The 144,179-nt window shown below is 42.9% G+C and overlaps 6 protein-coding genes across 8 annotated transcripts in view; 3 read left to right on the top strand and 3 right to left on the bottom strand.

Annotated features, from left to right (window-relative positions):
• myrf (myelin regulatory factor) overlaps positions 1-6,024 on the bottom strand; it is a gene marked incomplete at its 5' end in the record, with an annotated part of 17,351 nt that extends 11,327 nt beyond the window's left edge. The window contains one exon of the mRNA XM_084554681.1: positions 5,979-6,024. Within this exon, the coding sequence (XP_084410807.1) occupies positions 5,979-6,024 (46 nt within the window). The remainder of the gene's footprint in view (positions 1-5,978) is intronic.
• Positions 6,025-8,991: 2,967 nt separating this feature from the next.
• LOC311495760 (transmembrane protein 80-like) lies at positions 8,992-12,699 on the top strand. The gene is made up of 6 exons (XM_084555335.1): positions 8,992-9,351; positions 9,515-9,531; positions 9,659-9,752; positions 9,844-9,936; positions 11,505-11,706; positions 12,285-12,699. The coding sequence occupies exons 1-6, from the start codon at positions 9,333-9,335 to the stop codon at positions 12,295-12,297; spliced, it is 438 nt and encodes a 145-aa protein (XP_084411461.1). The 5' UTR covers positions 8,992-9,332; the 3' UTR covers positions 12,298-12,699.
• Positions 12,700-14,510: 1,811 nt separating this feature from the next.
• Positions 14,511-37,451, top strand: eps8l2 (EPS8 signaling adaptor L2). Its single transcript, XM_084555682.1, has 21 exons — positions 14,511-14,757; positions 18,329-18,379; positions 18,896-18,942; positions 23,492-23,556; positions 25,969-26,130; positions 26,653-26,802; positions 27,478-27,557; positions 27,694-27,803; positions 28,700-28,770; positions 28,888-29,014; positions 30,116-30,204; positions 30,298-30,372; positions 31,402-31,550; positions 31,644-31,818; positions 31,926-31,960; positions 32,049-32,154; positions 32,431-32,550; positions 34,055-34,133; positions 34,226-34,400; positions 35,417-35,549; positions 36,487-37,451. Exons 2-21 carry the CDS (start codon positions 18,345-18,347, stop codon positions 36,595-36,597), a joined length of 2,094 nt encoding a protein of 697 aa, XP_084411808.1. The 5' UTR covers positions 14,511-14,757; positions 18,329-18,344; the 3' UTR covers positions 36,598-37,451.
• A 79-nt stretch (positions 37,452-37,530) lies between these two features.
• Positions 37,531-43,858, bottom strand: fads2 (fatty acid desaturase 2). Of its 3 annotated transcripts, none has more exons than XM_084555684.1 (13): positions 43,462-43,858; positions 42,674-42,951; positions 41,780-41,890; positions 40,993-41,190; positions 40,808-40,909; positions 40,613-40,738; positions 40,458-40,518; positions 40,307-40,383; positions 40,029-40,126; positions 39,658-39,754; positions 39,054-39,133; positions 38,177-38,302; positions 37,531-37,999 (listed from the first exon to the last, which is right to left on the bottom strand). In XM_084555684.1, exons 2-13 carry the CDS (start codon positions 42,881-42,883, stop codon positions 37,948-37,950), a joined length of 1,338 nt encoding a protein of 445 aa, XP_084411810.1. In that variant the 5' UTR covers positions 42,884-42,951; positions 43,462-43,858; the 3' UTR covers positions 37,531-37,947. The 3 variants fall into 3 exon arrangements, with proteins under 3 accessions (XP_084411810.1, XP_084411809.1, XP_084411811.1); XM_084555683.1 differs by having other exon boundaries at positions 42,674-42,919; XM_084555685.1 differs by having other exon boundaries at positions 43,623-43,858.
• Positions 43,859-47,246: 3,388 nt separating this feature from the next.
• Positions 47,247-48,925, top strand: lrrc10b (leucine rich repeat containing 10B; the record flags this gene model as incomplete). Its single annotated transcript, XM_084554680.1, has 1 exon — positions 47,247-48,925. Exon 1 carries the CDS (start codon positions 47,714-47,716, stop codon positions 48,923-48,925), a length of 1,212 nt encoding a protein of 403 aa, XP_084410806.1. The 5' UTR covers positions 47,247-47,713.
• A 25,427-nt stretch (positions 48,926-74,352) lies between these two features.
• On the bottom strand, positions 74,353-139,867 carry syt7a (synaptotagmin VIIa; the record flags this gene model as incomplete). Its single annotated transcript, XM_084554908.1, has 12 exons — positions 74,353-74,457; positions 75,393-75,592; positions 76,245-76,359; positions 76,682-76,851; positions 77,874-78,141; positions 80,682-80,784; positions 90,212-90,355; positions 96,464-96,631; positions 100,034-100,168; positions 101,523-101,602; positions 111,728-111,831; positions 139,834-139,867. The coding sequence occupies 12 exons, from the start codon at positions 139,865-139,867 to the stop codon at positions 74,353-74,355; spliced, it is 1,626 nt and encodes a 541-aa protein (XP_084411034.1).
• Between the last annotated feature and the right edge of the window lie 4,312 nt (positions 139,868-144,179).

Raw genomic sequence — 144,179 nt, 5'->3', positions numbered from 1 at the left:
GTAAAGAAGAAAATAGTGACACGTTATGTATACGTTTGAAGTTATAGCAAACTTGTTAGCAAGCAATGTTTCTGCCCACCTGGAAAATGGAAATCCAGTTTTCACTCTGTTTTAGCTCTGTTTTGGTTTCTACCAGCCCCAATTTTTTCCATGCACAAAATTCTTTTGGAGGAAAGTTGGTCTGGAGACGGTCTGTTGGGAACTGATTGTGGCCAATCAAATTGTTAAGTTGAATTTGGTGACGAGAAGAAGGCTCTGATTGGCTGCAGGACTGTCCAATTGCATGCAGAGCTGTTTGTTTTTCTCTGTATCAGTTGAAACAGGCCCCATAATGAAATCCCAATGGTGTGTTACCAGACTCATATTCTGATAAGAATTGGCTATATATGCCAGACTAGTCTCTCCTATCACCTGAGAGAAATAAACCAAACAAACCGCTAAGAAATAAGCAGAAACTTGGTTATATACTGTATATATAAAGACTGGAGCATGAAGAAATCGATCTGAATTAAACTGCAAAGAGATAGAAAAATTACAAACTGAATTACACACATTAATAGTAATCTTGTTTGTAGAATCCACTCTTCAGCTGACCTGCATGTACCGCAGCATATGAGGTCCTGCTAGTCATTTGCTAAGTTAAATGTAAAGTTCTGTGATTAAACATTAATAACTGATGAAAAAAAAAAAAAAAAAAAACACTTGCTAATTTCTCCATTTATGACACAATAAGTTACTTTGATCACTGAAGGCAACACTGAAAGAATCTCACAGGGAGATAATCACGTTTACAAGAGGTCTCACCCCTACCTTTGCTGAACTTCTACATGACAACAAACCAGATTGGTTTCATCCAAACCTAAGTAAAGTAAAACCACCATACTGTTACAGTAAAAATGTCTCAAGACTTGAGACTCAAATAACACAGCGCTGGTAAAAAAAAAAAAAAGATTTGACCTAAAGCAAGAGTACAGTCCATCTGCGCTGCTTATCTGGTAAGTCATCATCTGATGAAGATAAGCACTGAGAACAGATCAACTATCTGTGTTGCCACTTTTCAGGACCTTGAAGACACTTTACATCATGACTTAAACATGTCTAATAATGAAACCTAGGCTGTAGGTCAGTCTTCCCCTTGAAAGCTGTGCGGGCGGAGAAGAGCAGGAACATAAATTAAGAAACTGTAACCTTCAAATCACTGAATCAGTTCAGCTTAACTTGCTGCGAACTGGATGTGTAAATTTCCCTGTGCTCTATGTTTTTCTCTGTCCAGCTGTGTCCAGCGAGGAACAGTGAAATGATTGTCAGTCCAACTTCGATACAGACTCGCCTTTTGAGAGATTAGGGCCCGAGAAGGGAGTGTGTGTGTGTGTGTGAGCATACGCGTGCACGCGTCGTTTGTTTGTTTCAATGCCTCGGTTGTGACACAGAGGTCTGAGTGTGTGAGTGGCCATTAAACATGATTTGACTAATATTATTCATTTAAATCCACAGCTTCAGCTTTTTTTCGTCCTGTTTGCTTTTAAAACAATTACATGTAATGTCGCCTTTCTTCTTTTGTGTGGAGGCCATGCGGCTCACGTCCTATGTGTTTTTTGAGACTCACACAACATCTATTACATGTCAAAAAACAAAAAACAAAACACAAAACGAATCCTTCCTCTTTTCTTTTCATACACAAACTGAGCGTTGAAGGACGTAAGGAAATGATCTTTCTTTAAAGTTTATAAACCACTATCAATAACTCTGGACACAAATTTTGAACTTGAGCAAAATTTGGCTGATTTTTGCATCCAGGTGAGAACTGTATGCGCCTACCTGTGTGTGTTAATAATTAAACACATCAGAGTAACTTAACTAAGAGGGAACAAAGTCCATCTCATTATCAAACTGTTAGGCTAGAATGAACGGCACATACATACTGTACGTAGACACTGGACACACCGCATGATAAAACAGCATCACTATAATGAACCGATAACTTAAAGACCAACATAAAAACTGGTGTTTGGATGAATGTTTTAGTAGAAGTATATATACCAAATATCTATCTATGTGTTAAATCTACAAGCACTTAACCAATCATTTCGATTTCAGCGAGATACTACTACTTCTAAATTTTCTCAGCTCCATTTGGCTTATCAGTGTCCACAAGCAAACAGTCGCTCGGCTGTTGTGAAAAACGCAGCTCAGCCTGGAAACATGGTGATTGAACATACAGCTTAACACACATAGAGTCACAAATGAAAGAAAATCATCGCTGGAAAGTGTTGAAAGTGATGAAGCCTGGGAGTTAACAGAGCTTCTCCGTTTGTTTACAAGACGTGGTTACTGGCAAAAGAATGAAGAACATCACTACGACACAGACGTGAATAAAAAACAGAAAGCCGCTCATGAGGTAGAGACTAATAAATCACATCTAGACAGGAGCAGAGCGGACAGAGAGGCACAGAGTACCTGCACGAAGCCAAAGCATGTTGAAGTCCTTGAGATGAAAGCACCTGAAACAGAAGATGAGAAGAACAATTCCTGTCTATTTTTCACATGTTTCCCCGCTCGGGCTGAAAGACTTTCTTCTGCAGACCTGAGAAGGTTGCAGATCAGGGTAACAAATGTGTGCGCGTAAGCGTGTGGCTGTGCGTGCATGCCTATGTGCGAAAGCATGTTGTGTATGTGTGCGTGTGTGAGAAAGGCTCGGAGAGTGTTATAATGAGGATTATTCCCCAGTCATGAGAAAGGGCTGTACCAGGCTACCACACACAGTCCTTGTCGCACACAAGCACTGGTCCCACCGTCGGACCTGGCTCAGGAGATTACAGGAGTAACGAGGCTGGGACCGGGACACAGGGAGCAGAGAGGGAGGCTGGAAAATAACGAAACACTGCGAATGTGAGGTCGACTGCGAGGGCCAGCGATAGAGTTACAGAGCTAGAGGAAGAAGAAAAGAACTGAGGACGAATGGAAGATGTAGAGCAACATGTAGGAGATGATGAAGTTTATTTCTTACTCCCATATGGCTCAGAATTTACACGTTGAGTTTAAATTTTAGAAAAACAACACCTGCTGCCAGTAACCACCGACAAAACATACAATGACCTCATCGTGTATGATCTTTAACCAATTCGTCACTCCAACTTTGTTTTCTTAAAATCTCTGTAACCAGACTTCAAATTATCACACATAAACGTGAACGCTCAATCTCACCAAGTCAAGATCAGCCATAAACAACACTCGCTAGTTGAGGATTACTCAGCTGGCAATGTGCACTAGTGGGAGAAAGGTACAACAATGAAAAATAAAACCTACTTGTAAAGCGCCGTAAGCCTGGCTGCTCAGAAACAATACATTCCTCTGACAGCCATTCTCTGCTGTCCCATAAATCAGAGGGAACATCTAAACCTTGTCTATCCGCACAGGTTTTCCAAGATTGACGACTCTCCCATTATTCGCAACTGCTGTGGGAGTACGGTGGGGTTCAATAGGAATTTTTATATAGTAACTCAGCTGATGAGCTGTTCACTTGTGGACCAAGAACCTGATTAATCCACAGTGAGAGTCAGATGGTTAGGAGGATCACAGTTTATTTTTGGAAGGTAGCATAACGACAATGTCAGTTTTTGGACACGTTCACTGGTGCTGCTCCGTGGACGGAGATGTCAGTCAGTTGGTTGGTCAGCACAGACTTGGTCATGGTGCCCAGAGGATGAATTAAAATGACTTTGCTCAATCTTTCAGGATAAATTGACACAGCTTTATTGATTTGCTTACATCTAGTTCCACCATCAGAACAATATTTTGTCTGATACCTAGGTTTGTGGTGAATTGCCAGCTAAACAAGTGGCATCCCTTTAGCATTGTAGATACAGATTAGAATTAATTAAAAACCAGTCACTTGTGTCTTTTCTGTTGCTAAACAGCTATTAATTTGTTCTTCTGTGACTGTAGAAGAGATATTTTGGATGAAATTGTGACGTGTCTGTGACATTTATACACCAAACAATGAATAATTTAATTGTGAAAATATCAGACAAATTAATTGAGGATGAAAATAACTGTCACTAGTGTTCAAAGCTCATCTAAGATGCACAGAGATACCAGCATGAGTGTAGATTCAATCTTGTATTCAGGTAGTGTAATGCTGGATCTTCACTTATTTCAGCAATATAAACTTTTGCTTTTATTAATTTATTTATTTATTTCCAGTTCACCTGGTTTACTCGCTTCTGGGTGGAAAAATTGGTTGACATCGAACGGAACATTATGTGGCAACCCAGCACAACAAATGTTATGACCCTTTGTGCACATGTTGCCCGTGCGAGTGAGTGAGTGGCTGTTTGTCGTCTAAGTGAGTCAGAGAGGAGAAGGTCAAGTTTTGAGGGGGTTGGTGGTTTAGTTGGGTCTCTCTCTCAACAGGCCGGTCTCTCTCCACCCTGAGTCTGCACTATCTCACCTCCTCAGCCCGTCTGCTCACTGTCACTCTAATGGAGTCGGAGAGAGCGAGAGGCCAAATACCCCAAGAGAAACACCAGTCTCACCTCATTGTGTTTTAACAGCCACCAGGGCTATGCCAGGAATGTACATTAATGTGAATGTATACATATTTCACTAATCCTATTAAAACCACGGTTAAAATCCATTATAGTGCCGTGTGTGCTTCTGCGTGGGTGTGTGTCAAGTTTCAGGCAAAGGACAAGACAAACAGACACTTATTATCTAATATATAAGCTCTTTGTCACCACGTTAAAATCAAAGCTGATTCCTTTAAATCTTAAAGTCTTCATCAAACGTGTTCATTGTCACTGGGGATACTTGAGACTGGTTAAAAAAGGGAAACAAGCATCTAGCACCTCCTGTGTACGTCTCGTGGACAAGTTGACATTTTAGTCCAAGCAAGAGTGGCTGAAATAAATCCAAAGAAAGAACATCTCTCTCACTCCCAAAGTAAGAATGTAAACACACTAAATTCTTGTCAGAATGGCGAGGAAGCTCTGACAGTCATGGATGGCTGTGTATATTTAAGTCGGCACTCTGTGTATACTATAAAAAAGTGCTAAGTCTCTCCACAGATAATTCATTATGTGCGTTTTTATGTGCACCTGACTGCTCCTGGAACGCTTGTTTGTTAAACATAAAAACTCTAATTGTTAAAACGTGACCTGTGAATTAAATGAGTGTAGAAACACTCCTATAACCTGATTATCTTGTCTCAGATATGTGAACTTTACTTCAGGAATAGGACAGAATATTAGATTCACAAAGTCAAGATTAAACTGATTAATTGATCTGACTTCAGTCAAGAGCTTCCAGTTAAACAACCCATGCTTACCAAAAATGCAATTTAGGGAGAAACCAACCAACTGTTTTTGTATATTTGAAAAAAAAAGAAGAAAAATCACTGTTTGAAAACTAAAATCTCAAGTGATCCAAAGTCGTGGACTGCCACAGTGCACTTGCAAAACACACAATTTATCTTGACTTGAATTCCTACACCCTTTCAACCCCACCCTCCTCCATCTCTTTTTTTTTTCCCTTAGGATTCCCAGTTTAACTTGATCTGTTACCCATCACCAGCACTTTTCATCCCTGCACCCGTTAACCCTCCTGAATTCTTGCAATTTATATATATATATATATATTATTATTTTATTTTTTTTAAGGTCAACAGCAAAGAGGAAACTTTCTCCTATTTACTACCAATTCTATAAGATCACTTTAAACATTATCTTATTATGTTAACCACATGTCATGCTGAATGTAAATAGTTTAAATAAGGCTTTTTTTGTCACTGAGCCTTTTACTGTGCATACAACACAGCAGGTAAAACAGGAGCTGACATGAAACTTCAGATCACTTTTAGCACATCATTTAGAAATTGTGAAAGTAAAAGAAAGACACTTTTGTCTGAGCTTGTTAAAGTGTTCTTTACACTGACTCCCAAACACCCACAAACACAAATAATAATAATCAGAAACATTTACCTTCGAAAAATCTCTGTAACGCTTCTGTTTCATCTACCACGTCCATCCTAGCGGGTCCCACATAAAAAATCCATTAAAGTCTCCCCTTGTCCGAACGAAATCAATTCGGATGGGGGAAACTTTCACATAAACATCACGGAATCCAGATTACAACCGTGGCGAGATTTTTTTTTTTCGTGTTTTACTCTTTATATTAAATCCGCCGCTTGCGGAGAACTTCTGTCTCCTGTTCGCCAACTTGGCACTGAATTGAAGTCCCTTATGGCCAAACGCCTCCGCTGACGCTGACGGTTCAAGCTTAAACCTAACTAAAGTCCGCGTTTTTGTCTTAATTAACGTGCCAACAAAAATCAACAGGGGGAGAGTGTTCAAAAATGTCCCTTCAGGCGCGCCTTCACCTTCATAATAAACTTTAGTTTAGTTTATTTAAAAAAAAATAAATAAATCAACAGCCTCTGGAGGAAATGGCAAAATCGACGGTAGGTTTAAAAAAGCAAAACCCAAAAGTGTGCGTAAAAGTTGTTCAAAGTCTGAGTCCCTCAAGTTGGTTCTCTTCCTCCTTTTCCTCTCCCTCTCAGACAGGATGTGTGCAGCAGAGAGTCGGAGGAGAGGAGCTGAGGCAGGTGAGGGATGTGCGCCAAAAGTTTCTGAAAAGACTCATGAGGTTCTCTGGAGCGTGTTTTTCGGGGCTGCCATAAACATCACGCTTTCTTTACATTATTTAAGAAGCCGCGACATTAATCGATTAACCGATTTAAACGTATTAAATTCACTTTACTTATTTATTTATTTCACAACTAATGTATAATTTCTTCAATTTCTCAAGCAAAGTTTACCTCTTCCCTAGTGTAGAATTTGTTATAATTTTTCTAATTATTATTCCATTTACACTGTCAAATAAATTGAGCATTTTTAATTTTTTTGACATTTCCTATAGCCCCCAAACGACCAGGAATTAAAATAATTGTTGGTTAATCAATCAATCTTTCAGTATTGTTTCAGATTCAATATGAACATAATCAGGAAGTTTGAATGGGAAGAAAGTTATATAATGACCTCAGATAAAGCAGCTCAGGGTTTGGGTTGAGATACAGTTTGTACCTTAAACAAAGTCTTTGCCTATTGAATTTTTCATATTTTTATAATTGTTCTGTCCTGTATGAAAGATCTGTCCTGTGTTAGTGTGCCTCAAGTTTTCCTTAGTGCAATCAGGATAGCGTTACTGAGATCATAATGTCCTCAGAGGCAAACCTCTGATTTGTAATATTTGTGTGTAATATAAATAAAGCTGTGCTGACTCAGCTGTAACTGCATGAAACCATTTTTCCAGAATTAAAATAGCACACAGCCTAGAGCAAATGATTCCTTCCACTCGAGCGGCACAGTTTCCAAGTTCAGTTTTATGAATAGTTGATGCATGATCTAACAAAAACATTTGTGGAGCTTTGATCTACATGAGGTTCTGTGTTTTAAAGGGCGTCTTTTCTAATTCCCCCAGCTTAAACAGCAACAGGAGTGTTTCGTGTCAAGCCTTCCCAAGGGGAGGATTTGAGGGAATGATCCATTTCTCTCAACCTTATCAGCTGCATCCCACCCCCCCTTATAACAATGCCACTGTGTGCAGCCCCCGCAGCCTTGACGCCCACCCCCCCTCCACCCACATGTGAGATGCTGTTGTGTTGTCTTGTTCCCCCACAGCTGGAGCATCTCCCTCTCCACCCCTCCACCCCTCTGCTTTTCCTCCATTCAACTCAAACAACGCCTCCGTTCTTCCAGCCACACTATGCAGATTGTTTCGGAGGACAAGCAAGAAAGAGAAACAGATAGAGGCTGCAGGGGACAATGAAACATCTGGCTATGTTAAAGCAGTTCATTTTGGTATTCTGGATTTCTTATCTCATATCTCTGTAACTGTATGTGTGAGAAAGGGTGCGTTGCGTACTACTCTTACATGTTGCGTAGATATAAACCCTGCAAACAAAGTCACATATGGAGACTCTCCTCCTGTAAACAGATCTGAAGGTTAAATAAACATTAAATGGAACAAATAGAAGCAAAAACTATGTCTGATTAACAAGAATAATATGTGCTGAAGTCAACATCTGAAAACTTTGGCACACGCGATAGAATGTTTCCTAAAATACCAGATTCATGGACTTATGTGTAGGAGGTCATAGTCACCGGCTGGCTTGGTTGTCAACTTTGTCTTATGTTTAGTGTGGTGAAATCTTTTTTGCTGAAAACGTCTGCCTGCTGCTGGACAGCGTTAATTAGAGTGCCGTTCGCAGGCCAGAAAAGCGGTGATCCCAAGACTTTGAATAGGGCTGGGGGTCGGTGTTAATCCTGTCTGGGTTCGGTGACCTTTCACATTCATCACACATTTCTTCTTTATGAATACAATGACGCCCTGACTATGATTCAGCTTTAATATTTGTTTCACTCATTCGTTAACAGTGTGATTTAACTAATAATTTGCCGTGCATATTATGATGTCAGTTACCTGCAGTCTTGTATTTGCTGAGTTAATGTTTGTCAGTCCTCGTTAGGGGTCAGCAATTAGGTTCAACCAGAGGCGAATTCTTTTCATCACTGTTGGGGCCAACTTAATTCCACAGCCTCTGAGGAGATTTAATGCTAAAGGCCTATGCTTTTCTTCACGCATTTGATTTTATTTATCTTGTGAAAATTTGATAGCAGGTGCCATTTTCGTTATTAGCTTGTGAGTGCTATCAGAGTTACAGAAACATTTATATAACCTGTACAAAATTCACTTGACAAAAGCTGTGACTGAAATGAACACTTTGTCCTTTATTATAGGTTAATAGATCTGAAAGATGGACTATTATTTAATTCTTTTTATTTTTTTACCTATTTTTGTTTTACTAGTGGCTCTCAAGTGTGTTTTTTATGTGCAACTGAACTACTGTGACCATGCAATTTCCCTTGTGGATTTATAAAGTTTGTCTAAGTCTACAATACTTTTTTTATCTTGCCTTACTACCCATATATAAAACATTGATTATATCAGGTTATACAAGTGTGATAAGTACATGGTTATATGCAATATATTTTCGAAAAACATGTACCGTTTTTGGAACAGTGAAACTTCCATAACTTGTTGAAGGGCTCTATATGGGCCCATATCCAAGTATTTGACTAGTCAGTCAATCAGAAAAAAAGGGCAAAACTACAAAAAGTGATGCACACAGATTTCTGGGAACTGTAAAATATTATTTTCCTCCTATTCTGCATTATTGTTCAATAAGTTCTTGGGTTGCAGTTCATCTTCCGACCAGCAGGTGGCGACTTTGGTGTTTGTGGTTAGAAGTGAGAAAGGCTGAGCAGAGAATCAAAATGGCGATACTCGGACCAGGTAGGGGGACGCGTTGCTATGGTTGCTATAGATACGCTTTTACATTAAAATCGTTAAAAAAAAAAAAATTGTGCTTATCGATTTAATTTATAGAAACCTTGCAGTGAAAGTATATTGTTTGGGTTTTCTGTGCTGAATCTACTTTGTCTCTGTGTCTCTGTAGGGAGGTCTACGGGTGTGGTATCCTTTTCACTGCGTTTAAATGAACTCGCATGTCAAAGTCATAAATCTGAAAGCCTCGCCTGTGGAACAAAAAGACGTCTTTTTCTGCCTCCTAATGATGGATGACACTTAACTCTGCACCCAGCTGTCATCTGTTACTCTGCAGATGCTGCTGACACTGACAACCGTCTACTTTGTCTTCTACTTCCTGTTCACCCTCGGCTTAATCATCAGAAAGAGTGAGTGCTGAACACGTTACAGATGTTTTCATTATTATTATTCAGGGTGACTGATGTACCCGTAGACAGTGAACGTGTCCTCTGCTGTCAGGCTTGGAGCTTCCCTATCCTGCTGATGCTCTGGCCTGTGATGTCTGTCTGCTGCTCCTCCTGGCTGCTCTGGAGTGTCTCCATTACTTCTTTGGTGAGAAAACACAGTCACATATATAAGTCTGTGATCAGCTTGCATCAAGCATGCTTTCAAAACAGGCTGCTTATTTAGCATCGTATAGAGACTGTTTAAAAAGACTTATGCTTGTCTATACTGTACGTACATTTCATTCATACCGTATTATTGTCATTGTCATTCGTTTCCCTTCTTCATTGTGGGTGGTGAATGCATATTTCTTTTTTCTTTGGAGTCATTTGGATCGCACAGATACCAGCCTCTACTTTTAATACTTTTGATTTGACTATGTTGTTAACAGATCCCGACACACGATAGTTTCACATGTGCACCACCCTCAGATGTTCAAATTAAAAGCCTAGACTCTCCACCAGTCATTTAGATATAAAGAAGCCACATGGTTGATTGTGAAACATCTTTAAGAAACCTCAAACAAGTCTATTTGCCTTTGTTTTAACTTTGTTATTTTGTTACACCATGACCTGGACGACTGACAATTCGCAGACATAGTTGCTGCCAACATGCACTACATCTAATAACTTAAATAATGCACATGTAACACTTGATAACATACTGTATATTTGCCAAACTGAAGAGAACAGAGCAGTCAAAGAGCAGCCTTTTGTTCCAACACTATTACAATATCATGATTTCCCAACGTTTGTATTTTAGGTTTTAGTTTTAAGCATCATCTCACTGTGATAGTCCCGCTGTACTGAGAAATGTTACTTCTCTTGGATGTTTGACCGTCACTGGGCAGACAGATGTTTGGTCACTAGGGTTAGAAACTTCAGTTGACTTTCAGTGATGAAGCAGACATCTATCCAGTAGTTAAAATTCTCAAACAAGAAATATTTGCATATTCATAGAGTCTAGATGTTTCAGTGAGGGAGAAGGTGAGTTTTTTTAAGGTGGTAATGGAAACATTGCTTTTATAATAGCAAAGTCCTGACTTACAATATATCTTTGAACATGTCAAGAGGTCAGCAATCCTCCTTTTTTAAGACAAGATAAGACTATTGATCAAAAATTCAAAGTGACACAGCAAAAATTCATATACGAATCTGTAAGAATTATTATTTTTGTGTATCATTGGTATATTTATACACTTCTGGACATGTGTAGTCTCATTTGTACGCAATAATATGTACATGTGGACTACCTCTATAGAAATAAATGTGAATACGCGCTATATCTACTGTAAACTGTGAAGTATCTGTGGCAAGATAGAAGCAGCAGAAAAGACAACACTGTGTACTTACAGCACGTGTGCTAAGGTAAAGTTTGCACAGGATAAAATCGATAGCCGTCTGTAAGTGGAGTGTCTTTAAGTGCAGTCAGTGGAGACTGCAGGTGCTCTGTGATGTGGAGTCTGATGGCTGTTGGCAGGTAAATGCTTTTCCACATTCCTGAAATCAAGTGGAAACTGAGAGCTGTATGTACGGTTGGAGAAACATATATTAACCTAAGAACATGGACATGGACTGAACATCTTTTGTGACAATGCAGAGTGCTGAACACATCCACAGATATTAATTTTTACAAACACTCGATTCACTTCAGTTGTTTTTCCTCTCTGTCTGCAGGTGCAAAGGGAAACCTGACGGAGAGTGAGGGCTATATTCTGGGCAACCTCTTTGTGACGGGGGCAACTGTCCTGTTGACGGTCTACTTCCTGGTGTGGCAAACCTACGTGATGAGGGCAGACGTGATCATCAGCAGCGTCCTGCTTGTCGTTTATGGCTTAGATAGCGTCCTGGCTTTCAGCACCTTGGCACGAATCGCCAGGTTAGTTCCACTTTCATCAGATTTTTTAAATAATTTTGTATTAAACCTCAACGGCCGTGATAAATGAAGAGGCTGGTGAATGAATGATAGCCATGTCTGTAAATTTCAATATCTAGTGTCAAACATGGGAGAAACACTTCCCTATCATGCAAAGAGCCTGGCCTACATTTTAGGCTCCATTTATCTTGACTGACAAGATATCTTGAAGTAATTAGCATCTCATATGTGTGTTTTGAAAGGCCCGATGGCGTCAAGCTTTCCTTTTGTTCACTCTATTGTTCATGAATGAAATAAGCCTTGGTTCTCTTTAGGACTCGTCTGAATTATTGATGTGGGTGGCATTCATTCAAGTGATACCGTATACCTTGCACAATGTCGTCACATCCAAACATTTTCCTCCCAGGATAGATGCAAGGACAATAATCCTGTCTCTTATTCTGCTAAGATGGATATTGAGTATTTAAGTGGCAGATCGATGAACAAATCACTGCGGATGTGAATTTGTGAAAAACTGTTTGAATCCTATAGTGATTGTCGGACAGTTTGTTTCACCAATGTGTCTCCCTTTTGTCTTTCAGTGTCTATTCATGATGTCTGAAGTCTTCTCTTCATCGTCATATTTGTTACAGCTGAACTCACACAAACACTGCACAAACCAGGAATCAAAAAGTAGCTGTCATTTGGACTTTTGACTCTTTGTAATGGGAAAAATATTTATTCGGACTGTTATTATTTTTTATGTGTATACTTAAAATGTACAGATATTTATCAGGTATAAATATCAGTTCATCTGTGCTTGTAAGGCTGTCAGAGGCAGTCTTTATATAAAGACACAGTAATTGATAAACCTTTTATTTAATCCTTGTTTTTTTTTTAAAAATTTCACCCATTAATAAAATATATATATTTGTGTTACTATCGTTTATATTAAAATACTACATTTGATATTGTTCATATTTTGTCCAGGAGAGGGCAGAATTGTTTTGATAAAACTTTGAATAGTGACCACACTGATTGTAGTGCTCAGTTTTTTTGAATGTCTTTGAAATAAAAAATAGTTTTTTATTAAGTTTATATTTTCAGTGTCTCACTTGTGCTCATTAGCAAATCCAGTCTGCTACTAACACACTCAATAAAGTAACTACCCAACAGAGCTTCATCTGGCACCTAAGAATAATTATAAATCATAAATTAATTCTTTATATCTGCTCCTTTAGCGTTAGCGGCACACTTATGATGCCAGCTCGGCAGTGATCAGTACTCAGAGCACTTTTTCAGTGTCAGTCCATAAACCACTTCCGACTCCAAACAGGTGATTTCTCAGCACTGACAGCTCGAGTTAATGATCAAACCCAATGACAAGGTTTCCATAGTGACAATGTTAAAAACAAATCACATTTCAGAGTGACCGCGCTTGAGCAACAGCCGAGCATAGACAAACACTGACTGCAGATTAAACAATGGTGTGTGTATAAGAGTTTCTATTTGGGCCCTCTAATTTTGCCACCTGGTTATCCTGAGCTAAAGTTGAATTTTCATCTGACAGTTCTTTCCATTGCTTATGTAGTTTGCAGAGAACTGATCTCTCTCTGCAGGGTAAGCACACTATAGCTGGACACAGAGTGGTCATTCTTAGCAGCCAGTGACACTGAAACCTGGGCAATGTTCCACACCGTTGCTCCTCTTTCAGACAGCCTGTCGAATCCAACTAGTTGAGACCAGTCGCTGCTTTAGCGCACAGAGAAACCTGCGGAAATGCAATGATTCCCCCTGCTAAAGAGCTTTGATTTAAACTGTGCTTAGGCCTAAAATTGCTGTACAAATATGAGGAGTGTCATCCAGTACATACAACAATGAGTGCCCATTATTGGGCTAAGATGCCTCAAAGGGACCTAAGATAAATCTATAGATTATTTAAGAAAGAAACATTAACGTGTGTTGTACTAACCCTATAGGCTTTCTTTTTGTTTTTTCCTCTATTAAAATACTAAATGCCTGTCCTTCTTCAGCCTATTAGAATCATTCAATTGTACACCGATCAGGCATAACATTATGACCACCTTCCTAATATTGTGTAGGTCTCCCTTGTGCCTCCAAAACAGTTGTGACTCATCAGAGAATGGACATGGGCCTTCTGAGGGTGTCCTGTGGTGTCTGGCAACACAGTGTATAGTGGGGGTCTTTGAATCTTATGGGTTGAGGGGAGGGGCCTCTATGGATCAGGCTAGTTCCAGTGCATCCTACAGATACTTGACCAGTTTGGGATCTAGTGAATTTGGAGGCCAGGTCAACACTTTGTGCTGTTTTTCATGTTTTTTGTTCCTAAACCGTTTTTATGTGTGTGCCTGTGTCAGGCCGCAACCTGCTGAGGATGGCTGCTGCCATCAAGGAGTGTCATTTCTATGGGGTGGAGGTGCCTGTTCTGGTGGGTGGTACACGTCTGAGTAACATCCACATGAATGCCAGGTCCAAAAGTCACAAGATTGTCACAAATGCTATTCACTCCTCCTGTCAGTGGTTTTAATGTTGTGGCTGATTGGTGTACATTCAAACTGAGGGAAAAGGGAACACACACGAGCAGAGATGGTTTACACACACGAGGTAGCCCAGGTTTTGCAACAGATAAGGGAGTTACATCAGCAGCATGCTATCCTGAGTTAAAGTCCCACTCCCTGTCACTCTCACCACCACCAGTACACTGTCAGAAAAGCTTAGGACAATAAACCCACCTTCAGAGCAAAGTGTCCCTGGAGCTCCTCCTCCTTTCAGGTTGGGTTACCTGCAGTCACCTATCACTCACCTAGTCGCCTCCTCAGAGACAGAATTATTTTTTCTGAGAGCCAGGCAACAAAGCAGCTGCATCGGACGACGACGGCGCCGTTCATTTTCACGGGCTCTGCTTGAACACGACACATTGCAGACACAGAGACATTTCCCGCGGAGTTGTGTATTTCAGTTTGAGTTTCAGTCGGGATGGCAGGCTGACGTTTGAGGAGGCGCAGTCTCACACACGTTTGTCAACTCGAGCATCCGGTCCGGAAAAACACCACTGTAAGTTCCCATGATGTTTCTCTGGTTTAGTTCACAAGGCTTCACATGGCTCTTACATTATAATGGCTGGAGTTTAGTGACTTTTCTGCAACTTTCCGTCGCCGCACATGAGCTTCCTCGGCAGAGAGTTGCTGTTGCAATCTAACTGGATCATATCTGAGTTCTTTAATGACTCATGGTGGTCTAAATGTGCAGACGGATGAGGGGAAAGTATTGTACAAGAAGAATTAGTTGGGTGTGTACTCAAGTTGGCTCAGGTAAACCCAGAGTAAATAGATTTCATTTAGTGTTAAATTGGTCTTTAAACAAAAACCTTAACATGTGTTTGTTCGGTGGATCAGTGTTTGCTCAGAGAGCTGTGCAGGTTGACTTGTGAAATACACCAAAGCGGAGTGTGTTCAGTATAAAAGTGAATATTAAACATTATATAATGTATCCATCTAAAAAGACCTCTGTCACCATGGAGCAGATTTTCTGAACATGTAAATTAGCCGTATATCTGCAGAAAAGCCAAGAAGAGATAATAACAAGTCTTTTATCATGGCATGTAGATCATCTTCCAACTAAATAAATAACTAACGGCTGTAACTAAGTAACAGGTTTGTCGAGGCATTCATGGGATTTTTCTACCAAGGAAGTTTAACTGTAATTCTTTGGATCAAATACATCAATTTGTATAATGTATGGAGTAATTCACACACTGGAACATTTGGTATTGTCATCCCTGTTCTGTTTGTCTTCATTCAAGTTGCAAGAGAGCTGAAAAGCACATGTCTGCTACTTTCCCAGTGATGTCCCCTACCCAAAACCCTTATTATTTAATTTCCCTAATTTACCCACCCATGAAGCCCTGTCTTATCTTATCTTATCTTATCTTAATTACGGCATTGGTGGTCAGAGGAATGTGGTTTCATTGTTGCTTTAATGAGTTTAAAAATAGTTTCCTGACCTGCTACACATTAACGACTCACTGCTAATGTGAGAGTCACAGTCTAGTGTTTTTGTGTCATGTTCACAAAGAGGGATGAAACTGGTCCAGCTTTTGCGCTGTGGACATTCAGAGAATCCTCCTTTATACCAGGAACAACCCTATGCCAGCTATCATAACAGTGTGATATTATTCATCCAAATGACTGCATGACTTGATATGTATGAATTCAGATAGCTGTTATCACTTCCAAAATGGTTCCTCGGGGACATGAGTCAAAGTTCAGATTGCTCATATCAGAGCTAGATCGTGTTTTAGATATTAAAACTTTCGTATCAAATAGAATTGCAGCTGTAAATTGGCTGAGGCCTGGCTGAATTTATGTTAAGAAAGATAACGCTCTGTTAATGAGCACGTACCGCGAATACTACCACATTGAGGCTGTCAGCAGTGATTCATGCAGCTATGGATGTGTTGCGTGTGTGTTGTCACTCAGAGCTGGACAGGAGGTTGTTATAAGTAGATATTCATTTGGGTTGGGCTTAGTATGTAATGTTTCTTTATTTTATTGGTGACAGTCCCTTTCATTTAGTGTGTTACAATTTAATAACAGCTAAAGGAATGTCAGGCAGAATATCACGTGATATGAGTCATAGCTGTTTGCACTGTCTATTAATATATAATGAAATCTTCTAAAAAGTTGAGGGTGGAATAATTAATAATCCCTATGTATACACGATCAAAGATCACAATATAATATATTGACATTGGTTTGCGTTCAAAGTTTGAAACCTTTTAAGAGTTTGAACATTTCATTCCTTCTTGTTTGTCTCAAGCATGTTAGAGCAGTTTGACAAGTTTCGATCAAAAAGACTAATGACATAGCTGACACGTTAAGGTTAAAATGCTACACTGTACAAGGGAGAACAAGCCCTCCTTTAGATGGTGTTTGAATATTACACGTGCCTAACCCAATTCCATTAAATGTGAAAAACTAAAGGGGCCAGATATCATCTGTATTTGAAAAATGTTAGAAATTAATATGAGCCAGCTTTTACAAAGGGAGCGTGTTAAGCGTCCGTCACTTTCCGCTTCTTTTTGTGTGTGCAATTATTGTTCTTATGCTGTGTAATTACCTCTGTATGAAGGGTTGTCATTATTCAACAATAAGCACCTTACAGAGCTGAGGCAAAGTGTGCAGAAGACCTCTTGCCATTAGGCTGACAACACACGACACCCAGCCTGTCCCGCACCGGCCTAACCTCCCTCCTGAAACCTGGCAGCAGGCCCGAGCCGTGAACAATAGCATGGAGAGAAGATGACCAAAAAAGATAGGGACACAAAGAGGAAGTCTATCTTTTGTGCATACTTCGGTTACTAAAAGTAAATGCTGCGAGTTTTCTTTGCTCCGCGTCCTATTTGAATCGAGTGAAGCGGCTCAGGCTGAGAGAAAGCTGTTGTTGTGATTTGCCCTCTCTGTGCTTCTAGAAGATCCGAGGAGATTATCTGTTTAGGGAGATTATATTTATGATCTGCAGTGAGATAAGCTTGCGTTACCGCACCTCTAACCCGTAAAATACGCAGTATTTACATAGACTGAATGTCACGAAGGAGGAAAGGCATGTCATGAAAGCAATTGCTTTATCATTGTGTGCTGTAGCTACAGTTCCATTAAATAAACGACACTGAGCTGTTTCCACCTGTTGCACTTGTGCGCTGACTCCCACTTAGTGACACAAGGTCAGTTTCCCCACACTGGATGGCTAACGTAAAATGGTCGCCGGCGACACAGGATCCTAACCTCTTGCCACCAATTAATAATACAGGTGAACAGGTTGCTTAAAGCGATACATGGCTCCTCTGGGTTTAAAAGTCACATAAGGTGATTATTCAGTCCAGTGTTAAATACTGGTCAAGTCATTAACTGAGAAACCCTAATCAGTAGTTAAATGTGGCGATGCAATCATTGTAAAAGAAAGAAAACTAAGTCTACTTTGTTGTGTTGCGTCTCTGTGGGTTCTTAGAGTGTAGCATGATAGCATGTGTCGAGGTAAAGTGTGTACTCCAGACCTGATATAGATTACATAACCTTGTCAGAGCATGCCTTGACAGACAAGTCTCCAGGCTCAGAGGGAAAGGTGTGAGAGAGTTTTGTTCTCATACTTTCTTCAGGGCTTCGACGTAGCTCCGCGTTTCACATTGCTTCGTTTCCCTCAGAGACCATGCTAATTATCAAATAGTTATCTCGGCTGGGCGTAAAAACCCGACCACATTAATTGATTGCAGCTATTCAGATATACTCGTCAGCAGAGTGGATCTAATTACACAGTGCATATCAGCCTGCTGTCTGCCATTGTCCCTGATCTAGCAGCAGTACAGGCCCGACACCTGGCTCCCCACGCTGGAAGAAGAGGCTGTTTACTAGACTGTGTTTAGCGTATTGTATCTGCAACCTTGATGAGGTGATATGTGGCCCTTTAAGCTCTTATACTGTGATGCACTTTATGTGAGGGCTCATCAAAGTGAAAAAACACCTACTCCAACACATACTTGAGCTGCATTTTTTGGACAAATCATGTACATTTGATGTGGTGGGACACTTCCTCTCTCAGTCTCTCATTATGATTCTCGTTCCTTATCCAGGTGAACGCCTAAAATCATGAGTGGCCGGGGATCTCCGTCGAGCAAAGCCAAGTGAGTGTCACACACATTCCTGCCGCTTCCCTTTTAGATGTTTACCTTTCTGTGTGTTGGCTAATCGTGTTATGCTGAGTTACCGTCGCACAGGCGCGAGGGAATCACTAAGCCAGTATGTGGAAGGTGGTGCTGGGTCAGGGACTTTGGGCACAGAGCGCCTCTGTTGAGAATTGTTTGCTTTGCCTTGGTTCCTGGCTCCAGTCTCCCTCCATGCCCTACAGCCCCTCTCCCCCGCCCTCTGTCACTCTCTCTCGCTTTTCCACTCTCCCTCTCTCTCTCTTTCTCTCTCTCTCTCTCTCTCTCTCTCTCTCTCCCCCTAGTCCATATGTTTAAAATCTCAGGCTAATCTCATCCAGTGCTGGCCAGTCTGCTCCCTGTATATCACTACTATTGTTTATGTGTTCATGAGAAGTGGCAGTGCGGGAGTTTCAGAGGGTTTGTGACATCCAGAGGCACGGTGGAGAAGATGAAGGGCATGCAGCGTAACTGTGTATCCTCTTCTTGTCATTGCAGTGGAGTGGCCAGATCGGACAGCAGGCTCAGCGCCAAGGCCCTCTACGGTGAGTAACTTCATGGAGGGGTGTGGAGGTGTCGCAGTGTTTTCGTCAGAAAGTACATTTTATTGTTGGCGTGTCTTCCACGAACTTGGCCTATAATTGTGCTCTTTGTCTTTGGCATGCGTCACTATGGACTGTTTATGATTTACAGTTTAGAATTTAAGAGTTTCAACACTGTTACTTTCCAAAGAATACTTTTAGTAAATATTGATCGCTGGCGTTGAACAGCTTTTCTTTGTTGTGTTTTCTCATTTCTATACTGAAAGGCCTGTTGCTATTTTACATTGATTTTGTTGTCTAAAAGGCCAATGTAAAGAAGAAAATGAGCAATTAATTGAACCCACTAAGAAATATTGTCTGTGTAGGCCAAGCCTGATACTAACCTCCACTGCTTTCCTGCAAAAGAGCCACACTGCTGCTCTGGTTGATATGTTACTTGTGTTACAGTGGAAGGTTCTGTGATTTATGACAAGTCATACAATACACCATCCTATTACTGTAAGCAAATTAGAACCTATAAATACACTGTTTACTCAAATGTGTATTTACTCTTTTACATTCTTTATATTAACTTTACTTGCTTTACTATATGTGTGACCTAGTTAAAGGCTTTACTAGATCAGATTAAACAAATCATGAATTGAATATGCAACCCACATCTTATTCTTTGATTTGTTTCCAAGCTGTTCATTGTCAGGCTCCGTGGATGAGTGCTTTTACTGACACAAATCACAATTTTCAATTTGCTATGCAAATGTCTCTGTCAGGAAATTCTGCAGCATGCTGCTGCAGCCGTGTGGCCTCACTGTACTATCACACTCGTAGCAGAACACACACACACACACACTGATAAGAGGGGACCAAGGTCCTGCTGAGGGGCCCCGTCGTGCTCAGCCTGCTGACACCTCTGTCAAACACAGAGGGTCATGGGAGGGAGGATGGGCTCCTGAAGGGAACTTGAGTTTCCAGCTCTGTGCCAGGCCCGAACTGCATGCTGGGATGAGCCGTCCGAAGCAGCAGCAGCAGCATTTTTTTTGCGTGTGTGTCTGCACATACTCATACATTCCAACATGTGCAGAAGTATTTGTGCTGTCTGGCTACCAGTCTTTTGTGCATACTTTGAATGGAGGGATATGTTTGTGTTTTTACAGCTCTCCGTTCGCATCTACACTGTCAGGCTTCGTCACTGATCTGTCAGGTTCAGTAATACAGTAATGGTATGATGTGACATTTTATTTTAGCTGTTGCATACTTGCGCTGGGGCGTGTGTGACTGAAATGCGCTGTGTTACAGTGCAGGGCGTGCCTGTTTTTAATGTGTGGTTGGAACAGGGAGGGTATGCTCAAGTCTTGCAGGTGAATAAAAGACACATTGAAGAGTGAAAAGGAAAAGGCGGACTCTGCCCCTCTCACCTCTGGGCCTCAGACGTTAGCTCACTGGTCCCTGCCAGCGCTGCCTTCCACACTGCCCACATACAGAAACATTTTACAACATATCATGGGCCCAGATAGAATCCTATAAAAAGGTACAACAGGACAAGCAGCTTTCCTTACTGCATGGCCGTACTGTTCCAAATTTAGAAATGCCTCGAATGGCAGATGACGGTGTTGTAGGGACGCAAGATGTTCCCAAACCATCTGACTGTGCACCTCATTGTCTGTGAAAGATTTTTGAGCTCTAAATCATCCAAATATCCACAGGATGCCCCCACTCTTGTGATCTCTGGGAAATATCCCACTGTATGTGTGATGAGCCTGTGCTGTTTTCCGGCAGCTCATCTCATCTTGTGCGGCAGATGGTCACGACTACCTCTTCCCGGCGGGGCGACGGCAGCATGCTGTCCTCTCTAACCTGACAGAGTGGCCATTATTGTGCATCAGCCGCAGTAATGCCACGTATTTGGATCGATGAATGACTGTAGCTCACACTTTGCTGAATAAACATGTAGATGAAGAGAGAGCAGAACAATCTCCCGTATGTAAATCTCCCCCATCATTCACACAAAGCAATACAGCAGGCAAGTAATGCAAATGATTCGCAGGTCCTCCCACTTGATCTATTATCAGCAACTTTGGGGTAGAGCAGAATGAGGCCACATCGAGCTCATCACGCATGCATTTCCAGCCACCAGGCAGCAGGCTGTAAGTTTCTGAGAAGGTTTCTGGTCGAGGAGCATGTCTCTGTCAGGTAAAATGTTTTTGGGTTGAGAGTGAATCAACAGGTGTAAATTCTGATGTAAAGATCAGTCTCTTCCTGCCCTGTTGTTTTTCCTGAATGTCCGTGTTTGTAGGAGATTTGTTGAGTCTCTGACAGATCCAGGACCTGTGGTGCTGTTTCAGTGGGTCCGTCTGGGGGGAATCAGGCTGCGTGATGACGCGATGCTTTCTGGCAACATACGGTCAAATATTTGTGGGCACAGCAGCACTCTTCTGGATACAAGGATGCCCTGCAGTTAGAAAGAAAAAATAGGTCATGAGCTAGTGCCAATAGTATTTCCTTTTGCTCGAATTACGTTGGTGGTTGGGTGGATTAGCATTTTGAAGATACAGTAAAGAAAGTTCAGCGTTATCATACAGTTTATTTTGTTAAGGCGTGTTGAATATTTAACCTCAGCTTGTTTAAATGGTACATTGTTAGGATTTTCTGACCTGGGCCGTGTATGGGTTTGATGGTCTGCCAGGGATACATGTTTATCACTGGTCATTGACTCTAGAGAGCTCTGAGGATCTGCCCATCTACCTGCTAAGTGGCTCTCATTGCAAGCTGTCACAGCGCTGTGAATTGAATGGCACAAATGCCAGTCATTAATAAGACATGGGCCGAGCTCGACTTTCGGAACGACACCTGACGCTTTTGTTTCACCTGTGTGGAGCCAAGCAGGAAGGAGTCAGCAGAGAGGAAATGGCAGGAACAGGGAAGACAAATGCTTGCGTCATTCGAACAGCAGCTGTGGTTGCATGCAATAATGTAATCTCCTTTTAGAAATCTTTCTTCAGTGTTGCAAACAGAATATAGAAGCATATGCATCATCACAATGAACGGACAATATGGGGATATAAAATGTACTTTAGATTTTGTTAAGCGTCACGCAAACAGAGTGGCTTTTGTGTCCCACTTGTAATAAAAGCACATGAAGGTAAATGTGTACGTTTGAAGAGAAAACCAGTGTAGCATCAGAGTGTTGACTCTACTGGGTGGGGGACAGAAAAGGCCTGATATGAGATCTGGCAGTGCGTTTGATAGGAACATGTTCTCATTTAACCGTAATTGTTACCTGCAGACTATTCACCTGGTAAATGGGTCAGTGAGCACACTGGCACACTCTTTTAACATTGTCCAGTTTAAAAGCAAAGGCCTCTGGCGGCCGCACGCACAGGGGCCGCGAACGGTGCTCTTTACTGCGCTCCAGTGTTTGGACGTGCATATGTCATTCAGATTGTAAATGGATCAGTACATTTTAAACATTGTTTGCCCAGATAATCTTTTTATCTTATCTTCCCATCGTTCAATTTAAAATAACAACAGAACAAACTATTGATAGTCATCAAATCTGCAGCTCTACACGGCTGAGCGTCTTTATAGTGAATTTCAGCTCATTGTTTGCTTTAAGAAATAGACATTTGAGTGTATGGTCCTGTGACAGGGTCATACATCTGCCGTAAAATCAGACCAGGCTACTTGTGGAGGTGCAGACCAGTTGTTGTCAACTTAGCAATTAACACAGTGCCTTCCTTCGTTTGGGAACATAAACATCTCAATTGAAAAACATAGACTCTGAAGGATTAAATGTTTATTTTAAGAATAAGAACATGTTCAATTTCTGTTTGTAGAAAACACATACTTTTGAGTCGTCATTTCTGTCAAAACACATCTGAAGGAGATTGTTGCTGTTGTTTTCATTTCTTCATACCTGGTGAATAAAGCCTGCTTCTTCGTACAGTTTAAGGCGTAGCAGCAGGTATTCAACCCGATTTTATTGCATTTTACCAACTTGATGATAAAATGCCACTCATGAGGAAATGACACTGATCTTTGACCCCGTAATAAATCCGTGCCTCTGCCCGCTGCCATGGCTCTACTGAATTTTAATGATATCTTGGACAACTTATAATGTGCACGTGGCACACTGATATACAGACTCTCTAACTCGTCAGATAGGTTTTTTGATTTCTCAAATCAACAAACATTACGCAGTAAGTGTAATATCTAAACTATTTTCATGAGTTCAGTAGATTTTACTGATTAACTGTATTAGTAAATATGTAACACATAAATGAATACCTAGCGGTATAACTGTGGTATTAACAGTCTCCGACTGGAATACAAAAATGTTACACATATGACGTGCCCTCGTTGCTTCCTTATTGCCCTGCTGGTCTCTTTAGCTCGCAGCTCAGTGTCTCCTTTCATCAGCTCACTCTGCTCAATGGTGCAACTTGTGGACTTTAGGTCCGTGTTGCTGCTGATGTTTATATAGAAGAATATACGGTAGAAAAACAAAGTGGACGGTACAGCTTCTCAGTTTCTTATCTGTGACATTTTTGTTTTGCAGAACAAAGGAAGAAATACTCCAACTCCAATTACATCATGCATGAGACATCGCAGTATCATGTCGAGGTAAAATCTTTACTGTTTGGTATAGTTTGATTTATGTTTGTTGTATGTGCATTTAAAAAAACATATAGAAATGTTGTTGACAAGATTTGACCGCTCTCTGACTGTATATTCATTTGAGGCTTTTATGACTGAGGTTGGGAAATAGTCTGATGTCTGACAGCGTCAGCCAGACCTTTAATTATTATATAGAAAGAAAAAAAGAAAAGCGCTTTAGCATTCACGGGAAATACAAAGTTGTTTAACAGTTTTTTTTGGAAAGAAACTTAACCATGAGTAATGTCAGATATATTCAGATATGTTTCCTTTTGGTGCCGTTTTCAGTGCTTTTTTTTTCACACCCCTACTAAGAGGATAAATGAATAAAGCCATCAGAGGTACCATAAATCGAAAATAAAATGACTGGCTTATTTTCAACTGTTAATAAAAATGAGCAAATTGCCTTGAAAAGCTTAATGAGGGGTAATAAAAAAGGCGTTTTAAACTTAATAACCACCGCATTTAGGTCTAAGGACCTTTGTTCAGTGTTCAGTTCTCTCTCTCTTTTCTGTATGTTTTGTGCCTCACTTAACTAAAACAATTGTAAAGGAAGAACTGCTTAAAAAGGCAAGACACATATTATGTACTCTACACAATATTATGTGCAGTACATAATATGTGTCCTGCCTTTTTAAAAGGCAAGACACACCAATATGTACTGTACACATATTGGTGAACATTTTTACATCACTGAACCTGATGTTAAAAGCAAGATAAGGATAGCAATAAATGTTAGGGTGCTTTGTTCTTTCACCCAGAGATAAAAGCTGACACACACGCGTCGTATGATAGCATTTCATTTACGGAAAATCTGGCGTAATAAAGCAATCAGGCCTCAAATTCCAGCAACAGAGAGGTGGCGTCCAAGATGTGCTTCATGGCAGGGATGGTGCTGAACTATGGCCTCTGTCTATGTGGGCAGAATTTCTTTAAATGCCAACCCACTATCAGTTTATCACAGATAACAGCCTGGTAACAGCCACTAGCCATACTAGAAATACTATACACACTACAGGAAACGCCAGTACAGTAAAGTTAAAATGTTTCAACTTTTTTTGATTAGTTTTATCTAATGAGTACGACTGTCAATGGAAAACAGGAGACAACTTAGATTACCACAAAGACTTAATGTTATGCTAATGCATTGTGCTGTATTTAATATATATATATATATATATATATATATATTTGAAAATTACAAAAAAAACTAAATGTTGACTGAAACTGACACAGGTGCTGGCTATTTCTTGGCGAGGCAAAGTAACTTCCTGGAGTCTTGTTATAGTGTGCCTAATATTCAAGACAGTATACTTCACCTCTATCAGCCAAGAGAAATGCTGGCACATATTAAAAAGAAGACTTTAAACAACATTTCTAACCTAGAAAACTTTCAAGATCCTAATGGGCACAATTTTCTACTTTTGACAGAGCCATGCCAGCGGTTTCCACCTGTTTTCAGTCTTAATGCTACATGCTAAGCTAAGCTTCATAGTGAGCACACGCACATGTAAATGGCATCAATATCCTCAACTCTCTTTAAAGAAAAATAAATAGTGTATCGCCAAATAACCAAATGCAAAGGGTCAAACTGTTCCTTAATTACAGTGTTAAGGATTGATGTTTTTACCCCCGACAGAATCAAAGCAGCCTTCTGAAGGAGCATTAAGTTTCCCAAAAATAACGACCACAAAACAGCAGAACTCAGAGCTCTGATAATTTTTAATACAAAAAGAAATTACAACTGCAAATGTCAATTTTCTTAAGTTCCTAAGCACACACACAAAAAGAAGTGACAGAATGCCTTAACACATGATCTTAAATACTTTTGGACCGAACCATCTCTAAAGGTACACAGGTAGAAACGAAAACAACCAAACCAAGAAACTACAATTGTAAACAAAGTTTTCAAATCAAACCCTTTTTAAGGTAATACTTCAAACAAATATTTGAATCTTAAATTAATGTTATTAGGCTTAACAAAAGAAAATGCAAAAGAAAGCAATCCCATGCTCTCCCCCTCTAAATATTAGATGGTGCAGTCTACATTGGAAGCACCTGGTGGCTATGTGGCGTTCAACTGCGACAGGAAAACCTCGAAAAGAGAGAATGGTTACAATCATACAAACACCAATGAAACAAACCCTGGAGGAAAATATATTAACTTAAGTGAACGTATTAACTAAACAGGATCCATATTTAGTTAACAAATATTCTAAATAAAAGTAAATATTCTAATAAATAAAGAAAGAGCTGACCTGACAGGCAGCTCCCTCACACACAACCAACCACTTTCCACCTCACACCTTTACTGCCCTCCATACAGCTGTTATTAGTCGAGTCCCAAGTTCTAATCACTATCCACTGTCTTCTCCGCAGCATCTCTCCACATTCATGATGGACAAGACAGAGTCCATTGTGACAGTGGACGATGCAATCAAGAAACTGGCTCTTCTGGACTCAAAAGATAAAATCTGGACCCAGGAGATGCTCCTTCAGGTCACAGACAAAGCGGTCAGGCTGCTGGATTGTGACTCTCAGGTACGACTCCGTAACCCAGTGTGCACATTGTTACATTATGTTGACATACAATTAGGATGATTATGTATGAGAGTATTTGCCGACAGGGAATTCATTTAATCTGATGCATTATGGGAACTGTAGGATGTTGAGATAAAAAGGTGTTCACTATCCCTTTTAGTTTCATTTACTGTAGCTACAGTACATGTCCAAAGGGACAAATAAATGAGACACAGAAAAGTCAACAGTGTGTCCATCATCCTGACATGTTGGGGCAGAAGCATGATAATGATAAACACATTTATTTGAAAAGTGTTTTACATAAACATCATTAAATGCAACCAAGTTAGTTAATTGTAGATATTCTGGTACATTGATTTTATTGCTGCTGGACACAACTAGACATGCATCTGTATGTCTCCCTGTTTTCAGTCTTAATAAGGTAATTGGCTGCTGATGGTAGCTTCATATTTACCATATTGGTCCTCTCACCGAACTCTTGGTAAGAAGGCCAATAAGCAAATTATGTTTTCTATCCTGCAGGACGAGTTGGAGAACTTTCCCCTTCCCACCATCCACATGTGTCAGGCAGTGCTGAATCAGACACGTTACGCCTCTGTGCTGATGCTCATGTGTCAGGACAAGGATCAGCATCGACCAGACATCCACTTCTTCCACTGTGACGAGGTGGAGGTAGGTCTCGGTTTTATTTGTCACAGGCTGCTCGGCTCTGTCTGCAACCTTTATTGCCTGTGCGCGATTGGAAGGCATTTAGTTTTACGCTATTCATGAAAACAGGGCAGTTGCAGCTTTTACTTTTATGTTATTCATAAAACTGAGCTGCTGCTGTCATTGGAGCACTAGGTCAGACATCAGTGCTGTATGTGCAAGCTTTTACACTACATTCACTGCATTTTATACTACGTTCACTGCCTTGCATGGAGTTTTGTAACACTGTATCTGAGTAATTAATAAATTCATTCAAACTGCCAGGGGGCAGGGTGGTTGACTGGAGCCTATCCCAGCTGTCACTGGGCGAGGCGGGGTACACCCTGGACAGGTTGCCAGTCTGTCACAGGGCTAACACAGAAAGACAAACAACCATTCAGACCTGTTAACACTTCAAACTGTTTTAGGGTCGTTCAAACCATCGTAACTCTTTGTGCACATATATATTTAGTTATAAAATTAAATAATCAAATTCCAGAAGGCAAATTTGCTTTTGATGCAAGGGGAAGTCAGGGGGAAAAAAAATATAAGTTTGCCATAACTGGGGCGTGGCTTAGAGTGAAACTACACGGTGTCTTCTACTGTTCAAACGCCTGTATGTTAAGTTTGACTTTGTGTGTCTCTTCTCATTTCGTCCAGGCTGAGATGGTTTATGCAGATATAGACAGTGCCATTGGAGACAACAAGCATGGAAAGAAAACGAGGCATCAGACTCTGAGGTGAGATTAGTGCTGCTGATACAAACGCACATGTATAAACGGTATACTGGACATTCTTGCAGTCACATATGCATTCGAGGAGATAGTGAGTGGTTAGCTAAATGGACGGCTAAATAGGAGTCACTCACTGTTTTAGGGTGAACCAAGAGAAAATGAAGCGCCACAGAGAGACCATCCTGCCCCCAGTGTCCCCCAAAGGCCCCGCACCAGTTCCAAAGGGACGAGTGGCAGCTGTGAACACACAGGGTAAGAATACACAAACTGTACATGCACAAAAATAAGAGTGACCGTTAGGGGTGTTAATTAGTGATGTGTCATGTGCGAAAGAGCCGACTCTAAGAGCCAATGCTTGGTAGTGAATCAGAAGAGCCAATTCTCACTGAGTTAGAGCCGGCTCCCCAGTAATTTTTTTCCTTTTGCCCGTTCATCTCTGCTGGCATGAGGACGGGGGCAGAACTTTGTTTTGATGGGCACGCCATGTGGCCAATCACATGTGAGGACTTAGGATCATACCACTATGTGAAAGCAGAGAGGGGGACAGATGCTGTGGCTGACCGAGTAAGACAGCACACAGCGGTGAACAGGGCAGATACTCACGAAGAAAAGAAATCGCATCAGCCAGTCAAAGCTGAGGCATTTGATATTTCTCAATGCCAATATGCACTAAGGACATTTGTACCGTTTGTTTACTGACCTTGGTTCTGTTTTCGCTTGTGTCGATGTGATTGCAGTGTTTTGTTCACTTGTTTGCACAATTAAAGTTTTATTGAAATATTAAACAAAAGCAAGAATGCCTTTGTAACTAAATAACTGTACAAAACACATTGAATGCAAAAGGGCTTGTCAACACACAAACCATAAATAAAGAGCCATTCAGGAGTCTAAAGAGCCGGTTCTTTTTGGGAGCCGTGTCAAAAGAGCTGGCTCTCAGAAAAGAGCCAGACTTCCCATCACTTAGACATGAAACCAAACTCATTTACTGTATTTATTGAAAACCTCACACATCTTTCCTCTCTCATTTAAACACAAACAACATGCACAGTTTATCATAAATATGTTATTTTAGTGACTGCAGTAATTTGTTTTTTCTTCAGCCGCATGAGTTTTTTTTTTGTGTGTGTGTGTGTGTGTTTTGGATGTAGAGAGACGCAATTCCTCACAAAGTGACACAGATTCACAGGAAAACCTGGCCCTGCGCATTGAGAAGGATGTGGTGAGTGATTTTTTATCCAGCACAACGCCTGTCATGAACATTGCACGTGCCATTTCAGATCTCACAATGGATGATGGTATATTCTTCATGCTAAGCCTCAGGAATTTTCTCCCTCAGCAAATCCTCAACTGCGCCCTGGATGATATAGAAATCTTTGTGGCGCGGTTGCAAAAGGCCGCAGAGGCCTTTTCCCAGCTCAACCAGCGCAACAAGAGTAAGAAGAACAAGAAGAAAGGACCAGCAGGTCTGTCTCCCTTTCTTCTGATGTGGTGGCACGAATGCAGTGACAATATGATCATATTGCTCACGTCAGTATGTTTGTGTCTCTTTGTGTCCTGTGGCCCGGGACTCTCACCCAGTTATGTATGTCTTGAAGCAGTGGCCAGTTTGGGTGTCTGTTTAGAAACAATTACTCAGTTCTCATAACTAAATTAATATTATTACTCATGATCCACTCCTTCGTTGTGCTCATCTGGTGTGTTATGTACCTGACTGATACTCTGAATTTAATCTCATTTTTGTCAGTGTGTTTGTTGAACTTTTTTAAAGACTAAATTTGCAGATCAGATCAGATCAGATGAGTCAAAACTTGAGATTATTGTATAAAGTAATAATATTACTGTTAATGTTTCTGAGTAATGTTTTACCACCCAACATTGGCAGTGATGTGATGCTGTGTTTTTATGTCAACACACCTTATTCACTATGCAGTGTGCATATAACAAATGAAACTAAAAAAATCCATGTGTGTGCCTGGTCAGGGACAAACATGTGCAGTTACTGTTATTTTTACGCTCACTCTTTGCTGAAAACACAGTAAAGGCGGCAGAAATGTGTGTTGTCCCTGACTACACAGACAGATACAACTGATTAATCCTCTGTCTGGAGAATTTGTTTCTCAACTTTGGGCTCCGGGTCCCATGTGCGGTCACTTGTTAAGCTTTCTAGACATACACCTTATATCGACACATTTTTTAAAATGTGTTTCTAATTTTAAAGTTAAACCTCTTAAATACACGTTACGCAACTATGATCTCTGAGGGCAAGGTAAGTTTGTGACCCGTTGAGTAACCCAGTTGAGGAGCATATTTTCTCTCACTCTCTGGCCAAAGTTAACTTTTTTTTTTTTTTATTATCTGTAAAGCTGTTTATTAACCAGCCATTATTGTATCTCTGTCCTTAATTTAACTGGTGACACATGCACTTAGCTTTGGGAGAGATGAGGAATAGGTTTATGTTTATGACTTTGAACCTTGGCCGGAAAGTGAAACCTGTAATGCGTCGGTGTGGCTGGCTGGTAACTCTGGAGTCTGTGTGTGGTCATTGTTGCTCTCCCTGCTTACAGAGGGCATGCTGACCCTACGAGCCAAGCCCCCCAGTGAAGCAGAGTTCATTGACAGTCTGCAGAAACTGAAGCTGGCCTTAAACCTCTTGGTGAGATATCGTAGCTCCTAACCTGCCCTCATTCACCATCTGCTCCCTCTTCATGCCTTCATCACTGTGTATCTGTCACTGTGCCCCCTGCAGGCCAAACTGAAGAAGCACATACAAAACCCGAGTGCATCCGAGCTGGTTCATTTCCTCTTCAATCCTCTGGAGCTGGTAAGAACTATAAATCTGAATGTGTCTCACCTTGGGAAGATTTATGTGGATAAAGTAAACCATCACATAGACCACATGATGATCTATCTGAATGGTAACAGTGCATAAGTCCATGCTGCGTTGAAAAAGTTCTCCATGTCAGGTGATACCCACGGCGTTGACTGAGTTCAGCCTGCAGGCATTTTAAATTCACAGAACAGTTCAGTACTTGCATTTATTTTGCCATCAGGCATTCCTCCTGTTGTTTTTACCTTCTCTGACTCCACACCCACTGCCGCTCAGCTAAACTCTCACCAGACTGGAGCGACATGGCTTTCAACTCGAACACAGGCGCAGCCCCACTTACATAATGCTGGCTTCCCAAGCCGCAGTATTCAGCCACACCTTCGATACTGTTGGTTAGAAACACAGAGCTGTGACACACTGATATGGTGCAGTAATCTTTGGACAAAGTTGGATTTGGTCGATTTAGCTGCGATAAAGCCAGAGCAATAACTTTGAGATAGTAGCCTCATGGCCGCTATCTGTCCTTGACAATCAACAGGTCTGTGTTCTGACTTAAATCCACATTTTAGGGGATTTAAAACTCTTATGATACCGTTAAATATCTGTATTTTACCCAGGATGCCTTTGTTAACCATTTGCTTGCTGCCTGTTGTTTATATCAGCATATTCATTGCTTTAGTGCCTTAGATGAAGCCTGTGTTGATCAGTTTCATTTCTTTAACGTTTGAACACCAACATGTAATGTTTGTAGCATCGAAAACAGCCCAGTGTCAGAATTGTCATTAAATTAATTTTCTCATTCTTGTGAGGAAACTTGTTTTTATGGTGGACTGAAAAGTGTTATTATATATGAATAAAAAGATTTTGTGAGGTAAAACATACTAGTACTAAAGCTGCTAAACTGCTACCATCATAACTAATATGATGGTAGCAGTTTATAGCAAATATACAGAAAACACTCTTTACACTCTTTGTTCTGTTTCAGCTCTAAACTAATGTTGTGCTGACTGTGTGTTTCCACAGGTGCTGCAGAGCTGTGGTGGTCCTGAACTCCCACGTTCAATTATCTCCCCTCACCTGTCTAAAGATGCTGTTGACTTCGTGCGGGGACTCCTCACCCCCAAAGAGACAGCCATCTTTGAGTTGCTTGGGGATGGATGGACTAAACCCAGGTGAGCCCATATGAGCATAGTTACCGCTGCCTCTGCATAGACACACAGCCCAGTGGCCTCCTTTTAACCATCTCTCCACTCTTCCCCCTGCAGAGCAGAGTGGCCCAGGGATCAGTGTGCTCCTCCTTATTACCCGAGATTTCGTAACGGCTGGGAGCCGCCAGCAGAACTTTTCAGGACGGCCCCTTGGGAAACTGAAGGACCACCTGAGCCGATGAGGTCCCCCGTTCAGCAAAACAGTTTCAATAAACGTCCATCTGATGATGTTGTAAGGGTTTTGTTTGTTATCCAGTCTCTGTGAATGTGCTAACCATTTTAGTTCTTAACCCTGAAAAATGTAACCGTAATCTTAAATGTGTCTTTTTTTTTTTTTAGTTTTACGGAACTCATTCCTCAACCTCATCAAATGAGTAAGTAATGGCGTCCTTTGCACACTTTGCACTTGTCTTTCATATGTACGCAAAACGTGTTGAACCGTGATGCCATGTGTCTTAACAGGTCCTTCAGTGGGATGCCACAGCCCCGCAAATATGCCAAAATCCGCTACCACTTCGTAGCGCGGAATGCCACCGAGCTGTCGGTGCTGCAGGATGAAATACTCGAGGTTGTAATGTCTTTTTTTTTTTTTACGTCTCATGTTGAGATTGTAGTTTGAACCAGCTTTTATTGCATTGTACTTTGTAGCACCTAATAGGCATGATGCAACATCCTGGGATGTGACTTTTACATCTCAGTTTTGCTGAATGTGACTTTGTCTCCTCTGAAATTGTAAAAGTGCAAAAACATGAATAGTAGCTGCAAAGAATGAAGTAGTATAGTTGAATACAGGTCAAGGTTGTGGGCTAGACAAGACTGTGAGATGTGAATTAACATTTTCCAGGTGTTAGAGGATGACAAACAGTGGTGGAAACTACGGAATCGCAGCGGACAGTCCGGCTACGTTCCGTTCAACATGCTGGATGTTGTGAAGATTGAGGAGCCAGAAGCCCCTTACAACCAGGTGACCTGTTTACTCTACATACTTTGTGGTGATCTAAAATTGTCTGAAATAGTTAACTTGATAGTTTAAGCTTTATTTTTTTCTTTGGGTAAACATAGTGAGTGTGGGATCCTCTCACAGTTCCCCTTTGAAGGGGGAAAACAGAGGTAGTTTGGATGAAAGTGTAGCGCTCCTTTAACCCCAACCAGTAGGAATGCTAACTTCCATGTAGGTCCAAGGAGTAATTGTACTGAGTAACCCGCATGGCTTTGATGTGAAGTTGAACACTAGGCAGCACTATTGTGTGTGTTCACTATTGTATTGTGTTACGACATACATGGGCTTGGCTCACCATCTTCATCTCATCCAGATTTCATTGAGGATTTTTCAAAGGGAAAAAAACAACAACAACAACAACAACCGGAGAGAGCAACAACGTAACAGAGGCTGTTCCCGTCACGTTCACTCTTGACATTTAGGAATTTGCTCATGATGTTATGAGACCGGGATCATGCTCATCTGTCGGCCACAGCACTTTCTTCTCTACCGAGCTCAATAACATACACAGCACCTCTAAATAACATACACAGTAACCCTATACTTGATATGGGTTCCACAAGCTAGAGTAAGTTTAGTGACGTTTAGTGTTTGCTCAGATAACAGTCTGTGGACCGACAGTAGACTCAATGGACCAGAATTCAATGCAACCACATAACGTAACGTTTTTTTTTTTACATTTTCTTTCAGCTCTTTGTACCTTGTAAACATTTAATGTGTTGTAATCCTTATCTCCACTTCAAAGTTCATACATGTTGTCAGAAGGTTTCTGGGTTTATTATAATTCTCTCAACTGTAGGACATCTCTAACTAAGACGTGTAAGATAGCGAGAAGAGTCTAGGTTACCTTTTCACTGCTTAGGGTGCATTTGTACCTCAGAAATTGTTGCTGTCCATTTAAAAGTGCATGGACTGGGACGACCCGATAGCTCAGCTGGTTGAGTGGACACACCATAAACCGAGGCTATAGTCCTCGTAGCACAGATAACGTTGTGTTATGTGCAGAGTGTAGAATAATTACATGCGTAAATATGAAACAGTGTATAACACGCATAAGTAATAATTGTATTCATTTAATTTTCAATTGTCACATTTTATCACAGAAAATCCTGGAATTCAATTCATTAAAAAATAAAACAGAAAGTTTAATTTTGGAAAAAAACATTTAATGGAAATGTGTCATTTGAATGCTGCTCCAAGCTCTGTGGAGCTCTGTGTACAGCTTTGCTGTGCTTCCCACACATCATGCAACTTCCTAAATAACATGCAAGCTGTGTGCAGGTTCACCAACACCCTGCAGCCGCTTCTGCATGAATCTGCTCTTCCTGGTGTAAAAGACTCACACACATATTTTGCTTTTGGCCTTCTGGGCAAAAATGTATCTGAATGAGATAAAAGACAAACCGGTTTTTAGAATAACAAAAGCTCCAGCTGCTTTCTCAAGAACTGTGTTTATGTTTGTGTGCAGCCAAGCTACCCACCATCATCTCCAGGCGCTCTGGGCCTTGGAGAGCCTGGCTTCAACAAGGGTATACAGAAAGACAAGAGTGAGTGAACATAAAATTAAGAATCAAAGATATGTTTTAGATAAAAGAACTATTCTAATGATGTCTCCTTCCATCATGTTTCTGTGCTTCAGAGATTGATGAGATCAACAGTGAGCTACTGTTGAAAATCACCGCTAACAAAACCCAGCCACAAGTCAGGAAGTTCCGTGTGGAGCGACAATCCAGCGGCAGCCATGTACCTCTCACCTTTCACTCAAATCAAGAGCAGGTGATAGAATGGCTCACTTCAAAAGGTTTCTCAAAACCGTAAGTCACCCATGACGCTCATCAGTCTACCAAATACTTCGTTACACCTTTGATATCTTATCTTCACTGACCTATTTGCTGCAGTGATGCACAAGTTTACTCCATAACCCTGTGACAGCGTGTTTAGTAATGCAAGAAGACCCAAAGTTCAAAACACAGTTTTGACTAAAATGTCAGGAGAGATAAAAAGCTTTCTTTCTGTTTCTCCATTAACAGAAACAACAGTAGAGTGTCACTGGCATGACCAGCGTTAGTCAGTCCATCTCCAAATAGAGCAAGAAGCTAAATTAGGATAGCGAACATGTTAAAATGTGTACCTGGTGCATACACTGATTAGGCACAACATTATGACCACCTTCCTAATATTGTGTAGGTCTCCCTTGTGTCTCTAAAACAGTTGTGACTCATCAGAGAATGGACATGGGCCTTCTGAGGGTGTCCTGTGGTGTCCGGCAACAGAATGTTGTTAGTGGGGGGCCTTTGGGTCCTATGGGTTGAGGAGAGGGGCCTCTGTGGATCATCCCGCAGATACTTGATCAGCTTGAGATCTAGTAAATTTGGAGTCCGGGTCAACACCTGAGTTGTTACTAAAACTTTTTGTGTGTGTGTGCCTGTGTCAGGCTGCATCCTGCTGAGGAATAACATTGAATTGTCACAAGATGGTCAATGTTATTTACTTCTCTTCCAATTTATGCAATTCTGATTAAAATTTGCTCCACAGACTGGACATTGTTAATATTTATAGTAAAAGAGACATGTCCCAGCTTATTTGTGGTCAACAGCCGTGTATTTTATTAGAACTTTAATTAGTTGTGTTATGTCATTTTCTTTATTCACTGATGAAACCTACAGTGTACTTTCCATGCCGCAACTCATCACAGTCCCATTAAAACTGTGTATTTGGATCAGTGTTTTAGCAACAAGAGTGTATTCTCCACAAGAAACAGCGTTACATCAAGAAATACTTACAACTTATAATAACATGTAAGTCATTTAAGTGACCGTTTCTTCTGCAGGACTGTTGAGTGTTTGGGGATCCTGACGGGAGCTCAGCTGTTCTCCCTGAACAAGGAAGAACTGAAGGCGGTGTGTGGAGAAGAAGGCAGTCGTGTCTACCTTCAAGTCACCGTGCAGAAAGGACAGTTAGAGGTCGGTCACACACATCTGTATATGGGGGCTCAGATACTACGGCACACACGTTTCACTAGTTGACAAAATCTTATAGAAACGTGTGCAGAAAATTCAAATGTACAGTCTGTCTCTCTCCCACATCTCAGCTTTCAGTGTTTATCTGGGCATGTTGAGACGAGTGGACGTGCTCGGCTGCACTGAAGCTGGCGTCACCTGCCAGATTCCTAGAAAGTCTATAGTTAATACAGGTTCATTCCAAACAGTGGGTGTCACTCGAGGAACAAGTTAATAATTCCCCATGTAGATAGTCTAACGTTTACGCAGAATAACTCCCACTCATGAATCGTGCCATTTACTCTATTTGATCTAAAGTGTACAGATGGGAATCGTTACTCAGCACAAGCGTACATATACAGAAGGAATGAAGGGTAAACTGAGGTGACGTGGGGAGTCCTGACCCAGTTAAAAAAAGAGGGCCAAGAGTCGCAGATCATTAAAAAAAATCTATGACCCAAAATCAATTTAAGTTAAGGATCTTTTGCTGTGTGTGTGTTACTTCCCCACCACATGCCAGCAGCTACTTCCAAAATAATAATAGTAATAATAATAGCACCACCAAATTCAAGCTGCCATAGAAAAGCAAAAGGCCCTCTCTGGATCCATCTACTGTAGAAACAAGACATTCTAATGAAAACCCAAGGTTTAGTAGTTACTGATTGATTATATACTAACGAAAACAGAATCCTGACTATTACGTTAAGTTTCTCCTTTAATCTAATTAACTTTGAAACCTTTTATTGTATTGCTGACATTGCATTTACACATTTATGTGCAGCTCATGGCCGCTCCTATATCATGTCCGTCTCTCTCATTATATTACACTTTGCTTAAGGGAATTGTCTTCGTAGAGAGAATAGGAACATTTAAAGAGACGCCACTGTCCATTCCTTTACAGAAGACCTGTGGAAACTCAGAGCTGGACGAGGTCATGAGGCGACAGCAGGAGAGGATCAACTCCAACCAAGACCACCACGGCCCAGCCCCAACCAGTCCCTTTTCTCCCTGAAAGCTTTTCAAGCGCCGCGGCTTCTTAAATCAGTCTGCCGTTAATGATGACCGACAGTGGAGAATAAGAGAAATATTGTAAACATCTTTAATTGTATATTTATTTTGTATCATGCGACGTTCATGTATTCAAGCGTTCCCTCTGATCACGTTGCTTCTGTTTTCAGTGTCCCATTAAATTCTGTCGTTAAACAGGCGTCCGCTTAAAAACGGAACATATGCTTTCATGTACAGTTTGGTGTGTGTGTGTGTGTTTGTGCGTGTGTATGCATGGCGTGCGTGCTTGCGTGCACATTCGTACGGTCGGTGTGGTCGACGTTTGTTTCCTTCGTCAATGTTGCAGCCATTTACTGAATGATGTAATAAGTAGATCTTAGCTGTTGCATTTCTAAATCAGTGCCAGGATGTTTGAGATTTTTCTGATGTATAGCCAATTGTTTTCATATTACCGTTTACAGGAGCTATATAGAATGAAACACACTCTGTGTCACTTCTAACAGGAATCAGACTTTATCTTCATCCTGGTTGGTAGATGCCAATCAGCAGTAAGTATTAATATACATAATTGTGCTGTTTATAATCAGATTTCAGACATTCTGGCTTATAAAAGAAATTATTTAATGCATGATGTCCTTGTCAGTGAGATGCTGTCATCAACACCTTTTTGCAGCATGGTATTTTGCAGTGATAACTGCACAGACAGAAAAAAAAATAATAATTAAATATGCAGATGTGTTGTTCTGGTATGGTTAATTACATGAAGATTTAGAGAAAACATTCAAGGGGTTGTAAATATTTTGGGACAGTGTTTGAAAAGACCATAATTACAAAAAATAAACTTATTTTGTAACATGTCACACTTCCTGTGTTTGTCACTGGGTTTATTAATGGCAGCGGTCCAGTCGTTGTCAACACCGATTTCTTTATTGTATATTGAAAGCAGAGCAAGAGTTGCAGTTGACATTACAGGCTTGACAGAAGAAAGTACATTTAACCCTCAGCTATACAGGGTTTGTCATTTGTCAGCATTTTTATTGTTATATTTTATTGTTCAAACTGTATCACAAGATAGAAAAAGGCTAATTAATACTCATTTGAAATAACTCACTTGTCACTAATTAATTTACATCACAAGACAGTTGATCAAGAAACTCTTAAGAAAGTTTAGGAAAACCCCATGAGTACTAACCAGCAAATCTGAAACTGAAACTCAACTAAAACACCACCAATAAGAAAACATGATTCCTACACAATCGACTGGGTTTTATAAATCAGATACAATCACTTTTTGATGCAAAAATGGAGAGAGTAACGTCACTCCTTTCGCATACAGAGAAGAAAATCCAGTTTGTTATTTATGGAGATATGCATCAAGCCAGAGTTCCCCTGAGTTTTTCAGTGACCTGAAACAGGAAGTGAAAAAACACAGATACGTTTGTTTATCAGAAGACTAACAGGAAAATGTCTATGCTGAAAAGGAAGAGGAATTTGCACATAAGGCAAAGATCTTGGCTCTAGCTTTTTTGGCTTTGGTGATCGTCCGGGTTACTCGTGTATTATTAAGTTAGAACTGCACTTACCGGAAAACATCAGCGAAGCCTTGACACAAACTTTTCATTTGATAAGGGATCCCATGTTTCTCACACAGTGCGCGAACCTGCGGGGCCACCAGGTGGTAGTTGTGGCGCGGCATCATAGGAAACAAACTTGGGAGACAAAAGAAACAGGAGATGTTCATCAGACACAACATCTGCCAGCATGTCTCAGAGAGTTCAGTACAGGCAATGATCCCTGAGCATATTCATTCATTCACTCATTTTCTGTAACTGCTTGTCCTGTAAAGGGTCGCGGGGGATGCTGGAGCCTATCCTAGCTTTCATCAGGCAAGAGGCGGGGTACACCCTGGACAGGTCGCCAGTCTAACGCAGGGCTAACACAGAGAGACAGACAGCCATTCACACTCACACCTACGGCCAATTTAGAATCACCAATTAATCTAACAAGCATGTCTTTGGATGGTGGGAGGAAGCCGGAGTACCCGGAGAGAACAGACACAGGGAGAACGTGCAAACTCCACACAGAAAGGCCCAGTCGGCCTGGATTCTAACCTGGGACCTTCTCGCTGTGAGGCATCATTGCTAACCACCTCGCCACAGACCCACACTTTTCTTTCAATGTCTGAAAGGTTTGTTTGGGTGTTTTTCCTGAGGGTGTATGTATTTATTATTGCTATCATGACTTTCAGTTCACTCTTAAACGACCAGTGTGTTGTCTGCACTGCCCCTCAGCTGCAATAGTTGGCTTCATAACAAACACTTGACTCTTGATTATGCAGCAGAAGATTTCACAGAGGTTTTATATATTTCTAGCACTCTTTGGAAAAGCTGGCATGGAACCACAGCAGATATATGTGTCTGGCTTTCTACAAACTTCTCAAGTCTTGAACATTTGACTTACTGGTGTTCGATTTGAAAGTTGAGGTGTCCACTGAACCAGTCGTTGAAGAGGGACTGCTCAATATTACAGGTGGAATGTAACTGAAAGAAGGAATAAAAGAAAAGAGTAGAGATGAGTTCATAAATACAAGGTTAAACTGTTGAAAAAAAGATATTCACTCTAATCTGGTACAGATGCACCCAGTCTACAGCTCCTTTGTTATGATTTCTAACAAGGCTGTCTCCCTGGCAAGGCTGTCTCTCTGTAACTGTGTCTAGGACAGGACCTACTGTATAAAAGTGAATGTAACCTCATTATTGGCAGTTGATTCTGTCCCTGCTATAGTGCATATATCAACTACTTGCTGCAAGTAAAACTTTAGAACGAGACTCCACCGACTCTGTCATTCTTGATAAAAGAACTTCCCTAACAAAAACAAAGTGGAGCACACAGGAAAAGCTAAATCAAACCATTACCTGTGGTGTGGGACTGATGAGACGCTTCCCTGATGGAACTGTCTAAACATCTAAAGAGCACACACAACCTGCACCCTGTCCTGCACATCAGCAGCGCCTGCAGGGGGACGGATTTCACAACAGTCACAGTTTCATCATAAAACAGGTACCTGCATGGTCAACCAGTCCCGGTGCTTCTCGTGATCAATGTCCATCGGCAGATGATTCATCTGGGTCACCCACACAAAACCATGACTCTCCAAGAACCTGCAATAGGGTGCCACACCATGTGACCAGATGAAGTCACTACTTGATAAGGCGTATTAAATGGATTTATTAGTCTGCAGTAAATCATTTGTTATTGATTTGCAAATTGGCAATTAGACCTACATTAAGACAGCTATTTGGGTTGCAATGTTTTATCAGTTACAATAGAAAAAACTGCAGAGCACGCAGACTGATATTGCTGCAACATATAAACTTTTTTTCCAAGAGAAAGAACAACCAATAAAGTCTTTGTGTTGTCTCTCAGATCATGTACCTGACGAAGAACATGAGCCACAATGAGCCAAACAGGCCATAGAGCGGTACGTAACAGCAGAAGTAGCGAAGGTAGAATGACATGGACCAAACCAGATCCTTCAAAAAGACAAGCAGGTTAGATCCAATCATGATTCACTGAAAAACATCTCTTATTTTTACCTATGCTACAGTCTATGTTTCTGTGTTGTTACACTTTTTTCTTCAGTGCCATAAGCTGAAGTATTTTTTTTACACATTTGACACATCAAATAGAAATCATAGAGTCTTGCTACCTACCACCCAGTCGCGGCGGGAAATCATGGTGTGCATTATCTGAATGTGGAAGTAAACCGGAATGAGCAGCGGCGGCCCCACTAGAAGAGAAAAAGACAAGATTTATCCTCAAAAAGTTGTAAAGTTGCTTTGAGGCGACTCTGAAGAAACATACCAAGAAAGAAGTACTGGTGTTGGCGATGATAGGGCATGTGTTTGATCTTTTTAATGCCAAACTGCAACAGAGAGGAAAACAGAGAGGAGTTGAGTGACTGACTTGAACGTATGAGTGTTGTAAAGGATTAAAAATATCTTCTTGTTACTACTCGCCTCCACTGGCTGACTGGTTCCGAGCACAAAGACGTGCAGCATGTTGACATCAGGGTCCTTACTGAAGACGTTGGGTTTAGCATGATGTTGGAAATGTCGATGATTCCACCAGTTGGCAGAAGCTCCCTGAGAAAACAATCTTTGAATATATGTGTTGAATCTACAGAAAATACATTTATCATCTAGAGACGATACCTTTAAATGACCAATGATGAACTTCTGCAACAGATGGTTCCATTTGGACTTCTTGAAGACAGACAGGTGGCCGAAGTCATGCTGCAGCCAACCAGCCTGCAACTTAAACAGAAGAAAAACAGGCATTTTCGAGATTTTATTCCTGCATAATTTGAACGACGACCAGATAACCACTTCCCAGTTACCTGAACAGTTGCCAGTATGACCGAGCACAGGATGGTCAGCGTCCAGCTCGTACCCCAGTGCCAGATTATCAGCCACGCCAGGGCCTCCAGCAGCAGGATGTGGCCCAGATGGAGGCAGAAGAACAAAGGGGAAGCTCGGAAAAGACCCGCGTTCTCCACCTGTACTCGCAGGGTGTTGAAATCCTGTATGATCGCTGCCTGGGAGCAGAGAAAAAGAAGAAACTCCAAGGTGATGCATCAATGTGGAGTGTTTTTACGCAGTGAAAATATGGTTTTAATACTGTTAAGAATTCTGAGTTGCTCAACAGCAAATGCAACATGAGACTCCCCAACACTCATGAATAACAAAACAGATCTATGAATAGTCTGACCTACTCCCTATCCCTAGGTGTTTCTGTACATGATTCATTGTTCCACGCTATAAAAACGAGATCAAAGCTGCTTTGTACACTTTATAAGTCCCCATGAGATCAAATTTGATGTTTATCTGACCCAGCATTGTTCAGGAAAGTTATTTTGTAGGTATTCTTAACATTAGTTTAGAGTTTTTCATTTCCTGGAAAACCGTATCAAAATATTGATGATTCATCCTGCACTCTGGGGTGTATATTAATTCTACATCCAACAAAATGCATGAAATGTTCAAGCTGACCAATCCGCGCAAACTGAGCTTCTCGGGAGGGGAGGCAGCCTCCCATAACTGGTTTTATACTCACACTACATATATGTGGAATCAAATACCACTTCCAACAGACTCTCATTTCAAAGAATCACAGATGAGCCTCACATTTTTATTTCGGTCCTGGCTGGGCTCTGTCGCCGCCAACTCTCCAATCAGCAGAGGCTTCAGAAACTTTTGCACGAACTTCAGATCAGGATGAAAAGCCGTGAACACCTCCTGGAAAACAAAAATGAGAAATCCCTTAAATATCACAGCAGATAAAAAGTCTCAGAGGTAGAAACATTTATTGAGGAGAATTAGGACGACACACCTGATTTATTAGAGTAACTCTCTCAACAGGGCATTTTCATATACACACACATATTAAGATTTATAAATGTCTTTGTTTGTGACTTCCCTCAAAGTGAGGATGACCTTTAAATAGATAAATCTGTGGATTAGGGTTGGTGGTTGGTGTCCTTGGGTCCCAGTGTCTAAGAGATATACTTTTTGCTTGGCACCAACACCAAAAGATAACGTCTGGGAGCACTGTGACCTGCCTTTATCATATGAATATACTTTATTTACAGTATTGTACTTCAGAGCTGCAGTTCCAAACATGGAGGCTAGAGCAAAAACAAACCAGTTTCTTGAAATAGATTTTTTTTGTGTGTGGAGTCACAAGACAAGACACAAGAGTTCAAACCACTGTTTAATCTTTATTAATGTGTTGGAAATGAGCTTATCATACACTGTTATGTAAACTATTGACCTGAAACATTAAGGAACTATTGTAAGATATGTGAAATGTAGTGGAAACGAAGCAGAATAAAGTGCAAGGAAATTAAAATAAATGAATGAGGAATACAAGTACCTCGCAGTTATATTTAGTGTTGTTAATGTATTAAGTAATATTCCACAGCCGACATTTATCAAAACCACAGCTACAAATGACAACATATTCTCATGAAATCAGTTCATATTTACATTGTTTCCTTGAAGGAGAGACAGCATATTTACCGTGGCATCCTCCCCAGCATAGTGGCTGATGACACGGAAGCCTCCTGGATGCCTTTTGGCCCACTGAGAGACGTTGTAAACCTTCCGATCGATGACCAGCCACTGGTCGTTTCTGCTGCTATGGCTTCTCACCTCGTCCCAGCTGTACACACCTCCAGCCTTCCCGTTAGCCTGCTCCCCCTTCTCCGTCAGCTGGCCGCCGCCTCCCATCCTCACCGCTGCCTCTGGCCTGGATCCACCTGCACACTAAAGGGCCAGTCAGCCACAAAGTTTCACAGCTGCGTGTAAAAAAAAAAAAAAAAAGAGGATGAAAAAAAAGACAGTGTCCAAACAGGCTCCAGACAGGCAGAGGGAGCAGAGGATGGTTTAAACCCTGTTGCTCTGTTTACTTCAGCACCCCCAGTTCCTTGTACCACAGTAAGACAAAATGGAGTGCAACATCTTCACTAATAATTTATGAGGAGGTCCAACCAGCTATTAGAGCTATTATTCCTTTTCTATCGACGTTAAACGTGAGTCCAGGTGTCAAATTATTAAGAAATAGCATTCTTTGGCATTCAAGTGCGTTTTAGCCTTTATTTTACTGCTGCGCAGGTCGATAAGAGGTGCAGCGGTGCATCATGACCGTCTGCTCTCATGCTGTGTCCAACCCTATGGTCCAAACAGCAGGTAAAACTGACTAAACCACCACCAGCGCGCAAACAAACGAATGAAAACGAACTGACGGCTGATATCGGATGGCGCGCCGTGCAGGCCACTGCATGAAGATGATATCATTTCAGACTTACAGCGTCCAGGTTTTAACTACTCTTCCCGGGGTTCAGTCACAAATATCACACCGGGCTCACTGTGACTCAAGCTCCAGGTCCGTTCAGAGGCGCACGAAACAGCCGAACACCCTCAGACACATCCTCTGTCCTCCCAAATATGTTGACCATCTCACACTCACCCACTCATTCAGGATCAAGTCCGAGCAGATCATTCGACGGCGTCTGGGCCAATCAGAGCTCAGTGTATCCTGGACGGATAACAAGCTGCTTATTTGAATAGACGATGGTGTCGGGTGAGCGCACAGGCGGAAAACGGACCGCTGGATGACGGGGATCTTGCAGCGGGGCCGGGATGTTTCCGGGGTTAGCACCAGACAGGCACACACCGCGAAGTGGATCCGGTTTGCCAAATGGATGAAACTGGCTGCAGGTCGTCCTTTTAGGCAGCCCGTTGATACCAGCTGCTCTCTGCTCCAGCTGCTTTGTTGTGGTGACAATAGGCGGTGAGACACACCCACCTCCCACAAAATGCTGCCTCATATCTCATGACCTCTTAAATCATTTTTGCTTAAATGCTTCATTGCATTATTAGAAACAGTTTTAAATAAACAGACTTATTTAAAAAAAAAAAAACAGAACATACATTTGCATACTTACATATTAAATAAAAATCTATAATATAAATATATTATACATCTATATATTATAGATTTTTACATGCACCACACATGATGCATCCATGTGCCACATCAATGACCGAAGCATGTCTGCTGTAGTTCCCTCTTCTACCAGTAGATGGTGCAGATGTGCTCCTTTATTCAAACTGGTTATTTGTCCTCATTTGACCCCAGTGGTCCCACCGCACACAAACATATCATTATTACAGTCTTGTGTTGCTTCTGTCATGATCCAGTAATACTGTATAGATTATACTGTAACATAACACAAATACGATATTTTATTTTGTCCATATGTTTCCCATGCTGGCTGGCTCACACAGCGCTTCGTCTGCACTCAACAAATTCACCTCAGCAGTCACATCCATTCAACGCCCGAGGTCCCTGCCTGTCTGTCTCCTGCTTACAGTCCATTGTGTCATTTCAGGGTCGTTTCAATGCGATGCAGAAATTTGCAAATCAGCTCTTTCGGTCCCTGGCATATCAGACAGGATTATCCTCAAGCAGCGTGCGGCCTGTCTCCCTGTTTGTCCGCTTCTTCTGCCACAGCTCATCAGGCTGACAGAAGCGCAGCACATCTGACCCCAGCAGCTTTTCCAGTCTTTCCTTCAGTATCACAACCAACGAAACAAGCTGTCAGTCAGAAAAACCTGTCCCGCTATTGTCAAGTGGTTGACGAGTTCAGGAGGAAGATTAATTTACGGTTTGGCGGTAAGAAAGAGGTAGAGTATTTTTTTTTTATTGTGATAGATTTTCTACCTTCCCTCCAGTGCATTTCCCTCCAGCACATTTAAAGTATTTGATAAGGGAAAGGTTCCCCTTTGCATTTAAAAGTTTTACATTCAAAACATGAGAACACCTCATAAATTCTTATGTGAAGCAGCTACAGTCAAAACAACATCTGACCCTGACACACAGTAACTGTCAACTAATACACGCTCAGTAAATGTAAAGTGATAATTGTATATCATTAGTACTCACATATGCAAGCGTGGCTAAATGTACAGCACCGTTATCGCATGAAAATAACATGATTTATGAAATATTAGTATATGATTATTGTTGCATTGTCGGATTATAATCACTGGATTATATTTTTTCAGTACTTTGTTTAAACAGCATTGTAATATTGTAGGAAGGAGAGACCGATGAATATGGTCAAACTAAGTCAGTTTATTCACCTTCTTTCATACATCTGTGGTAATGTTTTGTTTTTATGCAATTCTTAGCCTGTAATGTGGTTTGCACATGTAGAAAAACAAATGAGAAAAACCTGGAAACTGGATTACAGTAGAGTTTTCCCCACTACTAATATGCAGGAGAAGCTGTGAATATTTCTCCGATGGACAAAATTCAAAATTAGTCGTTGCTGGAACTGCTGTTGTCCTTTTTGTCAAAACTTGCTCTGGGCTCATCCAAATGTTGGAGCTATTTTGAGCTACAGTGTATGAATATATTTTAGTCATGTCACATTCATTTCAGTCTGAACTGCACTTCAGTCTATCTATTTATCTATCTATCTTAGACATTTCTTTCATAAAGCACAGTTAAAAACAACAAAAGTTGTATGTATGATGTTTGATGTTTTCATCGTTACGTATTTATGATTGTGTATTTTCCTTACTTATGAAAAGTTGCAGTACCTCAGTGTTATAATGTTATTAATTAATGTTATCATGGTGTAAAAGTGGAGCAACGTACTGTCGTAAACTAATATCGCAACTGTGTCAAACAACTGGAACAAAGGGCACCAATATTACTTAATGAGAGGGACAGAATTCTTTAAGGAGGTTTTAAATTTAAAAGTCCTTTACTGCAAAACTAAAATTAATTAGAAACGTAACTCGGCAGTAGATGATAAGTACTTAACTTTTTATTCTTGCATATTTTCATTTAAATAAAATATCATACTTTGAGGTGGTTGCCACTTCAAAATGAAATGAAACCTTCATGTATGAGGAACATCCATTCTTGGCATGTCTTGGTTGATCAGAAGAAATCTCAGAGAGGCCTTGCTCGTTTAGTTTAGGGCTCCTGGACAACTCCGTTTGTGGGAGGAGGTGTTATGTCCCTCTGTGCCTCCACTGGCCTTGCAGTGGCAGTCCGAGTGTCTCTGGCCACATTCAGACATCGCATTAACATCCGTCCTGAGCAATCTGATCAGTTGCGACCAGACTGAACTTGGCCTCTGACGGTACATGGGCTTTATCAGCCGCTCTTGAGGAGGTGCAGATAAAACGCATGAGTGGACACAACTCTCACAGAAGCTCCTCGTATGTTGCCTGTTTGTACTTTTAATGTTATTTATTGAAATAAACCTCTCATTTTCTAACTCTGAGGCTGGTCTCCATTTTATGTTGCAGCTCTCACACCGACTTACTAACATAAATAGTAGTGTTTTAATCTAAAAGCATCATATTTTATAAACTTAAACCATCTATTAGTGAGATGCAATAAAAACTACAAAATTCCCTTTGAAATGTTGAGGAGTAAAACATAAATGCATAAAACGGAAGGACTCAAAACTGAAAAATGAACTTATTTATTGTTTATTTATTTTGATCAAATACACAAGGCCTAATATTTCAAAAGACACGTTGAACAAAAGAACAAAAGAATTCAAATGTGAAACTTGGGCAGGTCTTTAAAAGTGAGAGAGTTTTTAGTTTCCTTTTTTTAAAAAGCAACCTCTAATACGCACACACTCACACACACACACACACACACTGACCATGTGATCTGAATGCCCCCTGTTCCGATTACATGAGGGAGGGAGGGACGGAGGGAGGCAGCAGTTGAATGTAAACCTTAACACTGGTGAAGGGAAGCGGCTAACATCAGGAGCAGAGCCGGAGTCAGCGCCGCAATTTTCCAATATGTGCAATTTCTTTCTCCGGCGCGGATTATAACTCCGGAGACCTCGGCCTCTAATGGGGAGCAGCTACATTAACTAGTGGACAGACTTCCATTAACTGTTACTCTTTGCCGCCGGCCAGGTCACAGAGCTGCGCGCACAAACACTGAGTGAGTTTATCCACCGACACCGGGCAGGAAGAGGCGCACTAAACCGACTATTTAGTGTGCAGGAGCGGCACTTTTTTTTCCTGTTGTGATAGAGGGAGCGGATCAGGTGACGTGAAAGCTGCGTGTTATCTTTCTCTGAAGAGCCTCAAGGAAGTCAAAGAGGAGATGAGAGGGTAAGGACTGCAAGAATTCAATTTCAGCTCAAAATTCAGCTGTACTTTGTCGAGTTCAACTACCAGCAGCAGTATTACTATTATTATTATTACTATTACTACTACTACTACTACTACTACTATTACTACTACTATTATTACTACTATTACTCTACAGTGTGCTAGATCTTCCTCACTGATATTTTTCTGATGGAGTAGATGAAGGGACGAAGAGACACTTGACAAACATGGCTGCAAGAGCGTCAACTGGCCTGGACCACGATGCTGTTTGCAGCTGGTGGGTTCAACCACAAAACACAAGCAGCTCCCAGACCGAGGGTTAACTTGTCACAGATACTGCCTCATCAAATGACTCTGCCCTGACTCACGTAGGAGTCAGGGGCTGCGGGCCTCAACATGGGCAACTCTTCCAGAAAGGGAGAGGGAGAAGAAGAAGAAGAGGAGGGAGAGAAGGATGCTGAGGAGGCAGAAATTACAGAGAAGAAGAAAGAAGAGGAGCCAGAGGTGGAACTTCCTTTGGGAGTGGAGGAGCTGTTGGAGAGCGGAGATCCCGTGCTGGACTTGAGCTATCGTAAATTTAAGCGTTTACCCTCGCGTGTTTGTGAACTGGATCATCTGGAGAAGCTTTATGTTTGTGGAAACAGCCTGCGCACTCTGCCTGACGGCATCTCCCAGCTGCACGGCCTGAGGGTACTCGCCCTCGACTTCAACAAGATGGAAGACATTCCCCAGGCCGTCTTCCAGCTGACCAACCTCACCCGCCTCTATGTGGGCAGCAATCGGCTGATGACCCTCCCGCCTGAGGTGAGGAACCTTCAGAATCTGCGCTGCCTCTGGATGGAGAGCAACTACTTCCTGACATTTCCACAGGAGCTGTACGACCTACCCAACCTCAAGTCCCTGCAAATCGGTGACAACCGTCTGAAGACGCTGCCTTCTGACCTCTGGCGCATGGAGGCTCTGAGGGGATTGTGGCTCTACGGCAACCGCTTCGACACCTTCCCCAAAGTCCTGCTGCGCATGGAGGCCTTGGAGATCTTAGACCTGGACCGCAACAAAATATCAGAGTTTCCCAGCCTGAAGCGTCTCAAAGCCCTCCGCCTCTTCTCCTACGACCACAACCCAGTCAAGGAACCTCCTAAAGTTGGCGGGGAGGTGTTAGTGGTCGGGGAAGGTGCTGCAGAGTTCTTGGAGGTGCGCGAGGCCAGGAAAGAAAGACGACGGAAGGCCGCAGAGGAAGAGGCGGAAGAGCTGGCTCTGGCAGGAGAGGAGCCGGTCATTCATGGCATCTTGAAGAACAGCAGCTCCAGCTCAAAACAAGCTGCAAATGAATCTGAAGCGACCACAGAGGACACAGATGTCAAAGAGGAAGATCTACTGGTGAAGGAGGATGAGGAGGAGGGAGGGTGCGGGGTCACAGAGTACGGCGGTGCTGAGCTTGAATATGATGAAGAGGGGGTTGAGTACGAGACAGAGGAGCTGATATGTGAAGGAGAGGGTTTCGAGTATGAGAGAGATGAGCTGGAGTACGAGAGGGCTCAGATGGACTATGAGTACGAGGACAGGGAGGAGCTGGCGGACACTGGGAGACAAGATGAAGGGGCCTGAACCCCCCCACCCCCCCCCCGAAACATCCAGATTATCTGCAGGCAGGTGGACGTGGATGACGGATAATCCGACACACATTATTTTTAAAAGAAGCTGACACAGACGGAGAGTGGGACTTTTCTTAGCTGTGCTGCTAATTTATAATCTGTTAACTGTGAAAATAAATGAGCCAGGCATTATGTAGTTATATACTAACAGCACCTGAGACATCTCACTCAGTTGCAAATGATCCGATCAGAGGACTCAGGTGGAGTGTGTGTGCGAGCGTACATGTATGTGTGGTTGTTGCAATCTGAGTGTACTCAGGAGTTTTCCATTAAATATTAACTGTGTTAATGAAGTCAGCGTCAGTCATTTGTGGAAAAAAATATTTATTAATTGGGAACCAGTGAGAACCACAAGCCACTGTTTACCTGACTGGCACGCTGTAGTATTTCCACACATCGGGGTCAGTGACTGCTTTACTGCCAGTGCGCCTAGTCTTTGCTCGTTGCTTTATAAACCACGAGTAAATGTGTGTATTGGAGGTAGATTTACAAAATATTTATGACACACTAAACACAACCTCCCCTCCAAGCCATGTCAGGCGTTGTATAAACTGTCCTGTGAGTGTCAGTGCCAAGAAAGAGCAAGAGACAAGCTGGATTATTCGAGGGAAAAATAGCTGGGGTGCTTCACCATAAAAGGTAAATCTATAGGGAGGCTCCAAAGATAAAACAGATTAATAAGAGAAAATCAAGCAGATTTCTACTTGAATTAAAAAATAATAATAATAATAATAAAGCCCCCTGCAGGTCAGAGACAAAGGTCTGTCATGACCTTTGTGTACTCCTTTTTGTCGGTGACTACACTTTTTTCTACCTCGGTCCCTGGCGTGAAGCAGGCCCGTCCCTTGTTCTCCTCTCATCTCCGCACTCATTATTCATGCGGGGCTCATGTGTAATCCAGCCCTCTCTCCACGGATCTTTTTCTCACATCTCATTGAAAGAGTGAAATATTTATCCCAGCGCTAAAATATTCATGTCTGCGCTCGAGTGTCTCAACTCCAGTGTCTGCTCAGGGGGAACCGTTGCAGAGCAAAGCGATTAGCCGAATTTTACCCGAATTGTACCTCAGGAATCCTTCTCATGGATAAAACCTCATTCACCTCTCATAATATCGTAGGCATAGAAATGTACGGCTGCAACTGATGTTTTCATTATTGACTGAGTGACAGTTAGCATATTGAAAGACCAGAAAACTACTAAAACGCTTTATTTCCAGCGTCTAAACTTAAGTTTAATATAGTTATTAATAAAAGTATTGAGTTATTTTCAGTCAAGCCACTTTTTCTCGTTCAGAATTAAGAAAACCAAACACTGTACAGCTTTGCTAGCAGTTCTGTGGCACGTCAGTTCTTCATATACTTAAAAAAATAAATACAATCTTAATAGTACCAATTATAATATTTCATATAAATGGAAAATAACTGGTTTAATCTAATATTTTGCATGAGAAATGGACAGTATGTGTTTATCTGGTATTAGATTCACTAATTTGGAAATGTGCAATACTTTGAGCTAAATGCTAATGCTAGCAGCCCATCATACTCCAATGCGCCAATGTTAACATGCTCGTATTCTGCTGGTGTCGCGTTGTTAGCATGCTAACAGATCTGCTTTTATTTTTACACGTGTTGGACAAATTAGAATTTTGATCTGACGTGGTGCCAGATAAAAAGTTAAAGGGTCACCAACATCAGTGATGATCTTCTGGGGACAGTGAATGTCTCTACAAACACTTCCTGACAATCCACCTAATAGTTAAATTAGTCTGAACCAGTGTGTGGAAAAACCCAGGAGACTAAAATCGCCTTCTAAGAGCCGCGCTGCGAGCATAGCTGAAATTTACACAGTATATTATTTCACTGTTCACCTCGAGAAGAAGTAGGCGGATAATTACACAGGATTTATTATCTATACTTTGCTGACATTCAGTGTCTTGTTTTGACACAACACTGTGGATACTAATGACGTACAATTTAGAGCGGTTTCTGAGAACTGACCTGCTCAGTATGGAGCTGCAGTATATGACACGCAATGTGTTGCTGGTGGAATCTCAGCCCTCCTCCGCCTCGTCGGTGCAGGCTCTGCAGCTCGTCCCAGAGCCGTGGGTGGCAAAACTGTTTGACACACTGCAGACGTCCATGGGAATCGGTGCTGTGCTCAGTCTAATTCATTTGCTCTGTGGTTTACACTCCTCTCATACTCTGTAGGTCAGTGACAATGCGGTGGTCGAAGACAGCGCATCATCTAAAGGGTTTCAAGATTTGCTGCAATGATTCACACAGCTGTTTGGTTTTTTAAAAAGTAAATACACCAAGAGTAATGCTTTAACAAGAAATGTTTATTTTTGTGCTGGACAGAAGCCATATTGGAGCTATTAGAAGGTCTAGCCCCTTAAGATGAACCTGTGGAATAAAAATGGCTCACGTGAGTCATGGATATATAACAGAAACGTATGCATGACGGCACTTAATGTGTGAAACGTGTACCTGTCTGCGTCCCGGCCATTGTAGCCGTTACCCATTTTAGCGCTAATGATTCCCGCACAAGTGGGATCAGACTTCAGCTTCTCCAAATTAGCATGTTGACAAAACCTGGAAAATAACATTACATTTTTCAGTCTAGCACATACTTGATAATGATCAGTGCTATAGTTACACTCAGCAGAGGTGGAAAGTTAATAGTGATTTAAATCTGATTTCCATGTCATACAACATGGTACTTAAAACAACTACAGATTCATGTTTCACATACAAAAAACTACAACACATAAGACAATATTTAATGCACTTAGTCAGAACCTTTTCACTGATACTATTAATACTTCACAGGTACGTTCAATTCAGGACTTTAGAGAATACTTCTTCCGCCACTGTTGAAAGTGCCAAACACACTTACTTGCTCCTATAATGTGTAGTGAAGTGTGAACGATCAAAAGGCGTATTAGGGAAAGTCTGCTTGTTTGGAGTATTTAGAAGAGACCCCGTGGGCACCTAAAAACACAATGAAACAATACTGAACTCTAGAGAACAGTTCCAAACATTAATATGGCATGTATTAAAGTAAAAGGAATATTTAACCTTTTTTCCAACTGTTATCACGGTTGGTGGACTGTTTTTAGTGCGTGGTGACGGGAGGAGGGAGCTCTGGAAGGTCACAGAGAATGATGTTAAAGTCCAGGTATTATCATAATCATAAAAAAAAAGGCCGGGCAGGGGTCAAATACTAACTGGGCATGCCAAGGGAGCGATGACACCTCTCGTGAATCCTGTTTCTCGGTTAGCTCGGCTGCGCAGGCCCGGTATCGCCTCGGTTCCCTCAAACACAGAAGGACAAACCTCACAGTTTTGCTTTCAAATTACACACACGCACGCATTCAGCATGAAAAAAAAAAATCAGAGTCAGTGTGGCTCAACCTGCAGACAGGACTGCGGCAGGAAGTCACTTTTCATCACTGAGCTGTGAGTGAGACGAGGTTCAACCTGGACATGAGCAAAAGTTTGAACAGAAAAGCATGTTAAAAGTAGAATTGATGCGTTTACTTTAAGCACATTTTATTTAGAGTCAATAAGTCCAACAACTTATATTGTGCTCTAGAAATGTGTTTACAACAGCATGATAGTGGGTGATGATGACCCAATGAATGAAATATCAAAACAGGGCAGCAACACATTCATTAAGTAAAAAGCCAGTTGCACCAGAATATATCTCTACTGTACAGAGCTATTAGCTATATTATCAGGTTTCTGTTGCTGTCTCAATCTTTTTATGGTATTTTTGGTTTTGTTGTTGGTACGTAAAATAAAAAATATAGAAATCTACAGTACGTAGGACAGAATCAGATGCAGCTTTAATAAATCATTCTCACCGTGCAACAGTTTTTCTCCAGAAAGGTGTTAAACCAAAGCTCCTTCCCCTCAGTGAAACCACTCTCTCCTTTTGGACCCATAGTCACATGGCACTGAGCAACTGGACCAAGAGGAATTGTTTCACAAAACGGTCATCTCACATTTTATTTGTGTCACATTTCAACTTTTCTCCTCATTGTGTACATAAATTCTACATAAAGCCTTTGTTTTACCTGCTGGTGTGAGACGATGTGGCACAAACCACCTTTGATATTCTGTCTGTAAGGATATATCAAAAACATGTATTAACGTCTCCAAATGTTTTTCGTAGTCGTGCGCCGTTAAACGCAACGCACCTTCTCCTCGGGAGCCGCCGTTTTCGGGTGACTCCTCAGCTGGTGGAAGCCGCTGTCTCTGGCTTTGTTGAGGAGGTTTGGCAAAGACGCAGGAGACTCAGACAGGACGGGAGGCTGGTAGTGGCGTTTAGTTTGAGACGTGAAACTGTCGGACAACAAGAGGCTGGAAACAAGAACAACACACCTGAGTCTGAGGTAACACTTCAGAAAAACATTTCTGAACTGTCTGGCTGTCTGGATTCCTTTCACCACTTCAGGAAACTAATCTACGCTGACGCACGTATTCCCTCAAACTGCTCTTGTGTCCTTTGACTCAAAAATGTGAAGTTTGTTCAGATTGTTAAAAGAAAAACTGGCCTAGTTTATGTGGCATCATCTCTCCACTCTGGAGGAGGTGGAGGTGAATGGTGTTTAATCTACTGTGGTCACAGTTTAAAAGATTTAGTATAGAGGAGTGACAGAGGCAGCTATAAAACAGGGACCATTTCTTTTGGAAGAAAACAGCTTCTCTGAAAAAATATCCACGGCAAGGTCTGAGAACAAGGTTAACCCTCTGATTGTACAGGCTGCTATTCAGTCTGTACACCGACACATTTTTTTAAAAGTTATCTGTATTCCACCTACAGAGGCCCTGGTATTTTTCATGGCAGCTTAGAGGGACGTTTAATTCAAATGAATAAATCCTGTGCTTTTCCTGAATATCTTTAAGACCACATCCTGGCTGACATCTCCCAGATTATCCTGTTGTCTTTACTGCACACATATATCACCTCTTTTAGGGTTTTCATTTGGCTTCACTAATAACATTAATTATGGATCCATTCTAAGTGTCCCGGTAAGCCAACACGGGATGATAGCAAGCACATACAATACCGGGAATCTGAGACTGAAGCAAGACACTTTCAACCTGGGTGTTAGAAAACAGGTTCTGTTGTGACTGGGCATCTCTTGGGCCTTACTCCTTACCTGCCCGGACACTTACCCCAACTGAGGGTTGTCAGTGTGGTCCAAACTGGGCCTGTAATATACAGCAGGTCTCTGGTTCGATGTGAAACCTGTTCCACTGGGACGTCCGAGGTAAGAAGTGAAACTCATTTTTCTAAAGTCTAGGACAGACAAAGAATCCAGATCGGAATAATAAAAGCTTATATTTCTGCATGTCACTGTACTCTCACCATAAGACGGTGTGGAAGACGTGCGGTGGAGTTTCAGTGTGTCGCCGGTCACTCGTCCCCTCATGCCACTTTCTCCAACAGTCGGCATGACAGGCCTCCCTTGCTCAGCCATCTGTGACTGCTGTAATGGAAACCTTCGCTGACAACAGTGATGGATAGCAAAAGTCCTCCGGGCCCGTGGCCCCCGCTGTAACCACAAACAACAGCAGCTAACACGCTTTAACTCCTTAGTTTTACAGGTTCGACAGCATCCAGGCTGACTGAAAGCTCCCTGAATAAATGATAACAACGTGTAGGAAGTAATACAATAAGTGCTTCCATTATCAGATGCTGTGTGAGCGGGGAGAGTTTATCTGACTAACTGCACCGCCGCAGTAAAGTTAGAGCTATTTTTATTTAGCCTCATTATAAATGACCCCTGGAAAAAAAAGAAAAAAAAGAAAAGGAGAATCTGCCACCTTAGAGGAAAGATTTCTCCCAGGACGTACCTGCACCTCCAGGCTGTTTGTTCACCTCTCTGTCTTGTGCTGCTTTTGAAGGTAAACACGTCTCTGTTGCTAGGAGATTCAACACAAGGGCAGAACGCTGCAGCAGAGGATTTAAATTACACATTACAAGTCACATGTGTAACATTAGTTTTACAGCAGGAATTATTGTTCAGATTCTTTGTTTGGTTGGCTTCAGTCTGTGCAACATTCAGCGGCTTTTCCTGCAGTTTGTAATGACCTCTACTGACTGGTGGAGATGAGCATTACCTCTGGATCTGTGACTCACAATCTTTGTCTTCAGCACACCCACAACCCTGTCAGATTTCAAATGGCATGCACTTTGAGTATTTCACAGGTAGACATAAAAATATATAAATATTTTTTATTCCTCTATTTCCATAGAAGTTTCGTCAGTGTTTTATTTCTATTTTCGGACACCTGTATCTGACTGAAAATTGACCAAGGCTTGTAAATTGCATTACGTTTGGCAAAGTTTAAACAATTGTTTGCTTGAGTAAGAATGAAACTTGTCTATAAGACATCTGAAAAATATCACATTTTAAGTGGTCACATCTCCTGAAATAGAGGAAAGCAAAAACCCTACTTCCTGATTGTACCTGTTCCTCGTTTAACTGACATAATCCGTGTGTTATTTCTGGCTCTAGTTCCTGTTGATTGTTTGTTCGACGCCTTTAATTCTTGATTCACTCAAGCGTTTTCATTAAACCGTCAGCGGGAGTGACAAAAGTCGAATGTCTCTATCGTTCATCAGCGCCTTTGTCGTTATATTTAAACTTCTCTGTTTCCATGTGAAGTGGTTTTCACACGTTGTCATCAGCTGCAGGCTACAGCTGATGGCTGGTGGCGAAACCGGTTTCAAGCGCGTTTAAATTAGTCTTAAATGCAAATATGGAGATATATGTTTTACCAAATTATGACGATTTCTGTTATCATTACTCCACAGCGTTTCTATGTACACACTTTACTTCGCTGTTGCACATTCAGACATGCACAGCAATGCTCTGACATAGATAGATAGATAGATAGATAGATAGATAGATAGATAGATACTTTATTAATCCCGAGGGAAATTCAAGCATCCAGTAGCAGTAACATACATTGAACATAAAATACAAAAGCTATATAAAAAATAGAAAGTGACTAGAAATAAAATGTTTATACAACTATAAACTATGTTAAAAAACATGTTGTGCTCAGTATTATACATTGCCTGGCCAAAAAAAAAGTCGCCACCAAAAAACACACACTCACTCTAATATTTTGTTGGACCACCTTTAGCTTTGATTACAGCACACATTCGTTGTGGCATTGTTTCAATAAACTATTTCCATCCAGTGTTGCATTCATTTTTCACCAAGATCTTGTATTGATGATGGGAGAGTCTGACCACTGTTCAAAGCCTTCTCCAGCACATCCCAAATATTCTCAATGGGGTTAAGGTCTGGACTCTGTGGTGGCCAATCCATGTGTGAAAATTATGTCTCATGCTCCCCAAACCACTCTTTCACAATCTGAGCCCCATGAATCCTGGCATTGTGATCTTGGTATATACCCGTGCCATCAGGGAAGAAAAACATCCATTGATGGAATAACCTGGTCATTCAGTATATTCAGGTAGTCAGCTGACCTCATTCTTTGGACACATAATGTTGCTGAACCTAGACCTGACCAACTGCAGCAACCCCAGATCATAGCACTGCCCCCACCAGGCTTGTACAGTAGACACTAGGCATGATGGGTGCATCACTTCATCTGCCTCTCTTCTTACCCTGATGCCCCCATCACTCAGGAACAGGGTAAATCTGGACTCATCAGACCACGTGACCTTCCATTGCTCCAGAGTCCAATCTTTATGCTCCCTAGCAAATTGAAGCCTTTTTCCAGTTAGCCTCACTGATTAGTGGTTTTCTTAAGGCTACACAGCCGTTCAATCCCAGTCCCTTGAGTTCCCTTCACACTGTACATGTGGAAATGCTCTTACTTTCACTATTAAACATAGCCCTGAGTTTTAATGTTGTTTTTCTGCGATTTGATTTCACCAAATGTTAAAGTGATTGCCGATCAGGATTTTTTTCTGACCACATTTCTTCCTGGAAGACGATGGTTCCCCACTATCCTTCTAGTTTTTAATAATGCGTTGGACAGTTCTTAACCCAATTTTAGTAGATTCTACAATCTTTTCCATGACCACAGGATGTCTTTCAACATGGTTGTTTTAGAAATGAGAAGCTACTCATTGCATCAGCTGGGGTTAAATAAATAACCAGCTGAAAGATAATCACCCATTCAGTAATTATCCAATAGGAGGCTCGTATCTATTTGCTTAGTTAAATCCAGGTGGCGACTTCTTTTTTGGCCAGACAGTGTATTAGTGAGTAAAAACTTTAAACAGCACTACCTCGGTGAGTTCCACTTCAGTGTGTACATGTGATTAATTTTCCATTAACTTTTTTTAATTAGTTTATGTAATGCACATTGATGTTTTTCATAGACCGTTCTTGAGACTGAGCCATCTGAGGCAGATTTGTGATTTTGGGATTCGTTAAAATAAAACCTGACTGACTAGAGTTTAGTACCGGTTACCATATCAATGTTCCCCTTTCCCTTTGCGTCTAAAATGTTTAGATTCACTCAACCAAACATCCTCCCCAGAATGAACATTTCCTCCGTGTGTCCACTGGATGGCATTGTGATGCCACCGTGGCTCTGGCTTCAGTCTAAGGTTATATAAAAATGATGGATGGCTTGAAATTTGCATGACATCTTGATAAAAATGTCCATCCGAGGCAGGGAGTTATCATCCACCGCTGTTAGCTGTATAATATGTTACACCCCCACACATATACGCACACATCTACATCCAAGTCTCAGTTTAATCCTGAGCACGGTCTCCTCATGGTGTTTTTAGGACACCTGGAAAAACCTCCCGTGCTTGACGTCAGGGTCATTTTTCCAGAAGCCGGAACACATTTTGAGTAATTAACGGCCAACGAGGGGGACTTTTGTATGAAATCAAAGGAAGAAAACAGTGTTATTTCTGTCCAGTGAATCTCACACAGCACCTGCTTTGTGTTGCAGACCCTGCTAGCACTTGCACCACACAGTATGAACACTTCAAACACAGCACGATTTCCTCTTCTGTTTCATTACTTGGTAGGATTTTGAATAACCGCATAAAATCTAACTGGGTTTTTTTTCTCCCTCCGTGACAAGCTGCTCATCCTTTGCATCACTAAATCTGACAGTGCATTTCAGTCACACCATTTCCACACCTTTCCTTTAATTCTCACCTCCCATTCCTTTCCTTTTCATCTCATTTCCTTGGACTCACACTGCTTCTTCACCTCTGTCACATCACTTCTTGCTCCTTTTCCTCCATCTGCCCAGCCAGTGGCAGTCGGCAGAGCCTGTCTTTACCAAGCTGTTGCCTGTGTTGCCGTTCCACGGTCTTTCTCGCTTGACATGCTGTCGCGCCAAGTCTGGAACTGTTCATTATCTTCTCCAAAAAAAAAAATTAATAAATAAAAAATAACTACAGGGAAACGCCCGCATTATTGAAAGTGGCAGTCTCATTTCCTGCTTCTTTTCTCTTAAACACAATGTGCACATTATTGGCATTTCTAATTATAAATACGCAGGGATCCATAGAGCAGAAATAGGCCGGGCTCCTATTTTCATTCTAGTCAAAGATTACACCAGATGATTTCCCTTATTAGAGCAACTTCAGGCTGAGAGTCAGAGAGGAGGAACTGATCGGCAGCCGTGGCCTACTGGTTAGCGCTTTGGGCTTGTGACCGGAGGGTTGCCGGTTCGAACCCCCGACCGGTAGAAAGCGGCTGAAGTGCCCTTGAGCAAGGCACCTAACCCCTCACTGCTCCCCGAGCGCCGCTGTAGCATGGCAGCTCACTGCTCCGGGTTAGTGTGTGCTTCACCTCACTGTGTGCTTGTGTGTTCACTAATTCACGGATGGGATAAATGCAGAGACCAAATTCCTTGTATACACAAGTATACTTGGCCGAGAGACACTTAATCTTAATCTTAATCTTAATCAGTGGAAGCACCTGCTGTTTGAAATGAAAACCTGGAGACTCTCAGCTCTCCACTGATTGTTCATCTCTGCAATCCAGCAATCTGTGTTTGTTCTTCATCTGCATAATTCACATATAACATGACTGCACTGTAGCCACACTCGGTTATGATGAAGGCTGAAGAAAAAAAAAAAAAAACCTGCACAGTCTGCAACAGTTTGCACTTGAGATAGCACAGATAATAGAGAAGGGGAGACAAAACAGACAAAAAAAAAGGTGGATGCAGTAGTTCTAAAAATAGATTGAGGTGATGCAAGCAAGGGTCTCCCGTCGAGATGATGCACTTGGCTTGCCTGCAGCCGTCTGTTGTAGTTCAGGGAGGAACGAAACCTCGGCCTCTGTCTGCAGGGGCTCGGCTGGCTCTCGTCTGTATTTCCTGCTTGGCTCTAGCTCCTGATAGTCTGCAGCTCCGGGGAGGAGAATCTCAACGGCTTCTCTGTCAGTTCAATAACCTGATTCTATGTCTGCCATAGAATAGCACGGAATTAATGTTTAGGGACATAAAGAGACAGCTCAGGCGCTAAGACCCTTCTTTGTGTGGCGGGTCTCAGGGGGGCTCTCTCTGCTTCACTGCCTCACTGTTCCGAGTCTTATCTCCTCCCTGCTTCTTTTTTGACTTCTTTACTTAATAGGCAAATCTGGCACGCACCGTTTGGAGTAAATTGCATTGTCATCTTTTTCCATTTCGGGTTTCAGTCAGCCTCGTGTGCATGTCATGCTAAGGAGGCAGACCGAGATTCCGGCACAGAACAAGACATTTAAAGTTGAAATGAGAACATTTCTTGATATGTACAAGGCAGACAGGCAATTCTGGGTAATCTGAAGAGAAGCCGATCTCCACTGTCATATTGAAGCTGCAGGACATCCCTTTGAATGTTTATGTAGACTTTTGGTGCCACTTTGGGCCTTTGAGCTGGTGAAATGATGTACAGCAATACAAATTAGACGTGGGAAGCCACTGGACTTCTGATTACGTGTAAAGTCATGGTTTTGTTGGACAATTGGTTATTAATTAACTATTCAAAGGCTTTGGTGCTGTTTCTATGACGTGGAAAGTCACGAGTACACGCACGCAGCACATTTATAATAGCAATCATTTTGAATAGTGACTTGATCAAACAACAATAAAGTTCAATTAATCCTCATTGTTAAAAATGCTTCCTTCTCCTTCATTGAAAATCCTGAAGGAACCAATGTTCAAATCTTCTTTAAATGTACACAGAGGTTTAAAGGGGAATTATCTATTTTTTTTTTTTAACCTGGACCTTATTTCTGGCATAAAATATGGTCGTCTATTCACCCATATTACTTTGGGAGATAATTAGATCAGCATATATCCATACAGTGGGAGTGACTGGGGCACCGAAACGCAGCCTCTAAATAACGCATTATCTGCCTTGAAACTCGTTCATTTCACCAATATTGTGTTATGATACACTAGTGCTATTCCAGAGTCCAGAGTTACCTGTTATCATCATCCAGGGTCTGTAGATTGACCTACTAACCTCTGACCTGGATGATGTCATCTCTGGGCGCCGCGTGCACCCGCGGCAGTTTACCTGTAATTAGCTACTGCTACTTTTTTACAACATGACTGAATATTTTTCCGGTTCTGAGGTTGTGGACAACGACTTTGTTTATGATGGACGTCCTTACCGTTTTGAGCCAGAGTATACGGATGAGGAGCTCGTTGAAAGGAGGATGCGGAGGCAGAGACAGGAACAGCTGGCCAAAGAACAACAAACCGCTGCACGTCCGCGAATAGATGATAGCACTAGTGTATCATAACAAAATATTGGTGAAATGAACGAGTTTCGCGGCACATAACGTGTTAGTGTCTTAGAGGCTTAGAGGCTGTGTTTCGGTGCCCCAGTCACTCTCACTATATGGATATACGCAGTGGTCCGCAGGATCTAAATATCTTCCGGACAGCTCCAAATGACACCAAAGTTATATGGGTGAATAAACTATCATATTTTATACCAGAAATAAGGTCCAGGTTGTAAAAAAACGGTAATTCCCCTTTAAGTTTCCATTTCCACATATGTATTATATAGCATAGGCCAGCTGATAAACAACAATAAACTACACAGAATAAATCTAAACAAGGTTTTGGATGATTTAGGAGCACTAGTTCTTACTACTACAACATGTCCTGGTTGGTCCGTCCATATCAAAACAATCCTTTTCAAACAAGCTCTCCAAAATGATTATCAGCAGCTGAATAAAATCCAGCATGAGTATAACATAACACTGAGCCTGAATTGGATTTCAGACTTCATTGTGATGATAAAAATCCTTCATAACCCTCAGCGCCTCATTCAGAGGTAGCGTGACGATAAGAAAAACTGTTATTTAAGCGGAGGGAGGCGTAAAAACGTACAAAATTTATGAAAATCTATTTGAGAAACCGGCTTGAGTGTTTCTCCACAGCAATGCGGCTGCGTATTATAAACACAGCGTGACCACTATTGGGACTAGATATCAGTACTTGAGGGATCTGATCCATGGTTACCGTTCAAACATCAGCTACTTTCAGACACCTGAACTGACAAGTATCTCTGTTTTTGAACAAAGCAAACACTCAAATAAATACTATACTGTGAGCCCATATTTCCACCTGCTACCACCGACTACAAAAAGGAGATATGAAACTAGTACAGTTTCAATTCTTTTTATCGCGTACCTGCTGTACATTGTGTTTCCTACATCTCCTCTGAGCTGACATGGACTGAATATCCAGCTCAAGATATTGGCAGGAAACATTTTCACATTGTGTCCACCACATTAATCATGTTCTGTAAGCCAAACTAAACCTCAACAGACTAAACTAACTTGATTTATATGAAAATGGTTTTCATTCAACATGCCAGATTCTAAGTTAAAGATTCCTGTCTTTAGAAACCTGTAGCTTCTCTAATCTTGGATTTCTCTTTGACTCCACTGTTTCAATCAACTTCACATACTCTATATATGTTTTTAGCTTTCAGCCGTTTGCACCAGTGCAGTTCGGTGCTGCTTGTTGTGTCCCAAACCACTACAGGCCGGCTGCAGCGATGCAGGACACGGAGCAGCTCCTGGGAACTCAGTCATACAGAGACTGAGAGATGCCATACTAGCTGGGAAGGAGGTGAGCTGACTCCACCAAGAGCTTGGAATAAAAGATGAGGAGCTCAGGAAGGTTACAAAAAGGTGGACTCACAGTAAAGCCCAGAGCAAGTCGTGAAGCCCCCGAGAGGAGATGGCTCGAAGCGATGAAAGTTCACAGAGCACAAGGCAAGAGATGGAGAAGGAGCCCAGCAAAATGACGGTCTTATTACATCATTACTCTATTATACATACTGAGATACTCTCTGCGTTTTTAAATATGTCACTTGTTTTAGGATAGACAACAGGACTCAGTACGTCAGTGTGAACTTTGGAGGGATTACAAAAAAAAGAGTCACCGTTTCATCAGGTCATTTTGCATTCAGGTATGTTTTTGACTCATTGTGCTGTTTTAATGAGAGCAGGGTCTGCGTCAGCCCTGATGGCTTGGTTTACTCCGACAGCAGAGCAGGGTCAACGATAAAATAATTTTATTTTTAACGACTCTTAATCAACAGCCAATGGAATAGTAGAGCAAGAGTTTGTTGGTTAAATGACTGGTGAATAAACAACTCATGAGAACGTCAAAGGAAGAAATACATGATGAGCCCTCATTAAACATATGCGTTAGACTCTGCATATAGTGACACAGACACAGCTGCAGTCAGACTGAATGTGAACCGCGGAGCTGCTGGAACAAAGACCAAAGTGTCAGAAGTGAAACAAATTGCGCAAACAATGCAGCATCTTATTAAGGAGATAATCTGTCATCATCCTTGAAAAGGGATGAAAAGTTCCTTCAGAGTGCAGCATGTCGCTGAGTGATTCATTTACCTTCGCGCTGACTAATGTGTCGCTGAGAGCAGATGCTTTCCACTGTACATTTCTAATTGCTCTCAAAGGCAAAAACAACCTTTGCAAATTGCAGCCTCTCAGCAAATGGGTGATATGTGTTATATTGGAATGGTGTCATTACTGCTTCTAATTATTTATACGGCGGTTTAATTACACTGTATGTGTCCAATTTGAATTCAAATAGCACTCAGAGGTACACTATATAATAATAAACATCTGGACACATCTGTCTACATTTTGTGTTTTTCTCATTCTTTATACTAGAGCTGTCTTGTTAATGTTACTGCATATGACAACATTTTATACTTAACTTTATGAGTTGAACTTAAACTGTGCTTCAACATGACAATTTCACTGCCTGAAAGGAAAAGTTTTTCCCTGTTTGGTATGGAAGAGCTTGACCTCATCCAACGACTTTGGTATGACTTGGAACCTGGACTGTGAACCCGGCCTTATTTCCCAACATCGGCACACAACTTACTAATGCGTCCGTGGCTGAATGGGGGGAAGGTCCAAAGTTTAAATATATTGTATGTGCAAGGCCTTTTCAAAAGAGTCAATAATTAGGGCTGCTGCCTGACATACTTAGATGTCTTCAAACTGCAAAGGTACTTTAATGCGATAGAGGACAGAACCTGTAATTTTTTATTTATTTTTTAACATTTTTGCTAAGTGCTCACTGAGGCAGCAGTGATTTGACTGCTAAAAACTAACGTCAGCATGCTAACATCCTCACACCAACAATGCTGATGCTTAAAAGGTGTAATGTTTTCCTCTATGGCGTGCTAATCGTCAGTAATTAAACAAAACAGCCTGAGCTGATGGAACTGGTTTTGCAGGTCCAATCATAAATCAAAGAATTCTTTGGATTCATGTTTGAATATCTGTAGCAAATATCATGGCCAATCCATCCACCTGAAGCCTTGTGTTTGCACTATAAGTAAAGTCAGTGGTTATACTGTATATCTGCAGCATTTATCCTCTGGGAACCATGGATATGTGCACATAATTTCATGGCAACCCATTCAATAGTTATTGGGATTTTTAAGCCTGAATCAAAGCAGAGCCATTATGGGATTTAAACCATTAATCGACAATTTAATCTTTTGATTAGTTAATTGTTTCACCTACAGCTGAATGTATGAGTGGCTTTGGAATAAGATGTTAACATGTATAGGTATAGTTTTGTGAATGTCCAGTGTTTCTTCAAACAAAACTATTAAAATAAAACACAATAACACAGACCAATGACTCTGGACACATGTGTAGTAAAAATGATTCTTTAATATGGAACAAAATCAGAGCTCAGCTCCAAGGCTCCGTCCACCCAACACACTCTGTAACACTGATGGGTGGAGGAGAACGAGAAAAATCAACCAGTAAGATCACAGTCCGCTCGGCCCAAAAACAGGAGAGGCTAAAAAAAACATGGAACGCAAAACCAAAGTGCTACCGGGCTTCGGCCCTGAGACGCCCTCGCTCCCTTCCCTCCTGACCCAGGGTTTGACCTCAGGGACACGCCTCTCTGCTGCCTCCCAGGGCTCTCCCACCTCCTCCCTTACCTCACCCTTCTCATCCCCCCTCGTCGAAGTCAGTGGCTCCTCAAACCAGTCGGTGAGCCACTGAACTCTCAGAGCAGGCGAGGTCCGCGTGGAGGTGCGTTTTGGAGGAGCAGAGGGGCATGTGTGAAGGTCTTCATGCCGAGTGTGCTGCCAGTTGTGGGTTTAGGGCTCTCAGGGGGGGACTTCTGAATAAGACGTCTGGGTTATTAGCATGGCTCTGGTGGAAAAACGTCAAGAGTTCACTTCCAGACTACCTGAAATCTAGTCGTTTATAATGACTCTCACAAGAGGTTCAGATGGAATGTTTGAAGTTTCAGAGGAGATGAGTCGAGGACAGGAGGGAGAGGACGTCTGCGGAGGCCGCCCAGTAAGAACCCGTCACTATACTAACACAGGGACATCAACAGAAGTACTACACAGATATGTACAGAGCAACCAAGCAACACATCGGAATACTGAGTAATAAATCTGGCGTGGGAAAGGGAGGGTAATAATAGTCCACTACAAATGCACATATCCCACTACTTTTTTTCGTGTAGTTGGTCCAATCTTTAAGGCTATTCTCTTGCTCTTGCTACAAACGGGCGGCAGTGAAGCCACCGCGACATAGATTCTGTGCTTGACTTTTGAATATGGCTGCTTTGTGATTCTGCGCGCTGAGCTGACAGACACCCTTCCCCTCAGATTTTGCACAAGGTAAAGAAAAAAAAAAAAATAAAATAATGAAGGCATGACCAGAGATGAGTTGCATGAATTACCTCTTTTTTTTTTTTTTTGTTTAATTATTTTGTGCTAAATCACTCTCTGGTCCACAGAGCTCTACAGATATACAAGGTGCTCTTCGGTGACGTGGAGGGTGACGGATGAGAGATGCTAATGTACAAAGAGGCGCGGATGGATGAGGAATGGTGGAACGCTGTGAAATTAGACTCTGGTGGGGTATGCATTACCAGCCGAATGGGAGAGTAAATGAACAATCGAGCAGAGGAAGTGGAAATCTATACCTAGTGGAGGATTAAAATGAAGCGCAGTAATGAGGAAACAGAGTGGACATGAGGAGACGCAGAGAAAAGAAGAGACAGAAAGAAAGAAAGAAAGAAAGAAAGAAAGAAAGAAAGAAAGGGCATCTGCCAGCTTCAGCAAACACAGTCATCCCGCACCTTAACACACACTGCGTCACATGACAAACTACATCAGAGGGAGGAGGGAGGAGGGAGGCACTGCACAGAGAGCACTAGCACTACCATGGACGGACGCACACCTAACACGCACACGCACGCACACGCACACACACTACACACTACGGCACAGGGTCCCAGTCTGCGTTCCACTGCACTCTCCTGGCTGCCAGAACCTCGCTGTGTCTTGTCGAGAAAAAACAACAAACGAACCGATTTAACAAACGAACGGACGAAAAGAAGAACTACACACACTTTGGCTCCCACTGGCTATAATAAAAAAATAAACCAGAAACGAAACCTAGGATATAAAAAGAGCCAGTGGCACCGGGTTTTACAGAAAGCATTTTTCTCAATAACTGGCTTTTGAACAGCTCTACGCTTTTTCTTTTAGTCTACCAAGTATATACTATTAACCTTACCAGGCAGCTAAAATCTATACAGTACTGTCATTTTTCATATATTTATAGATATTTATACACTATACAAAGTTGGCAAAAATACATAAATAAATACATTAAATTAGATTGTACACATCACAATTGTGTGTTTTAAGTTAGAGCACTCTTTGTTGAAGAGGTGGGCCACGGCAAGTGGAGAAAGTAGGTGAAGAAACAGGAGTGTTACCCTCGACATCCCCTTAATGCAAAGAAAGTCACCATCGCGCTCGGTTAGTAACATTTCAGAGTATGGCGTTAGTCATCAGTTGAGTGTATTGCTTATTACCTACCTGATTAAAAATGTCCACATTATGGCAGGAGTTAGAGGCTGCTCCAACTGCATCACAAAGTCTATTTACAACCAGCGAGGAAAGAAAAATACTCTGAAGGATCTGGGTTTAGGGGAAGTAGTCAGAGTTTATTTTTAGTGTGTCTGTGGACTTTGTGACTCCTCGTGGGACTCCCTCTAAAGGATGGTGTTACAAATGAAGGCAGGACTGTATCCACTGTCCTTCCTGCAGACGGCTGCTGGGAGTATCTGCTCTACCGTATCATGTCTGTGGCAGAGGCCGTCCTCAAGGTAATGTGAAACTGATAAGCTCCATCCCTGCACTGTACACAGGCCCAGCCAGATACATAAGGCTATGGCATATGGAAGATAGGGAAGTGGGTGTACTGACACCTGCAGCGAAAATAACCGGACTGCAGCCCTGTGCAATTCTTCTCTTTTTGTTTGGGCTCGATATATGTGTCTGTCAAGAAGGCACGGGGCGCATTTTGGACATCTGGAGAAATTTTATTCTCTTTTTTGAATTATTAAAAACGATTATTACTATTAGATTTGCCATACGGCCGTTTATCGTCTGGCTCTTGCACTAATTCGGGGCTTTTCTTGTTAAAGTTTGAGAGTTCTTATAAATATCTGACAAAGGAAGAGACGAGCCAATTATGTGGCAAGTTCATGTCAGCCGGTTGTGCTTAATCACACGACTCTAACCCCCAAATTAGAGTCTGAATCACAAGCAAGAAAACTGCCTTTACGGGGTCTGATGGGCGGCTTACGTCCCTCTACTTCATCCTCCACACATGCTCGTTCCCACATACTGTATGGCCTCCAGCTGAGCAATGAGGAGTCCAGACTGAATGAGGAAGGCATCATCAGTGTCAGTACAGGGCCAATCCTGTCTAACACAATGACATTACAGTAAATCCCCAAGCCTATAAGCAGACAGGGTGAGATGTGATGCCAAGCCACCAGGGCAGAGCGACTCCACGGGGAGGTGAGCAGTCCTCTCATACACCCAGGGAGCACACAAAGATGTTTTATGGCGCACATAACACAGGCTACAGTTCGTTCAGTCAATTTCCTGCAGGTGTAGGAGGGAGAAAAGGTATGTGGCAGTGTTGCTACAGAGGGCCTGGGATGTGTTGGGTATCACTCCTTGCCTTTGTTTCTCTTGCCCCCGACCGCACGACACCTCCAACAAAAATACAGCGGACATCAAAAGCCCTTATTCAAGAAGGGCAGGTATAATCAGCTTCAGCATCATCAACATCACCACTGGTATTCATGAATATCATTGTTTTCTTCATCATTTCAAGTGACAAATGAAAACTCGGCGTACAACAAATGTTAATTCTCCACCAACAATATTTACATAAAGTTTTTAAAACCAGAAGGACTTTTCTTCTCACGGTTTATGTAAAGAAATAAACCCAACACAAGAACACCAAGCACACACACACATACAGACCGACCCACAGTCGAATGTGAACAAAACGAAAGAAACAAAAAAAATAAAGAAGATATTATTACTCATTATTGTTTTTCATATTCACTTTGTTACGATTCAAACGATGCTTACTCGAACCCTGATTGGGAGAAGTCACATTGGTTTTCACCAGATGCTTAAAACAATTGAAAGGGTGAGTTAGGGGAGGCGAGGTCCGTCTGCGCAGGGCGAGAGGTGCGCACACACTCAGACTGACTGGACAAATGACAAAGGTGACCTGGAAGACTTCTGAGCTTACTCAGCCGTCATAACATGAGTCAGCGGAATAAAGCATCGACTGCAGTCCCTCCAGGATGAGATTACCACCGCCTGATTTCAATACGCGCGCACACACACACCTGAAGCTCTCCGAGACAAAATATAGCGCACACTTAATTTAATACAGCAAAAACTACAGCAACGCAGGCAGCTTTCCAATAGAGTGAGTCACTGATGCTCATCTTAAGAAAGCCATATCCATCAAGGAAAACTAGTAGTGACGAATAACCGAGGGAGGACAAACAGGCACAGAAGAATATCATGCTAATCCTTTGGAAAACAGGTGTGACCCCTTCAGCCAATAAAGCCCCACATTATTTAGAAAGTAAACAGGGAAGGGAAGGCTGCTGGTGACAGTGATGAATTCGGGGGTGCACAACCAAGAATAAACATTTCAGAGAAGATGGGTGAGTCCGGGAGTGAGCTGAATATTTCATGATACCAGGCTGATAAAGAGCAGATCTGGACGGGTCCACCTAGTAGGAACGGCAGGGATTTGAGCTAAACAGTTACAGTACGGGGATCTGATTAGTGTTTGTAAATGTAGTCACAACTTCGTGGTTGAAAGATTAAGCCACTGCAGAAGTGCCAAAAACTGCAGTTCCCCTGAATGGCCACTAGAGGATGATCCATATAGACCACATAGATGTTAAAATGCCCAACTGTACAGCAGAATCAAATATCGCCTGGTACGAAAAACACTTTCGTTCTCTATAGCTAATCTCACATTCATGAATTTTATACAACCTGTTAAAATTGGATCAAAGTTCATGATTATTCTTGGGGTGTGTCCACTTTGAGTCATGAGTGGGTGCCCTTACAAGTCACTAGTCGTCACCAACCCACTCAGATCTACTCACACTCCTCCACTTTACCCATTTTTTAAAATTATCCCAGGGTTAGGTGTTAAGGACCGCCAAGATGGCGACGCCCAGAGCCTCTTCAAAAACGCTCTCCAGCTAATTCTGCATGATGTCCCGGAGGGTTTATCCAGCTTTATTTACAGTCAGTCACATCCGCTACGTAGAGCCTTCAGGAAGTGACATCAGTGGTATTAGTGCTACTTCCTGCTAAGTTTTTCTGCTTTAATACAAGTCAAATATTATCAGTAATTACGCACACTGCTAATAGTTGGGTGAACTATTGAGTGTCTCTTAAGGAGGCAGTGTTAAGTAGTGCTAGTAAGTAGGTAGTAGTTCTAATTATTTACACACTGGTACTTGAGTTTAGCACGTAGTTAATCATAAACCAACAAGATTTGATCAGATAATGATGTAAAAGTTTGGGTTAAGGGACCAACAAAGTCAAAATTCATCCTGAGGGGAACTGGAAAGTTTGAACAAAAATTCACGAGGATCAATTTGACGTCAGGGCATTTCACTACATAACCAAGACTTAAAATCATCAATCAGTGGACAACTTCCAACTCACATTACCATTCCCAAAGTCATGCCGCTAACTTGACTTGGTGTCAAGGAAAACTTTACAACAGAAATAAGAAAGAGTCGCAATACCCTCCAGGTTTAACACTAAACAAGGACACATAGAAGGGAAAGTAGAATTTACATAACATAAAAGTCAGTGTCGAGCGCTTTTTTTCCGAGGCAAAGTTTGCGGGCAGTGTTAGCTGTGTCTGTCATCTCGGATTAAACCTTTGTGATCAAACGCTAATTATCCACACATGCACCTTCCAGTTGGCTCCGCCAGGGAATGCAGCAACGATGAAAGACAGAGCTGAGGCTGAACACAGGGAGAGCAAGCACACTGAGACGACGAGTTGGTCTGAATAAAAAAAAAAAAAAGAAATCTTGACTCTGAGCATCTGCAACACTGCCATGCTATATTCATGAGCTCTGGTTTGTTGAAGGTCATTGCTGACAGTGCGGTTGCCAGAAAAACGCAATAAGTTTAGAGGTGTGAGACAGGTGGCAGTGTAATAAAAGGGGGGATCTGGAGACGGCTTTCTTCTTTATACTGTTTGGCTCCGAGCTCACCCTCCGTTTTAGTGGCGGTGCTGTTTGACTGCCGGCAATGAGAACATAATGTTCAGGACTCCTGGCTATTTTATGGAGTGTGCAACTTTCTGGTTGATTTACGGTATGTACCACGGTGATTCACAGTGTTTACTAAAGTAAATAAGTTATGGAAGAGCAGGAGTCACAGCTGAGTGCTTTTTTTTCTTGCCAGTTTTGGAGGCAATACAAAAACAAATGTATAAAAACAACAACCTCATGCACTATTCATGAATATGAGCATTAATAGTCTGCTTGAATCTAAAGAAATGAAGGTACCTGCTGAATTAATGTTGCATTTTTAAGGCTTGTAAGTAGCACTTTTTTGGTTTAATCCCACGCCTGAGAGCCGGGCCTCCTGACAGCTTAAAAAATATGATTAGTATTATTTCATCAGCTGAATATGTCATGACCTTTCCTATCTTCGCGAGAAATGCTTATAAATATGATTCTGTTTACTCTGTATTTTACCAACTCTGTCAAAGGTTCCCATTTAAATATTTATCTACATATTGGCTTTTAATCAGACCAGAAGAAGAGTTTTAAATGGTTGTTTTTGCTGTTATTATTAATGTTTTACAGACACAGTTGTGTGGTCTGTAAGTGTCCAAAGAATGAGGAAGTAAATCCATCACTGCATACCTGCATTTTAGAGCATTTCACTGCTTTACTTAACCTCCTGTCTCTCCTAAAAGGGTGCATTTAAGTGTACTCGCTAATTATTTGATGACCCAGTCTATTAAATAACCATCATTAAAAAACAGATAATAGTTTATTTGCATTTAAGATTCCATCTGTATGCAAAAGCACTCAGCACTCAGGCCCGACCCTGCAGCCTTCCACCCTCCAGTCTACCTTCCAGGATCAGTAGAATCACACTGTGCCTCACGCTACTAAAAATAAAGCCATAAAGCCAAGTTTACAGGGTCACTGATGACTAAGCTTTGTAAACCCCTGTAGCATGGCAATTTATCACTTCTTGAATAACATGGGATTTTGGTAAAAAGGAAATGGCAGAGGTAATGTGTTGACTCATCACCCGCACATGTGGTTTTCACAGATTCAACAGTGATCACCCACTGATTATTTGCCATTTTTGACCGACGAGCCTTTATCCCTCTGCGCGTCTGCTAATGAGCTCCACGTCCCGTATTATTCTTAGCAAGTGTTACCTCTGCAAACAGCGAGTCCTCAAGGTCCAAGGGAGCAGATACTGCTCCTTTCTGACCACCTAATGGGAGTGTAATGTGCTGTGACACTGCAGGCAGTGGCTGTCAAAACAGTGGCCCCTGTTCCATGGCTGGCCAATTGTTCTGAAGGTTGCTGGACCGGATCAGCGCTTCACAGCAGCCAGCACCGAGGCTCACCGCACGAAACGCGCTGCCCAGAACACACTCCGCACACAAAGCCTGCTGCCCAGACGAGCCTAAAAAGACGCTAGATGAGGAGTAACCTGGTGTGGATTAGACTACAGTTGAACAACCTATCAGTTGGAGTTGATCAGATTATCATTAGCATTAAAACTTGCGTGCACAAAAATGCAAGATGCTGTCAAATTACTGCATGATGAGGCGAAATAAATTCCACTGCAGGGCCCATAGCATTTTGATGAGAACAGAGTTTGTAAGAACTGCAAATGCAGCGTCAACAGAAGCTGGAAACAAACAGCTGATTACATTTGCTTGCAGAGTCAGTTTAACTTGAGAAATGTTTGAAAGGCTGATCCTCATTTAGACGTAATAATAACTAATCTGCTGGAGTGAAACAAAATATTAAGCAGCTGACAGGATTACGCTTCATGGGACTTTACGGATGTAAAAACAGACGGTTACAGGAGAGTACACTAAGAGAAAGCAGATGTCTGCGTGAGTGGCATTTACAGTTTTCCCGTTGCCGCTTTACAGTTTACGTTACAAAAATACCGAGCTGAATGCGCCTGACAAGCAGCGCAGCTACCAGCACACTCTGTGGTGCTCTCAAGCACTCAGCGAAGAGATAATCATCTGCTTCTCCAGTATCTCATAGTGGCACATCAGGCCATCATCTAATATCACACCCATTGTCTGTGATACATAGTTCCTGTGAACTGCAACAAAACGTCAGAGAATATATATATATTTTTTTCTTTCTGCGTTGAAAATGCACATCGGTTACTTTTTCCAGAGATGAACCTATTGTTCACCATCACAGATTCACACAGTAGAGACTGTTGCTCAGAGCTCCGACCGGGCTTGTTGTTGATCGACACTTTGTGTAATAGCACTGTAGTGCTGGCCGGCCTCCGTGTGACAAGCAGACGAGCCTGATATCTCCATCCTGGCCTGACATTTCAGACACTAGCAGTCTGCCACCAGGGGTCTGGTAGCTGACATAAAAAAAAAAACGTGCACACACAAACTCACACAAGTGCTCTGAGGGGGGAAAAAGCCAAACAAGAAGAGGAGGATGAGAGCCCTACATCCTCCGTGTCCTCCACTTGGTCTCCAAACCCTGAAATCACAGAGCAGACGTCACCTCTCCCCAACTGCTGCGCACCCTTTCAGGTACTCCTCCCTTGATTTTCACCGGTACTATAATCATCATCAAAACTATCATCAACCTTATTATTGTTATTACATTTTCAAAAAGTGCAGATAGAACTTCCCCGTGCCCCCGTTCAGAAGGCAGGGCAGTAGAGGATGGGGAAACAATGGCAGTAAGAAGAGCAAGAAGAGCGCAAGATGAGAAAGAGAAAAGAGAAGAAGATCTCTGTGGGGTTTGAGTTGTGTTGCTCCCGTGAACACACGCACGCACATCGACAGGCACACGTCAACGCAGCACACCACGCAGTCACAACGGGCGGAGGTCGACCCCCGCCGGCACAAAACAAGAGCACAGGGCAGCACGGAGGATTCATAGCATCAATAAACAGAGAGAAGTGTGCGCACGCAACCGGATGCGTGTGCGCAGACAGCACAAACTTTGCGTCTGTTTTCATCTTAACATTGGAAGAAGGTTTTAAATTAAGCTTCGTCAGTCGATGATGCTGTGAAGAATGACATCATAGTATCTTGGGGGAGATTTGTTTGCTTCTTTTGGTTTTGGTCATCTTCTTTTTTCTCTCTCCTTCTCAGGGCTTTTTTTGTCTGGAAAAATCAGGAGCGATCCGTTTCAGAAGTTTATCATGTCCCCGCTTTCCCAGCTTCGGAAAGTTCAGTTTTTTTTTCCCGTTTTTTTTTTGGTTTTTTTTGTTTTTTTTAAATCTCTATTTTTGTTGGAGCTACAGCACAGCACCCACAGCACACAGACGACGAGGAGGGGTCCAGAAAAGAGGGACGGGGTCAGTTCACTAATATTGTGCCAGAAGAAGAGAAAGAGGGAACAATAGGTGGGAAAAAAAAGACATAAAGAAGAGCATCAATAAGAAAAAAACGAAAGGGGGAGAGGGAGAAGAGAGGGCAGTATCAACAACTCCATCTTGAGTTCAACCAATTTCATCACAAACCTAGTATTGATTGCTTTCGACATCTTCAGCTGAACATTAAACCACTTTCGAGTAAAAAGGAGGAAGGACTGAAATGGGGGAGCGATATAGTACACTTGAGACAGATGACAAGGACGAGGCAACAAATGAAGAGACGGGAGAGATGGGAGACGGCAGAGAGGCTATGGATAAGATACTGTATACTAGTCGTGTGTATAGGGGGAGTTCTGCCAATCTAATCACCTAATATATTAATAAGTATATGTACATACAGTACATACTGTATAGTATCGTTTACCTGGAATATTCATACGACGTGATTATATGAGATTAGATCATTACTGAAGGTTCTCTGTGATCCCACGGGACTGGCACCTTGAATGGGTCAGGGGCTGCAGTGCAGTTCAAAACGAAGGGATCGACAAAAAAACTGATTATCAGACCTCCACAGGCAAAGTGCATAAGGACAGACGGACGTACAGACGGTCAGAAACAGGGGGACCATTGGCGAAGCGGTGAGACACAGAAATTAAGACACGGCTGCATGAGAGGAGGGAACAGAGAAGAGAGGAGAGAAATTCGAGATTTGGAAAGAAAAGAGTTTAAAGGTTTAAGAGAGCAGATGGCTAATTGTACCCGTGTTTCGCAGCCTGGCAGCAAGTCAGTCTTGTGCATAAGGACGGGAGTGGGTGAAGGGGATGGAGGGAGGGGGGGGAGTAGGAGACGGAAAGGGGCCACGGAGGAAGCTGGACGGTGCGATCAGGCCTTGAGAGCGTGCCACTGGGCGACGTTGGTGCGCGGCCGGGCGAGCATGTCTTTCCAGTGCTTCACTTCTGCTGGTCCGCTCTTCCACGATAGGTAGATCTGAGAGAGGGGAAGAAGAGACAAGGTGATCGGGTAGACCTAAATAAAATAATCTATAAACCGTCTCAAACGTGTGTCATATGGCTTCGTCTCTCTGTTGACGCGTCGGCTTTTTACCGCTCAAGCGCGCCGTTCAGTTTTAACGTTGCTTATTCCTTCGCTCAGACACCACATGCACCTTCACAACAAAAAGAGCTGTGATATCTGGCGCCTGGTGCTTGAGAGGGAAGGGCGTCGCTGCTGGAGAGCAGCAGCGAGATGGAAATGCAGCAAAAATAGTGGCTTCGGTTCTCTCCCTGGCTGCATTACTTATGAGGTTAAAATGTATTTTGCTGTTGCCTAAATTAATGAAGCCTTTTTCTTGGCTGGTACCAGCAACTTTCTAGAGACTCTGCCAAGTGGCCAAGAAATAGCCTGGCACATAAACCCACCGCACAAAAATCAAATTGTTATTCTCAAACTTAGTTTACTGCCTTAAGGGTGCCGGGTTTTTCTGGTTGTTTGGCTGGTTGTTTTCACTGTTTACTGTCTTTATGCTAAGCTAAGCTAAACATCCACTTAATTTATATTGAATGGACAGACGTGAGAGTTGTGTTAATCCTCTCATTTAACCTTTAAGAGAATAAGTGTGATTCGCCAAAATGTCATATATTTTTGCTCCAAGATCATTTCTCCTCTGACCTGTTTGCTCGCTGCTGGTGAATAATATATATGTGTATAATTCATGAATTAATTCCTCCTCAGCATGTTCTCTGTGGTTGCTGTGGTCAGACGGGGAATTGTAAAAGCGAGTTCACCGACCTCAGTGGCGACCTCTTGCTGAAAGTACATTTAGTCAGCTGCATTTTCTTCAGACCCGAGACCAACACGTTAAATAACTCCACAAGTGGCTGGTGAGGTTTACATGCTGTAGCAAGAGAGCTGTGAAACATTACCTTGCCAATAACATCGTTGCGGCTGAGCCTGTCCTTGTCCATGACGGTGATGATGATGGTTGTCTCCCTCAGCACATGGGCGGGCACGTCGAAGGGGAATGACTCATTGAAGATGGGGTTCAAACAGCGCTTCATCGTCACCGTCTTCTTCTTCTCTACACGCTTGTCCTTGTGCATCAGCCACACCTTCACGTATGGATCTGCGGAGATGCAGAGCGCAGCAGTTTACATGAGCGAGGCGGTGAAGATGCACAACGATGGTGATTTTTAGGGTCAGGCTCGCAATTACCCTCGTAATTGTTAAAGTCGGAAAAGGCAGCAGGGAAGAAGATACCTCGTTTGAGCTCAAGGTCAACTTATTCCCAGAGCTAGGAAACATACAAATGAGGAAGTATTTATGGAAATAGGGCCTGGGATTTGTACTACCGATTCTGGAGCATTATCATATTCTGTAATACTGACAGACACCACTGCAGGAAGCCATAATTTTACAGAAATACGCCACAGAGAGCGTCTCACACTGAGACCGGATACTTTAAAAACTAGCGGCGACCAGACTGAACTGACACAGATTTGGCCGGGAGGCTGAAGATGCTCATAGATATACGGAAAGAGAGAGAACAGGAAAGAGAGAGGTCACAGGAGAGATACTTGATGTAATGTCACCTTGCTGCTGCAGCTATCTACGGTGGACAGCAACTGTCCTCCACACAGGCAAGTCGGTGCATGTTTGAACACGGCGACAGGGCCCTGTGTGACGCCACTGAGCCTCCAAAGTCACGAGTGAGGCGTCACACCGGTGAACAAGGGTTAGACAAAGAGAAGACTAAACAAACAACGGCAAATCTTTACCTGAGGTGCCCCCGATATCCATGGCTTTGAGATTGCGCGCTTTGATGATGTTCACAGTGATGGTGTTGGCGGTGGGATTATAGCAGAGAGACACCAGCAGGTCTCCTCGTCTCCCCTGGGGAACACACACGCAAACATGATGGAGTATGAATCACCTGGTCCAATATCAGATTTCATCAGGGAATATCAAGCTCCACATTACTCACTAGCTTGATGTGTAATCTTACATCACTGCCCTTTCTGCTCTAACCCCTTGTGCCAAACACAGATGGTCCAGTGACCAGGCTGGCACCGTGGAGCATGTTGCTCACTCGCAAATTGCGTCAATCAAGCTCACATGCTGAAAGTAGTCAACAACTCTGTCACACTTGTTTTAATAAGTCCGTACTAACAACACTGGGAAGAAAAGAGTGGATTTATCACGGTTCCTCTCTTACACTGCCATCACTGCAGGGCTTGAGCTCCTTCCAGAAGGTCTTTATCTGGCCCAGTTCCACCTTATTAAGGGGGATTGACACCTCTCCAATGGGGTCATTCCTGCTGAAGCGGTCATAGTCCAACACCTGAAGGTAGAGAGTGCGCTCTCTCACCTTCTCGTACGGGAAGCCTAAAACAGACACAGAAACAGATAACGGTGCAGGGTGAGCTGAGGATCGCTAAGTCACACACAGAGAGAGAGAGAAACATATTCCTGACAGTGCAGAGCGGGCAGTGTAATCTGCACCGTGCTAACAGGCATGAATTTGGCAAAGGCCAAAGTGCATTTCAAAAACTGCTGGACCGGACAATGCCCTCACAAATGACTAAAAGGCATCATTATACTCCAGCCCCGATGGCCTATCTCGTTCATTTTCCAAGAGCACCGGCTATTGTTCTGATTTTGGAAAGGGTTTGAGTTTCTTGAAGATTATTTTGGCTACAGCACAACGGTGCTGTCAACCAAGAACAATGGCCATAATGAACCCAGTACAGCTCGCAGTGGTATGAAACACTTCACTGCCAGTTTGCTGCAAGATTATTATCATTTTCAACAATAATAAAAAAAAAGAAAGAAAAAGGAAACACGTCCTAGAGTCGGACATTTTATCAATGCAAAAACATTTCACACCTTCATTGTGAGTTTTCGCACGACTCCCACAATGCTCTTTTTGTGATGAGAAGCAGCTCTTTGTCCCAGCTATGAATGCTTAAGGACACAGTGCAAACTTTGTCGGCGAGGCTTTGGCTGTATGCATCATTTAAAGGTGCTAGTGTGTGAATTGCATCTTAGGACGGATGCGAGCTAGCTGATTTTCATTCTTTATGCTTTATGCAAAGCAGCTCCTGTCTGTAGCTTCTTACCATTTTTAGTGGAGTAGAGAGTGGCATCAATCTTCCCACATAACATTCAGAAAGGTTCCCAGATTGTTACTTTGAATGGGTTTACAGTTATTATAAGGCCCAATAGTGAAATTCATCCACTCAAGAGGCAAAAACACCCTGAAATCTCTTGAAATGAATAGCTGTGGTTGGTTCTCATACCGGATTTCTAAATTTCTATTATTGTACCATTCCTCCCGATTTCAAGGGGGCTCGGGTAATTCTCATTATTTAATATGAATATTTTCGATGAGTGGAAATAATACAGACCCTCAAACAGGAAGGTTTCGTTCCAGTGCGGGTTGAGGTTCTTCCTCTTGACCTTGGTCTCCAGCTTGTGCTTCTTGTCAGGCAGCAGGTAGATTTTGACAAAGGGGTCAGAGGTGCCGGAGAAGTCCTTGGCCGGGAGGTCCTGGCCCCTGAGAACTTTGACGGTGAGGGTCGTGTTCTGGAAGCTGTAGCCTATGCTGAACTGGATCCGACCCAGCTTTTCACTGATAGGCCCTTCGCCGTCGTCATCCTCCGAACCTGGAGACAGCTGCAGGGGCCACAGACGCAGACAGATAAATATAAACGCTCACACTTCTGGCAGTAGCAGCCGCTCACATGAAAAGTTCAGTTCAAGGGCGCACACTTTTTTTTTTCTGTGTCACAGGCACATGCACGGAGACCTTGACGGAGAGAAGCTGTGAAGGGAGGAGGTTTTACAGCCGCATTTCTATCATGGCACTCTCAAACAGCTGCTCAAAGGCAGAGATTGGTCTGACATTAAGAAGACTGAGAGAGTTTAATTTCCTTACTAATGTTCTTAAGAGGCAGGAGGCACTCAGATTGAAGATAGGGGAGCTTTAGACCACCCATTCTCTCTCACAGCCACTCTGACTGCTTTATCATTGCTGTGCACTAAAAGGCCACTATCTGATAGAAGCAGCGGACAGCGAGAGGGAATGAGAGAGTGAGAGACAAACAGAAAAGAGTGGAGGAGAGAGAGAGAGAGAGAGAGAGAGAAAAGGCAGTGCAGAGAGAGAAGAGCCAGGAAAGCACAGCTCAAGGTTGGCATTCTGCTCCTGCATCCGTCTTTACAGTCGCTTCTTTTCTCCCCGTGGCTCCGCCTTCTGTCTCTGCCCTTTTATTTTTCTCTCTCACTCTCTAACAACAGCATACATCTGAACAAAGAGTTTGAGGACTTTGCGCGGAGATAAGCAGCCAGCAGTTCATAAAAACACTTTGAGCAAGAGCCTTGACTGAAACTGTTGAAAAGACGACTCTGAACAGTGTTTTGCATGGGAAGCAGCACTAGCTACCTAGAAATTGTTTATTTTGATGCATTATGCCAGAGCTACAATTTCAAAGCGACAAAGACTCACTCAGAATTTGTCAATATGGCTTTTAGAAATATCAGTCAGAGCAAGCGTGTGAAATATTCCAAGTACAATTTATCCAACAGTGTGAGTCACCTTGCGCAGCTTGTCCCATTGTGAGTGCCACTGCAGGAACAACCTGTGCGTTTGGTTGTATTCAATCCTTCTTCTCATGTGCAGCTTAACATCAACCTGCTGTTTGCATTGAGGATGACTGTGCAACACACGTCCTACTATACCTACAGGATTTCCTCTAAGTTCATGGACAAAAGCATGTGGGTGGCTTAGCTCAAAACATCCGTCTGTTTTGCAAATTGGAGCCGCTAACCGTAATCAAATATTATGCAAGATCGCGGAACACTTAATTCTAAAAATAATGGACACTGATAAGATTATTCCACTCTTCACTGACATCTTTATTAATTATATTGGCGTTCTGGTTAAGAAGTGTTTCTTCCTCACCAAACTAGAGTCAAAATCCCCACATGTGTGAACTCATCATTAGTCCTGAAGATGTTCTCGTAATTATCTAAGGGTGGCTGGGCTTGCGGAGTACAACTTTAAAAAACACAAAGTCTGTTTAATAAACTGAAGACAATGATTTTGTGTGCATGATGGATGCAGTGTTTCTGGAGGCTGTCGCACTCTAGGGAGTACAAACCAGAACATCTTGGCCTCTGCTGCTTCCAGTCATTTTTAAAACTGTGTCTTACGGGTCCCTGAAAATTGTGGAAGCCAATACTAAATCACAGGAGTTGCACTAAAAGCCTAAAACTATCACTGAATTGATCTCACTAAGCGTGATGGAAGTTGCAGGTTTTACTCGTGCGGGGAGATTTTCAGGAGGCTAAAGAAGTTTTAAGCAGAAACCTTCGCTGAGGAGAATTAAAATGACACAAAACTCGACACAGGTGTTGCCACCTCAATTCTGAAAGTGTCTCTCTCTGCGGTGCATTCTTATATACACACATTCTTAGTTCTTCAGATGTCCTTGTCGGTAACTTTCCACAAAGTGAAGTCACCCAAAATAAATAAGTATTTATCTCTGCAGATTGGGCCATTGTGGCCTTAGGTCCTTGGCGGAGCTTCGGCAGATTCTTTCTAGACTGGCGCCAGCATTGAAAAACAACAATCGGGAGCACCGTGACCCAGCTTTAACATATGAATAGGATTTCTGGTGACAGCTCCTGAATGAAGCTAACATATGGAAAGGATGAACGGGTTTTCCATAAACTATTTAAAAATGCACGGATGAGCCACATTGTTGAAGTGGTTGACATATTCCTCAATAAGATGACGATGGGCACAGTAGATTATTTTGACTCAATCCCACATAGCTTTGCACTGGTGCCATAATTATTATTAATCATAATAATTTTACATATTCATCAGCTCTGGTTTGAGACAGGCTATAATCACTGCCGAGCTGTCCCCCCTCCTACTTCCTAGATGTTCTGATTGGTGATTCACATCTTCAGTAGAAACCAGTGCAAGCCACAGATAGGGAAGTGGTATTATTGAGAGAAAAGCTACCATCATAATGTTGTTTTTGGGGGTTTTCATGGAAAAAAAACTCCTGATTTATCTTTTCTTTGTGAGAGCAAAGGATCTAAGCAGTGAAAACCAGACTAGGTTAGCACATAAGTATGTGGACAGGGCAGATGAATACTTATACGTGACTATGTGACTGACGTGAGGCGGGACAGGGGCATCTTACCATCACCATGTCTCCAGTGAGCGAGTTGGCCAGGTCAGTTACGGAGGAGTGTCCGTCAGCATCAGGAGGTTGGCCCTTGGGGCTGTTAGCTGGCTTGTTGCCCCTGTAAGCAAAAACTCAGGTTGACAGAGGAAAAACGCTGAGGACAAGTGCTCAAGCTAACTTATCTACAGAAAGAGAGAACGTCTGAGCACACGGGGAGTCCAGCCTCCACCTGTTTTAACGCTTGAAGACTGCCTATCTGAAACGACCAGTTCGGTCCAAGTTTACTTTACTTTTACTTGCATAGATGTCACTTCAGAGTAGATTGGGCTTTTTTTCCGACAACTAACGTGAGCGAAGCCAAATAAAATCTGCCAGAGATTCCACAGATCAATGGCGGGCGCCAGAACTGAGGACAATTGATGCAGCGAGGTGTGTTTGAGGAAAATTGGAGTCTGGGGTGACTATATGTGAGTCCAGTGTGGCAGTCGTCCACAGTTTTAACAAGAAAGTTACCTCCACCAAAAAAAAACAACAAAACACAAAACAGAACAGAACCACTAAAATTAATTATCCCTATAGAGTTTATGATCAACCTTTATTCCCTCTGAAGACATAAACAAGACACACATGTATAATGACATATATATAGCAACAAGACGGTACGATAGAAACAACAGACAGACATGTACAGCAACATGTAGAGGACCAGACGTTTAACAACACAGACGTTGAACAGTTTGGTAAAGTATTTGTGTGTTTGAATGTCTCTCAGTTGCACCAACAACACAAATGATTTATTTTATTTAAAAAAAGAGAAATAAATGAGAGAGCAGAGGTCTCCCATGGCACAGCTGGTTCTTAGATACAGATGTTAATAGATTTAGTTCCTTCACACGAGGATTGTTGAAAACATTCGGGATAAACACTCTGGGAGAAAAAACCTCTATGTTCATACATCATGAAAACAAGAGTCACAACGTGGAAATAAAAGGAAACCAGACCAAAGAAATTAAACGAATAAGAATTGAAATCATGAGATTAAAGAAAGCATGAGCAGAGATAGAACAAGAAAGAGTCAAATGCGAAAGTCCTTGCCAATGTAAGGTGACACATTGGACACACAGCACTCCATAGATGACTGGTCAAGGCACATGGAGAGGCTGAACACTGAAACACCGTTAGCCAATAAACAAACAGTAAATAGAGAAGAAAAACAAGGACGCACACACACACAGAAAGAAAGGGAAAAGAAATGAGCAGACGCAGAGAGGATGCCGAAGTTGCAAACACAAACACACACACCGGACAGAAATCATAAGGACTGAAGATAAGATAGTAGGTTCAGAAACGAATGTAAGAAATAGAAAAGCAAGCTGAAAATTATTTATCTGTATTAGAAGAGATAGCAAGTATTAATAGCATGAACAGTACAAAAACCAAAACCAAACAGAGAGAGTGAGATTGTTACAAACACCAGCACATTAGAGAGAGAAACAGAGCTGCAAGAAAAGATAGGGAATGAAGGAAGGAAAGCCTGGAAACACAAGAGAGGCTTAGTTTGGTCAGTCTGATAAGTATCAAAGAATAAGAGACAAAAAAGAAAGAGCTACGCACATACAATATCTCTAACAGGAGACAAAGGAGAAAACATGCGAAGAGGAGAAAAAGAGCACAAAGAAGAAAAGAAAAAGACAATAAATACAATTGTACATCAGGAAAAAGAGAGCAAGAACCACCGTTCTTTACGAGAAGAGTTTTAAAATAATCGATAGATGATATAGTATGAAAGGGAAAAAAGGTAGATATACCGTACAAAAAATAACAGCACAAAAAAAGGGGACGAGTAGTAAGAACATAGGAGAGGCACATTTAGAGTGTTACAAAAGAGGGCGTTGTTGGGATTTAAGAAATGAGTACAAATGACAAAAGTTTGTTTTAAAACTAACCTGATTTTCCAACCATTTAGCAACACTCTAAAAGTGGGGACTGGGGACACAGGGGCCAAAGCACGAACTGGCATTGGCTACATGTGCATATATAATATATGCAAGTAGTTGTCACTCAGAGAGTGAAGGCAATGCCTTAGACAGGCCATAAACAAGGAGCCCATAGAAAAGTCTGTCTGTCTGGCCAGCATTCTCTGTCGAGCTTTTCACTGAGAGAATGTATGTTTCTGGGGTCGTCCTTTTTTTTTTTTTTTGGGCGCACTAAACTGCGAATTTGGATGAGAATAGATGTTGAATGCAATAATGTGTACATTTTTGCAGAAGACAAGGACAAAACCAGGGGAAAATATACTGACAAATAGACAGACAGAAAGAAGCAAGCAAACAAGACGGGCAAACAGACAATCACTTCAACCAGCAAAGGAACCAGAGCGAGACGGGGGGAAGGAGGGATGTTAACCATTTCAAGAATGGAAGGGAATATTCATATTCATCAATTGGTGTTAGTCGTATTAGTTGCCAAGGGAGGTAATTGCATTTTCAGGGGCCTGTTCATTTTTCTTTTTTCTCTTTAACTGCAGGCAACGAGTTTGAGAGGAGAGGAAAAGGCTGGGTAACACACTAAACTTAAGATATAAGGATCAGCTCTAAAGCGCTGACAGATTCTGGGTTTGAAGTAAAGCAAGGCACCTCCCTCCTCCTCCACCTCTCAACTATCGATGGGGGAGTGAACATCTTCAATTATTCATTCTCCTTCATGCTTCATTCAGGGCTTCAGTGCATTCTCAGGTAAGAGCTAGTGGTGCCAGGGGAATGGCCTTTCTACCAGCCTTGCTCTACAGCACCTGAGGTGGTCCTCTGCTTCCTGCCTCCAGGCTGTTTAAACAAAGCAGCTGGAGCTGCAGATTTGTTGCAGAGAGTAAGTCACTTCCTCCGGATCTTACACTATGTCATGAATTGGAAAATAAAGATTGGTTTCAGTTTATTTAAAAAAAAAAAAAGCAATATTAATTGTGGCAGATGGTCTAACTACAACTGCTACGTTTTGGTGCCAATGCATTTTCCGTCGGACCCCTCGGGGGTTGATGTGGTTGATAAGACTCTGTAAAGCCTGCAGTTGTCTACAGTATCCAGTGGGAGGCAGAGTGGACTCAGATCAGATTCTCCCACTGCTAAGACACAGAAAGTGGGCTGTTGGCATAGCAACGACTCTAGAAACACAGACCATACATATGGGGGTTTGGGGTGTTTGTGACGAGAAGCTGTAGGGAGTGGGCGCGAGGGAAGGGTGTGTTTTGGAGGGGTGCAACAAACAAGCAAACACACTGAGAACAGAGAAGGTATAGGATATATGACAGGTACGGGTGAGAGCCTCGCAGACACACACATTCACATGAACACACATATGGAGGCAGGCGGGGCCACTTTGGGTTTCACCGTCCTGTGATACTATCCTGTTTTGTTACCTGACCGAGGGCCAGCAGCTCGTAGAGAGGGGGAAGGGGGGGAAAGACACTCCACTTCTAGGCTGGAGAGAGACGCGAAAAAGAAAGCCCAACCCAGCCCCTCTTTTTTTTTTTTTTTTTTTTTTCCAGACATTCATACTCCCCACCCCTCCTCAAAACATGTCACACTCAAACAAACACGTTCGCCTGAGTCCATGAAGTGATGTATTTCAATGTCAGCGCTCAATTTCATAACAGCCCACAAGATCTGTCGTTCTTTAGGGGTGCAGCACGCTTCCCAGGATCATACACAGCCAAAGCCACAGCAGTGCAGCACGGCGTCACTTACATAACTGATCATCCACATGAAACACATGTACATTCACACTAGAGTCAGACAGTCGCCCCTGCTGCTTCGCTTCTCAGGCTGCAACCCAAAATTCTGCTGCGACATATAAATATGGACGCTTTCACCGTCAGCTAATTACTTCCTGCCTGTTGGAACAAGAAATGTGTCTAAAATAGCATCGTTTAGTGAAATTCCATTTCAGGAATAAGCGACATGGGAGGTGCTAAACACTGCCGTCTGTGTATCTGCCTCTTTCACTGAACCCCAGAATGGAAACAGAAAACCAGAACCAACGTGATTCAGTCGACGCCAAATGCTGATCTTTATAAGTAGTTATAATAAGATGCAACTCCTTTCTGCTTTCTGTTCACTGCGTTCAGTAAACTGAACATACCACAAAAAATGGCAAACATGATTGCTTTCGAAATCAGACATGAGCTCAGTGCCTATGCTATCAATAATAGTCCCGCTTCCCTTTATGGCCTCCCAATACCCTCTGCAATTTAGCATTCATGTCTCAGAGCTCAGTCAAACAACAAACCTATCATTCGGGGGAATATCAGCAACACGAAATCATTAAAACATTTGGAAGGTGCATTAAAACTCCAAACACGAGTCGACTAAATGTTTTGAATCCTGATTAATTTCAGAGGCTGCCTCCGAGGTGGAGGCTGCTGCGTATGTGCCACCTGTTCCGAGGCAGGACGCAGGAGTCCCAGGTTAAAACTCCTAATAGCCCGTCTCCCCAACCGCCATCCATCTATCTGGATGCATGAGATGAGCATGTGTACCAGCATGTACCTGCTGGCTAGAGTGCTGCCTTCAGCCACGCATAATGCATGGATGTGCAGAGTACAATAAGTACTCCCTCTTACTGCTCTCATGGAAGGAAGATGGATTTGTACTAAGAATTTTCTCTCTTCCTCCCCTGAGCTGTGGTTAGATGGATGGATGTACGTATGAACACACTCCTCCTCCTCCTCCTCCTCCTCCTCCTCCTCCTCCTCCTTTCTTTGTAACTACATTTTTTCTGCCATAACGCAATCTACTTTCCCTCTCTCTTTGCATGTAACTGGACGCATCTCAACATTCCCCCTGTGATGTGGTGATGAGCACAGTGGCCGCAGGGAGCCAAAGCCTCGGGGACAGTCTCAACCAGAGCCCCTGAAGACTCTGATGATTAGTCGGGCCTGCAAAGCCCTTGTCACAGGAGGAGCACAGTGTCAGACTAGCAGAGCATAGCATAATCAATTTACATGTTTATGTACAAACACACACACACAGATTATATCATCTGAAAGAATAATAACAGCATTTTTGTCTGGCCTGAAATGTTGAACAGTGCAAAGGCCCGAGCGTTTTTTATTATAAACCCCTCGAGATGAAACATCTCATATTCAAGGGGACACTTAGAACAAGTATGCAGAAAATACAATGTAAGCAACCTCACGATGACCTTACATTACATTTGCCTAAACACATCATCCAGCACAGAATGATTTAACTCCTCCTTCTCGACTAATGCAGTTATAGGACAAAGCCGCAGTCATGACGTTAAATATACACACATTTATATTGATTTCAGCGAAGGGGCATAACCACCATCCACTGTGTTTGCCTTAGTCTTTCATGTCGAAGTTAAGCAACGTAATAAGCTCATAAATTATGGAGCGATGTTATATAGCCCGCTTGGCAATTAACACACACTCTGAGAATCTCACTGAGTGTCTTTGAGGCAGGGCAATATACATCTCTATCTATTAATATCTGTGAGATGTGGTCTGAAACAAGAAACAACTCCGCTGGCTTACACAAAATGATGTAACATGCATGGATGAATAATTGAAGGACCACAGGCAAGTGGATTGAATGTTAATGTGGCACATGGATATATCCCGCCTCCTCAGTCCAGAACCTCCGTCCTCATTGGACTGTTCGCTCGCTGCTCAGAGAAAGATCTAGATTCGAAGCTCTTGGGCATTGTGGCTTCTCTTTACAGCCGCCCTGGAGAAGAAAACCTACAGTATATGTTCACTGAATCGCAACTGAATTCTACGAGTGAAGACCAATGAGGCGTTCACAAGCCTCTGTAACATCCTAATTAAGCCTTCCAAGGACCACAACCTATGGATGACTGGGATGTAAACATCTCAGCATGTGCCGCCCCAGAATCAAAGCAGCACACAGTTTTCGTAACCCTCTGCAATTTCAGCGTAAAAACCTTCCCTCCCTCTATTTCTCTCTCTTGGCTAGAAATGGCTAGAACATTTCTGTCACTACAAGCAACTCTGTCAGTCTGCCTCACTTCATAAACAAACGGCCACGCAGGACGCTCTCATCCAGCAATCGCACACACAAGGTCAGTGAAGGAGCATAATGAATATCACGGGCGATAACACCTTCTCATGGCCAGAGCGTTTATTTGGACTGCCTTCAACTACAGCCAAGCAACAATGGAGCGTTAATGCACCGCTGAAGGGTTAATGAAAAGCCTCTCTGCTGATTGCCTTAAGTGCTTTACATACATTTTTAACATTACAAAGAGTCTTTGGCTAATTGCAGCGTAGGGTCAGGAGTGCTGGCGTTTCCAGAGGTGGAGAAAGCACTCACATCCTTTATTTATCAAAACGCAGCGCATACAACAAATACTTAATAAGAGGTACAGGTCATACATTTGACCTCAAATTGACTTAAAGCATCAAAGTAAAAGTACACGTGCTGAACAGTAACGGCCTCTGTCAGCAGTAAATTATTAAACATGATATAATCAGATTGCCGATCCTGATGCGTGAGCAGCTTTTTACTACTATAGCTGGCTAAGGCTTTTGTAAACACCAAGGTTAGGTTAGGAGTGGTTCACAAACGTTTGGGGTAAGGTCACGCCAAGGTGCTAAGAAATGAAGCCGACGGTTTGTTGAGAGGATTAAGAAAAAATCCCTGCAGCAAAATTTGTCTTAAGCTTTTAAACTTTTCTATAATATTTGCTCAAACTACCTGTTTGACGTGAACAACAAATAGATGTCAGCGACGTGACAAATGACCTCTAACAGATGGCTACTGGACGTCATGCCTTAAATAGTAGAAAACACAGGTTTGACCTTGCATTGTGTGATATGCATTAGTATCTATGTTCAGAGTATTATAAATAAGCAGCTAAAAGTTGTATTTAAGTGCAGTATTTGAGTAAATGTACTTCATTCTTCTCAACCACTGGCTGTTTGAGTAATTTAGGGCATTGCATGTCAGTTGTGCACACTGCAGCTCTTTGCTATTCAGGAGCGGAGAGAATTCACTTTGATGTTAGCATTGATGGTGTCACGATTTGTGAGTCACATAAACTATTCACATTAACTTCAGAGGCTTTATGTTTGGTTGAAATAGTTTGCCAGTGACATGTCATTCAGGCAATCGACTTAGCTGAATAAAATCATGGAGTGTAACATCTGCGATGCAGGTGGAAATGAGCGATGGGTACAAACACATGTCTGAATGCACAGGCTGCGATGATATGGCGAGGAACAGGGCGTGGGGGAAGAAAAACGAATAAACGCGCGGCTTTGTTTCCGGCTCGAGAGCCCCGTCCAGGATGAGCAATATGTTGGGAGTGTGATTGATTAAATCATGGTTAGACATCTGTGAAGTCAGCACTAACACCACGGGGAATGATATACTCCCTGCAAGCTTATACCTTGCATTTCTAATAGACTGTCAACGTTTACTCAAGCGTCTAAATTTAGCAGCCAATTAAAGCGTCGCTAAATGATTCATTAAGCATTCGAATTCGTAATTTTGCATGAAACAAACACAACAATAAGTGGCTCAAGTGGAATTAGTTAACATCTCAGGGGAAGGGTAGGCGACAGGAGTTCGCAAGAGGGTCCAAAGCTTTCATTAGAGTTATATCTTTACTCTTCAGTTCACAAACTGTAAGCTGCAAGTTATTCTGTTTTGAGCGAAAGAAATTAAACGAACCTCGGGTTAATCCAGGAAACACCACAATGCAGTCAATCACAGTCATTAATCGAGGTGGATCATTGCTGGTCACGTGTAGGACCGACCTACCCGCGGTTCCTGCGCGCTGTTTAGTCTGTTAGTGGATTTCACAACCCATTTGAGGAGGTTTCTAGGTGAACACAAAAAGCTGGAAAGGCTATGTAATGTAAATTACACAGAAAATTGCTCTCCCGTGGCTCTGTGGGTTTCACACTAATCCTGAACAATGATAGATAGTTTTGGTGTTCACAAAGGCGACATTCTTTCTCAAAGAAGTGCCTCTTTGCGTCTCCACCAAGTGCTTTGTTGACTCTAGGAAAATGCCCCAGAATGCTCGGGGCAGGAGACTAACACGAGGCAAAACAAAAAGTAAGATAACAACTTCTTTTGATAGGGAGGACGACAATTAGGTAAAGACACAAGGGAACCCGCTGAAGTCTCCAGTGGTACGGCGAATCATGTGCAGCTTCATACTGCAGCTGTGCAGTCCAGATAAGAAAACAGTTACCATCTGCATTGCAACAAGAGCCCTAGTTTTAAATCATGTGTCAAATTGATGAAACACTTGTGAATGAGGAATAATTGGCGTGACGAGTACATCAGAATTTGCTCACCCTCCTAGGCCATTTTGTTTTAAGGTGTGTGTCATATTATGTATCTCCAAATTGTCTCCCATTTGTCACAGAATCAAAGTGAGGTTAAAACCGCCTAATTGGACTGCAGGGGAAATTGAGTGTGTCGCGTCTGCCACGGGCTGGACCAAAAACAGGATTTCACTCTGACTCTCTGGCGCTACACGCCGGAGCAAATAATCCAAACTACCATCCGTGGCCCCGAAAATGGCTGGAGCCGTCCGTTTTACGAGCCGCGCGCGCGCGTTGCACTCATTTGTTAGCCGCAAACTGCTTCACAAAGATCGGTCCAAATGACTAAACAGACTGCAAACCCAATTATTTCAGGAGGTAGGGCGATGTGAGCGAAATATTTTGGCTTCTCGCGTGTACGTTGGCTGGCAAGGAAAAGGGTTATTTTTAGCAGCATGTTTATGTAAGTGACTAACATGTTGTGGAATAATGAGGAGGCTCTCTGGGCCCTCGGTGGAGCTACAGAGACGAGACTCTCAGAGCAGCAGAGGGTGATTGAAGGAAGCTAATGAGCAGGAAGGAAGAAGGAACACAGGAGCAGAAAAGGACTTGGATAATAAAAGCATGGATATACAAAGGAAATACGACAATTACCAATGGGAGGTCTCTGATAGGCAGGAGTGAAAAGACAAACAAATCGAGATGAAAATGGTGGAGGAAAATGCCACTGCGATATGGGAGATAGTTATCATGGTCAGGGAAAATAAAAGACCACGGGCATGGGGAAACACAGCTTTATTTGATTGGCCTGAATGTTAGCACTAAAAGCAGAAAAACGGGCTGGAGTTCCAGTGAGAATCTGCTGTGATTTATGAGCTCATTACTGCTTTCCAGCTAACACCCAGATTGTTTTATCTCTATACTTATCTCAGCATTTCAGGATTTTTTTCTTTCTTTCATTTAGTTTTTATGTTCACCCCTCATTTTTATTTTTATAACAGAGCAATGAGCTCTGGTGCTATTTTAGGTCTATGGCACAATACACTTAAGTGCAGTGACTCACCGAAAACGCTGCCAAACTAAACTACTCTCCTCTACCTAGATTCGGAAATCATCTCTTTTTTTTTTTCTTCCTCAATATCATGTCCTTCACATCCTTTCATTTACACCCCATTCTCTCTCTCTCTCTCTCTTTCTCTCACACACACACACACGCGCACTCTCACACATTATCTGGTACCTCTTCTCAGGAGGGGGCTCCTGATTGGCCGGCGGCGCTGCCTGCGCTGTTTCCTGCAGGTCAGGGATATTGGCAAAGTCATCTTGCTCTGCCACGCCAATGGTCAAAGCCAGGACCACCAGCTTCCCTTCTCTGGCTCCCCCACAAAATAAAATACAATAGATAGAAGCAGAGATAGAAAGGGAGGCGAGAAGAGATGCGAAGGATAGAGAAATTGAACACAAAGAAGGCGTGGTGCAGGGAGAGAGAGGAGAAGGAGAGGTCATTTTAGGTGAGAGAGAGACAGCCGAGAGAGGCGGCGGAACAATAAGAGACCATATGAGAGTAAACAGAGGAGTCAGTAACAGAGAAAACGGTTATAATAACACCACAGCAGTCAGCGCTCTGTCCAGGGAAGGATATTAAGAAGATACCTCAATGCGAAAGGCCAAATTGATAATGATATAATGATTTTAATGAAGTAGTGCTGCCAACAGGTAGAGGCTGTATTCAGATCGTACCTACAACAAATGATTCAGGGAACTGTAGGTGATTAGTTCATGGTCGCTAATGAATGTGATATTCAGCAGCCTGCACATCAGTATCCACATATCTATAGGTCCCTGTGCACAAACACTGGCACACACACACTTTGTCTAGTTATTTAACCTGCCTTCTGCTCTCCCTCCAGACTCACCTTTCCCATTCAACATGCTGGGCGTCTTTCTCCAGAGTTAAGATTTAATTAAGCCTCATTACGGAGATCTGGACTAATTGTTTCTATTTGAGCGACACAGTATCTTGAGGTGCACGCTGTGTGTCACCGTTTTCTGGGTCAATGCTCTCTCACTCTCTCGGCGTTGCACTCTTCTCATTTCATCTCCTGCTACAGTTGCTCTCCAAATCCCCCCCCCTTTCCTCCCTCATCTCTATCCCCCCCCCCCCTACACTTAATTCTCAGCCTCCTCCTCACCGCTGCCGCCTCCTCGCCTCCTTGTCACCCACACCCACGGTTCTATAGCTTAAGCCCCCGACTGCGTTACAATATCTCTGCTAAGGAAAATACGGCGCCGCCAAGCTGTGGCGAGATATCTCCCCAAACTTCCCAATTTCATCTTTCTCACACACCGTGTCGAAGGCTTTTCTTGCGGCGCCATCAAGCTTGTTTAATAATCTCCCTGTTATACACCAGCGGTTCCCAAACTTTTATGTCTGATAACTCAAGTCAACTCAAGATTAACAGTCGCCGACACCACCTGTCACAAATCTATTTTATCCAAGTGATGTTATCCATATTCTCTTTTTACTATTTATACATTTTTTGATTGCTGTAATATACTTTTAACAACTTTAACTTTATTATTTATTTCATCATATGCCGTTTTGGTGTTACAGCTGACAGAAAATGAATATATTTTTTTATTAATTGAGGTATTTCGTGATCTTTCCACAAATTTACTGCAGAAGTACCCCCTTGCATAAATGTGGCCCTGGCTGATAATCACTAGTCCACGGCGCTTGTATTGATACTGTAAGCATAATGGTTATTGGATCGATCTTCTCCCATCACCTTTTAAGTACGAGCATTTACACTAAAGAATATAGTGAGAGCACTTCACTCAATGGACTGAACATTAGAGAAGCAGCTGCAAGAGGGGAGGGAGGAGACATTAATGACCTAAGGATAAATTATTGATTTAAAACCAAACAGCATGAAAACTAATCTCCCCAGAGATCCATTTGGTCAAACGTCTCCAAAAGCTAGATATCTGTGTCAATGACATCAACACATTCGTTGAGCAATGATTCACCCAGATAGGGAATCTGGCCAAGACTGAAATTAACTGGCTCAAACAATGGGTCATGTCTATTACTGAACCGCCCTGTCATCAATCATACGAGGTGTGGCTGTTGCGGAAAAAATTAAATACAACAACAATGACCTCAATTTCACATTTGCGTGATGAGTGGTGCAGCTGACTATTATGGGCGATATTCTCAATGACCTTGGCGCTCGCATGTGCTACGGCACTAATGCTCGGGTAGCCGGCGGTGTAAGCTCAGCTGTGTCACACTCAAGAGCCCAGAGAAGCTTTAACGTGCATAAAAAAAAAAAGAAGAAAAACCAATTGTGAAAAGCTACAATAAAAGTGATTGAGTGCACATTAAATGCATGTTGTACTTTGACAATGTCCTTGCTCATCCCTTCATCATGACCTGTCTCCCTCCCCTGAGCTCCTTGATCTTCTGGGTATGAAGCAACAATATGTCGTGGAAGTAATGGCGCTGGTGACATAAGATCAATGCTTCAGGGTTAACACAAATCTACACTCAGCTGATTAACCCTTGTTCTTACACTGATGCACAGCGACAGATAGGCCCCGTGACGTACACATGTTCTCATGCATGTCGGCAGCCTGGCAGCGCAACGATCACGCTTTCTATTAGTATAAAAGTTACAGAGATACCAAATAAAGAGGTGCCATTTTAGTTGCAAATACTCATGAAATACGAAATAGGCTTCCTGGTGCGTTTTCTAAAGAGGATATTTAACAGTCATTTCAAAGGGTCGCTCAGAAACAGTATCATGTAATTGGGTGAGACGGTGTAAATATAAAATATATTGTGACTTCTCGTGACACCATCTCATGAATATTATGAGCTAGTGGTGCTAGCTTCTGTCCTGTAAAGACAATTGCAGCAGACAGGCTGAATGCCATCCAAGCAGATGTTGGTGTTTAGCGGAGCATACAGCGTAAGCATTGAACAATTTGTTGTTTTTTTTCTCCAATGAACGGGACAGAAATAGCCCACAATATGTCGCCCCTCTTTGTCATTTTTCTTACACGCAGACGTTAATTCTGAGATCAGAGAGAATGTTTCATGGCAGATTGTTCACGTAAAGCTTTGCAGTGCGTTAAAACCCATCAGTGGGACAGCACGTATGAAAAAATGTTTAAAACTATCACTGCTCACGATGTCTCCATTCAGTAAACGCTCAGCTGGGATAGGAAAGAAACTGATGCATCTTGTACACGACCACGGGGCTTAGCGCTGAAAGACAACAGCTTATTTACATTCATATTCTACCCTTATTAACATTTTAATAGATTTTTCATAATATAAGCCTTATTTTCTTGCTTCATCATCTCCATTAAGCTTCATCATCCTACATTAGCCTCATGAGCTATAATGTGAACTGAATTATCTTTGTAACTGTATATAAAATATCCCCTTGTCAGTAGTAGGGTTTACTAGATGCAATAACTAAACTCAGCCTCAAACACACAGAACACACACACATACATGTGTGTGTGTGTTCTGTGTGTGTTTATATTTTGACAGACAGAAGTAATATCCTTCCCTGGATATCAGATGCAAACTGAAAGGAAACACCTGGAGGGAAAGACACAGAACAGTATTTCACAAAGATAAAAGTAAAAGTAGATTAGTTATTACTTATTACTATTTCATTCTTAGACACTAAACTTTAAGACAAAAACCTTAAACAGCTAAATAAACTAACATCTTAACAAGGCTTATGTTGTAGGACAGACAGAGGCCTACGTAGGCGACACTTCAAATTAAATACTCTATTAAGGCATGAATGAATAGTTAAAGAGACTCACAGGAAGGACTTGACATCAAGGCCGCGATTTCGGATCTGGTCCATCATGTAATCCCAGCTGCCAGGATTTGCACGTGAACGCCCTCCCGCTCCACCTCCCCTATAGCGGGAGGCACCTGCTGCTGCTGGGCTGCCCCGTGCACCCCGAGGGCCACCTCGTGTACCTGCACCCCCACCCTCACCACCGCTGCCACCTCCCTCTCCTCTCCCAGCACCCCCGCCTCCCCCAGGCTGTCCAGGTGCAGTGTGTAATTGTCCCAAGCTCTGGGATGTGGTGGGGGGATGGCAGAGACCAGGGCCTGGCGGGTGGATGAGAGGCTGCTGAAGACTCTGCTGGCGCAGCAGCGTCCGAGGCCGGGCCGGCCCAGAGGGGATGTGCTCCAAAGTGGAAGCATAGGATAAGACTGGATCCCCAAAGCTAGGAGGGCAGAGGAGCAGGGAGGAAAGAGAGCGTGAAGAAGGCCACGGCCGGCAGAGAACAGGATTATGAGGGGGGACAAAGGAGTCAGAGGTAGAGGAGGAGGAGGAAGTAGATGTAGAAGAGGAGCCGTGGCAAGAGGAAGAGTGTTGGTTAGAGGCAGTGGGGTCAAGAGATGAAATGAAGTAGAAAGATAAAGAATCATCAGAGAGGAGACAAGGTGGCACAGGGCAGTAGGGAGACGCAGCAGAAGAAGAAGTCAGGTTGACGTCAGGATAGACACAGGAAAGTTCACCCAAACAGGAAGTTGATGATCGAGGGATGGAGGAGGGAGGAGGGTCGATGGTGTTTGAAGACAAAGGGGAGAAAGAGGCAGAGGGAGGAGTGTTGGGAGGTGGAGACAGGAGGAGGAGGAGAGAGAAAGAGAGGACCGTGAGGCAGCAGCAGTAACAGCAGTAGCAGAAATAGCAGTAGTAGGTGCAGCCTGAGTGATGATCGCTGTGTGCCGTGTACTGCTCATGAGGCTGCGTCGGCCAGCAGTGCGCAGACTGTGGTCTAGCCTTGTGCGTCAGATGTGTTTGTACCTTGCGTGTCTGCGCGGTTTGAGCGTGCTGTTTGCATGAGGGTGTGTTTCGCAGTGGCAGTGGTCGGATGTGTACTGTCCGCACGGGCGTGGAGCGGCTCGGCGCCACGTGACCGCGTCGAGGCGTGTGAGTCGTGGCTTTGCAGCTGCCGGGCCTCCCTGATGAGGGCTTTTTGGTCTGATGAGAGATCCCCATTTCCTCCACTCGTCAGTCAACTATTTCCATCTCTGATAGTCTCTCCTCCTTTTCTCTCTAAGTCTTTTTCGTCTTTTAAATACGTGCTGCCCCTCTAGAGACATCCCAGCAGCCAACCAAGTTCTACAGTAGGACTCCCTCCCTCTGTCAGCGTCTCATTTTCCACTCCTCCCCTTTATAAATGCTGCTTAATTGGCTTGTCGCCTTTCTTTAAATGTCACAACAACATGGTAGTGTGTGACAGATCCCATGGTGTTATTTATGTGTCATCACTTTCTTACACATACGTGTTTTGAAGACTCTACAGTACCTCTCATCGTCTTTTTCATATTTTCCTCTACTCACTAAATATATCCTCCTCTCTCTCAGATCGCTGTGTAACCCAGACTACCGGAATTAGGTCATGAGAGAGCTATTCACATCATTTAGGTGCAGTTTACTCTGCTTTGCATTACTTCACCCAACACAATTTTGCATAAGGCTTTTGGTGTGATATCCATCATATTTAACAGAGGTAAAAAAGGACAATGGTAGGTTTTATGGAGCTGAAACAGTTTGTGGGCAAAACTGAAAAAAAGGGAGAACAAGTGGAGTGGCTTTACATGGCGACAGAAAGATGGAGAGAGTGATGGGAGCGATAAGAGCAGAGGGTGACGATGGAGGAGAGACAGAAAATGGGGTGCGAGACACAAACACAAGAGACACAGACACTTATAGCAGCCTGAAAATAGAATCCAATTATAGACAGGGGCAAAAAGAAAGATGAGAAGAGGAGAGAAGGAGGGAATGAGGAGTGAGGTAGTGATGAGCGTAAATGTGTTGTGGAGGAAGAAATCGCAGACACAAAGTGCCAAAGGAAGGTGCAAAAATCAGGAAGAACCAAAAATGTAACTGCCTCATTTGCAAGACGCTGAATATAGATCCTGAGACATGTCATACGTCATGGTTGGTGGGATACGGGCAGTCAGTGAAGACAACACGCAGTTCACGTTTCATTTTTAAAAAGGTGGCGCCGGCAGCATGCAACGCGCTATTTCAGTTAATGTGTGAAAATGAGACAGTTTATGTGTTGCATGTTTGAAATTGCTTTGCAGGGGGTGCAGTTTCTCACAAAGTAAATCATTATTCTCCTGCAGATTCCTACCAGAAGCTACTGTCTACTGTGCGGCGGGGCTGCCTGTGTCAGCTGCAGATTTGAGTCAGTGTGATACAGCTCGAGCAGCGATCTCCTCTTGATGAGAATTCACGTTACCCTAGCGCTCGCGCCTTGATCTGTGCCCAAACACTCACCTTGTCCCCTCTATAGTGCGTTCCTCTCTACTGAAGCTGACCTGACTCAACTATTCTGAAGGTAGAAACTTAAGGAGACTAACATTTGCATAGTAGAAACGTGTTGCACGGTGCAGCGTTATTTTTCAGCCCGGTTCTGAACTCACTTGTTCGGCTTCAGTCCTCCGGACTGCATGTGGCCCTGGACGGTCTGCCACCTCCCGGCCTTGACTCCCTCTGTCACCATGCTCTTCACGCTGTCACTGCGATAAGGACCCCCCCCAGCATCCCCATGCCCAGTTGCTGCCCCCTTCTGACCCCCTGACACTGCCCCACTAAGAGAAAGAGACAGGGTGCGGAGATCCCACAGCAGACAGACGGTATAGGATAGAGGAGAGTAATGACAGGCAGAGGAGAAAAAGACCAAAGAGTGTGAGAAAGACACACACAAACATACACGAACACACACACACACACACAGGAAAATAGACTGAGCAACCACTTGGCTAAGGAGGTGAGACAGATCAGTAAAGTGTGAAGGGGCAGGCCTAGTTCTCCAGGCCAACTGAGAGGCAGGTAGAGGGTCTGGAATCCAGTGCAGAGAGAGGGAGGGACGGGGAAGAGGAGAGCAGGGAGGAGGAGAAGGAGGAGGAGAATTTACAGGGAGCCTGTGGAGGGTGGAAAACCAGCAACAAGTCACTCCTTTGGGCCTGGAGGACCAATACTACAACTGCCAGCATTCACTAGAGGCAACAGTGTGCGGACACCGGTCATTTAGTTCTTATTTTCTCTTTCATTTAGGCATCTGGAGCTTGAGATGTGCTACTATACAAGGCAATTCATTGTAGCAGCTTAGAGCAATGGGAGGACTGCTTGTGCTCGAGCGCCTCATAAACAAATAATCAAGTTATTTGTGAAGTCATTCAGAGTGATATTCTGCTTTTAAAAAAGGGCATCTGTTCCTGTGAGATATTACGCTTTATTTTTAGATCTCTAATCTGCACTTTACATAATATCTGCTGTATATCTATCGTACTGGCCTCTAACACGGGCACAAGGTGCAGGAATGAATCGAGATTTATGTTAAGAGCCGTTTTCGGCTCAGACTTCCTCTAAAAACTGGTCTGAATTTAAAATGTCATGTTGACACTGAAAGCAGTGATGATCAAAAATAAAGAACATTAGTGCCCTCTGGTGACATGACTACACTTCATTAATATGCATGGTGCTCCTGCTCCTGGAGACACAAAATAAGAGGCACCGAAGACGCCGTTGTCTGGTGTGTGCGCACGGGACTATGAAGGGTGCTAAACTAGCATCCCGTCCCTACGAAGGTCACCTTTCACATTTAACTCTGACCAATTGACCCGGCAGGGCATGTGGATAAGTCATCAATCACAAGAGTAGCATGGATGACACTGCCGGTGCAACGGTCAACACAGGAGACATGAGCCTCATTTATCGAGCCAAGCACAAGGTGAACATCTTTACTCTTTATTAAAAGTAGGAGCGCAGCAAATAAATGCGGCTATAAATCATCAGGTGTATTCACAGAAGTGCACATCATTCAGACATTGATCTAACTGCACTTCACTGAAGAGTGGAAGTGATTTGCAAAAGAAACGCGGCCACATAATGCCCGGCAGTTTTTCATCGAAGCCATCAGACAAATAAAATATAGAGTATAATATACAGTAAATATAATTTCTCAAACTTGACTGCGTAATTTTGAAAAACGACCTGCGTCAATTCACTGCTATTTTCCGAGACTGCGATGACTGTTGACTGCTGCTGCTGCTGACAAATGCGGTGTTGTATCGTTGATAGGATTGAACCTGCAATCCGATAAATCTTTAAAAAATGGGGCGTGATCGCTGATGGTAACCTGTCTGATAAATGAGGCCCGCTGTCATTACAGAGACTGAAAGCTGCTGATCTCAAGAGAATCTCAAACAGGAAATGATTTCCCCAGCTGTCTGTTAGCTTTAGCGACATGTTATTGGTTGGAGTCAGGAGGTCGTCCCTTCTCTCTCCTTCTAAAGAACGTCTTCATAATGTATTCTTGTTTTAGTTGAATGTCAGGGCTTTGACTGATAAATACAAATTATTTTACCATCACTGCAGTGAAAAGTTCAGCTTTTTACATATTTATTTTTGAATACGCCGAAAGGACCTGATGATAAATGACGACTTCCCAAGATACAAACAGTGGGTTTAAAGCCGATATTCTAAGATCAGCAGCCATCATGTTAGAGTTTTCAGACAGTAATCCATATATCCACCGCGTTCATAAGCACACTGCTGCCTCTTTTCTCCAGGCAATTTAACACCGAATCCTCAACGGCTACAGGTCTAGTAAAGATGACCAGTTATTAGACAGTTTATCTGACAGATGCCTGGTAGCAGGATGTCTAAGCTTAGAGCCCTCTCAGTGTCCAAAGGGAGATAGGCATGACCTTGCTAGTGCTTTATTGGATTCAAGTGCCTAGTGAGTGAAAAAAAAATAATAATTGCAGCAAAACTTTCATTGCAGCAAGGAAAAACACTGTTACCTTGTTTTCCAAAATGACATTTTCATGTTAGTGCAGTACACATTAGTTATTACACTGATGGGGATTAGAGGCACAGATGGATGTAAAACAACAAGTGGCACCACACTGCAACCTGGTGTAACGGTCAACCCTCCACAACAACAACAACAACAACAACAACGACCACCGGCAAATTTCTGTTCACACAAGCAGAGGAGAGGGAGATACACAGATCACAGAGAAGGTGGGTTAAAGTACGCACATCTCGTCGGGAGAGGAAAACTACGAGGGTTGTCCGTCTCCATGGTTACACTCCATGGGAAAGAGGTGAGAGGTTAGAGGTCAGGTGTTAGTGTGGAGCGGCAGGGCTGTAGGGAGTGGGGGGGCATCTGAACGTGCGCCTCTGTGTTCATTTGAAGGTGACAAGATGTGAGGAGAAGCAGCAGAAATTGGACCGGGGGGGATCACAGGGCTGTGATGCCGCTCCGCCGCTGCAGCGATAGTTAAATGGCTGTCGCGGGATGCCAGGATGTGCATGTATGGCATTTCCAACGCTCACATTTCCCAAGCAGATTATGAGTAATCATTAGTAATCATCCGTGCCCTCCAGTGTGCTAACATCAGATGGGTTGTTATTGTTGCCGTTATCACTATTGATGATGGAAATTACATTATACAACCAAAACAGGTCCATAAATGTGAAGTTTGTGTTTACTGCAATGCTGTGACATTTATGGAATAGGCTTTTTAAAAAAGGCCTTTAGCTAAATATGCCTCATGTTCCTTATGACACAAAAAAAATCTAAGGAGTTGAAGCATTATTGAGATTATGAGGCTAGGTGGATTTAATAAGCTGTAGGGCATTATAGCATGCAATGGTTCAATTTTATGAGCTAGTGGGGGTGACTACACAGCTTTTAAAAAAAGGAGGAAGGCTGGGAAGGGAGAGGAGACATAGGAAAGGACAGGAAAGGAAAGGAAAGGAAACTAAAAAGAAGGAAAGGAAAGGAAAGGGAAGGAAAGAGAAGGAAAGGAAAGGAAAGGGAAGGAAAGGAAAGGGAAGGAAAAGGAAAGGAAAAGGGAAGGGAAGGAAAGTTAAGAGGGGAGAGAGGGAATTAAAAGGAAAAGGGGAGAGTGGCACTGCCCCTGCCTCGTTACAGCCCTGCTCAAGGGGAAGTCTCTTACCAGCCTTGGACCAAGACTCACTTGAGCGTGAGGCGAGGATCTCCATATGGGGCATAGGGAGAAATGTTTAGTACGAACTCCTTGGGCGGATAGGAGCTCCACCTCTGCTGCACTGTGCTGCTGTCATTGTTATTCCAAAAGTCTCTGTCTAGATCACTGTGGCCAAAGAGAGAGACAGGTCAGAGCAACACAACTATGGACAGCCTTGGCACCAACCAACCACTCGCAACCAGGCGCGCCTCCTTTTGGAGAAGATGCCAGGCTGGGTTTGAGGAAGCGGGTTGTTCTTACAGCTGCATCAAATGGGAGTTTGAACCACCACACGCCCATATTAATGTCTACTTTTCTACCTGGAGTAGATAAGTCACCATAGTGGTTCAATTTAGGAAAAAAAAATAAATGAATAAAAGTAGCAGCCTGGGGGAAAAAGGCATTCACAAAAGCTTTTCATAAAGCAATGTACTGTAGCAAAGATACAGAGAGACAGAAAAAGGAGATAGACAGCAAGAAAAGAATCATAATCTTATGAATACATACAGCATGTTACATTCTGTTCATCGAGCATAGCACCACTGATGAAAGACATTGGAGTAAACATTAAGAAGTCGGGGCCCCCATCCTCGGCGTGAGCAGCGAGAAAGCGTGAACGCATGAGACACAAGGCAGAGAGATAAACCACACACAGTCAAAGTAGAGGAGGAAAAGGTGAGCAGAGTCACTGATGTCATACATGTCACACGGCGGTGGTCATAGCTGTAGCACAGGGACAGAGCGGGAGAGAAAGGCAATGCACAAAGAGTAGGAGTCTCAGGATGAAATGACCAACAGAGCACACCAATGCTGCTGGAGCCGGTGAGAAAGAAAATGCGAAAATTTAGACATCGAAGAACCCAAGTCAGAATACATTCACATAGGGTAGCCCAGCAGCAGTCCGTACAGAAAATTAAACACACAAACGGAAAAGTAGCTGAGGCAAAATCAGGCTATAGAAGGAAAGTAGTGGTGAGCGGGTTAATAGAGGTATTTTGTGGAATAAAGAAGTATACTTAGCATTATAAATCTGACATTTTCTGCTACTGACCTACGGCCCTGCATTATTAAGAACGGAAAATGCCTTAATCTAGGTTTGAGCCCTGTAAGAAATGTTAGAACAAAATCTTCCCAAACATTCAAACCATTTCAACGAGTCACCGTCTAAAGCGATGCAGAGGCACGGCACTTAAAGAAGAAACTGTCTCACAACCCGTAAGATAAAAGCAGGAGTGGACTCGTCCAGCTGAAAGCTTTGTAGGTACGGTAATGCAGATTTAATCTAAACTGATTAAATCACTAACCTTTCATTTATTGCGTCCCTGAACATGCTCTTGTGGAGATTGGGCTCTTCAAGATAAAACAACAGGGCTCATTTTCTGCCTTGTTTGTCTAGTGCACAATGAGGGACTCAAAGCTGAACCGAACGGAGTTCATTATCACCAGATTTTTCTACCCCAACCAGTTACCAGGCACTTACTTGATGGCTTTCTTCTCCCCTCGCCCACGTGCAGAGTCTGGAGTGTCTGCTGTCTCCACTCCTGGCTTATTCCTCTTCCCCTTGAGCCAAGCGGAGGGAGGAGATGACAGAGCAAGCAGAGAAACAAAAGGTTAGCTTAGATTTGTCCTTTGAAGTTGTTTTTGCTGTACTAATTTGAAGAGCAAATGCCTCCCCCATTATCTCAGAAACACTGTGCCATCAGTCCTTTACCTCATGGTCTCCTGATCACACTAACCAAAGTCAAATCAAATCTGCTGTGAAGAGCCATTTCTGACTATGATTATCATTCGCACCACCCTGAAATTTACATGGCAATTGCCTCTTAAAGGTAATCCGCTGGGTACTGGAAAGAAGCCTCTAGAAAGTCCAGCGAAAGCCTGATTTCAAATAGCTAGAGCATGACCTGCGGCTACTGCGGAAATAATGGCAATTTAAAGGCTTCCAAAAGTAAGGTCTGCTGTGCGCATTCTTCTGGAAAAGCTCATTACAGGTAAAGGTGTTTCACATGTGTCACACTGCAGGTAATCTCTATTGACACTTTGCCACAAGTGGAACAGGGAGGGGATCAGCCCAAAGCCGCCGTACTCCCCAAATACCACCAATGCAACACTGAAAGTGATGCTCGGATACACAGCGAGGATAAGCGAGGATTCTCCATCCCAGAAAATCAGTGGGAGGAAAACACTTTGAGTTGCTAGCATGGCTCGGCTTGGCTCGGCTCTTCGGCTGGCTGAAGGGCGGTTTCCTGTGGTAGGCTTGTTCGCTAGGAGCTGAGCGTGGATCTCCAGACTGGGTAGGAGAAGGCCAAAAAAAAAAAAAAAAAAAAAAGATCATATAATGAACGAAAGAACAAAAAGCTTGCACACTGCCAGGCTGTTTTAAATGAAATTGAAAACCTGAGCTGTGCGGCATGCATTGCAGCCATTTGCTCTTTGTACTGACTTGGCAACACCCCTGGTTGCACATTGCTCTAGTCAGAGGCCGTGAAATATTTCACCAGACCCCACTAGAGATCTACCCTGTCCCTGAGCCCAGTGTCATTGTGTCAGGTTCTGGGTATTTTCTTGCATGAAGTTTTGAGTTAGGGTTGAGTTTAAGGTTGATTATGTAAAAACAGAATTTAGTAGGAAAAAAAAATCTCTCTCTGACTCCTCCTAACAACGGATTATGTATGTTATGTAGCTACTGTAGTCATGATTTCTGATTGGGAGTTGGGGTTATTTCTAAGAACAGTCAGTTTCACATATACCACATTGATAGGAATACTGTATTTGTACTGTGTTTGTAGGTAGGCTTGCAAGCTGCTTGTACAAATGCTTCAATCTAATTCTTGCTGCCCGATATTGTCCTTCTGATATTTATTCTGAATACCTGTCCCCACTCTTGACCCCGCCTTTCTACAATCAAGGGAAACAGTGGGCACAATATCAAAACTATGTGAACAAGTCTGAGATGCAGACAGAGAGCTCTTCAACAAGGCGAAGCCAAACTGTCAATAATGGAAGAAATCAAGAGAAAACCTGCAAAAAGAAGGCTTCTAAAACCCTCGAACGATTCGATGGTGAAGGCCATTGATAAAAGCCTCACGTAGGAATTCTCTTTCACACTAAGTCCGTCTAAGTTTTGGAAAAGGCAAAGGTGGTTTTAGTAAAACTTACCAGGTGATTGTGTTGTTACCCCTAAAAATGTAACCCAAAACTAGTCATACACCGATCAGGCATAACATTATGACCTCATATTGTGTAGGTCTCCCTTGTGCCTCCAAAACAGTTCTGACAGAGGGTGTCCTGTGGTGTCTGGTAACTGAACTTTTTTTTTTTATTCTATATTTTATGTGTATAGATTGAGATTTATTTTATTTAATTTTATTTTTTACTTTAATTTTCTTTCACTTATTTGAGTTTGTGCGTTTATGTACAAGAGAGTAAAGTTACCGGAGTCAAATTCCTTGTATGTGCACATACTTGGCCATTAAAGCTGATTCTGATTCTGAATGTTGTTAGTGGGGGCCTTTGGGTCCTATGGGTTGAGGAGAGGGGCCTCTGTGGATCAGGCTTGTTCCACAGATACTTGATCAGTTTGGGATCTAGTGAATTTGGAGGCCAGGTCAACACCTTGTGCGGTTTTTCATGTTTTCTGAGTTGTTCCTAAACCCTTTTTTGTTTGTGAGTCTGTGTCAGGCAGCATCCTGCTGGGGATGGCTGCCATCAAGGAGTGTCATTGTCTGGTCTGGTCTAGGTGGGTGGTACATGTCTAAGTAACAAATGTTTCCCAGCAGAACATTGAATTGTCACAAGATGGTCAGTGTTATTTACTTCTCCTGTTAGTGGTTTTAATGTTGTGGCTCACCAGTGTATCTTGACTGCGTTAAGCTGCTATTGTCTTTTGTCTATTGTTTAGGTCTCCAAAACCTTTTGGCAGACTTGGTTCATTCATTTGGGTTGGGTCTTTAAAGCACCAGCACCAACGAGTTTCTGAAGTTTAAGTATTATCCAGAAGACTCCTGTTCCTCCTGTTGGCAGTCGACCAACTGTGTGTGTCTAACCTGTGTTATTTAAATCTGTGAAGCATATGCCTGGTATATACTGTACAATTACTCATATTCCAACCTGTCTGTGCAAACACCAGCCCAGAGATATAAATATGTAGAATAAGCCAGAGAGGTAGTCAGAGAGGTTATGTATCAGTTGCCGACTGTCATTGCACTGACTCAGATCTACAAGATCGATGCAGTCCTCACAAACAGCAGGAGCATATGGAAATGCAAACTGTCCGAGAGCCCGTGTTTCCTGAGCTTCAGAACCCGACAGGAAAACTGATGTCGACAACAGTCCCCACCTTGGATATTGTGGCTTTGGATACTGTTCAAACCTGGTACAAAGCCAGAGTTGACAATAGCACTGCTGAGAAAAAATGATAAAGCCCCCAACAGCACCACTGATGATATCCATTACACACAAGGAAACAAAGCCGCTCATCTATTGTATAATCAGCAATAACCTGAACTGGAAAGGTCAACAAATGAATAAACATAGATCCGACAGGATGACTAGTTAAACAGCTACGTACACAGGGTGTGTTTCTAATATACACACTGACTTCCTGATAAACAGTCTCTTTATGAAGTGACACACGAGACTTGCTTCCATGCTCTATACCGAACACATCACAACATGTCAGCATGTTCTCAGCCAACATTAGAACGAGCACTTGTCATCTTTTATAGGAGCTTAATGTGTTTGGCAGCTGTTATAACTGCCATACATGCTGGCTGGATACACAAAACCACCTTTCATCATTTCTTACACCATTCTGGATGCGTACGGTCGCACCACCGAAGCGACAAAACATCTGCATGCCCAGGAGATAGACTCTTAATGTGTTCTTGCATGACAATTTCCGAAGAGGCACAACTGTTCATATTTATGCGAAGTGAGGACTAGCTATCAAAGGAAACTCATGTATCATTCAATGCTTTCGTAAAATTTTCAAGACGGTGGGAAGACACAGAGGACGAGTGAGAGACCAGTGCAGGAAGAGGGGTGATAGAACATAGAAATCAAATTTAAAAAAAAAGGCAAACGGAAGGCGAGAAAAACAAAGACGGCGAAGAACAGCATGTGAGACAAAGGGATGAGAGGGAGGGACAGGTGCAAATGGCGAACGGAGTGAAACAATGAGTGACAGATCGTCCCGTGAGGATTGGATGTGAAAACAAGTAAGGACTCGAACACTCCAGTGGACACACAACCTTTCCATGTGCAGCACACATATACACAAAGACAGACACAGCTTCAAAACTATCTCTCCACACCATTCCTCCAGCTCATTCACAAGAACGGATAACAAACACACTATCTTCAAGACACTAGTGTTGAATAAAACAAAGCTCGCCAGCTCTACAGACATGAGGCACGAAACAATGAAGAAAATCGACTCAATACCACAAATGATGGTTAAAGAAAACCAGTGGAGGAGCGTGCAATCCGCCCTCTATCCTCCCACCCTCTGCTTTTTGTTACACAACAGAGGGTTTATAACGATCACAGCATTTAGTGGCGTCTGGCTCTGAGCCATTACTTCATAATAGCTCCAACTCATATGATCAACCAATTACGAGACATACCCAAAATGCGACAAGCCTCCACTTAGAGAGGAAAAAAAATGAATCCACTAACACGTTTTAGCAATCAAACCACAGCAGAGCATTTTATGAGCGCCATCACTGAAGTCTACTGCAGATCTTGAGCATTTGGGGGGGTGACATCGTGAAGGATGCAGTAAGTACACACGGCTGTCAAAAACCTGAAATTAAGTGTATTTATCAACCCTTATTTTGACATTTCATATTATTGGAATGAACCTACTACTGCTGGCTGACTGAAGGTTTGACAGGCTAGTTCCTAAACACATCAGCTTTGCTGTTCAGTTTTAGAAGTGCGATGCACATTAGTCTTCACAAATGTTCAGTAAATCGGTTTGTCACTGAAAATAACCTCCGTATTAAGACAAGTCAACCAGCTTGACAGTGATAGCACAGTCTATATCAGTGTGAAAACCATCAGTTACCATTTTTGTATGTTGATTATTGTACTTGTTGGGTTAGAGTTTTATTGTGTATTTTTAAGTTGCATAAAGCTGGAAATTACATTTACTTTTAATGACATACGATTTTGCATTATAAAACATGATTCCAGTGAAGACTTATTCTTGTATCTTTTATAGGGAATACGGTAATCCTTTCTTAGTAAACTGCTTTTCCTAGAATAAGAAAACCATAAATCATTTTAGAAAGGGTCATCCAAAACAAGATGGTTAAAGTCTCCATGAAACCGCTAGCAAGCTTCTACCTGCCTCCGTAGATGTACAGTACGTGTTTCCAAACAGAAACAGGAAGTCCAGCTTTCCCCAAAAAAAACTAATCTGCTCTGATTGGTCAACTCCTGTGGCCTGAACAGACACCACCCTCACATGTTCGAGCCAAAAACCGTTAGCCAGCAGCGTTGATGTTAAAGGAGGGCCATGGGGGGAGGGAAAGGACATGAAAATTTAAGAATTTGCTTGAGGAAAAATTAGTACACGCCTCCAAGTGCAGGATGAGTCAGTGTTTTTAAACAAATTTTAAAATACATACAAAACTGCCAACGTTGGGCATAATACCGGCAAATAGGGGACGTGTAGTGCAGAACATGTTATATTTTAATACTTAAACATCACGTGTGATTTCACAGGGACTTTAACGTTGACGAAGTTGCTGCAGGAGCAAAGAAGAAAGTCATATGACGTTTGAGGTTACAGTTGCTTTCACATTTTTACTCACCAGACAGCTTGCCCCAAACCCAACCATGTGTTTGTCATTGCATTATTTCTACGATGTTGAAGCTCCCAAATCCTTCAAAAAGTACTATAGCAAACAACTCTATTTCCTTAACCCTAACAAAATCCTAAGCTACATTAGTAGTTTTAACACAAACCATGAATTGTAATCCTTATTTTTTATTGGGTACAAATGTAAAATCCATTCTTCCACAGAACAAATGGAATAAGAAACAACCCTATGCCCTCATAACCAAAACTAATTTAAGTACTTTGTCATTTAATTTGAAGGACTTGTTTTCTCTGTGTATAGTGACAGCGATTGTTCATCTTTGTCTTACACCATGGCTTTAAAAAAACAACAGGGCTCAAGCTCAAGCATTGTGCTTTGCAGGGAATGTTTCAGTTAGTAGTTGCAGGATATTGACAAAACTAAGCTGAAATATGCTGAAATTTCAGACAGTGCAGACTATCTATTATAAACAGCACTGATTTAACAACCACTACAGAAGCATGTTGGGAAAGTGGGGCCCATCGAAGCTCCACACGGAGAAACTCGGATCCTTTGTTTCGCTTCGCCAGTGTTAGATGAGTGAGAAAAGGCTTGGTGTTGGACTGCCCAGGGTGATGCTGAGGGTTTTTCTTGAAGAACCCAGACATGAGAGGAGACAGAGTGAAACCACCGCTCCCTCTGTCTCACTTGGCAGTGCACTGCCTTCCAACACCCAGCTGTGTTTGTTTGCTGTGAATTAGCAGGCAGCAAGAGTCTACATGCTCGCTCAATATTACCCACATCACACCATAATTAGAGAGGAGTGCACTATTAAAATGGTCGTCTGCTGTTAAATCATCAAGTGATCATTTGTTTTCAGCATCTGTCAAAACATTTTCTATGTACCTGTAGTAGTCGCTGAAATCAAAATGCAGGTATCGCCAGGAATGCAGCCGACGCTTTTTTAGCGCTTACGTGTGACGCGTCAACACTGGAGATCCACGTAATTTGCTGTAATAATAATTTTCCCAGTGACTGACAATTCTCCACAAATGCTATAATTATTGATGTTCACATCTTTTCTCTTCTCTGATGGACACAATTACTATGATCGTCCTAACAACTGTGAAGCGCTAACTCCCGGCTAAAGCAGGCAAAATACCGAGGGCTGCTGAGAAAAGCCCAACAGAGATCGAATCGGGCCGTGAAAATGGTCAGGTCCAATCTCAACCTCGCTTACAACTATGTCATGGATCAAACAGCACAGGGCTCACAGGAGCAGGCAGAGGGTTTCTGAATGCCAAACAGCCACTGCTGCTCAAACAGATGTTAGCAGCACCACCTCTGATATCTGAAAATCTCTCCCAACGCCGAGTACACATGCCCCTGCTGACAATCATCAGCCCCACAACACCGAAGCTCAATAACCAGGTGACTCATCGCATCGATCTGTATTTGTATTTTGGTTTGGTTTTGTTGTCTTTAATTAGAAAGCGGACAGAGACAGGAAAACAAAGAAAAAGCAATAAGTGCAGACAAATAACTACATTAAAACCAACAAACAAACAAAAAAACAGACTGGCTCGGCACGTATTCAAAAACTTTGACGCTAATGCATCTATAAACAGCAATGAGCAAACAGACGGCGGAAGGAGAAGCGTTCTATGCGCAATACTTCCAGGGGGCTTAGGTAACAGAAAGCCAAGCAGGAGGAAGGCTTCGGGATGACTGCACATGAGCACTTTTAAAATAAAAACCAATGCGCTGGTTGCCAAAGCTAAAACACCGAAAGCAACACTCGCCCAAAATGTCTTGTCTATTAACCTATGAATCATAACCAAAACTGGCATGGGCCCACTCGCAACTGACACGAGAAGCTCCGGGCAAACATTTGTTCTTATGAAAGCTGACACTGTCAAAGAGTACACTCAGAAATATGGAGAGGGAAGTTTTTTAGACGTGGACTGCCTTGTTGCTTTGTGGAAAATGATAATTAAACAGGGAGCACTTAGGAGAATATTTTGGTGCACAGGAAATCAGCCTGCATAAGTAGTTACAGTAGATACAGTATGTATCTATAATGAGGGGTGTTAGTTGAAAGTAACTGTTCATGCAAATTATACTGTATATATCCTCTAGGATGGTGTTCAGGGAATTCAGTTGAATAGATCAAGGGAAGTGAAGTAAAGGAATCTTTTTTTATTTAGAAGAACAGATTGTATAGCTGCCTAGCCTCCAGGGTGATTAGTTAAATATAGGGAACATACATTTTCACGACGACGATATTTATCTCAGAAGATAGTTTTTAACGCGATTAGCAGCATTGGCGCCGCGTCAATGTGAAGTGTGTCGTCAATAACAAGTTTCCCATCTCTGGAAGGACTGCCATTCATCTCAGTCACACTTAATTATTTTGTACATTAAGCAGATGCGTTTAATGTGGTTTCACACCAGTGGGCGGCTGACATTTTTCTCAAAGTAAGTCTTCCAAAGAGTACAAAGGGGCCTTAATTAACATCTTAATGCCACTCTGTGTTACCTCCACCGCTACACACGCAAACACACCCTGAGGTAAACAGGACAATAAGCAGCGATGTGGAAAAAAATATATACAGGCGCCGTGCAGGCAGTTGGGATGGGAATCAATAACTGGCTCAGCGTTGAACGATCCATTGGAGGCTTAATTACTCTATAGAGGCTGGCATGTTTTTCTGATATATATACAAACCTGTAAACTTGAAACAAGAAGGAGTCATGTTAGTGATAAAGATAGAGACCAGAATGTGCCTTCATAGCTGTGATGTCAGGAAAACAGTAGTTTCAGATATGGGTGATCTTACAGAGGGTGAGTATCCTATGTAATTTAACATTAACCCCACGCAGGCAGGCTCAGCACTTTTCTTATTGACTAAGGAAAAGTGCAAATATTATCTCTGTTGCTGCAGCCACCTCGACACTTTTACTTTGCTTCAAAGACTCAAAATGTCTGAGGAAAGGAACGTCTGAACAGGCGTCACCGTGCAGTCACATAATTTGCCGTGAAAGGTTTTCACCTTTTCTTGATTAAACAGCGGTTAAACACTGGAGCTGTTGCACTCCCCGAGTCCTTTACATGCCTTTTTTTCTACTTTGTTTCTCAGAGGTGATAACATGGTTGCGTCAATGCCGAAAAACTGTGTAGGTGTACGTTTTTCCCCTCCACACAATATATTGATTATCAACCAGTGAATCGATAAAGATTCAGTCCGACAACAATCAATAGTGTCAACAAAATCTTATCGGTTTCCATTCCTTGGTCTCAATTGAGACACAAGAAATCATCTTGTGAGTGAGGACGTGCTTCACATTTGCCTCCACAGGGTCACGAGGCCAAATGACTGTCCCCCGGTCCCAGCCCGCACTGCTGCTCTGCTCCGCAGCGACTGCACGGCACTGTCACAGGAAAGGAAATAAGATCCATTTACAGCAGTGCTCCAGAGAGGACCCCCGGGACTTTGCAAGGTGCTGGGAGCAGAACTACCTCCATCCACAGCAGGAACCCAGGAGTCATTCACTGCCCCATTTACTTTAAAGTGGAATATCAAATATAATGTGATGTTCCAGTGAAGCAAACAATGGACATTCTGTGTTGTACCACTGTCCCATTTCACCATGGACCATTTCCCCCCTATCCTGTATGTTGTAATGACATCGAGGAGTAATCTAGGTACCTTCACCTTACTGGGGATTCTAGCAAAGCAAATTTTATTATGTAGTAATGCTTGTGGTGTGCGGAGGCTGCAACGGTGCCAAATTCCACCATCTGTGGTCCAATAAGTTTCACAGCGGTGCGACGGTGAGTTGACACAAGTAAGAGTTCGAGTCGGCATTAAACTTAAAATAGGTGACCTGTGTTCCCGGGTTGTACAAGTACAGGATGAATCAGAAATCAATTAACTTCAAAGGCATGCAAATGTAAGGGGGGGCGGGGGGGAATCAGTCATGTGAAGTGGCACTCAGCCTCTGAGCTCTGTCTGTCTAATGAGTGGTTGCCTCCCTTTAATCAATCACATTTCATACCACATAATCACAATGACATGCCCTCTGTCAGAGGTCAGCCCGTCTGATCTGTGTTCGGTTTCTGCTCAGCGACCGGACTGGTACTGATGCTGTATCAGCGCAGTTTGCTAACGTTGCAGCGTCTGACAGATTAATTAGTACTAGTCTGGACTGTTGGAGCACTGGTGTGATGTAACCGTGGCCGTCGGTCTAAAATGATATGCAGATGATAAACGACTGAAAAGAACATTTAGTGAAGTTTGTGTTATTTGTGCATTTTCTCTTTTTAATTTCAGAGGAAAAAATGTATACTTTTTAGTCAACCATATCACTGACAATTATAGTTACATCTAAGATCATTATTTCACATCACAAACATGTGATGAACTGTAAAAACATTGCATAGGAATACATGTTTGTTGGTATCTTACAAGAAGAAGTGAAAACTGTTTGGGTCTCAGAGAGAGTCAGACAATAATTCACTTGACAGCAGCGATTCAGTTCAAGGTCCAGTGAATACCAATATGTGACGTTTTTATTTTTACCATTTGCAAAGTTAATATCAAATAAAGTTGGTAAAATTTAGTTTGGCGCTTACACGTACTGATATTATGTCATCACGAATAACTGCGTCTTCACGGAAATTACTCAATCGAGGCAGATTTCCATAATGTTTGCACACATTGTCCTTTTCAATAACGCACTCTAGTGTCATTTACCAGTAAGCTCCGTACACTCGTGAAGGCTCCCTGATTATTAAAGCACATTAGGATGAACAAATGTGACTGGAAGCTATGGCGGATCTGTTAGTGAAGCTTGTGCGTGTGTGTAAACTCACCAGCTTGCGTTGACACCAACCACAGACGCCACAAAGAGCCACCAGCCAAACAGCACACACTGTCACTGCGAGGGAGACCAGGAACACACTGAGGGACACTGAGCCTGTGCACACAAACACACACACATGTACAGGGAGGCAAAAAGAGAGAGAGAGAGAGAGAGAGGGAAAAAAAATGAGTGCATGTTCATGGAGATATTTTCTCCATTATGAAATAAAAACAGGGGATCCTTGCCACGGCGCTGATTGTATGCCACAGTAAATCATGTTGTCGACGGGGGCAAACCAAAATAAAGCCGGGGCCTTCTCTCTCGCCACGTTTAATTGAATAGCCATGCAGAGCTGCCATTTTTACATTCTGTCACAAGAAAACTGAGAAACACAATCTCATCACTACCGCCCCCCTCGCGCCGGAGCATTTCAATACCTTTCCAATAAGGACTGCAGCCAGGCATCACTCAGTTGCACACACATCACTGTCATGGTGTCACAGCTTGTTAACTGACAGGCTGAGGGAGGGGAGGGAGGGGGAGGGAGAGGAGAGGAGAGGGGCTGACAATACAAGAGAGCTCATGATTAATGGGTATCAGTAGATGCCCAGTGAGAGAGGTGGCTCTGGAAGGCAGTCATAAAAAAAAAAACATCATCCATTGCTGCTCGCATGTGCCTCGGCGTGTGTGTGAGACAGAAAGGATTCGCGCATCAGCACCGTGGGTTTTAGGCCGCGCGCTCGCCACATTTAAACAATTGGATGGCCTTCGCCGTAGAGGACGAGGATACGCAGCCTCACTGAGCGTTGGTATTTACACCGCAGGAAAGATGCTAATGTATTCAAATTCATGATTTCCTTTGAACAATCCTGATTCCTAAATATACGGCGATAAATGGGCGCCAGAATACATTTTCACACAGGCCCACCGACAAGCAGCCATGCTTTCCTTTCAATAACTGGCTTTGTCTTTTCCCCAACTGCTGTCTGCCTTCCCTCCCTTTGCCTTTTCATCTCACTTCTCCGTCATAACTTTGCCTTACTCTCCTCCTCGCCATGTCCTCTGGGAACGGATGAGCTCGGAGCGGAGGAACGATGGCAGGTAAAGTCGTTTCATATGGAAAATCAGAGAGGGATCAGCATTGGATTGCACAGTTTTCCCACAGCCTCAGCTTGTGTTTGAAGTCAGTGTGACACCTGAGGCCACTTCAGAAACAAGAGAGAACCGTTCAGACCAGAGACAACAAACTCAGCGTCAGGTAGACAATGATTAGACTTCTAGTTATTACCTTGCAAATAATACCACATATGGTTCTCGTTCATTCATAGGCAACACCAGCTGTACACTCTGATAAGTATACTGTGAATCTTATTAATTTAATTTTTTGGCTGATTGACCTAATTTCAACCTTAAAAGACATAATAAATATACATGTTACCGTCATGCCACTAATTTAAAATGACAAAATATACACGGATGCCAGCGTCTTCTCTTTCACCTGCCTCTGGCTGGATTGTGCCATCTGGATCTGACCCTCAAAATATATTACTTTTTAGTAATATACATTGCATCATTTGGGTTTAAATTCATTACCTGTTGCCTATAAATGACATCTACTCTGAGTAATTACGTTTCTATTAGATGTGTTACTGGTATGCTCTTGCCCCTTCAAACCAAAATGCACTGTGTCATTGCCAAGGTACACCCATGAAAATGAATGCAACAATCCATTGCTTTTCGATTCAACTGTATGATCATACTGGAGGATGTAGATTGTGGTGTTATTAAACTGGACTGAATTGAATCCTATTTAGAGCAGGTAGGAGTGCACTGGTTTTCAGTAGTGTACCTATTGAACCTACCTACCAACCTACCTACCAATGGTAAAGGAGACTGTTAATGGCAGTCGTGCCCTCCTGAAAACGAGAGGGTCAGTGAAACACAGCTAACTCTTGAACGATGAATATATCTATTCTTAGATGATCCGAAATAGGAACTATACACTTTGCTACTGTATATATATATAGAGAGAGAGGGAGTGAGGCCAGTAAAGTTGAGTCCATTAGATGCCATAACATTAGCAGCGGCAGCAATGGATCTTAAATAAGGCGAGCTGAACTGGTCTGCTGCTAAGGGCATCTGGTAGCATCGGTGCTAAGTGGCTCCGTGCTGGAGTCAGGTGCATGTGGGAAAGCCGGCTGATGCATGGCCGTACGTCCTGTGTTCCCTCTGAAGGTCGGCAGATGGGTAGAAGTGTGTGCGTGGGGGAGGAGGGGGGGTGCATGGTTTATGAACTGTGTCAGTCATGAGAGGTAAGAGAGTACATAGCTTCTAACTAAAATGCTTCATCCAAAGAGGCCATGTTACTGCACTCGGTAATGGACAGCTGGATTCTTCTTTCCACTTCATGGAATATACGTCCCTTTAAACACTACAGAGAGCCACTGTACAGCATGCAGAGGATGCGCAGAGGGGAAAAAAAAAGGTAGGAAATCCACTGTGTTAAGGTATTAGAGAGATATGCAAATATTCAGCACTTTGGCTGTGGGGGAAAAGAGGTATCATTAGAGAACCCTGCACAACACACACAACCATCACTCAGAAAATTCAATTTCTCTTTCCTCTTCAGCACAACAAAACCTTTAGCTTGAAATACTCCAGCAGATGACACTTTAGCACGGTGAAATATAAAACACCGTTCATATGGCGAGAGTGTAGGAGTAAGGATTGGACGCTAAATGAGAACAGCTAATATGTAGCCCTCGTTAATATATCTAACCAAGCGAATGAAGAAAAAAATTAAAGTAATAAAAAAAGATACTTTCAAGTGGAGCGGTGATGAATCACATCTGAAATGGCACCACTTGGCAAAAACTGACAAGTGAGCTGAACAAGCCATTGAACCCTTTGATCAGAAACCTTTAGAAGTCAGAGCACTCTTGAACTTGAAAGTCGCTTGTTTGTTTTGGATTTCAGTGGCTACCTCTTTTATATGCACATAAAAGAGGAAATAAATGGCACCATGTACCGGGGTGAGTAGCGACAATGATGCTGTAAATGAGCTTGCAATAAAGCTTTTCACTTAAAGAGGACAACAAGCGCCAGATCAGAGCCGAGGTTAAATGTGGACGATTAAAGGCGAAGACAGAACTTTGAGAAACTACCAGAGCACGGTCTTCAGCGTGGAGAGCACAGCGCCTTTGAATAAGCGTAGCTGTGGTCGCACAGAGGGATGCTGTGCACGCAGGTGATCTGGTCCACATGCAGTGAGCTAAGGCAGGCAGAAAGAGACCAGTCCTCAGGGGTAGAAGAAATTGCTAATTGGACAGGCGGAACTGGAGCAGTGTCCAGTCAGCAGAGCTGCCACACCTCATCTTTATGCTCACACTGAGGTGGAAAGGGCAGTGCTTCAGAAGCTCTGGGTGCAAAGCTCATAGCCTAATCGCCACTTCAAAGTGCCCGCTTGTTGTAGCTGAGGGTCTGGTTTCTGCCCTCTTTATGTCCAGTGAACTGCTGGGAAATCCTCAGATGTCACTCAGATGTCTCTAAAGTCCGTCCCCTCAGAGGCAGAATGTGTGTGCAACGGTAAAATGTTATTTACTTCCAGTAATATTGCGATGCTGCGTATTTCAAATTGCTCCTGTCTACTTCCTCACTCAATTCTACGCTCCAGATTATTGCTTTTTTTTATTATTATTTCAGCTATGTCTCAAGACAAAAGACTGAGTGATGATAAACAGCACACGCGTATGAAGGCATTTGAACTGAATATTTCAAAGTCGCACAAGATAAATTGATTCAAAAGAGGAGGCGCGGATAAAACGAGCAATTCCTATGGTTCCAGGTAAATAATGCAATTGTCAAATAATAACTGATGAGGTGACATTTAACACGATGAGCTCAGGGCTGGTTGCTTCGATTGCGGTTGGCGTGCTCAAAGAATGAGCTAATGTCATGGTATGTTTTATCCCTAACAGTGTTGTTGTTAAGTCAGACAGTCTGGGGAGGCTGCAGTAGGCATTTGTTTGTGACAGATCACCATTTCAAGTGGGGCAGACGACAGATGACTGACAGTTTTCTTCATGCAAGACAACAATGTGCACCACTTTGGTATGTGGGTATTCCTATTTGCTTAAGAAAACATGGCAGCTCTTCTGGAAATCACAAATATCCCCTAAGCTAGTCTTCACAATGCATTTCTTAATAAATTTACAGTTGGACATATTTTTTATACATATATTACAACTATTCTAAGCAGTTGTGATCTTGTGGGGGATTTTTAGCGGATGTTTCAATGTTACAGATATGTACCATTCCTTATTTACAGCTGTATACTTACATAATTGCTGTCCATCTTTAAATCACAGCACACATTAAATAGATAAATGCATACTTTATATTCTGCTCACGGCCACTGGTCTCTTTTACTTTCAGTGGGGTACGATCCGAGCTGCGACTACTCAATAAATTCAGTTATCGTTTCCCGACAAAACCGGCAGGGATGGGTGAAAGTGCTGCTGGGACATACAAACACACACAACTGCACTTGAGTAGAGCACACAAACATACAAATGTACGACCTACATGGAAGGAGATGCATATTTTATAAGATATTTGACTAGACATTGTTTGCGTTTGGTCTTCCTCCTCCTTGCGTTGGATTTCCTGACGTCATTATTCTGTTGCTTATGAATCACTGGCAGTGGACTCTCAGCTTTTGGGCTTACCGCCACCACTTTACATTATCGTGCAAAGATAAATGTGAAAAGCCATAAAGACCACTTAATGTTCACTGCAGCTGATAATCAATCTCAAGCAAGTGGGCGGGAATGATCAAAGCCAAACTGATGTCTGGAATATAGAGGGAGCATCCATTCAGCAAATTAAAAAGCGACTATATTGACAGTAGTGATGGTTTGTCCGTGCAGCTTGTAATAGATGCAGAAACGGCCTGGTAACGCTCTTTAACCACGAATCCCAGTGCACAGTGGACGCTAGGGCCCCATGTGCCGCTAATCACAGGGACGTGTGGAGGAACCGGTGAAATTTTGACAGGTGGAGAGCACCTGTGGTGAGAGTGAGTGTCTCTTGCATCCCCTGTAGGCTACAGGGAGCTCTGCCAGATCACTGTCCCTATATGCTCCCGGTGGCTCAGCTGCAGCACTCCTGTGCTGTCACAGAGGCTGCTTCACAGCAAGTGTAAAAAGACTGCCACTCACGTTTGACTGAGATGAGGGATAAGCTTCATCTCACCCCGGTGACAAGCCGGCCTGGAATTAGACCAACAACACACCACGTGATGCACGCCTGGTGTCACCTACTGTATAATGGCACCATCATCCAATTAGCACCTGTGATGGTGGATGGGCCGGTTGCCCATAAAACCCAGCAAAATTGGGACACTGTGGCTGTACAGCACGTGAATAATGTTTTCATGTGTTTGCAGGAGAGCAAAGTAATTCAGTTTTTCTGAAGTGTGTCTGATTCTGACACACCTGGTATACAGACACTCTATAGAGTTATCTTGTAACATAACATAAAAGTGTATTTTGCATCCTGGATTGTTAACATCCATGTTTTCTTTTAGCAATCACTCTCCATCCAGCCTTCATTTGTTGTTCTGGCACATCCCCACCACCTGTAGATTAGTCAAATAGGATCAGACCCTTGGTAGAACTAATAGTAAATAAATACTGCGCGTGAGTGTCGAAAACAACCAGCATCCTGCTCGCTGTGAGAGTTCACTGTGCAGTAAACGGTGCAGAATGAATTCATTAAAAACAGAAAAATGATTCTCCTTGACATACACAGAGTACAGTCTGACTTTCTACAGCTTCTACTCTATTTCTTTACGTGTGGGCCTCTTTCTTTCTCTCCTTTTCTTCGAGCATGTTCCTTCCATGGAAACACAGCACGCTGTTGGAAACTAATACATCACATATTTTTATTTATATATATATAAAAAAACATGTGAAGCACTACTTTCTAGAAACCAAAGCCAACACACTGAGTGAGAACTAATTATGCTTAATGTCGTGATCTCAGTGCAGGGGGGAAATGAATGCTATCTGCTTTTAATTCTGATTGAATGAGTGATAAAGCTAACATCTTGGTTACATCTCTTCCTTCTGCCTTTGATAAGGACTTTATACTGTAAGCATGGTCTGATCTATCATATAATCCATCAGTGCCTCTGCCATAATTTTCTCCCCCAGCTCTGCCTCAGAATTAACTGGCCAGATTGAAATAAATGACTTTCATATGTGAGCCACAAAGGCCCATCACATTTACCAAACGCACTCTCCCTTGCCTTCCAGCAAGCCAACTTGTATTTGTAAGTGACTCTGCCTCCGCATCAAACACACATTAATAAAGGATTACAGTCGTACATCATAGGATGACTCCGAACGCAGGGGTTAACTCGTCTGTCTGCCTGGATATTATTTTAGTGTTTCTGTTTGTCGGGAGCAGTTGATCAGTTAATTATCTGCCAGGGCTAAAGAAATAATAGATCATGGATTCGACTTCACGTTAATTGTGCCGCTTGACCTGATGTTGCTCAGGTCAGAGTAACCGCCGCATCCTCTTCACCTCTCTCCTATTTTCTAAGTGCTATCCCCACCATGCACCGTGTAAGTGTCACACTGGGACAAATGGCTGTTATATATATTACAGAAGCTTGATCAAGCTCAATGAGCTCCACCTTCCCCCTGAGCTTTAGGATGTCATGGCTACTTCACACAGTTACAAACAACCCATTATTCACTGGTCCCACTGATGCCCTTGACTTTATTGATTTAAGTCCACATGGTGGCGGCTGATACTCTGGAGGTGGACTAGTGTCCATCTCGGTAATGAGCTTGTGAGCCATAAACTAAGTCAACCATGACTACCATTATTCCAGGTTCAGGGGCATTAAACTGCCTGCATAGCCTATGTTAGCTCCAAACAGGGTCATGGAACACTACCAATTTTACTGAGTAGTTTTACTACACTTCTTCGCTTTCAGTATGTCCATTATTACTCTAACTGACCATTTGTTACTTCGTAAACCACTGAGGTTAAAGCTAACGGGCTCACAAAGAGTCAGCCTCCTTATCAGTTCATCATCCATGTAGAAGGCATGGAGACGAAGAGGCTGCCTTTTTCTTGTATTTATTTTCATGCATTTTGTAACAAAACCCCATCTTGTAATCTGGTATCAAGGGCTGTAGCCTCCCTGTCACCTGCTGGACGAGTTGGTCGATATGCTGTCATCTGACCAAACTGTCACTGTCTGGAGAATCGGCAGTGTTATTTTCATGAGGGGAAAAGTGATACGGACTTTCAGGATTTAATCTATAGATTTCAGCAGGTGGACGGTCAGGCCACAATAATGAGTTTTGTTAAAAAGGCTGACCAAGAAGTAAACAACCAACATCCGCCCAGAGATTGTAGGCTAACTTGGTTAAGCCAGACGCTTGAGACAACGGAAATCATTTAGGTGTAAAAAAAGTTTGGTTAAAGGGTTGTATGAGATGCAAATACTAGCCTTTTATATGTATTTATATTTAGCTCCAAGGTACAGTGCACCGTAGAGGGTTAATTAATCTACACATGACGTGCAACTTTTTTTTTCCCCCGTGATCAATCATTTAATTGAAGGACAGACACGATTTCAGTCGATCATGATTTTCTTTGGTTGCCTACAGCCCTGCTGGTATCCAGTTAATACTAAATAATCCATCCATGTCATATTTACAATCGTCATCTTCATCTGGGCCTGAAACAGTTATTGTCAAGCGTGTTGCACATTTTTCTAGGCTCCTCTGACTTCTGACACTCAGTCACCCAGTTCCCTTTCCGTCACCTTCTTCTTCCCTTCTCTCTAGCGTTTCTGCATTTAATTTATAGCTCTACCCCCTTCACCATCTGTGCTGAAAGTTGTGTTTTAGTTACAGCCTCTTTAAAAATACATGCATGTGCTCGACGCTGCACACACCAGGTCACACACATATTCTTCCACTTGACACAGCATAAGCACAGTGACATGAGTGGGAACGCATGCAACCAAGAAAGCGGAGAGAGATCAGTGCAGGAAAAAGCGGAGTGGGAGTGAGGGAAGAGGGACTCAACTGTAATGCTATTGAGAAGCAATTTGTGAAGCTTGTGCATATGCATACAGGCCTAGAGTCCCCATCTGCCCACATCATCAGCTCACTGCTGGTGACATCAGCCAAGACAAAGAGGTCTCGGATGCTCCAGATGTATCATGTGGGTGGTATTATAAAATCTAATTCAAGTCAAAGTCAATTGTATTTGGCCAAAGATACAGAGCTGCATGCATTCATGGTATGTCTGCGTCCGGATGCATGCGTACGCCAGCACTGTCCAATTTCCAGAGCTACTCTCCATGTTGAAAAAAATAGTAGCCTAAATACTCTCTGTCTTTTCAAAAGTGGGAAAACAATTATTGAGGGTGTAATTAAAGTATTGGCAGGACAAGTGCAACTTTAATTGAATGACGGCTAAATGACAGTTAAATGACAGTGAAGCAGCGCGGTCTCAGTATATCCGTTATGCTTTCTATAAAATCTCATCAAACAACACGCAACTACACAATGAGCTTAGCCTGAGGCGTTTACATGATTATTCACGTCCGAATCAGACACACGTCTACCGAGCAAAGTTCATGTGAAAATGCCAGATGGACTCCATTTGTCATAAACGAATTAATTTTGCTTCATGACTAGCTGGAGGCCTCTCTACCTTTGCCTTATTCATTCAATTAAAGACTGCTTGTAAAAAAAAGTACTTTATTACTTGTCTGGACAGACCAGGCAGTAAAAGCCCAGGACAGGGCAAACCACAGCTCCTAGCTAGAGGGTAGAGTATTGACTCCGCCACAACCCAGCCGAAGCCGTCTCCCTGTAGACTCCATAAAAAAGCCACTAAAAGACAGGTCTCAAGTGACCTGATGCCCCCTCTTGTCTGTATGTCTGCCTATGTATGTCTTGGTCTGTCTGCAAGTGGCACTCCCCTTCCCTGGAGTCAATTCCTCATGCTGACTAAGTCCAGCATGTGTTCATTCAGTGATCACTTCGCTTTGTCTGTGACCACAACCTTCTCACAACCGGTGTAAGGAGCTCTAGCGCTAGGGGAGGATGTACACGTGTGCGGCGGCTAAGTGAGCGACAGTGAAAGGTTCCTTTGGAAGAAATAATGGGTCTGGTGACTTTGTATGTGCAACACTCCCACAAACTGTAATTGACACCGCCATAGGGTTACAGGGGGGAGAACAGGGTAACTCCTCTACAGGTCACATTGTATTTGTTCAGCGACTGCTGCTCTCGTCTGATGGAACAGAGAACAGCACCTCTCCAGTGACCACCTTCCTCCCCAGGTGACCTCTCCCATCAGAGGCTGTCTACTAACGGCGAAGCTCTACTATGATCTAAGTGGTCCCGTCCTCTTCAGCGCTGTGGACTGGGCAGAGGCCCCGGGGACAGCGCTGCATTGGCGCCGTGTCAGGAAGAGATTTAAATACCCCTCTGCTTTTAGACGCCAGCTGGAGAGACACCACAGAAAATAACCCTTATTAGCATCAGCCAATGTCAAGGGAAGGACAAATTTAAGTAATGAAATATATCTTTTTCACATCTACTGTAATGTATCCGCTTCCTCCAAGTCAGAAGTCAGTTTGTTCCAAAAAACACATTAGATAATTAATGATAAAGCTGAATGTGGGGCCCGTTCCCTTGAATGAAGTCAGAAATTTTGCAGACAGCCCACTCTACATAAACATAATTCGCTCTTCATAAGCACGGGGTCATTTCAGAAGGGCCCTCAGCACTGCTGTCTGTTGCTTGACTGCTCATTGATGTGTTTGCTTGTATAACTGTCAACAATTTACAGCTGGGTAGTACCCAGCAGACTGAGACTTATTGACAATACCACGCAGCTGCTCGCTTGCAGCAGCATACAGTCAAGAGCTCATGGGAAATATAGTTTTTCCACCAGCCACCGGCCCTCGCGGCCTTCACTTCTGCAGGGAGCAGTCTGTAATTTTCCTTCCACATTAACTCAATTACACAGCACCTGAGGACATTTTAGCCTGGCTCCACATTGTAATAGCTTGTCTTAATTCTCCCTCACAAGCATCTTAATGGTACCTGTTGTGGCGACACGAGCTCGACTAGCTGGCTACCTCTGCAGTCAATACCACCTCGGTGTAATATTTTAGGAGTGGCCGCAGTACCTGCAGTAGCGTGTGTGATTGTCCCATCGACCAATATAGGAAGGCTTTCCGTCTGGTTCGCAGGGCAGTGGAGAAATAATAGCAGGCTTGGCCATTAAGCAGAGTGATATACACACACAGAGCACTCACACCTACTTGACATTATCACCCTAACATCATGACAAGGATGTCATTTGGCTAACTATTGCCGGCGTAGCTAGCGGGAAAATAATAGAGGGAGTGTGAGTTCAGGCTGGAGAGGAACGGAGGAGCGAGAAAGAGAAGAGATTTATCTTATTACTTGAAATCACTGTCTCTTCTGGCAGAGTAATAATGAGTAACACAGTTTTTCTGACTCAAATATATAATTAAATGTCAGGAGCGGTTATGTGTTGCTTTCCATCACTCTCTCAATTTACTTGATACCCTCTTGAGGGCGTACGCTCCAGACCGGGCCACATGCAAACTCACTTGTCACAAACAATCTAACTGGCACCGAGACTGTTTATTTACTGTAATTGGAAAGAAAAACAAAGGCTCTGAACTAACCTGATCTTAGGTTGATTAATTAACTCATTTCAAAGGAGCCATAATTCTCGCCGTGTGTAATGGGCCGGATGGAAACGGCAAGAACAAGCGAGGCCGTTGAGGCGGCCGCTCAGCCTCGTCTCCCTGTGAGGTCTGTTAGATTACTGAAAGGACACACGGGGCAGTTTGGTGATTTGTGTGCAACCTGACCTTTAAGCCAAATGAGAGGCTCCTGAGAACAAATCCAGAAACAGTTTAGAAACAGAGGTTCCTATTAGAATTGATTTGGTCGTACCAAACAGAGGTTCCACTGAATTAGCTTTCTGGCCTCTCTCTGAAACAGAACTCCTTTCATCTATATTTTTCTGTTAGGAAGGCGGTCCGTGAGATGGAACAAGTTAAGAGGACATTTTTAGGGATGAATGCCGCTCTGCAGGTAGTCACCTATTTAGTTTCAGTTTAATATGCCTCGACAACTAGCAGATGAATTCAACGATTTAAATTTAGCAGGGACATTCATGATTCCCTGGGGATGAATCTTACGATATTTAGTGTTTTGATCCAACATCTCTGTGGCTTCGTAAAGCCTCACCGTCCTACTAACATAGCTGTAGATTAAAAGATTATAACTCAGGTCCTTTCTCTTATTTTCTAACAGTGTAAAGCATAAGGTTATGCTCATAAAAATTAGATAAACATTGAATCAAGCACTTAAAAGCTTTCTGGGCATACAATGAGATCAAACTCATCACTTTTATTTGAAAATCAGTGGCTATTCATAAGTTAATGGAACGGTTTTGCACAATTCTCTAATGGAAATGTGTAAAGTGGCACTATGCGGCTTCAAAACACTAAGTGAGGTACGGCTTTAACGTAAGGTTAGAGGATGGGGGGGGTATGTGTGTGGGTATGCTTCCATGCTTATTTGTGTGACTGTTAGTAAGCGGCTGAGTGGATGTAGGGTGATTCACCAGGCTGTTCTGGAGGATTCCTGTGTGGGCTCGCTATCAGGGAGGGTTGGATCTGATGCACGAAGGAATGGGGAAGACGAGCAGGAGGCACACGCGGTGCAAAGAGTCGTGCTTCCCCCTTGGACGATCAAACCCTTATCTAGAACAACTGGTGAAATGGAAATTGCCACTGCCACAGTGTTCCCGCGTGATGTACGGTCGAGTGCTCATAAACAGATGATGTAATAATATGAAAAGGCCGAGGGGGGTGGCCCAAAGTGTCACTCCTGCATCCTGCATCTAGACAAAGGCAGTACCCAAAATAGGATCAGTCCTGAGCGAGTGAAAAAAAATCAAAAGCAGGGGACTGCCAGCATGCCCTACCTCCAGGCTGTGCTAGTTGGGGACTGGCAGGCTGAAGACAGGGAAGGGGGAGGGAGAGATTGAGGGGAGACCACGCGTATGGCTGACTGTGGCTATGCAGCCTGGCTGGAGGAAGACAGCGAGGCACTGTGGTCAGGCATACAGATGCTCAGGGCTTTTTATCACCCTGCTTTCCACTGTAAAGCCAAAAAGGGCCGGGCAGGGCTTGTTTATTAGTCACAACATTAAATTCCCCCCCTGGAATAACTGTGAATCTTTTTGCACTACGGCACTGACAGTGATGAATGCCAAGTGAGTTATGTTTTTTGCTGCACGTGATCTTTTGAGCTGGTAAAGGTTCCAACAAATCCTGCGTGATCGTGTCAAAGAAAAGCCGTTCCACATGCATTTAATGCGAGCATCGTGCGTGGAGAATGGATCTGAAGTAGGCAGGAAATTACACTTGGCATGACTATGTTTCTCCCTAGTACACGTTTGATTTTGTGGGAAACTACAACCTCTGCTCAGTGGAAAACCACATTTGCGTTCGGCCACAGATCTGCCGTAGAGAGAAGGGACGTTGTGTGGTGCCTTCCCTCATGATTTGACTTCAAAACACAGCCCATTCTGTTTGTCACACACAAAGAAGTTGTCGTGCTATAGGCATGTTGTACAAAGCAGTAGACCCCGCAGCACTCGCATGCAGTCACGGAGGCACTTGCTTTCACACTACACTGAATAAGCAGTCACATGCATCACTGGCTACCGCTGAATGCTGTTTGGGCAATTTGATCGCTGGAGATCCTCCAAGCTGTTTGGGTGCAGTTACACCTGTTCACTGGTGATCAGATCACACAGGATGCATTAGCTCAAAATGCAAACAGAGGTTCTCTAAAGAGGGTCTGTAATAACAAACATGCATAGCATTTATTCTAGGTACACAGATGAACAGCAATCAGCCACAACCACTGACAGGAGAAGTGAATAACATCGACCATCTTGTGACAGTGCAATGTTTTGATGGGAAATTCTGGACCTGGTATTCATGTGGATGTTACTAAGACATTTACCACCCATCTAGACCAGACCAGGTACCCCCACCCCATAGCAATGACACTCCTTGATGGCAGCAGCCATCCTCAGCAGGATGCAGCCTGACACAGACGCACACACAAAAACGGTTTAGGAACAAAAAACATGAAGAACAGCACAAGGTGTTGACCTGGCCTCCAAATTCACCAGATCCCAAACTGATCAAGTATCTGGAACAAGCCAGATCCACAGAGGCCCCTCCCCTCAACCCATAGGACCCAAAGACAACATTGTGCTGCCAGACACCACAGGACACCCTCAGGAGACCCATGTGCATTCTCTGATGAGTCACAACTGTTTTGGAGGCACAAGGGAGACCTACGCAATATTAAGAAGTTGGTCATAATGTTATGCTTGATCAGTGTAGGTGAGTAGGTAGAGCAGAATACCAGAAAATGATTTAAATTGCGTAATATTTAGTATCAAAGTATGAATGCAGTGGGGTATAAACTTGAAAGAAAACACTCAGCACTTCTCTGACTCAGACATGCTGGCCTCCATCAGTGTCATGCTCTCTGACGCCTCCTCCTCCTCCTCCTCCTCATCTGGAGCCTTCTTCCCTCTTTTTCCCTAATTCTGTGTGGTCTCCGAATCCTTTTGCGTGTATTGCAGCCAAAGGTCCAATAACAATGAAATTTAACAGCAAATGGTTGATTTGCAGCCTCTGCCGCTGAGAGGATTTGGACCGTTCCTCTGCTAGCGTTAGCGGATGTCTTGTGAGGGTGAGCGTGCACTACAGCAGTAAATTTGTGGTATTTCAGGACTCACATATTCTGCATGTCATGGCAGAATGGGCTTCATCGTTAGTGAAGTATTTCCACACTCTTGATGACCCACAGGGCTCCTCACCTGTCTCTTCGGAGGCGTCTATATTGTTATCGTCACGTGATCGGCGACTAGTCGACTTCCTGCTTAAAGCGCCATGGCACAGCAGTAAAGTCGACTAGTCCAGTATTCGGTATGACCCCTACTACCTACCTAGTTAAAACCTGACAACCAGCTTGTTGGGATCAGTCATTAGCCTCCAACCTGATAATCAGACTGCAAAGCATCATTCAACAATCTAAATACTCAACAGCAATGTCTCAAACCTCTGAGACAGAATGGCTGCATACACAGGATTTTCCTTCCCCATCACTGCACACAATAATAACCTCAGGTCAGCACTGTAAACATGGTCACACACTCCTGTATAAGCGCTCGGACATATTCACACTGAGGCTGGTTACTCTGACAAAGAGAACATCAAATCATTGAATACGTTTATTCTAGAGGAGTCCTGGTTTTAAACTCGGGGGGGAAAAAAAATATTTTTTTCCAATCTGTGCCTTCACCTGCCATTCCTCCTCCGATTAGTTTCTCTCTCCTTCACTGTTCTACTTGAACCTCACAGCCTCCCAATACCTGCGTTTTTGATCTCTTGGTAGATGGTACACTAACGGGAGGTATTTTATGGTCCACGTCCAAGCTGTCAAATCCGTCTGAAGCACATTACACAAAGTGCTTCTGCAAACGGTGGGTAATAAACAGTGGGGAACAGAGCACAGCATGCTGTGTTTAGAAGTAGAGGAAGAAGAAAATGGAGCAGCCAAAAGGACACAAGATGCATTTTTGCTGAAGTTCCCGAAGCAATCCCCTGCTCTCACTTCTCCCTCTTCTCCCAGCCATCGTCTGCTCCTCTGCTATTCTAATTCTGTCCCCGTCCTACAAATGTTAAAAATTCAAAGGTAATCTGAAGTAATACTGACCAGAGGTTTATGAGATGCAAAATATGACACAGAATTAAATATTTAATACAAATAGCGTATTATATTACATTAATATTTCAGAGGCGTCAGGGAGAGAGGGCGGACGTGGCTCTGGGATTCGGACTGAAACAGAAGTGTGAGCAAAGTCTGTCTGCACGGAATGATAATATTCCCACTATTATTAAACTTAAGCCAGTCGTTTTAAGGGACTCACAGTAAAAACCATAGATACATTACATACACCGATCAGGCATAACATTATGACCAACTTCCTAATATGGTGTAGGTCTCCCTTGTGCCTCCAAAACACTTGTGGCTCATCAGCGAAAGAACATGGGTCTTCTGAGGGTGTCCTGTGGTGTCTGGCAACAGAATGTTGTTAGTGGGGGCCTTTGGGTCCTATGGGTTGAGAGGAGGGGCCTCTGTGGATCTGGCTTGTTCCTGTACATCCCACAGATACTTGATCAGTTTGGGATCTAGTGAATTTGGAGGCCAGGTCAACACCTTGTGCTGTTTTTCATGTTTTTTGAGTTGTTCCTAAACTGTTTGTGTGTGTGTGTCTGTGTCAGGCTGCATCCTGCTGGGGATGGCTGCTGCCATCAAGGAGTGTCATAGCCTGGTCTGATCCAGGTGGGTGGTACATGTCTAAGTAACATCCACACGAATGCCAGGTCCAAACGTTTCCCAGCAGAACACTGAATTGTCACAAGATGGTCAGTGTTATTCACTTCTCCTGTCAGTGGTTTTAATCTTGTGGCTGATTTCTGTATGTGTCATTGTTTACAGCAGAGTTTGTGCGGCATGAAGCACTATAGATCCATGTACAGGCTCTGCCATATAGCCTTGGGCGATTCATGTTTTATACATGGCCCTTTCTTGGTATGTCTCATGTCAGTAAACCCTGCGTGAATTGCCCTTAATGAGGTTTGTCAGGCGCTTCAAGAAGGAGGAGGCTTGTTGGATGAAGCTGGGAGCCACATGCCTGTCAATCCTCAGCCATGTCTGATGTGCAGTCATTGTGTGTTTCCCCTTTCCCCTCAGAGGCCGAGCCCGTTCAGTTGGGGGGAATTTCAGATTGCTGCGTTCATCAAACACACTGAAAGCTACTTCTAAAACAATCCTAATTGTGTCCGCCCTTCCGGTCTGACGTCACCGTATTACAGCTGCTCCCATGCACCCATATCACCTCCTCTAGTTACTCGCTTTTTTTATTTTTTTTCTTCCTCTTCCCTATTTCTGCCTATGCTCACTTCTCCCACTTTGTCCTCACCTCCTCCCTCTGTTGCTCTGTAATTAAGCGGTGTTTTTTTAGAGGGCAGCGGACAAGGGAGGAACAGATATACCCCAGGGAAAGATGCTGGGAGAGGCAGATACTATGACGTCCCATGAATGCATTATCTCCCTGTGATAGCTCATTTACTAATCTCCATCATCTCATTAAGAAGGTGATCGCTGTCACTCAACGGCAATCGATTCACTTTTCACATCTAAGATATTTTAGAGCAATCAAGTCTCTTGCAGTAAGCGCTGCAAATCTCCACCACCACAGGCAGGACGCACCGTAGAGTCGGCACACTGGATGATGCCGAGGCAATTATCATACAGTGGTTTTAGGCATCCAGGCTCCTTGTTTTGATTATGTAATCACCATGCTTATTTTGGTGGTGAGTGAGCTGAGCTGAATCACAGTGCATTCTGGGAGCTCTGTGTTTGACCTGTGTGTTTGTTTTTAGGGCTGTGCAGCAGGATCCAGTCTGTACCCAAATATCCCGAGCCCACCATGGGACTGGAAAGTCAAGACTTCTCTGTTTACTTGTGCAAATGCATGTCTGAGGGTATTTGAGCGTGCGCCAGCTCTCTGGGCAAATAGACTCCGAGAGCGAGTGGCCAAATATTGAAATATCGCCCCATGTCAAGACTGTTGGAGTGTATAATTCTTCCCCTTTTATTACTCATTAAAGATATCAGCGGCCCCTCCCAAGCCTGAGAGCAATAATCACTACGAAGGGTCTCAGGGCGGCCGGTATTAATCAATGAATGTTGCGTACATGATACATGATCTGTGGGTGTAGAAAAGCGCTGCCGTACTTAAGCGCGTGAGAGCGAGGAGGGAAAAAGAGACAGATTTTTCAGATTTTTTTATTTTTTTGTTTTTCCCCACGGTGTGTGTACCAGTTGACACAAAAGCCACATTTCAGCTTTGTAGCCCAGACCAATCACAAATGTACTGCTTGGACGAGCCAGCCCAATCTGGTGCGTCTCGGCTCTACTGAGTCCGGGGCTGAGCTCTCTGAGCTCACTCCCGTGCATGCACAATTGCTTGCATCCAATTCATTGTGCTCTCCCAGCTGCACCAATTCACGCCGCTGCCAAGGCAAACACGGGGACAATGCGCTTGTGACCGCCGAAAAGTTCAATGACTGGTGGGGAGTCGAGAGGAGCAAACAGTAAAACAGTAATCCAGATAATTTTTTGGGAGATGGAGTGGGAAAGAGAGACAACAAAAACACGAGTATCTCGTCTGCTGGTATCAGTAATTTGATATTTTAGTGGTCATGATAGGCACTCAGTTTGTTTTTGAGCCAAATGTTGCAGCTGATGAATCCCAAGCCGCCTCATTCTTCTTCTTCTGCCCCCTCCCCACACACACACGCACACATTTATACATTCTGAATCGGCCATGTGAATCCATATTAAGGTTTAGAAATGTGGGACTGTGTATTTCTTTTGTCTCTGTCAGGTTTCCCCACATCATCTGTCCCTCCTGCTTAGGCTCATTACGCTCTGTTCTGCCTGCTCCTCCTCCTGCTCCTCCTCCTCCTCCTCCTCCTCCTCTTCCTCTCCTCGGCGCTCCCTCCATCCCAGGAACTCAAAATGGCTTGACACATTTCAAGCAGATCTGAACTGTAATAACTGTGTAAACATGCTCACCGAAAATTCATCTTCTTCCATAATAGGAGAATATTGAACAGTGAGAAATGAAGACAGGCTGGTTGCCGTTACCGACAGTCTGTTATAGTCATTCTAGTTACAGCAAAAGTGTGAAAACAAACCTCTTCATGACCCAGAACTCGCTCTGTCTTCTTCATCATCTATATGTGTCATTCTTAACCAATCGTGATGCCGGCCACAAACTGCTAATGGAAGAAAAGAAGGCGCCGACACACAGCGCTCGCGGCCGTCTCTGGCACTTTAACCCCACGCTGTCATAAGCTACCTCCTTGGTTCATGCGCTGGGGAGACAGACCACGACGGCTGATCCATCATTTATTATAGCTACAGTTATGGAACAGTGAGGGGGACTTAATCCGAGGGGAGGGCCCACCTATACGGAAAGATAAGGCGTATGAGGGAAAATATCACTTGCCCTGCTGGTCACCACTGAAGCAGCGTATAGGGAGATGAGGCGGAGGAGCGAGGGAGAAATGCTCAGGCAGCCAAGCTGAGGAGATGGCACTCACACAGCCCAATCTGTCAGTCTGACTACCTTGCCAGATACAGGGTGGCTCACACAAAATCACACACTTTTTTGCTAAATACCAAGAGACAGTGCGGCTACACACACACACACACACACACACACACACACAAATGAATGCTCTAGCACGCACACACACCAAGTTGTGGAACATGCTGTACTGAAGTAAACAGCGTGATACACCCAATGTGTAAACACTTATTCTTTTCTGAATATACCTGCTCTTTTCAGTTTCTACATATCTTCTGCTTTCAACCAAAATCACCTCTCACACGCTGTCAACACCCTCGGTAAATTTACTCAATAGTTATGTGCAGTGACCTTGAGTAGCCTGTTAGCTTGACTTAGCATACACGGGGAAAGTAGGAGGAAGTACAATACAAGGAAGTAGAATCCAGTAGATAGATACATGAATAGATATGATATAAAAACAACAGAACAGAATAGGACAGGACAGGACAGGACAGGACAGAACAGGACAGGATAGGACAGGACAGGACAGGACAGACATAAATAGATATGATACATAAAACAATAGAATAGAATAGAATAGAATAGAACAGAATAGAATAGAATAGAATAGAATAGGACAGAATAGAATAGAATAGAATAGAATAGAATAGGACGGGACAGGACAGGACAGGACAGGACAGAATAGAATAGAATAGAATAGAATAGAATAGGACAGGACAGGACAGGACAGAATACAGTAGATGCATACATAAATAGATATGATACATAAAACAGAATAGAATAGAATAGGACAGGACAGGACAGGACAGGACAGGACAGAATAGAATAGAATAGAATAGAATAGAATAGAATAGAATAGAACAGGACAGGACACGACAGGACAGAATAGAATAGAATAGAATAGAATAGGACGGGACAGGACAGGACAGGACAGAATAGAATAGAATAGAATAGAATAGAATAGAAAAGGACAGGACAGGACAGGACAGGACAGGACAGGACTCTGCTTCCAGGTGACAAAATCCACCTTTAAAAGCTCACTAAAACAACCAAGGTGTAACTCCAGAATATACTGTCCAAGATTTAACCTGGTACATAAGGATAAGGTCCCATTTTTGTAAGATATAACACATGTATGAGTCTTGCAGGTGGCGGTAGGCAGGCTGGGTTACATTTGGACAGAGCATTTTTTTCCTCCTCATACCCTTTTTCTCCTCTCTGGTATCCTCTCTGTATGTAACGGCTGTCCGACATAATAACACAAAAAGTTAAGGGTCATTTTATCTACTAGTTCACGCTGCAGATCAGCTCTACAGAGTCTGTTTAAGATGAGTAAAATTACAGTCTGTGTCTGGCAAAAAGCTTTGAACTCATTATTATGGAAGCTATTACTCTTCATCTGTGTAAAATCACGGTGTGGAAAGATTAATTATGCTTTGGAATGGTAATGATGTCTGTCAACAGGATAATTTGCCGAGAATTCACTGGGAGTCTTAGAGTGGATGCGATTGTGTGACCACTGGAGGTTTTAATGGGAGGATTAGCGGTGGCGATAGGTTTTGGGGATGACAGAGTGGAAAAAGGACAAGTTTTGTAAAGAGTAAAACCCAGCACGTATACATTAAAGGTGATCTGAGACAATAGGAGTGAGAGCTGGGGTTGACCTCAGGGGGGGTGCCGCACATGGGGTGAACTCTTGACCTCCCACAAACATAGTCTTCAAACATTATCTCGACTCCACACACTATAGCTCCGGAGAGATAATGTCACAGAGCACCCGAGCACCACCTCCGATCTTTTACATCAGCACCATGGTGCTCCCGAACACTATGGCAACTGCTCACACGCGTAATCTCTCCTGGGTGGAAGAGATGCAAGCAGGGCTAATATGTTTTAAGAGACGGCAGTGATCACATTTCCAAGTGACTCTTTGCATCCTGCTGGGATAACCGAATAAAGAATGTTCTCAGCAAGCCGCAGCCCTGCTTTCAAAACGCTTGATCCTAAGACGACAAGTATCAGGCTATCCATTATGCAATAGTCTCCCTTAATCAGAAGTAGAGCAACTTGCCTGAATGGGATTAACAGTCTCGTCCCTCCTTTCTGGACATGGGAAAATATGGCCGGGCGCACCTGCACGGCTACTGCACATGCAATTTAACAAAATGCACAATGGCCCCTAGTGACAAAGGGAGCTGCGATGAGACAGCGGAGGTCACTGGGTGGCGGGGTTGGGATGCAACATACATACAGTAGCCGTGAACAAATGTAGCGCCGCTGCTTCTGAATTTAAGGCTGACGTGTTAAAAGTTAGACATTAAACAGCTCCTGTCACGAGTGCAGGATTGAAGAGAACATTAAGCCAGTGTTGTGAAGTCACATTACAAGCTCTTTTCATCTCTGGCTTCCTCTCTTTGCTTCCTCCCGCTTCCTTTCTTCATCCCTCCCCCCCATAAAATCCCGCATCCCAGACTAAACCAATCCGCTGTCACCAACCTTTCATTTTTTACTATGTAGGCCTCTCATCCCCACTGTTTTTCCCTTTACGCGCACACACACACACACACACACATATATACACGAGGGCCTCCTCTCCTCTGTGTGACCTTGACTGGCTAGCACTCCAGGGCTTGTTCTTTGCTTCTCGCTCTCCCTCTGTCTCTCTTGCTCTCTCCATCTTTTCACGCTCGCCTCTACTCTATCGTCTGCCTCTCTAGTTCTTGTCTTCTATCAAGCCCCCCCTCCCTCCCTCCCAGCCGGCTGATGTTAACCGGCGAGGCCCTTTTTCTCCTCCTCCCCGAGAGTCAGAGGAGAAAGGGACAGAAGATGGCAGAGAAAGGAGAAGTGAAAAGACCTCCCCCTCCTCTGTTATCTAGTCAGCTGAGAGAGTGCACAATAAAAATAACTCCAGCGCTAAGAGGCTGTATCAACAAGTCAGACATAAAGATCCCTGCTTCCTTCTTATGAGAACAATATTTGAAAAATAGGACTTTCATTCTTAAAGGTTTATAATAGACGGTCAAGTGTATTATTTGTGCCTCTTCTTTAGACTTGAAGCTAGAGCAACTCCTGTAAAAAAAAATGTTCTGTGGCCGAAAGTTGGTCTGGAGTCTCTCCGATGGGAAGTGATTATGCTCCGGGCCGATCACGTCGCTTGGGTGGGCTTTACGTGGTGATGGATGGAAGAGTAGCGGCGCCTTAGTAATCCATGTTATCTCTGGGCAGTGGATTTGAATTGGTTTACAACAAAATGGCTCTGATTGGTTGCAGAACTATACAATTGCATGCAGAGGAATATTGTATTGTAAGAATTGAGTGTGGCTATCTCAGGCTAACCATAAACAGTACATAAACATGTGGAGACTGGTTTAAAACGCATTTCCATGCAGCTGTGAGCTCGCTTTTGTGTACTCCTGGTGAAAGCTTGTGAAAACAAATTCTTTCTAACAGTCTTGCACTAAATCTCATCTTCTTGAAGGTTGTTGTACTCCGCATTTGTTTAAAATAACTGATAGATAGGTGTTGATTCAACTGCAACTACATGTTTATATTATTTTGACAACCCCATTTTATTCAGTGGGCTCGGCTAAGTAACATTCATTAAATCCAGTTTAACAGCACCACAAACTACATCCTCCGAGATGTTCATACAGTTGAATGCTCTTTCCTTCTGTTATATATACTAGCGTACCTAATGAATTGGCAAGGGACTGTATAAAACACTGACTGGTAATATCATGAAAGAGGGCAGTGATTTTATAAAAGACGCATTAAAAGAGAAGCCTATAATTAGCAGTCATTCAGCAGACTATAATAATTGAATTTAGTCCTGAATCTGATATGTTGCATTGCTTTATATTGCACGAGATTAATGCTTTGTTACGTATGTGTGATATCCCTAACAGGCTGCAGGTTAATCAATGAAAAAAAAATATATAAATTCTATTTTTCACAAATGCGATTTTATTTCTCCGCAGCGCAAATTGCTTGATTCAAAGTGTGATTAGACTTAGCAGTAATCAGCTGGTACGGCTTCCTGTTCCACCGGGGAGGGTGACGAGCTCCCTCAGTGGAACAGTGAAGCAGCAGGTCCAAATCCGTGTTTCGATGCAGGTGTTCCTACAAAAGCATCTAATTGCCTCCACCGCAGCCTGTTCCTCTGACTCCAGTGATCCTTGAGATTTTCCCAGTGGCTCAGCTCAAAACATCCATCTGTATCGCAAATTGGAGCCGCTAACCGTTTGACTATCCATTCAAAGCTAAATAAACTTAAGCTCGAGTGACAGGGCGATCCATTAAATGTCAAACGCGCTGAATTAAGCGCTCCTCGCAATTACAATATTCCAGCGCCGATTCATCTACCTTACATGTCTGGAGGTCTAAAGGCTGTGATTGTGTCACCACTCTGATGCTCACGGACTGAATCTGATGAATTTAATTCAAGCTTATCTGTAAAATATGACATATTCATCTACTCGGGATCTGATATCAATACAGCAAGCTGACAGGACAACAGACTAGCTCGCAGCTGCTTTATGCTCCAAGCAATACTAGGAGAGAAAATAAGAGAGCATTATGAATGTAATATCTCCAGTAATCTTCCTTTAAAGTTTGATCACAAAAACGCAGACTTGTTGCTCGCAGCTGCTAAGCCAGATATCTTTTCAGCCCAGCATCCGGCTCTTTTTTTTTCTTTTCTTTTTTTTTTCAATTCACATTTAAGAGGCATGGACATTACAAGACTGCCACAGCAATCCCCCCCAAATAATTTCCCATCCTACATTAGTAAAACAGCCATGAAGTAGAGGGACATCATCAATTTCTACAGGGCAATAATAACAAAGAGGTTAAGAACTCGCAGTCTTCCACTGACACTTCCACTTCACACCATGTTAAAGACACACCACAAAATCGCCTACGTTTTCCCATTTCATTTCCTTAGCAGTTAAAATCCTTTTAATTCATTGTCAAGACACCACTGAGCTAGTAAACCGAGCACTGTCAAAACCCGGAGCACAATGGAGGCCTTTTGAGTCAGAGGTAAGTGATTACACTAAATTACATCTGCACAAAGGCTGTAACTGCAAATGTGAAAATGGATATAAAAGCATAGGTAGAGCCGTCGCCTGGGATTTGAAAGGTGGTGACAACCCACTACTAAAGAGGTACCAAAAAGCCAGTTTTATATTAACAATACTAACGCCGCAATTTACAATCAAATAGCAGTTCCGTGAGGTCGAGAGGTAGCTGATTACTAATGCACAGCGGTGGCTTCATCTAAATGCTAATGCCAGCATGCTAACGTTCTCCCTCTGTCAAAGCTAACATGCTGTTAGCGTAATGTTTACACGTGTGCACGCGTTAGCACGTCAACATTTGGCAATTAGCACTAAGCGCACACGTTTGCAGACGAGGTGAAGAGGAATGTCAGCAGTTTTCCAGGTATTTGGCCATAACCAAATGGCGCTCAATCAAAAATAACGGGATCACCAAAATTTAGGGATCATCCAGTCCAGTGGTTGTTCAGATTATTCACATTCATCGTACTCCTCCTTTAATATGATGCCATCTGCTCCTTGCATAACCTTTTTAGCTTGCAAGATTTCTCTTTGAGGAAGCCAAAAAAAAAAAAAAAAAAAAAAAGGAAAAACAACCTCCACCTGAGGAGCTCTTAGTGCAGCTCCTGCATGCCAAACTTAAATCACTGAGATTGGTAGCCCTGGCCGGAGGTTTGGACTCCAGCCAAAAACCAAGGCCGACATCAACCTAAATCAATAGTGAACCTGACTGTAATACTGTATAACATATTCAAGTTGTAGATAGTGTGGGGTACCAGACGGAGTACGGGACCACACATCAAATATATTTAGGGCAATTTTTTCCCCGATGCACAATCTTTGTGTCTAGACAAAAAAAAAAAAGGAGATACCAAAATGTTTTTTTTTCAGAAAGATGATGCTTAATACAGTTAAGCAAACAAGTGGTGCTTCACATTGATTTCCTTGCTTTGTCAGGACATAGACTGCATTACGTGTCATGCTGCTCGAGACTGAACCGGACTCCACAATAAGACAACAGGAGCAAGTGCGCCGAGGTTGCTCCACATACCGAGGCCATAAAGTTGCATTAGTAAGCCACCTCTTGTTGTCAATTATACACTTCAGGGTGATTACTTGCATAATACATGAACCCAATCAACCACAGGTCCCACTCTGAACACATTTCCCCAAACCAACTACCTGAACCATCCTCCCTCACTGCAGCCGATCAATAAAGTCATCAGTACCTGTCCAACAAATCTTTGACAGTCAGTTAATCATCATCGATACAACGAAGCCGGTGAGCTCTTTATTTACTGGTCTCGTTCTATTTGACAAAAATGAAAGCTGCACTGTGAAAACAAAACAAAAAAAAAAGCCCTTCAGCTTCTGACGACGGCTGAAATTTCTGCTGAAGAAGAAATACCAGCGGCGCACAGACATTTCACAAGTAGGGACGGCCTTCCAGTTATGCATGGGGGTGATGACGCTGCCTGCCTGACAGATTTTTCAAATTTGCTAGTTAACGGTAAAAACGCACCATGATGTGTGTAAATCCAGATGATAGTGTGGACAAGCCCAATCCTCTGATATGCAAACACACCGCTTTAAAATTCCAGTAAATAATTAACAAGCAAAAAAATGGCTGCTTACTGGCCTGATGCAGCCTCCAGACTGAATGTTTGTCAGAACACAAGTCTGGTGACACTTCACTACATCGCTGACAGGAGTCTTGCTTCCGTAATATTTAACTTCACGATCATTTAACTGATTGGAGTCATAAATAATCTCTTAAAACACATCCCAATTAAGTGATTAAATATTTATAAATATTTTCCCCACAAATAAGAAAAGTTGTCTCCGTGTGGGTCGGATGCTCCGATGTTGTCTTCTAATGGCCTACAATCAAACCCTGCTGGAGCTCACACCGTAGCATTTTGACCATCACTAAGTAGTCTAAATAGTTGCTGAATGTTTTCCAGTGGGTATAAATAACGGACCATTTAGCCGTCAGACCGAGGAGACAATAACAGGGTGCCACATCATCCACAGCATCCAGTCCTTTCTATAATTTACTTTTTTAAAGTTCAGAATTGACCGGGGTCCACATTCAATCTTATTTCAGATGTTTACTTGACAGTGGCTGACAGTTTGTCAGGCTCACATATGATCAACCTGTTTGTCCTTACCTCCCTTTAATCCTCTGAGGCCATAATCAATATGTCCACGGTGGACCTTTCTCCCTCTCCCTGCCACTCCACCTTGAGACGCGGTGTGAATTTAAAGGCCGCGGCAGTGCAGTGAGGGGAAACACCCGGGCCATGAGAATCAATTAAAGGCGTCAATCAAGTACTGAGTTCTTTGCTCAGAAGAGTAGCCGCAACACATTTGAAGTCAGCCTACTCATAACTTTACTTTCAGTCCAATTAACCACAGAGTCTAACAACAGGATACAGCCACATTAATTTTCCTCGCTCGCCTTTCCTTACTCCAGAGTCTCACACTAATGCTCTGGTTCTCCTTACCCATCGTATATCGTATAGTGCATTCAGGATGCAGTCGCTTCTCTCACGCTGGTGTGTTAATGGAAACAACATGGACGCTACGAACAAGGTGAACTGTTTAAACAGCACGCCGGTAACCGTTTCCAGTATTTGGAACATTTGGTTCAAGAAAATCCTTGAAGTCCAGATGGTCTGCAGCTCAGTGACAGTGTACACAGCTACAACGATGCTTGGAGCTAAATGTTAATGTTATGCTAACATGTGGTAGCTTGCTAATGTTTGCAAACTTAGTTTAGCAAACACTAGCAAGGCAAACTGCTTCGGACAAAATATGATACTAAACAGGTGAGGCGAACGGCGTCCTTACATGACGTCATGGCACATGAATGAAAGTACTGAAGCTCAAGTCTTGTGCGTGGATGGTGCTAAGCTAACGGTGGGCAGAAGCTCATCACAACAGCCCAAAGATGTCTTACAACCACGTGAGAAGAACAAGAGGCGTTAGGATTCATCGTCTGGGGGATATTAAGCTGCTATCCATTCAGAGGTTGTTGAACTATTTCAGTTTGGTGGGCCTTGCTAGCATACCAAGATATTAAAATGCTAAAGGAAAAAGTGGGAATACAGGTGTAAACTCACCTTCTTCATCTGTCAGTGGGTTTGGCAAATAGATAAAATCCCGTCCACCCTTTCCTATCACAAGTATAAAAGTATACTGACGGTATACTTTGAGTAACAAGCTTCGAGCTAGCTGTAGCCGTGTCAATCATTTCCTACAAGAATCAAGGACTATGGTGTCTCACTGTGTTTAGCATAGCATGAATAGAAATCTTAAAATGGTGACATCTGGCAAACAATATTACCGCATCTAACCTGAATCCTGACACAAAACGTTAGCATTGCTAATTACTGCTAACTGTTAGCAGCTAACATTAGCAACAGCGGCAGCCAAATCAACCTGTTCCCTTACTTCCGCATTGGGACACTTGTTTGGAGGTCAGAGTTTGAAACGGTTTTCTTTTCAATTTTCTTAAACGTGGCTCGATTTTTCCAAATCTCCTTAAAATGTCAGAGTTATAACAGCTTTTTATTTATTTATTTATTTATTTATTTATTTTTGGTTTCTCACAGCCTCGCACCATGATCTCAAAGCCACCATCCATCCTCTCCCCTCCACTCCTGATGCTGATGCTGACACACATCCCCGTACAGTACCGTGCCGTGGTCGGTGTGCGCTGAGATCACATTATCTCACATCACAGGGAAAACTGAACAAAAAAAATAAATAAATTAAAAAATTAAAAAAAACGACTCCTCCTACTCTGCCTTTTCGCCTCGCCTCCTCCCCCCCTACCTACCTACCTACCTCCCCTCCCCTCCCCACCTCGGTCCTCGGTAGCAGCAGGTGTTATTCTCGTCTAACCTGAAGATTTAGGTGGTAATTAGCATTACCTCTCGGCCCCGGAGAGTTATTTGTGCCTCACGGTAACAGCAGGGGACGCGAGTCGAGTGTGAGTCTGTGCACCCGACGAGAGAAGAAATCACGCCTCAAAAACACGTGGGAGAGATTACTCAAATATTCCTCCTTTGTACCCTCTTTGCCCCCTCTCGCCGCTGCACGGTTATCTCTCCCCCCCGTTAAGCAATCAGCGGCAGCCCGCTTCGTTACAGTGGTCCTGCAGGATGTCAGCCGCTGTGGAGGAGGCACCGTAAATAATAACCTATATACACTTGGGTTTCATTGCAGCTGAAGGCTTTGACCTTGTGTTGTGTTGCCCTTAAGTAGTAGGTATCGCAAATGTCTATAAATAAATAAATAAATAAATAAACATTTAATAGCCTAATTGCAATGCACTGTGGAAGAATTAAAAAAAAAAATCCTGCATATGACAAAGTGTCTACAACAGGTTCACAATTGATTGTTCACGGCGCAGTGAGATAAATAAAGGCAGGATCGGGCTAAAGATAAGCATCCTCCTAGGAGGCAATTAACTGCCCTGATATTACATAATGACAGCCCACACTTTTCATCCATGCATAAAGGATATATAAATATATATGTGTGTGTGTGTGTGTGTGTATAAATGGGAAGGGGTGTACCAGTACACCCCCACCTTTCCAGCAGGCAGTCACCTCCAAGAGAGAGGCAGCGGGTCAGGGATGAAACACCTTGAAACTGTCGGGATGCTCTCCGCAAAGAGTGGCAATTCTTGGCAGGATCTTACCTTTGCTATTGTCCTCTTCCCTGTTCAGATACATGGCTGTTACTTCACTCCGAGGCTAATGCGAATGGCGTTGTCTCAGTGATGTGTCCGTACTCCTCTGTATCGGCAACTCCGCTGATGTGGTTTGTAGTAGTAGCTGTTTGTTGTTTTTGTTGCTCCTCAACAGCCTCTCCTCTCCTCCTACTGGATAGGTAGGCTAGCCAGTTTGAGACTATCTCCCTCCCTCTTTCTCTTTTCCTCCCTCCCAGCCTCCCTCTCTCTCTCTCTCTCTCTCTCTCTCTCTCCCTCCCTCTGTCTCTCTCTCTCTCTAATAACCACCGTACTCTGTGGCTCAGAGGACAAAATGGGGAAAGTGACTTTTGCAGCTGTGTAAAGAAGTCTGCTCTGCTGCCATTCTTCGTTCCCTTTAGTGCATCCATTTATCATGTTTTTTAGATATATATACATATGTATATATATAGCAGTGCATGTAATGAGGAGTGCAGTCACTGGCAGCTGATGGGATTGAGGCAGGGCTTGCATCCCAGTCACTGGAGATGGGTTGACTGGACATCTCCACACAGCTGGAATATTTTGCAATGAAGAAAAACTAAAAAAAAAAAAGTACTGAATTACAAACAAGGTCATTCAGAAAAAGTGTTTCAAGTCAGTGTCACATGTAATGCATGTCTCTAATTTATGTATTTTCAGTGTTGTCCACACAGGCGCAAAGCACAAGACACAATTAAAGGCAAACTACCACCAAATGACTAATAGCTGGAATATTATTTTAATAAAGAAAAACGACTGAAGTAACTGAGATATGAGCAAAATCCCTCAGTGGAAGCGTTTCAAGCCAAGTCTGGGGTCTTTTATGATGTTACATATTTTCTTATTTGTGTATTTTCACCATTGTCCTAAGATGTTAAAAGACACATAGGCAAAATCAAAGGCAAGCTAAAAGAAAGCACTATTCGTTTGAAGAATCTTTTATGAAGATCATACTACTAAATTACAAACAAAATCATTCAGGAGAAGCGTTTCAAGCTACGTCTGGAGTCTTAGATAGTGTCACATGTAATGCATGTCTCTTATTTATGTATTTTCAGCATTGTCCTAAGATGTTAAAAGGCGCACAGGCACAAAGCGCGAGACTAAATTAAAGGCAAACAACCACAAAACACTAACAGCTGGAAGATTCTGTAAAGAAGAAAAAACATTAAAGTTCTGAAACATGAGCAAAATCATTCAGGAGAAGTGTTTCAAGCCAAGTCTGGGGTCTTTTACGATGTTATATACACAATGCATGCACCTTATTTGTGTTGACCTAAGATGTTAAAAGACACAGAGACAAAATTAAAGGCAAACTAAAAGAAAATACTATTTGTTTGGAGAGTTATTAATGAGGAAAAAACATCAAGCTATCAAGCTACTGAATAACAAGCAAAATCCTCCAGTAAAGTTAAGTCTGGAATCTTTTATGATGCTATGTGTGTATTTTTCTTATTTTTTAATGAAGAAAAGTTACTAAATTCCTCGATTACAAGCAAAATCGTTCAGGAGAAGTGTTTCAAGCTACGTCTGGAGTCTTATATAATATATATAATATGACATATAATATGTTAAAAGGCACAGACGACGTTAAAGGCAAACTCCCACAAAACACTTGTAGCAGCCACCAATCCATTAAAGGTAATGAACCAACACAACTGTAACCCCCTCATATCCTGCCAGGTGGTTAAGTTCTTGAGAAATACGCCCTATTCGCTGACACAATCGCGAGTGTTGCTTGTAAAAATGGCGCCGAAGCAATTAGCCAGAAAATGAACTCATCTGATTAATCGTTCAAGTCATCCATCAAGCAAAAACTGCCCGCTTCTCCAGCGTGACGTTCACGCTGTTTTTTCTTGTCATGAATCGTCCGTAAACGGATTACGCCGGGCCTGCAAGAGAGATCTGAGGAAATTATGATGAGCAAATGTTGCTGCTTTGGTGCGAAAATGTGATGAAGAAGTACGTAATTAATTTACAAAGTAATCAAGTGCTGAGTGGTAAAAAGTTCAATATTTTTCTCATGACTTGTTTTGCTGGTTCCACCGTATTGGTCATTAACAGTTTACAGTCAACTGAGAGGCACATTTTAATGGATCAATTTGTAAATATCCAGTAAACATTTAGCTTCCCTCCCGCCACTTGCCCCATATCCATACTCCTTATTGGCATGGTGCAGACAAGGCAGCGTCCTGTAAGGGTTTACTGACCACATTATTAAGCGCAGGGCAGAGATTAAGAGCTCTCAGGCAGTAATGGGGTGTGTCCTCTGTCGGCTTTTTGACGCAAGGTGATGTGGCTGCTGTGCAAATACTCCCCAAATTAGATGCAGAAATGAGATGTAGATTATTTCGCCACTCAGTATTCAGGCGGTCTTACATCACACATAGGCGGCCCTGTAAGTGGAGAAGGAGCAATTTGTCTGTGACCTTGACTAAAGCCAGTCAGAGAGCAATTTAAAACAATTTCTTCAATTATTGCTCTTCTTGTTCTCGGAGCAAATTTGCAATTTGCGACGGAACTTCTTGTTGCTCGAAGCCGGTGGAAGGAGACGCGGGGCATTATGAAATAAATGGGATAAGCCTATCTGTACGGTGGCATGAAGCCTTGCGCAACACACGGGCCACTTGGACATAATTAACGCAGAAGTTGTTTAATTAATGTATGATTAAATATGTTAAATACATATGAGCATTAGTCAGCCAATTTCCTACGACCTTAGAGCCTCTTGTTATGTTCTACTCTCTGGCAGTGGCTCTCAGTTTGCTTGAGCAATAAAGACGACCATTTTCCCTACAAGCCTGCAAAACAAAAGCTAATATTCCATTCAATCATGCGGCTCTCTGATACCACAGATTACAAATTCAATAGGATATGAGAAGAGCCGCACTGTGGATGCAAATGTTGAGCACTTGCAATGCCGCAACTAACAGTTTGCCTGCGTTTTGTCAATATAGCCGGGAAGGTCATTTGCTCAAAGCATCCAGCAGTGATTTCCATTTGATTATATTTAGTTTTGCACTGCACTCCACGCTGTTTGTTCACTATTGAGAATCTTTTGCCATTTGTTGAGAGAAACCTCTGCAGACTAATTTGACCAGAGTCAATTCCCACCTCCACCCCACCCCACCCCCTGCTCCCAGCAACACTGTGCCTGTCACTGATGCATCTGTCTCCACTGGTATCTATAAATACCCCCCTTCTCTCCCCTTCAAAAACCTGATTCTCATTGATTTAGTGACCTATATACACATCATCGCCATCCCCTCCTTCCCTCCGGCTCTCTGCTCCTTCCATCGATGGTCCTTCGCCGTCTCCGCCTCTCGAGTCCCCCCTTTCCTCCATCATTCTTCCCCCTTAAGCCCAACTTAGGCTCCCTCTTTCTCCACCTTCCTTCCCCTCCTCTTGCTAGAAAGCAAGGAACGCTAATAATAGTTCACGGTGGAGAAGCTTAAGTCATGACACATGAAAAGGATTTGAGCGGGCATAAGAACAGTGGCTGCTGCTCATTTCTAGATTTCAAAGTCTTGTCATTGTGGGGAACGGAGCTTCGGCTAATCTCGTGAGTGTGTGTGTGTAAACACTGGAGTAGATAGTCTGATGAAAGGAGTCTCTCAGAGAGGCACGGAATTCAATACGAAATCTGACTCTGGCTGAAACAAGATCAGGATACAAAGACAGAGACTTATAAAAAGACAGCGGGGTGTGTGTGTGTGTGGAGGGTTATATGAAGGTGCTATGATGTAATTATGCTGCAGGGTGCTGCAAAATAGCACCCTGGAAACTAATACCATGAACAGTACTGTTGAATACATGGAAAAGCAGAGGATTAATAATGAATAAGCCTCATCATAACATCAGTTCTGCTGAAATGTGCAAGAAGCATAAACCCAAACACTGGGTGAAATCCACAGGGAAACATATTTCCATATTCATACCCTGCAAGTTATAAACATCATCCAGGCCTTATTTATCAAGTGAAACCACAAACATCACAGGTAAGAGTGTGTAAGCTCTGCCGCCGCTGCTGCCGCTGTGAGAGTTAGAACCAGGCTGGGAATAAGGCGGCTAAGGGAGTGAGATGGGAGCGCGTGATTCACTGTCACACCGACCAGGCTCAGCATACACCTGTAGTAATGGGCACAGCTGACACTCTTCACACTCCCACCACCGGGAGCACGACAGCACCACTGCGACCCCACACTGACACCTGGTGGCTCCACGAAGCAGCAAATCATCACATTGTGTCTGCCCGGAGGAGACACAATGTCATCCTCGTGTTCTTCACATTCTCGCCCCACTTTTTAGTTTTTCAC

Source organism: Chelon labrosus (assembly GCF_963514085.1).
Source record: "Chelon labrosus genome assembly, chromosome: 11".
NCBI lineage: Eukaryota > Metazoa > Chordata > Actinopteri > Mugiliformes > Mugilidae > Chelon > Chelon labrosus.
This window is presented reverse-complemented; position numbering and strand designations above follow the sequence as displayed.

Bases quoted from the DNA above. Each gene is read 5' to 3' on its own strand.
- eps8l2 (XM_084555682.1), top strand. From the start codon at position 18,345: ATGAGTGGCCGGGGATCTCCGTCGAGCAAAGCCAA. The intron at 18,380-18,895 runs GTGAGTGTCACA...TTGTCATTGCAG, and splicing joins TCTCCGTCGAGCAAAGCCAA to TGGAGTGGCCAGATCGGACA. The intron at 32,551-34,054 runs GTGACCTGTTTA...GTTTGTGTGCAG, and splicing joins CAGAAGCCCCTTACAACCAG to CCAAGCTACCCACCATCATC.
- LOC311495760 (XM_084555335.1), top strand. The intron at 9,753-9,843 runs GTGAGTGCTGAA...CTCTGCTGTCAG, and splicing joins CGGCTTAATCATCAGAAAGA to GCTTGGAGCTTCCCTATCCT. The intron at 9,937-11,504 runs GTGAGAAAACAC...CTCTGTCTGCAG, and splicing joins GTGTCTCCATTACTTCTTTG to GTGCAAAGGGAAACCTGACG.
- fads2 (XM_084555684.1), bottom strand. From the start codon at position 42,883: ATGGGAGGCGGCGGCCAGCTGACGGAGAAGGGGGAGCAGGCTAACGGG. The intron at 41,191-41,779 runs GTGAGGCTCATC...CTCTGCTCCCAG, and splicing joins GCCAGGACCGAAATAAAAAT to GCAGCGATCATACAGGATTT. The intron at 39,134-39,657 runs GTACCTGTTTTA...TCCTTCTTTCAG, and splicing joins GGGACTGGTTGACCATGCAG to TTACATTCCACCTGTAATAT.